Source organism: Centruroides vittatus, unplaced genomic scaffold, assembly GCF_030686945.1.
Source record: "Centruroides vittatus isolate TY-2023 unplaced genomic scaffold, ASM3068694v2 contig_549, whole genome shotgun sequence".
Classification (NCBI taxonomy): Eukaryota; Metazoa; Arthropoda; class Arachnida; order Scorpiones; family Buthidae; genus Centruroides; species Centruroides vittatus.
In genome coordinates, this window is record NW_027122325.1 from 1831599 (window position 1) to 1953494 (window position 121896).

The window sequence follows — 121896 nt, forward strand, 5'->3', positions numbered from 1 at the left end:
TTAGAACTCATTAATTATCTTCAAAATATATTAAATCGGATTTAATTTTTAACAGTCGTTTTGAAAATAAACAGATTACGATTTTATATCCACGGTTCACGGCTTCGCCTACTTGTTCAAAAATTTCGTGACAGTTTGTATATTCCTGGTAGCCTACCACCTTCCTTTGTTCTCGTGACCGAAAAGAGTGTTGTGACTATTTTATATAGAGAGGGTAGATGTTTCACTTTGCAAATATCTGAAAAATTAAACTAAAATAATTCCTGAATCCGAAATACTCAATGGCATTTCCGGTTTCCGAGAACTTTAAGCAATCCTACGAGTTTCATAAGAAAAAATTTTAATTTTTATAAATGTATCGTTTTTGTAAAAGGCTACGAACTTAAGAAAATAATTGTTTTACTATATAAAAGTTGCCTTTTATATTATTGACAAATTAATTTTAATTTTCTTTATTTATCTTCCATAATAAAGTAAGCATATAAATAGCTATGAAATTTATTGTGTTTTCTGATTGAGAAACTGGGTAAATATATAAATGACAGAACATCAATCAGTCAGTAATAACTCTTTTCATGTCTTGCGAGGAAACAGGAAAACTATGATATATAAAACCATCTCGGAAGGTAAAGAAAATCGTTGTTTTGCTTCCAGATGAGTCGATATAAAGTAGTAAATATTTCGTTAATTTCAAAAATATATAAAACATTTTAGATGTATAGAGTAATTTAAGTTTAATATTGTTTTAAGTAAAGTATATAGAGTAAAATACTTAGAATTATTTAAATTTTAGTTTTTAAAATTAATAATAAAATTATCATCAGTTGTTGTTTGAGAACATTAACGTCATAAATTAATTGCTGAGATTGTTTTTATTCCAATAAAATTTCACTTGCAAAATAAGCTTGACAAATATGAAGTTAGGAAAAAAAATATTCAATTTATAACTCTTTCAATAAATTTAAAATTGTACTAATATCTTCATTTACATGACTATATATCACAGTTTTATCAACAGAAATATTTGCGTATTTTACGAAGAGTGGAAGGAATTGCTTATACATTTATATACACAAAACAATTTTTTTTTCTTTGTTAGATACCTTCTTTTTTGAGTTCTTATTATAAAAATATAAAACAATATTATCAGCAAAATTCGAACAGAATGGTAGTTTTGTTACCATCCTGCTCGAATTTTTGTTTTCATCGAGAAATTCAATGATATATGAATATTTTAGCTTCGGTCAATTTGAATCTAATATACAATATTTAAGTCACATAACCAGCTAAAAGATTAGTGCTGTAAAAGGATCGATTTAAGGTTAAGCTTGTTTAAGTTTAAGAGAATTAATCAACTTAATTCAGTTAATTTGTTTAATAAGAAAAGCTTTATCCAGTTTATGACAGCAGCATAAGTTGCGGGGATTTGCAACGTCTACGGTTGTTATACCAAACTAAAACAACATAACAGTATTCGGACAACTCGCTCATACATAACACTTGATAATCCTAAATCGCGTTTTTTATGCCAAATTTTATACTTTCGTAATTTTCGGCCAATGAACAAACATTTAAGAGTTATTGTGTTATAACATTTTGCCTGTTTTGGTTTCGGTAGCATGATAACATTTGTGAATTTCTTTTTGTCATGTTTAGTTTCTGTTTAATCCACGATTTTAATATTTTAAGTGATTTTTTATGCGTTGTAACATAATCACTATTAAAAAGTAAAGCATTTCTACATCAATTGAGATTTTATAATTTTGCTCTCTGGGAACTGAAATCTTTCGACTTTCATAAAAATTTTTAAGAACACTTCATGTCAGAAATTCGAGAATTTCCTATTTTATACTGTATATTTGAATCATTGCTATTTTTTTATTTTTTTTTATACTTGACTGTTTATTACAGAATTAAGCTAAATTTAGCAACTTTTGTAATGAAACAGTTAAGTGATGGCAACTATAGGCAACTGAAGACGGATCTTTTTTCTTCAAAACCCTAATTTTCCAACAATTTGAATGAATAGTTTAAACGCTGAAAACAAAAGTGTAACAAAATGTATCATTATCAAAACAGCATCATTTTCATTATTAAGACAACGCTCGTTAGAAGATTATTTGCATATATAAATAAAAGAGAGAAATTAATATGACAGAAAAGAATTTGGAATAAAGATGCATTTGTGAAACAAGGTATTTAGTCCTGTGTGTTGAAGTTATTTTGGAATATTAAACTTTTGCTATTGTTACTCCTCCTGTCTACCTGTCTCTCTCGGAATACTGGACACCGTATCGACTTACCCATCGCGCTCCCTACTCGACTAGCGGCCCTCCTTTAATTTTTGAACTCCGTGAACAGAATAGATCAGAATCAACGCGAGTTAGAACGCGTTTAACCCTATCCTAACTGGTATCAGGTCCTGACGTCGGAAGGACCTTGCAATCCCGAAGACAATTTATCAACTAGCCATCCAGTGACAAAGTGAGCGGGTTTTACCAACTCGACGACTAGAGACCCGTATTCTCACATTTATATTAACCATAATAAAATTGTATATGGCGTTGTTAGGAGATTTTGTTTTAAAAATTTTTATATTTTTAATTGTTATAAAATGGCCAAATGCTTAATTTTGAGTAGGATTTCTCCAACCGGATCCTGGCTGTTTTTTAACCCGGGAAATCCCGAAAATTTCTTTAAAATTTACTTTTTTTCTTATTTTGTGTTGAAGTTGAGGAAATTTTGCAAGTAGAAAGTATAATTAACTCATAAACCGTAAGAATACATTTGCATTTATTAATTTTAAGTTCGCTTATTGGTTTTTTGAATTTTTGCTTATTATGGGATGTCACAGATTGTCAATAATCAATTTGTAGACTATTTGTGACAGCATCTGAAAATTTTTTACTTGTCATAACCTGTAATATCTTGAATAATTGTGCCGATGCTGTCTAAATTTTAACTATGCCCAGTAGCTTCAATAACTGCATTATGTCAGGTTGTGCAAATTGGGCAAGGATACAAACGAGTACAAAGTATGCAAGTATGAAGTTTTTCTTCATAAACCCGATTATTAAAGCCAAACAAACTGCCAAATTATCGGGCTGTAAGCTCGATGCCACTATTAAAGCAACCGAGGTAGAATTGATTGGCATCAATTCTACCTCGGTTGCTCGGTACCTCAAATCAAGAATACTAGATGGCTAAAGAAGTACTGTAACGCATCTAAAAACGAACTAGAAATCTTCAGGCTGCAGGTGGAAAAACACATAAAATCCGTCTTCTCTTAAATGTTTTAAAGGAGATTCCACCCACATCGATTGAATCGAAGATGGCATTCTCGGTAGCAGGATTTTTTATTAGTAAAATAAGAACCAGATCGAGTGATCGGAGTATTGACCATCTCTGCTTTTTAAAATCTTATAAAAATTTACAATAATATATTGTATTATGTTTTATTTTTAAATAACGAAAATTACCTTCTAACTTAGAAATTTGATCTAAGTTCATTTTTTTCTTTTTTTTTTTAATTTTTAACTCAATTCAACGGCATTTTTGTTGTAAATAATTTCCAACAAACTTCAATAAATTTTTTCCATTTGTGGAAATTTTTAAGTAATTCAAAAGTAATTTTTAATACATATTTTACACAGAATTAATATTATTATTATGAAGGTTGCAGGACGTATTAAATTACATAAAAATGAAAAATAGTTATATCATTCGATTTTAAGATTTATTTTATGTCTTCAGAATAATTATATCCCGGGAAATAGTTCACTTTCTCCCGGAATCCAGGGACAAGGAAAATACCGGGAAATGAGAAACTTAATTTTGAGGGTATGGGTGAGTTTTATAAAATATAAATGCTAATAACGAGCAAAATTTTCATTAATTCGATCTCTCTCGAGGTATGACACATTTGGTAGTTAAAGGTGGAGGTATGACTCCCCACTCTTGACCTTTAACCACCAAAATTTAATAGCATCAATTCTACTTATATAAAATTACTTTGTCAAATTTCTTTTCTTAATCTTTATGCCATCCTGAGATATTAAACGAAATAGACGCCAACACACTCCCTCAGACACACACATCAACGGAATTTTTTCCGTTGTTCTTTTACTTTTGGGTTCAGGATGTCTGAAAACATGGAGATTTGCAAAAAAAAAAAAAAAAAAAAAAACCCGAAGGGTTAAATTTGACACGATTCCAATACTTTCCCATGTTATGTACTGTACATAACAACCGGGAAAGTTAAATGAAGTTAATAAAAGGCGTATAAAAAGGAAAAGAAGCCAACAATAATAATAATATCGATACACTAATGCATTTCATATGATTAATTTAAATGCTTATGAAAAGAAAATATATAAATATTATAGAAATGCGAAAATTCATACAGCAAAAGCGTTGGACAGCTGGATAGCCAATGCGGTCAACTTTCTCAACAATTTTAAAACATCAGAAAATGTTCGATCTTACTTTCATGGGATATTTTTTACTCAAACATGAAGATTTGCTATACATTTTTATTCGTTTGTGTATAATAATAACTAAATAATGTGGGTCGGTTGTTTCTGCACGTGTGAAAACATAACGACCAGGGTCCGATCAAATTACACCTACGTGTGGGCGCGAGATTCGGGGATGTCTTTTGTTTGGGTCAGTTGAACGAGCAGGACGTGACAGGAGTCCAATCCGAGCGGTTATAACCAACTCACTTGTAGTTCTTTGTGAGATTAAACGGGAATTTCACAATTAGAGAACTTTACACCCTAAAATCCTAACAAATAATGATGCGTTTATTTACCATAATGTTTTTATTATTAATAAAAAATAAGATATTTTATTTATATAAGGACAATATTAATATTGCACAATATGTGTCCCTTCCATATGTTGATTAGTTAATAATTCAGTTATTCATATTAATCATGAATAAATTGGGTTTTCTTTAATGTACCGTTCGTAGTGATTTTTTTCACATTTAAAGATAATTACAGAAATAATTATATACATACAAATAGAAAGGCTCACATTATATAAATTAATTAAACATTACATTAATTATTAGTAAATAATGGTTACATTATATTTAACTTTAGAATATTAAGGACTAAAGAACGTATCATTAGTCTAATGATATTTTTCGGATAAAAAATATAAAAATTTATAAATTGATTTTGACGTTGCTTCCATATATAGATGAAATATAAAAGTATATTGCTCATACTCATATAGGAATTATTTTTATTTAATATTTATATGTAATATTTTGCACGAATTGAATGTTTTTATGTCCAAAACATTAAAAATCAATAATTAAACTTTGATATATGGCACAATAAATTAAACTACTTAGTAGTTAGACACGCTTTATCAGGTATATAGAATCTCACGCGGCATTTTCTGTCGACAGTAATGAATTTGCTTGAGGAAAAATTTCTTTGATATTAGCTTTCTGGACTCAAGCTGGGATAATCATAGAATTTTCAACTTTTTAATATTCTGAATTAATCGATATTACAGAGTTAATTTAATGTTCTAATATAATTCATAGTGTCTGGAGTAATATATAATTACGCTTTTTAAAATTTGATAGCAGAAATATTCTGGAAATAGATATTTCTATTAAAATTTTATCAATTTATAGTTATTTCGTTGCTTCAAAAGAATATTATTCGATAAAAGTATTATATTGCAGAATCAGATGATCAATTACGTTTCTGTTTCAAATCTCATCTCAATTTATTATAGTTCATTAGGTTTGCAAGTAATTTATCGATTGGTAGCTATCATTTACATTTTAATGACTGTCGAGTAGTTTACTTTCTAAATGAATTTTAATATTAGAACCGAAAAAGAATTTCTAATATATATTCATTATATAACAGGATAGCTGTATTGAAATAAAACTTTTAACCAAATCAGTTAGTGGAGTTTTAATCTTTACTGAATTAATCTAAGAAATAAATCTAGAAACATGAAAGAAGAAATAAGCAGATTTATGAAAAATGAAAAAGTGAGTGAATATATCAGAATACAATCCTTATCTTGGGGAAAATATTGAATTTTTAACATCAAATGCTAAGTAAATGTTTAAAAAGTGTCTACAGCATTGTTAGTCAATAAAATTAAAATATTCATACCGGATATTAAAAAGTATCCAAAAAATTGAATTTTGATTAATTTTTTGAAAATCAATAAATAAAACGTATTTGATAGAAGCGAAGATTGAAAATATATCAGGAACACTGTTATGACTAGTAACAATTTGAAAACTTTTTATACGAGTTTGAATTTAAGAAACATGACAAATAAAATTCCACTATTTTTTTTTTTTGGTTCTTTTTTTTAGCATGATGTAAAATTTCAATCTTAGATGTAATCTTCAATTTTTGAAAAGTTGGAAAATCGAGTTATACAATCCTTTATGGTTTCGATACAGCCGATAATAAAATAGAAATTTTCTTTGAATAATGCATGAAACTTCTGTATCTATCTAAAGATAAGTCAGTAATGTTAAATTAAATCGATTAATTTCACAATTCCTGTTGAATTCGTTTCTATCATTTAGGAAGTGAAAGCATTGTTTTGATATTTATAATTTGATTTGATATTTATAATTTGATATTTATAATTTGCAATTGTGATGATAATTTTAAAAATTTTCTAGGTCTACTCATTTATCTATTCATTTTTTCCTATCTACCGGAATACCGTTGATTCATGATGAATTTATTAGCATGCAAAATATTTTAAATACGTTAGAACCAGTACTATATATTAAAAAGATAAAATTACATATAATCTTTAATGTCTTAAATGAAACTTAAAGTCACATATGTGAAAGAATTTTTTAAACTAGAAGTACATTTTCGTCAGAAGAATAATTTTCCTTCACTTTCCAAACTATCGGAAATCATAAATGAAAATGATTAATAGGAAATATGATTAATCTTATTATCGAATAATTTCGGCAATAATAAACCACGTTGATAACAAGATTATTTATAAGCTTTTTAAAGAATAATTCCGCTTGTCAACAAGAACTAAGTGCCCACCAGTGGCCAAGTGGTTCTGTCGCTAAACTCTGGGAGTTCAGTCGCGGGTTCGCTCTGACGGGCTAGCCACGTGGAGTTTTCCGGGTTTTCTCCACGTTTTTAACCCCTGAATAGGAGCCAGTTTTCTTTACAAGACCTCCCGGAAGACATTTCCCTTCGCGTAACATCGCGCCCACGGAAATTACATCCAGGATACACCTTGGCGCATTACTAACCATCTATTAACCTATGCCAGATGTTCTCCGACGTCAGGAGTTTTGATATGGCACGTAGAGAGGGAGAACAAGAACTAAGCTTACGGAGAGATCGACTAGATGCATTGCGTCTCCTAGCACATCCCAGAAATTCTTTATGAAGTTCAGATGCAATGGGCTCACCAGTGGTCAAGCTGTTCCGTTTCCTGAACACTGGGAGTTTGGTCGTTGGCCAGGACGGGCTGGCCCCGTGGAGTTTTTTGGGTTATTTTCACGTCTGTAAGGTTTGAATAGGGGCCAGTTACCCTTAAAAAGACCTCCCGGAAAGCATTCCTCCTAGGCAGATCGCCCAAGTGTTGCATTACCGTAACCTAACTAAATAAACAAACAGATCCAGTGATTTAAAAAATTAATCCATCTTTCAAATGCCTTCGTTCATTAAAAAAAATGTTAACATGAACCATATGCAAAAGAGCATTATCTAAAAATTGAAAAAAAATTTGAGAAGACTAGAGCATCTCTTTTCACAGTATATAGGTGCGCTAAACAGTCAAACTATAAAGTAAAAACACAGTATGGCATGCTCTTGGTATGAAATACTTCTAGCTTCATTTAAGTTTTATTTATAATAAATTCATAATATAAAGAGTTTCTCAGTATTATCTTGCGATATTTTAATAAATTAGTTTATATTTTTTCAATTTGTAAATTTTGATTTTTCAGTAAGATGTTTAAAGTATTCGAGTATTCCATTACAATTTACATAAAAATGGTGAAATATATAACAATAAATTAAAATTATATAGAATTCCGTGCCGAAATTATAAAAAAAAATGTTATCAAAATTGAAAAAAAAAATTTATTATTAGAATTTTTAAGAGGTATTTACTTGGGTATATAACAATTATAATAAAAATAAAAATAAAATGTATAGCTCACTAGAAAAAATTCGATTTTCCGAAAATTCTAATTGTATTGATATACAGTATTTCCAAAGATACCTAAATCAAATTGAGAAATTTGGTTTATACGTTATAAATTCAGTTAGAGCTATTTGGAATAAGTTATGTTATATATTATAGCGTTTTTGTATCTTTTAGTAATTGTTTTTACTTATTTATTTTTCATAACTTGTCTTATAGTTATAGCAAAGTGGAAAAAATTGCCAAAATTTTCACTTATTGGAATTTAAAAGTAATTTTAAAATATATAAAATAGTAATACAAAATTAGGAAATTCGATATGGATGCACTAAAAAGTGTACGAAACAATCGAAAAAACGTGAATGAACAATGTATAGTATACTAAAAAATCTGAAAAAAGATAAATAATAAGATGAAAAGATGTTTAATAAAGAAAAATAACAAATGACAGAAAAATATAATATAAATTTTTTTAAAAACTGATAAGTGGAAAAGGAATGTTTCCTCTTAACAGCTTTTAAAGAAATTTTTAGAATTTTGTACGAACAAAATTCTAAAAATTTGCATTTTGTGGATTATAAAATTACATTAACTACATTCTTAGAATATTTTATTTGCCCTGTATAAGTTATTAAAAACAGCTGAAAGTAAATGAAAAAAACATAATAAGTTATATGTATTTTTCAATTGAAATCTAGACACGAACAATTTTTAAATTTTAAACTCATTACTTTAAACATTAAAAGTGGTAATATTGTACTATATTATCCAGTTTTAATTATTTATTTGGCAAAATAAAGTAATTCGACTTAAAATTTTTGTTATTCTTTAGACGGCTTGTTTTGTTGACAATTTTCTTTTTAGCATATGTTGGCCGTAGCATTATTCACAACTGTACGTCAATGTTTCCCAGCCCGTGTGCAGTGACACTCTTGTGTGTCGCGAAAATATTTAATATTTTTTAGAATTTTGAATAAACTCTTTTTTAAAACCTTCATTTATTTATCATCTTTTTACTGCCGGCCGACCGAGACAGAGGTATTCACTAAAATGCCGATTGTTGTAAAATTTGCGGCATCACCTACTCACAAACGTGTGCATCTACGTTTTACAGTATATGCACACGTTTTACAGTATATGCACACGTTTGTGTGCATATACTGTAAAATTGTGAGTTTTTTCTTGGTAGATTTAACTTCCGTATTATCAAAAGTTTTTAAAATCCATCGTAATTTATTTTAAATTTTAAACATTTTTAATTTAAAAGATTATGGTGTGTCGCGGGAATCTTATTAAATTCAGTGTGTCACTAATCCGAGAAGGTTGGAAAACACTGGTATACGTTACACAGAGATTTGGTGAAACCTTGCATTGGTCAATTTTCTAGTACAAGGACAGTCAGAAGATTTCTTAAAGAATCATAATGAACGCATTTTATTGGACACAAGCGAGGGGCAATTACATGTTAAGAAGATATCATAAAATATAATATACAGTACTGTACATGAACAAACAGCGCAGGTGGCATACGTCTTCATTACGAAGGGATAAGACAAGAAATGATTAGCGACCATGTCATATGATCTTACTTATTTGTTTTTATACTTAACGTTTCCTTAGAGAGCGTTTAGAAATTTTGGAGCAGGAATATCTTTTCAGCTAGTCCTACTATATTTCTGGGGAAGAAGTGAAAGTAATATGTCTGATATTTACTGATTATTTGATGGAACAATCAAATTGATGACATGAGAATTGAAAACAATATGTAAGTACATTAAAATTATATGATAATGAATTTTAACGTTTCCGAGTGTGTTATAAGTTACATAAAACTTATACTATTGGGATTTCTCACTTTTAAATTTGTTTCTCTTCAGGTATTTATGAGAATTTTTTAGAGCAAAATAAATAATTGAAAACTACACAAAGAAAATATAATCGCAGGAACATAACTATAATTCCTATTTAGCACTTACAAGCTGGTGGTTTAATTTCTATTTAGGAATTGCGTTGTAGGTATATAGTTTTTAGGTTAATGTTACCTTAGGTAGCCAAGATGGCGGCTCGTCTCTAATTCCAGCAAGGAAACAGTGGGACGCACGTTCTAACCTAACCTAACCTATTCTAATAAATTACCATAATTATTAGCAACCAAATTATTAGAATAGAATAGAATAGGTTAGGTTAGGTTAGGTTAGAACGTGCGTCCCACTGTTTCTTTGCTGGAATTAGAGACGAGCCGCCATTTTGGCTACCTAAGGTAACATTAACCAGTTTTTATTTTGCTGTTATTTGCTATTCATTTCCACGTTTTTCCAACAAGTTTATTATAACTGTAGTAAAAAATAGGCATGCTAACGATAATGTGTAGAGTAGACTTATGTTAATGTTGGTTAATGTGACGGACGGCCAAGCCGGATAACACGGAGATCGAAGACAAGGCATTTTCTGTGCTTGTCAGTGCGATTTATTTTTCCCCCACATGCGATTTATTCTTCAGCTGTAATTTTTACGAAACATATGACAATGTTTTAATACAAAATTTTCAGCAAAAGCAAGCCGGTAAGACGCCTGCAATTACCATGACGCATTATGTAAAAATTTGATTACAAACGTTATTCTTTCATAATAAATACAAAATAATTATATATTTTTATAATTATAACTTACATAGAAGTTATAATTACACTTTTTGTTTATAGAAAACTATGACAGATGATTGGGATGGATAATATGGAGAACCAGACAATTGCGGGCCAGGCTGTTCGAGATGGATGATCGCGCATCTATAGTAATAACACTTAAATAGGGGCCAGTTTTCAATAGAAAGTCCTCCAGGAGACAGCCCATGGCAGATCGCCCAGATGTTACGTTACCTTTTTCCATAAATCAAATCAAGGTTCAAATTGAAGAGAAACAGAAACCTCGCAGGAGAGTTTGTTAAAAATTTTGAACTTTATTATTAAACTAAAAATGCCAGTACTGGACTTTCTGAGTATAAAAAACGAAAGTATTTTCGTTTTATATTGGAACTGATAAAAATTTATTATAAAAACTTAAATGTTGCAATTTCAATTCACTGATTACAAAATTTGTTAATAAAAATACGAATTACAATTATTCAAAATCGAAAAACACAACCTGATTAGGGAGAACCTAGATGTTTCTTTAATTATCATTAATAATTTACAATTCAACTGCTACAGACTATTCTACAGAAGTAAAGACAAGCTTGCTGTATCTCTATCTCTATCTAACTCGTATCGGGATTAATATGGAAGTTATTGCGTGATCGCTTATCCTTTGAAGAGCCGGCTGAAGCTTTTTTGCTTGACCATATGAAATTACTCGCTAAGAGCCGGGGGAAATGCCTCCCAGGAGGTCTTTTATGGGTAACTAGCCCTCATTTAGGCATTAGAGAGGTGGAGAAAATCCGGGAAATTCTACATGGCCAGCCCGTCCTGGAGAGGTGTGAACCCACGACCGAACTACCAGTGTTCAGGGAACGGAACTGATTGACCACTGGTGGGCCAGCTTGTTGTGTCAATTTGATAACGTTCTTTTATACATTACTGATTTGCATGATACACATGGTTACAAGAAATAAAATTTTTGCATAACTTGTGTCTCTATCAACATCTATTTATAAAAATATATCCTGAGTATAATAATTCTATATTTACAAGTATGAATAACACATTTAAATTTGTGGAATGCAATTTGTTTTTTATTCAAATCTCATAATGAGATTACACAAATTAGCACTAGTTGGATGTGTTGAGATAATAGTAGAGATCTAACCCAATTTAATCCCCAAAACTCAGAAGAAAGTGTAAAAATAGGAAATAATGTAAATAATTAAATATAACTGTAACTCTAAAATTTTATCTTGCTACCTCACATGACGAAGATTAACTTTCTATTTGAAGAAAATCATTAAACAAATTTAAAAATTAGGACCTGTAGTGACATAACCGTTACATTTATTTTGTTTATATTATATACAATATGAAGCCTTGTTTCTGAAATTTAATACTCTATACAAGTGAAAGCGATTAGTACATTAGTAATTAGTTGTAAAATATGAAATTAGTTAGTTAATTAACCTTAATTAACTTTGTAAACATTTTTTCATTAATTTTATTTTTTTATTACTCGTATGTACTTAAAATTTTAAATGATAAATAATAAGTTAATTTTCTTAGATTGAAATGAACCAAGTATTTTACGTGATAAAATACTTGGTTAAATTATCTTGAAATATCGTTTATAGCTGAACGGCAGAAAGTTATAGACTAAATAAAAAGTTAAAGAATCGCTTTTGATTAATGCAGTTAAGTGATGCCGAAGTTTACTCGTAAGTTGAACCTCCATATAAGTCGAATGTGCTTAAACGCGAAGTATATTCATTTCAAAAAATAAAGCTAAACAACGAAAAAACATTTGTTTACGAAAAAAACATATAACAAGCAATTATTTATTGGGACATCATCGCAATGCCGAGCTGCAATTTACAATCATATTTTTAATTAATTTAATTTAAAATATATGCTCTCCATCTCAAATTAGTAGTGTCTTGTTCCTGAACATCATACTTTTCCGTTAGCAATGGGGTCATGCCAGTCATTTATCTTACTCCTTTCAGGGGAAAAGTTTTGAATTGGAATAACGTGGCTTTCGGTTTCCATTGGGAGTTGATATGTAGTTAATTGGGACCTCCTGCCCCTAAGCTTTCGGTATCTGGTCTTGGATTTCATCTATCTAATCCCGTTCTCGAGATTAAGGAACGAAAGACGGACGGATAGGAGTGGGAATTTATAGGTTTGCAATTTTTTTCCAAATTGCAGCCCAATAACTGGCGATCACTGGAAAAATAATTTTTCCTCGGTATTCGCCACAATTATATGTTCAAAGTGACGCTAAACAGATGGCGTTATTAGTCAAAAGTCGAAGTATTGCGACTACATATAGGCCAGTATCGAATTCTCTGGGCTTGCTTAGAATGCGCCGCATGCTCAAGAGAAAGTTTTGACTATCAATATACTTCTTATATGAGAAGAAATATGCTAATAATAATTTATTCTAACGTGTAAACTCTTTTATCATTTGTGTTTGCTTTTACTTGACAACTATCCGATAGCCCAGTGTTTCTCAAACTTTTTGGACCGCGACCCCCCTTCTTCACTTAAAAATTTCAAAGGACCCCCGAAGAATAAGTATGTGTCAAAAAACATCCCGGAGGGAGGAGGTTAGGCTCGTATTTAAATATTTATATTATTTTTATTATTTATATGTGCAATTTATTTAAGTAAAAATTATTTTATATATTTTTTATTTCTATTATTTCTAAACATGAATCCATAGTAAATTTATAAAATATTTGAAAAAATTGATCTGGCATCAATTTTTCAGCGACCCCCCAAATATTTTTCCGCCCCTGCGCGACCCCCACTTTGAGAATCACTGCGCTAGCTGATTTAAGTCAGTGCGATGCTTGTGGGAACTCGATCGCTCGCTCGTGTAGAGGTTTGTCGCAGCAAACAAGTGCGCGCGCATGACATCATTCAAAGCATTTAACATGGCCATTGTATCGAAAGCTTGCAGTACCCAGTCAGGATACGTGTATTGTGTACAGAGGCGGATTTACATAGGGACTAATAGGGCTTAAGCTCTGAGTCCCCAGTGTCAAGGGCCAACAAATATTGAATTATTATCATAAATTTTTAATATTTTTTCATTATAATATATTTCATGTGTAGATATAATGGGCTTTATAATAGTTCATACTTTTTTATTCATACCAAATAACGTTTCTGCCTATTGTTTACTGCTAGAGATAGCCCTATTATTCTTATAACTTTCATCATGCCCAAATATTTTGGTCAGGATTCTCCCCTGGTATAGGCTGTACGAACCGCGCAAGTCGAGGACTATAATTCAAAATAATAATAAAGACTTCTTGAAGTTATTCAATGGGTGATAGATTATTTATTAATATAAATTAATATAAATATTAATATAAAGCATCATTTCTCAATGGACAATGACAAATATTTTATCCATGTCAAGATTACATTCAATCTTACTGTAACAAGTATGTATTATATATAAATATATTTATATGTACAATCAGGTCCACTTAACATAGTATCGGATAAGGGTGCAGTTCGCTTAAGAAAACACTCTCCCAGTTTTCGTTTTTCTCTTCCATTTTTTATATTAGCAGACTCCTGTTAATGTCTGGATCTAGTATGTATATACTGAAGTATCATTGTTTGGACAGTTCTTAGACTAAGTCAAAAATAAAAAATCCAAAAATTAATAAATAACTTTTATTAACACTGCACGACTATTACATTGCAAATGGTCAGGTAAATCATATTTTCCACCACAAATGTTTTTAAAAACAACGTTATAAAAACAAATCGAACAAATAATTTTCATTTTTTCATGTCAATAGAGAGAACTTAAGTCCCGCAGACCCTTTTATCTATAACTGCCAGAGATAGAATCCGAGCGGTCAAAAATTCCCAGTAATTGTTTCTGGGAGGGCTTTTCCGGATATATGGGGATTCTCCCTTATCAACTAGTCACTCCGTTGTGGATTTGACAGAAGGTCTTATTATTATTCACAGAGAGGAAAGAATCAAAGGATAAAAGGGAAAGTGTATAAAAGAAAAAAAAAAACAAAAAACTACACACGTTAATCCATGTTGACTTAATCTAGATTATTTTTTACTGTACAATCCGTATAAGTTATTTCTGTGAAAGCACGTGTACACAGCCTAAACACTGTCTAGTGACCCTCGAAACAACCACGTGTACGATACTATTCTAAACTTAAAATGAAGTACGCGTGGACAGAAGAGACATTGCTATAAAACGAATGTCACCGTATACACCGGCCTTAAGAACATAATTATTATTTGAAAATATTTTAGATATGTTATTTAATATATTTCTTTTGTGAGATTTAAAAAAAATATATTACAATCTTTGAACGTTAATAAAAGTAAGAAATTATATGATTGAACTGAGATACGATAAATTACTCTCTATTATCAATTAATTTACGTAAAATGCTAAATTAATATTTTATCAATTTTATTGTTTACATTAAAAACAGTTTTATTAATTGCGGTGTTAATATTTTCGGTATGTTAAGAATTTATTTAGAATATTTTTACTATTATCGATTAATATACTATTATATTACAAAATATTTTTGTGTTTGATGTAACCCATTTTTGTAATGTTGAATAATTTTTTCATATTAGTTGTTTTTCTATAAATAATAAGAGTAATTATTATTTGTCGTTTTAAATACATGTTTATCATTTGCTTTTTTCTTGATGAAACAATCGATTTAATAAAGCACAGTAGGACTATATAAAAACTTTGTTCATAAAATCTATTTATTTCTTAAACATTTAAAAATATTGTTTACTTTTCAGTTTTCTTGAATTTAAAAGACATTAATTCCAGTACTTGTTTTCGTAATACAAATTTTCTATAGTTTTTAATTTTATTACTTTATAATTTAACTCTGGATCAAATTTTAATCAATCAACATTCGACTTGAATTTTTATTTTAACATTCTGTACAATAATATTGTCTTTATTGAGTAGTAACAATTATTTTGAGATAAGAGCAACTCTGTGAACATTCGTCCAAACAACAATCCTCTTAAAGTCCAACAGACATAAACCCACGCCCGAAGCAGAATTTGAACAGAGATCTGACGAACTAAAATCAACACTTTAATACGCTACACCGTTAGATTGGAAAATAATTTTTGAATCGAATTAATGATTCTTACGAAAAGAAAATGTTCCTCCCGTTCCATAGAAATTATTTAGAATATTTCTATATTGAAAAGCATAAAAACAATTTCTATTTACATGTAGTATACCATTGAAATTTTTTTTATATGTTCGATGTTTCCTTATTATTCTATGACATTTTGTTTTATTATAGCAAGTTGGGAAATTGTTTATATTTCCCAAACACGCCATAATAAATAGAAAATAGTACAACTTGTATAAATATTATCTTACTTTATGTTTGTTCTATACTTAAACATAGCTGAATCATTGAAAAAAATTAAGGAAATCAAAATTTTTTTTAAATTTAAATTTCGGATAAATTAATTTTTAAAAGATTCTGGAAAATTAAATCTACTCTCTATTTACATTACACTTTAAAATCTAATAATATGTCAATGCATGTCTGTTATTAGATTATCATCGAAAGGTTTTATTACAAATGTCTTAAATTTAATTTCTTAAATAATAATAGTACTGATGACTTGTTTCGAAATTCAAAGTATAAAATATCGTATTGATTTAATCAACATTTTTTTTTAAGTGAATGTTCAGTAATGATACTTTAGACTCTAATGACTGAAGTTTATTTTATTCGTTAAAATTATTTTTACCAAATTTACTTTATTTTTTCTTAAACTTCTTTCACCATTTTCTATTGAATTATTTTCGAAATTTTTCAAAATTGTCTTATAAATTCAATGTTTGAAATTATGATAATAAGTAAATATGAAAAAGCTTCAAAGAAAATTGTAAATTTAAATAATTTATTTTGATTGTTTTAAAGTCCACTTCTATCATTTTAATTAATTTCATAAATTATGTTTTCGAGAAAGAAATACATAATTTATCAGAAAATATATGATAAACAGAAGAGACGAGAAACGGAAATGAGACTTACAGAGTTCATTCCGAAATGTAATTTTACGTAGGAGAAATAATAACTCGACAGATGTTTATGAATTGTTGGTACCATTTACAGCTTATTCACATGAAACATTAATTCTGAAAATATTCAGTGAAATTGAAATTCGGATTAATTCCATTTGATTAATTGAATGGTATGATATTAAATATTTGTAAATTATAAGATTATATTAAGATATAATTCTGGAAATTTTACATTGAAGAATTCAAATATTAGTCACTAAAATTAAAATAATATCTGTTATAATGGTATAGGATTTGTATAATATTTCTGAAATATTTGTACTAATGTAATGTTTTGAATTTATTACGGCGCATTACAACGAAAGCGTAAGCCTATACCTACACATGTAGTAAAATTTCCTTTAACTCCCGAAAAACGAATATTTCTCAACAAAGGACATTAACTTGTATCAGAGGCAGCCGTAGGATTTGCGCGTTCCTCGACAAAATTTATCTATTTATATCGCTCCATTAAAAGAGCGATATAAATAGATGATAGATTTATTTATGTCTACAATAATACGAACGTTTTAAATATAGAAACACGCAATAATGTAATAAAAATGAATCAATAATTCTACAATAAATTGAAAAATTCAATAGATGTACAAATCTGAATTGCTTTTAGCAGAAAATAAGTCTAATTCTGCAGCAATATCGCTTTCAGTGGACATGATTGAAAGTGAAGAAAGTCTCTGTTGACACATTGTTGGATGAAGGTATTTCTTGATCAATTTTAACCCTGGCAATTTTAATCAATTTGCGAGGGCCTAGACGTCGCCTTTTCGCCTCTATATGTAAGGCCAATTCTGACTTGTATCCCATGTGATTTTTATTAAATGTTTTGTTTTCTAATAGGGGATATTCTGAATAACGGATACAGGCACTTTAAATTTTAATATAGCAGACAACCAATCTGATATTATAAAAACTAGATCTTTGTACGTTTCGTCTAGAAAGTGTATAACTGAAGAGATGAGCAAAGTCAACGTCCAAAATATTTAAAAATAAGAAATAAAAATTTAACTTCTAATTATTTGGCCATCACTCCAATAAATTATGTAAACATAAAAACAATCAAAGTTTTATAAGCAGTAAAACGATTAAAATGAAAAAAATATATCCGAAATTAAACATCCCAATTAATTGAAATGTTAGCTTACATCATGGCGTTATTTTTATGACTTTCAGAATGTCCGTCAGTAAAGTAGTTTCTAGAATTAAGTTACGCTTTGAAAATCTGTTTTAAAAATGTCTCAAGAATGTAAACGTTTAATGTTGAAGGAAAAACGTTTCTCTGCAATAACGTTAGATGATAAAGAATAATTAAGTAGATAATATGTGTGATTTCTCAGCTAAAATGAGTATCGAAAGATCTCGAAAGGTTAAAGTCTAGAGTAGTAATGGATTTGTTATTCAACAAGATATTTTAACTGTTATTTCGAAAAAACAGGTTGTTATTTTAAAATAATAGGTCAAAAATAATAGCCATCACACAGTACGACACATGTCGTGTGTTACTGTATAAGTAATAACTGGAGAACATTAAAACAGCGAATTGTAGGAAAATACTTGATAACATGTTAGGTTTCCACACTGCCGACTTGAAGAGCCCGGATACGTTCTGTGTTTGAAACAGAGTAGTTTTAGTAGGCGGTCTGTCCTGTTAAAAATTTTTCTTAGTGCCCGTTGAACGGAAAGATTAAAAAATAAAACAAGTAGACTAGGGCGGTTCCATAAATTGCATAACGATATTTTTTACGGTTTTTACTACCCTTTCAGTCTTCGTAACACACTGCAATGCTATTCACTTTAAAATTACGTAACACTATAAAAACATCCTCCTGTGGCTAGTTTTGATACGAAAACTTAACCATAAACATAGTACAGTTTCTTATTAATACTATATTTTATACATTCTATACCAATGTCATAAAATTAAGAATTCCGATTTTCTACACATAACAACACAACATTTTAAAAATTGAACTACATGCACATGATTTCATTTAGCATTGAAGGTCAAGCTATAACATTTATCTGTTGAAGAAAAATATTTTAATTAATTTTATTTTTGTCTAATTATAAAACATGTGATATGAATCATCAATTTTAATTGGCTAAGTAATTCACATTGAGCAGATAGGAAGAAAATTCAAATCAATTATCTTGATGCTACAGCTTATAAATAGGCAAGATAATTGATTTGGATTTTCGTAATTACATGAGAAATGGAAAGTTCTTTACTTTAAGAAAGAAAATCTGTAACTTCAGATATTATTCAGTTAAGTAACGTTCTTATATAAAGAATTAGTGATGAGCAATATAACAGTAACTGGTTGTTAGTGTTACTTTACCATCACTAGTCTTCGGAAACAAGAGCATGTGGAAATTATGATATTAAAAGGGCAATGCTATTATTTTCGCTTGTTATTTTTAACAGTATTTTAAAAATAACAATAGCATCATGTTACTGTTATTTACAAATCACTTAACCTGAGAAGCAAGGACGAAATCTTTAAATCTTGGACAAATAACGTAAATGGAGATATTAAAAGGACGTTGAGGATCACGAAACGAATTAACGTAACTTAAATAAAAAGATAATTAAATATAAATGTAAATTTATCTAATAAAGATTGGGAATAAGGAGTAATATCGTATTTAACCTTTTGTTACATAACCCAAACTCGTTATGTTTAAATAAAAACCTTACTTTAAGAAAAAACTACGAATTTATTATTTTTTTAAATTTATCTTTTTTAAAATACTGTTTAATATTTTAATATTTATTCACTTAAAATATTCTAATTATATGTATCATAACAGTTTCAAATTTCAATTTTTCTATGCTATATTTGAAATTCTGAAGTTTATTTGCAAATTATATCTTCTTATAATTCAAAATAGTAAATTTTAACATAAGCATTGTATCTAGTTCTATTTTCGGATTTATGTATTTATTATTATATATTTAAAAAATCTGTTTCATTATTTTTTTCTTATTCCGTGTTTATTATTCTTGTTATTTCCTTTATTAGAGCTTTTTCCGTTCGTTTTGTGATGCTCGTTTTTGATTAGGTATAATAAATGTTTTGTGATTCAAAAAATAAAGTTTTTAAGTTTGGAAAATAATAAAACGAACAAAGACAATATGTAGAGACAGTATTTTATTTTTGTGCCTTTGCCGTTATCATTGAAACAGGCAAGTGAATGCTCACAAAAGAAAATTTCGTCTGTGTAAATTATTTTGTTAGATTACTATTTTTAATACATTTCATCTGAAATTTTATATTTTTAAAATCAAGACTACCACATTCTAGCCACAAGAGACCTATACACGACTTTTATGTATAAGACCAAGTATCGATCGCTTCAAATGAATAGTTCAAGTCATATCCAAACAACTGATATTTTTACATGTTCCTCTGTAAGTCAAGAACGTAAGATGATATACAGGATCTATATATTGTCTTCGTTACCTTATTATCTCTCATTTCTTTTGTTCGATCCTCTTGTTTATATATAAATTTCATAATTGTTATTATCTTCTTAACGTAAATCTCATGCCTATTCTTTCTGACTATTAAACGCTAAACAAATTTTATAATGCGCAATAGTAAATTTATAAAACATCCATCAAATTTTATGTATTAATTATTTAGATGAAATGTATTAATTAAAGAACTTCATATGTGCAGCATGGAGTTACCTAATTAATAAAATCTTTATAATGAATTATATTAAAACGATTTTGAAAAAAAGTGTTTTTCACAATTCTCACGTTAATCTTCTCGCCTACCATGTGAAAAATTATTAATAAAATAATCTGAATTTACAATATACAATATATCAAAATAATAAAAGAATGGATAAAGAAATTACAGCATTAATTGAAATTATAACGTCGAGTATCATATGTTTCGTACATGTATTTTATTAAAGATTCGAAATTTTAAAATAGTTTTTCAGAATGTAGAAGGTACGATAATGATTTTAAATGATTTCCTTTTAATTACGGTATATAAAATATTCCACAAACTAATGTATAAATAAAATTTACAAAATTTATTAAATTGGATAAAGCCTGATTAAAAATATTTGCTCCAATGCTTCTTTTCTTGGTGAATTACAATATCCTGGACAAATAAGCTTTGCTTATTTTAACTTTAAAAAATATCTGTAAAAGCCTTTTAAATATTCAAAGATAATAGTTTTTACGTTTACTGTATCATGTTTTGCATAAGTTTTTGCTTACAGCGTTAATAATCCTTTCTAGACTTCGAAGTCCATATTATTCTTATAATATCCAATTAAGAAAAGTCATTCTATTCTTAAAACAAAATAACATTTCAATAAATCTTATACATTACACCATGAATTATTCTCTCACAGTGTTCTCATGCTATATTTTTATATTTACCGTATGCGGTAGATCAATTTATCTAATAAATTTATCGCCATTCACGCAGAGGTGAAGTCCTTCTTGATCAAACTGCATTAGTTTTAATATCCCTTCTAAGCAAACATTATGACTGTAGTTTGCTTGTTAATTAAATAGGCTGTTGTATTATTCATATTTAATCAATAACATACGCTTATTAAAATAATTATATACCAATATGCAAAATAAATTTAATTAAAATTAATATTTTTCTTATGTCGACACCTATTGTATCTTAGATATTAGTTTTTGGGTGAGAATCTAGTTTCTCTTTACTTAGAAAATTATTTAGGGGAAAAAACTTTACATCATCAAAAGAGATCAAATTTCCCTTGAAATGTCATTTTAATTAAACTTGAACATTTTTATTAAAAAATCATCACTTGAGAAAATAAATTAAAAAATGAATTTTTAAAACTTTATATATATATATACATATATACAGAAAGTTTTTAGTATGAAATTTTAAACCTTCTTAAAATGTTTTTTCGTTAAGAACGATAGAATAAATAAATAAATAATCCATGTTTAATCTACATTAGTTTTCAAGGTGTTTTATACTTTTTTTTATTTAAATTATTATAAAAGCTACGAAATGAATTTGATGAGAGAAATTTAGCGGAGAAAAAATTACAGAGAAATTAAGAAAAATAATATAACATTTTCATCTATCATATAGAATGAAATGTCACGAAACGTTCCTTTTTATGAAAGAAAAGGAAAAGAAGCTGAATTGCAGTATCGATTTGTTCTTTTCATTAGAACAGTTTGATTACAATGTGATCTTTGCTACACAACGAAAATAAAATGTGACTGTTATAAATAAATTTGAAAATAAATAAAAATAAAATATATATTTTACTAAAACCAATAAAGTAATAAAAATAAAAATATTTTATTTGAATAAAAACTTAAAAATTGTTTCCTATATTTCATTATTTTCTATTTTACTAACTTTAAAAAATATTTATAATCTTTTTTCCCACCAGTAAACTTATTTCATAAATTTTGATATTTTGATATCAATTTTTTGGAAAATTTAGAAAAAGAAATGAAAATAATATGGTGGAAAAGTCTGTCTGTAATAAATGAAAAAAATATATATATTTTTATCACTTCTCACATTCTGCTAGTATCTTATTTAAAGTAAACAAAAAGTAAAGTTGTATGCAATTTTTTTCGATTGCTATTTCGTCGTCGTACATAGAAATTATTCGAGAATATAATTAATAAGAATATAAAAGACGTAAATTCATATAAATAAAATAATTGTAAAATAGACAGACAGTTGATTTATATAAAACTATAAAATATAGATACATAAAATGATTAAAGTTATTTCATAAGAGTTTTATAAATTGATTTTTTTGAATGATAAAAGTCAATTTTTCTATTAACATCGATTATTTGAAAGGAAGTATTATTTTTGGAACATCATTAATACTTGAATAGAAAGTTGTATAACTATAATTATTCTATGATCTTGTGAGGACAGGTCTTGTACTTTATTGTCAATTTTATTCTGCAAAAAATTGTCAAAACATTAGATACATGTGAATATTTCATACGATATTTTTAAAATATAATTTACAGTGCAAGAGTTATAATATTTATAATAACTTATAAATAATTGAATATTCACTTATCAAATTTCAAAATTTTTTTTTGCATTTTTAAATTCAGAAATTTTAGTGTTCATTGCTCTTAGGATTATAAAAGTTGTTAAAAAATGTAATATGAGAGTCATTTTTTAATCATAAATTTTACTGAAAATTATTACATATTTTATTTATATGCTTAAAATATAATTGTTTAAGCTAAGAAATTTAATGATTGTTTTAATATTATAAATAATATAGATAAATAAAATTTAAAATTTATTATATTATAAACTTTTGAAATGGTTAGAAAGTTTTACCATCGTTCTATAACTTTGAAGTTATAGAACGATGTTCCTATCTCCTATCGTTCAAATATTATTAGAAGAATAATTACGTACTAATAACAAATTCATGGCATTAACATAAAATTTATATGTTTAATTTTATTTCTCCTTTTTGCAAATTTTGTTCTTAATACTTTATTTTAGGGAGCGTTATCATTATTCTTTATTGTAAGAATATTTTGAATTCCTTTATTAGGTTGGAATTTTTAAATTGCACTGTCGACCGTCTGTGTGGCCGCCTGTCAGTCATTCGTCAATCTCGAGAACGCAATTAGATAGAAGAAATTCGATACCAGATATGGATATCTAAGCGGTCAAATGTCCTGATTAATTATAAACGAAAGTCACGTGATTTCAGTTTAAAATTTTTTGTAGAACGAAGTGAGAGACGACCGGCATGATTCGATTGTTATAAGGAGAAGTATGATGTACAGGTGCAAGACCCTACTAAAATCCAGATTAGGTATGGAAAGCTTATGTATCGAAGACCTCAATTAACTGTATACGGACTTCCGGTCTGGACCGAAAGTCACCTGAATTTAAAAATTAAAAGATAATTAAAAATTGCAGCCTTTAAGATTGCCTTTGCAATGACAGCTATAATGACCTATTACTTATTTTTTTTTTATAACACGTATTTTTTAATATTTCTACTAAGTAGGTGTAAATTTCTATTGCTTTTTTTTAGTTCAATACTGTTTTTGTATCCATTTATTTTTATTATTATGGTACCAGGAATTTACAGTTTAGTCAGTGATTAATGTTTTTTGAAATTATTGAATTTTGTACATTGTTTATTTATTTATTTGAATTTTGTATATATTCTGTTTGTTTAATATATTTCTAATATTTTGTTTCTCTCGCAGAGAATAGAAACCTTGTACTAAATACACAATAAAATAAAATATGAAATTAATAAGAAATAACTAATAATAACAACGAAATTACTTTTATAGAACAGCTAGCTATGGATTTGTCGTTGGACTTATATCAATACAGTATAATGAACAATTGTCTTTAACACTGAACTTGGCCTTACACCAACTAAATTCTACTAAAAGAATTACATATATATTTTATATTTTAAAAATTTATTTAAAAAAAAATATTTCTAACAGTAAAGAACTTCTGTTTACTTTTATAACTTTTATTCAGCTGAATTATTAAAAACCATTTAGGAGAAATATGACAATAATATATTATTTACAATATTAATAGCACATACAAAAATATGCAGCATAGATAATATTCTTTATTCAATTTTTATTTAATATTTTACAAACCTAAATGATTATAATAAAATGCATGAAATTATAAATATTTCTAAACTGTTATAACATTCCATTTGCAATTGCATTTCATTAAACCGTTCTTTCAAAAAAACTTGGATAATTCTGAAACTTTTATGATATAACATGTATAAAACATTTTTAATAAAAATAATTAATTATAACGTGTTTTAAGAATTTTATTATGCATACTTTAAATTTTTACTATAGTTATTTTAAATATGTACTATACTAGCAGGTCGCCCAGGCAAAAATAAGAACAAACATTAAGATTATTAGATTATTTCGTACTTCTAACCCTTCTGTGATATTATACTGTACTATTTGGTTTATATAATCTTACCAAATAGTAAGATTATTTGATGAGATTATATTATCTTAACAAAAATTCTAACTTACTTAAAATTCTATATTCTTCTACTGTACACAATTTAAAGAATTTTTAAAATGTGTTAGATTGGTAACTCGGTGTGATAAACCCCTACGTAAGATAATATTTGTAGTTATATAAATCAAATACTGTAATGTAATAAATATTAAAACGAAAACCATATAAAGAGTTTGGTTATTTTAGTCTACCATTGTCATGTTTATCGCGATACTTGGATGGTACGAAATGGCACAGTTTAATTGGTCAAGTAGATACCAATTAAAAATATATCTTAAAAAATTTTTTAATGTTAGCTCTAACAAACCGTACCATTCACAGCCGAATATTAAACGGTAATCTTCCGACGAATTAAATTTCAGGAAAGATGGACCAAATATTTAAACTTGGCATCCTGGAAAACCACTTAAAACATATCATATTTTGTGCTCGGCAGTAACCTCGTATTATGTAATTTTCCTATTCGATTGCCACCGTACCGGTGGCAATCGAAATCGGTGGTATTTCGATTGCTATCGGAACCACCGGTACGGTGGTTCCGATAGAAAGAAGGGCTGTTGCGGAAGGGGATTGAAATAAATTCGATCAAAAGTAGTAGTTGGCCTTCTGGAAGGGAGGATGGTCGACAACTACTAATTAATACTGGTCTACTATTAATATTTGAAAAGTGATCCAAGTTGTCTAGGTTATGATGGCCCCGCATTTGATCGAAGTTGCTAATCTTAACGTCCGAAAGACTTATAAGACTTGTTTAAACAAATAAATCTCGTAAAAATGCGAGAATAATTGCTTTTATGTGATCCCTAAAAAAAACTGGTGAAACCAGGTTGGAGAAGTGAAGCTCAGAAAAAACATCTAAGTAAAGGAAACTTTTGAAATTTGTGGAATTAGAATAGTGGATGCAGATTTGACATTAAGACTCAACATGTGAATAAAGTGCACATTACACAGACTACAACTACAGGAACATCGGCACAGAAGAAGACTTTTAACTCTACTTTGTGCCTTAAAATCGTTGCACGTACATTAATTTGGCTGAACGTTAGAACATCTTAAGCAGTATCAGTGAAGGAAGTTTGGGGCAATGGGTTTATGAGTTAATAAAGAAAGATGAAATCGGGTGAGGCGTAGTGTCGAGGCTTCGTGGTAGTTAAGTATGTCCTCGTAAATATCGCGTTTATAGAAAAGTTATTAGAATTAGTTTTATTTATTTCGTTACGACAACGCGACATCTAGGCGATCTGCCAAGGAAGATGCGTCCCGGGAAGACTTTTACGTAAAGTTGGCACTTATTTAGGTGTTACTAACCCAGAAAACTTCCGTTCACGATGCGCGAACCCACGTCCGACTGCCCGTGTTTGGTGGTTTTGTAGACCACGTTATTGGAGGGTACTTATTAGGATACAATTTGTTAAGCTGCAATTTGAAAAATTGTAAACCTATAAATTTCCACTGTTGTCTGTCTTCTGTCAATTCTTTTAATCTTGAGAATGGAGTCAGATAGCTGAACGTCAAGACCAGATATGGAATGCTCACGAGCAGGAGGCCCAGATTAACTATAAACGAACGTCCACTTTTCATCGGAAATCACGTTACTTCAATTCAAAAATTTTTCCTGAACGGAGTTAGATACATAACCAGCACGACTCTATTGCTAACAGGAAAAGTACGATGTACAGGGGCAAAACACTACTTCACCACGCAGGCAAGTGCTATGTGCTACCTATCGCAGTAATGGCATAATGGCGCGTCTGTTTCGCGCTTTATCATTGTTACAATAATTCAGAAAATATAATATATATTTTTTAAAAATTATATTTACTTAATTATTTTGTTAATTTTTTTTCCAATAGATGGTGCTACACGTAGAGCTAGCAATGAAATGTAGACAGAAATTAATCAATATGTAGAAATCCAATTTGTAATTTTGGGTGGGATGTACGACATTATCCAAGTTTGAAGTATTTGAACGTAACTGCCGAGTTTCGTAGTAATTGGACGAACGGCATAGGCGTGCATAGCGAACAAACATCCAAACAAGCAAACATCTTCATTTATATACACAGAGTAAATTATTCATGTAGATGATGATTTATTACAGTAATGGGTTTTTCTTAAAAATTCGTAATAAAATAAATTTACATAAAGTAAACAAGATGACAGAATTTATAAATATTTATAATAAATGTGTTTACAACAAAATTTAAGTCGTTCGAAGAACATATTCATAGTATAAGACTAGAAATACGGCTGCACAATTTCTATTTAAATAAATAAGTAAACCCTTCAATATCGTTTCTATCTTGAGAATAGAGAAACGATGTTGAGTAGAGCTTTAGTGATGCCATTAACGATTTAAGTATGCCTGACAAATATCTGTTTCAGATAATTTATAAATATCATACTTCTTTTGAAAGAAACTATTGAACAATACATTGCCATTCTGTTTACCAGCAAATCAATATTGTTAATGTATCAGAGGAAAAGGTTAAGCAGTAATTTAGTGCTGCACATTAATCGATTATAATGAGAAAGTCATTACGATTTGAATAAACGATTGAAATTAATCAATTAATTTAAACAATCTATTAATAATTGAGTTCAGATTAAATTAGTAAATTTGCAAATATTAATATACAATTTAATATTTCTTTTTTAATGCATTTAATCAGTAATAAATAATATACTAAAAATTAGGTTAAGTCAAAATATTATTTAAGTATTAAAACAGGAATAATATACGCTACAGTTTTTTGTTTTTAATTTTGACATTTGAAAAGTTTCGATTAGTTAATTAATATAATATATTTATAATAACAAAGCTGTTTGGAAGGTATATTCTGTAAAGTATATCACTATTGCTGCTTTACATTAAAAAATAATCTAAAGCAGTAATAGTGCAGCAATATATAATCTTAAGAAAAATTTATTTTTTTATTAACCAAGTTTACATAGAAATAAATAGCGAAATATATTTTAAGTATAGAAATATAATAGAAAATAGGATCAAATGGAATATATAGAAATCAATAAGGTTGACTTTATTCATTCGTTAGCATAAATTCTTATCTGATTCGATAATAGAACCCAGAAATGTGCTTTTATTACATATGCTTTAAATCTTATCATACGGTTAAAATTTAGACATAACATTTAAAGTAATTTTTCGAAAATTGAGAACTCAGAATTTAATAGTAAGATCAGATTTATGAAGAACATTTTGTATACTAGTATTTTATTGTAATAATACTTTTCAAGTTTGGTACGGTAGAGTCGAAAATAAATCAAACTTTTAATATAACTTTTTATTACGTTAATATTTACAGAAGACCATCTTCAAAATAAGCACCTTCTGCAGCTACATACTTTTGCTAGCGTTCATATCATTTGTCAACGCAATATTGAAAGCGATTTTTTGTAGGTAGACCATATCATTTACAGTTCAACCGGGGACACATTCTAGAATCAGAGAAAATGAGGTCCAAAACTGAGTGAGCTTCAGTTATTTAAAAATATTTTTCTATTTATTGATCTGTAAATTGGCGATATTGTGCTGACGTTAATAAAATTGGTATTTTCAAAGATTGATTCTATAATCAAATATTAACAAAAGGCAAAAATAGGAACGTCTGGTCTTCCTATTTTTTTGTGATGCTCTAGCAACTGCTACTTCTACTATGACTTTCCATTCGTTCCTGATCAGCCAAACAGTACATCCCCATTTTCTTTATTTCATTGATTTTGTTCCCTTAGACTTTTATCTGTTCTCTAAAACGAGAAAGAAGTTGTAGATTTCAATACGTAGCAGAGTGAAAGCCACGGCAACAAAAGTCATTAAAGACACCACAAAAAGTGTCTTCCCGGTCTCGTTTGGCAAATAGTATAAATGCTGGAAGAAATACATGTAGTTGCAGAACGAACAAACTTTAAAATTAATGAGTGTAATAATAATTTCTGTGCTGTATAAAATGTGCCAAAAAATTCAATTTATTTTTGTTGTTACAATATGTGTAACGTTTAAATAAATTTATTAAAATTATTTATTACTGTTTTGAGTTATTTTCTGTCTTCGCCTCTGTAGAAAGAAGGATTTGAGTTTGATTTCCCGCGATCTATTAACTTAGCATTATCTTCCAATTACGCAAAGCATAATTTCACTGCAATACAGTTTATTAATTTTTTAACATAAATTAAAATGGGTTTGTTAATTTATTTTAAAAAAAGACAGCATTTGATATTAAACCAAAAATTTAAAACATCGTTCTAGAATAATTAACTAAGTTTCTTTCTGTATTATACAGAGAGAATTTTTCAAACCATGAATTTTATGCTTATGACACTAAATATTTCAAAAATAGTCGAATATAATTTGTTAATATAAGGCTGAGATACGTTAAAAACTAATTCTAAAACTTTATTAAGGCGATTAAATCTCTGAAAAACGGTCACTCACAAGACCATAAAAAAAGGCCATTGTTGGGAGGTGATCTGAAAATTTTGTAGGTCGTATATATTGGAGAACACTTAATTTATTTTAAACAGTTTTATCGTGGAAAGTTACAAAATAGTTGTACAAAATATTTCTGTAACGTGCAGAGAACTTGCACAAAAAAGCACACATAGATCGATCGTTTATTGTAGGTTTCGACCTACAATAAAAGGTTATGCATAAAAAAGGAATAGTTCTCTGCCGGCGGTAATAATTAAAAACTTTCTTCAAATTTTTAAAATATAATTAAAACGTATTAGTTTTTGATGTTGAAATGTTTTAATTATCGCCACTGGCAGAGGGCATTGATTTTTCATACATATTTTAGTTATGTAAAAAACTAAAACTTTATAAAATATTTTTACACCGCTGACAGTTGTAGCTTACACTAAAATCTCGATTAATATCTGTTTTTGTAGGACCATACGTTTGAAAAGAACTGTACAATTTTTATTGGTTTTTTGAGATTGTCTACAATGTTAAACTAGTAATTCCTTGATAATCTTTAAGAAAAATTTATTTTTCTGTTAATCAAGTTTGCAGCCAAGTTTATTAACGAAGTAAAAACGCCTGTAGCCAGGTTAGCCATCTTGTCGATAATTACAAATGATTGATTTTGTACAGTGCAATATTATGTTATTCGTGTTATATTGAGGGCAGTGACCATCATTGAGAGATTAGAAATAGGATTTTTTAGCTGTCATAACCGTTGTTGAGAGTGATCATTGTTTAAAGATTATTTTGTATGCATTTCTGTTTACAAAGAAACGTTCATGAAAAAATGGCCGACGTTTAGAAATGAACGTTATTGAAGGTTTGATTCTAATAAGTAATAAATGTTAACAGGAGTATACATAAAATAAATTCAAATATTATGCCTTCATTTTATATTTTTTTATCAACAAGTAGATTAATTAAATGAAATTTATCAAACTTGCAATGACTTTTAATTACTTAATAAATTCTGCAATATTTTTAACTCAAAAGTTTTATATTTACAAAACTTTATATTACTGCTATTTAATATTTTTCATTTATAAAACAAATTTTATAATTATTTAAAAAAATTTTTAAATTATAAAATTTATAATTTAAAAACATTTTTAAAAGTAAATTTTAGACTTAAAGTTTTAGAATATTGTTAACATATTCTAAAAGTTGAACAAAAATAAATAAGAATATAATAAGAAAATATTTTTGATGAGATTTGAAATTTCAAGCATGTTTACTGTATAGAAACATTAAATTTATATGTAAAATATTAAGCATTATAAAAAGAAATAAAAATCAATGGTTATTTCTTGTATTTTAAAAAATTGTTTTACATGCTAATACAGTGCAAACTTGATAATCCGGTCTTTCAATTTTCCAGCACACCTTTATTTTAATTTTTTAAATCTTATAACGATAAATCTTATTATCGTTTGTTTTATTAAAAAACATGAATATGAGATTGTAGAATGAAACAAACGATAATAAGATTTATCGTTATAAGATTTAAAAAATTAAAATAAAGGTGTGCTGGAAAATTGAAAGACCGGATTATCAAGTTTGCACTGTATTAACATGTAAAACAATTTTTTAAAATTAAATTTAAAAAATTAAAGTTAAATATGAGTATTAAAACTCACAGTAAACTTGTAAGGTTAAGTTTAATAAAGAATTAAACTTACAATTACTCTATATTACTATACATAATTTCATTATAACAAAACAGTACAGCTCGAAAAAGTCAGTACCAAAGGGCGACATGTCACGTATTCATTGCCTTTAGGCAGGCATTAGGCCTTTATATTCTCTCTAATTTGGCACTCTCGTTAATCTGACACTTCTGTATAAGGAATGGCCAGATTATCAAGAGTATAGTGTATTCTATTTTTTTTATTTTTTATTCAAACATTAAAACTTTAGAAACTAATTTACTTTAAAGTATTTTTTAATACCAGTTTATTGTTTTTAACATTAAAGGATAAAGAGTCGGGATAGCAAAAGAGATTGATAAGATTTTATAGAAGTTTTATCAAATTTTATGTATTTTTAATATAGTTTTAGTTAGAAACTAATGTTTGTTTTATATTAATTTAAAAATTAATAATTTGTTTAATGTGAAAACTATTAAAAGAGACTACAAGTATTTAATAGTGTATCACAAATAAAACGAATTCTGCGATAAGGATTCTTTATATATTTGCTACATACATACTTTCATATATTTCATTTAGTAAATATGATTTTATTATGAAATATTATGAACGTATAAAATTGTTACTAATTTATTAATTTTAAATTCCTAATATGTTAATGGTGTATCTATTGAAAGCCAATATGATTATTCATTATCATATGCAATTTTATTACGAAAAAGTATTTAAAAATATAATATTAATTCTCTACCTCGGAATTATAGAAGCAAGATAAAAGCTAGTATTTATTAATTGCATAATGTAATTAAATATAATATAAACATACAGTGTATGTGTATTTATGAACACAAAGACTATTACGAAGTTAATTGTAAAATTAACTTTAATAAACTGTGAAATTATTTTATATTAAGTAGATTTTATTTCAATTTAACTTAATATTTAAAATTTACTACAAAACACGAAGCTTAAACTAAACCATTTGTTGTTTACAAGAACTCGGGCATTTTATTTAAAGAGTAATCAACTAGCAATTTCAACTAATAAATAAACTTACTTGAATTATCTACTTTTATTTTCATTTGAATTTCATTATTTAATAATGTTATTATTTACTTTTATTGTGAATTACTTCAATGTTTCGACGAAGTTCAATTAGTGCTAAAATAATGTTCATATCTTCAAATAATAATGATTATTATGGTAAAAAAATATAAATAAAGTTTAGTTAATTTTATTTTCTGTTAAAAACCGAGACAGAAATATATTAATGGAAAGTTTTTCCAGTTTTGACTTTGGTCTTTGTACACTAAGAGAGCTTTTTATTCCAGGTTCATCATGGTCTCGGCCAGGCCCACAATAAGGAGGATGGTTAGTGAAAGATGGGTCCGTATAATTGGGACAAAGAGCCCATGAAAAATTCTTAGGATTCTCCATTCGAATCGATTCCTGGTCCTCCGAGAAACGGATTGATGCTTTTGCCACCTGCGCCATTCAACCACAATGAAAAAGTTTGGCGAACTAAATTAAAAAATGAACATAGAAAAAAACTTTAAATGACGAAGAAATCATTTCATTTTCAAAAAAAACTTAAAACAATGAATTATTATTAAGTATTACTTTTATATACTTTTGATTGGGCCATACCGAACAACTAGGACCTATTAAGGAAAAATGCCAATAACTTCTGAACGAGTGATGACACATGTGAAAACTTTATTGCAGTGAATAGTGTTAAGATACTTCATTACACATAAATACCATTAACTCCAAATAACATATTCGGATAAAAAAAATAATAATAATAAAGTTTAAGGCACTTTCGCTCATCTTGTCCAAATGTGTGCACAAGATGGTACAGTACATCAGAATGCCCATCTTATCGACATAATGATAGCAGGAAAAAAAATATGTGTGTGGCTTAACGATAACTCCAACAAATTGTTTCTTTTGCTGTAATTCGTATTTTTTGTGTTTTTCCCTCTGTTAATGTGCTTTAGGACCAGGTATGGGCTAGAAAGTAATATAAACTATAATAAGCATTAACGCATGATAAAAGTTGTATAAAGTATATGCTACAGTAAAAATATATCTGTACGTTATATGTGGATAAGGAGACCATAATCCATCTTGTATGCCCATCTTTGACAAACCAGTGTTGCCCGTCTTGTTTGAAACAGTGCATAAGATGAAACGGCTAAATAAAATATCGTGCCGGATACTCGGCTACCATACTTAGTATGATATGTGGAAAGACCAAGATATTCGTAGGCCTCATAATAAAGTTATAACTGCGTATTATCATTAATAAGGCACTCAGTGTAGTCTGTAATTTTTATAATTCAGGAGTAAATTAGATTTACTCTTTTGTTGTTCATTTCCAGTTAAATAGAGCAAAACGCTCTAAGTACGCTAAACACTTAAATTTGCTAATGTTGAAGATACTAATATTAATGCACTTATTTCCACCCGGTATATTGTTTTCCATATAATATGTTGTCCGTATGTCCATATTATACAAAATGACTCTTCAAGAAGCTAGATCAATTTGAAAAATGAATATAACATGCATGACTTATTTGAATACAGTATATGTTTGCGTAATAATGGTTGTCTGTATATTCAGTTTTAATAGCAAACTTAAAAAACCCTATCAGTTTTCTGAAAAATAAATTATTTTGTAAAAGCTCGGCAAAGTGACAGTTATTATTGGACGATCTATCAAAATAAAATAAATTTATTAATCAAACGAGCAATTATTTATTGTGACATCGTCATAATGCCATTTTTAATCATATTTTTTAATTTATTTCATTTAAAATATTTTAAATTAGTAGTGGCTTGCCCCTATATATCATACTTTACCTTTACCAAGAGTAGTACCGGTCATCTCCCTAACACCTTTCAGGGAAAAATTTTTGAATTGAAATAATGTGACTTTCGTTTAGCATAAGAAGTTAACATATAGTTATTCGGGGCCTCCTGCTCCTAACGTTTCCGTATTTGGTTTGGTCTTTCATCTATCTAACTCTATTCTCGAGATTAAAGAGAGTCAGGTGAATGAACAGACAAACGGACGACAGTGTGAATTTATAAGTCTACAATTTTTTCAAATTGCAGCCCAATTAAAAATAATTGTATATAGTAAGAAAATAAATATTCGTTGCTAGTTTTAGTAGAAATGTTTTGCTATTTACAAGTTATAAAAAATGTAATTAATATAGAATTGAATTTTTTAAAAATAATTTCAGGAAATAAATTTTATTGAATTTGATCAAATTGAAAAATAAAATACACAATTGTAAAAATTGAGAGTAAGCAATTTTTACATGAGTTAATTTTTATCTCTCGTTCTTTATCATAATAGCGAAAAATCCATTCGTAGTAGTATTTTTTCTCTAGTAAATCCAGAATGCAGAAATTTTGCATGAATGCAGTAGAATGTAAGACAATTTCATAATATCTATATTTTATATTGCTATTTCTAATATTGAATATGTTATTTAAATATTAAATATATTCATATTTTATAACATTACTTTTATTTATTTCGAATTTATTTCAAATGTTTCTGACTCTTATTATGACTAGAATCTTCAGCATATCATACTATGCCATCACTATTCCTTAGATTTTTTTCTGAAACTTATTTAACCATTACTTTATGAATATTAAAATAATATGCCGGTAAAATTTTTGTTTTGATTAGTAATAGTTAATTTTGGTAGTTTAAATATTTTTTTATTTGTTATCAAAGTAAACTTTAAAAGAAGTTTTTTGTGTAGAAAGAATATGGTTTAGGTATAGAAAAAATAAATTGATATTCAATAAAAAAAAATTTTTAAATAAATAAATTTATAATGTATTTTATAAAGCTTTTAAATAATTCATTCCTCTTCTTGAAGTACTTCGCATTATTTTCATATTATTTACATGTCTGTTAACATTTTCATAACACATTGCTCATGTGCAAGTAATCCTTTATTGTATTAAATAAAATTTTTATTTTCGTTCATTGGGAAATTTATTTTTTTTTAAATTAGCACTTGTAATTATATAGAAGAATTGCGGCATAAGTAATTTGTGACCACTTATTAAAAATACTCCACAATTGCACTTTACACGGATGACTTTCCATACTTAAGTGATTTTAATAAATTTTACGTTTATCTTAGCAAAGAAAATTTCTAAAATTGTATTCTTTAAAACTTTTTTACTCATTCATTTCCTGTTTATAAGTAATAAACCTCTACAAAACTACATTGAAAATTGCCATGTTTTTTTTACAAATTCTTTTAACCATGATGAATATTTTTTACATAGAAATAAAATAAATTACTTATTAGCGTATAATTTATTATAATAATTAGTATCAAAGAAAGAATTTTGACTAGAAAGTCTGTTATTACGTTTACTTAAATGATACACTTAAAACGCTGTTAACCGTAAATTTGAAAATGACTTGTTTCTTTTGACTAACAAAAATTCTGAGATAAAAATACAAGACAGGAACTGTTTTGTTCAATTGATGCTATGCAATTTTTCCATATTGCACTTCTGTTTTTAGTACTTTGTTCATCATTTTTATCCGGGTTGTTGACTTTCTTGTTCTGGGGATAGTCCTTACGTCTATAATGAGATTTGCTGTTGCAAGAGAAAAAATAAAATAAATAAATTTATTGAATTTCTTTTTGTTTTAGACAAATTTAAAAGAAATTTCTAGGTCACGTGTATCACGGTAAACCATTTCAGTTTTGAATAATTTAATTAGCTCGACAATTGAAATAATTAATACAGCAGTAAGATTAATTTAATAAACATGTTGAATCAAATACAAACAGAATTAAAGAGGGCAATTTTCTTTAAACTCTTAATTTTTTATTATAAACAGAAAATAATTATTAAACAAATTTAAATAATTCTTGTTTCTTAGAAATATTTAAAACTAGTAATTTCGTAGAACGATTTAAAAAATGTTTTGTATCAAACAATCATATAATTTCAAAATATTATTAAAACTTTGAAACTTTTTAATGATTTAATAAATTTAAAGTTAACCAATTTAAATGATTTAGAATCTTAATTAAATTAAGTACAATACTGTTCGCTCCCATCTATTATATCGTAAAATGAATATTTTAATCGCTCTCATTTCACAAATTTAAAATAAAACAACAGTTTTATTTTAGTAAAATCTATAAACGAATTCTTATAAAATAAATAAATAATTACAAAATATATGTATACATAATTATCATTTTATAAAAGTTCAACGTATAAATATTAATAAGATTATAATAAATATAAGATAAAACAACAACCAATAATATATATGTGTGTGTGTGTTTTTCTTATTTTGATATTTTATTCAAAAAATAAATAAAAAATAATGCAAATAATGCATATAATATATATATACTGTACTTCTTACTCATTTATTTTTCACATTAGAGATCAATCTTTTATTCTATAAACTTAAATATATAAACATAATATTAATTTATGTAATATATAAAATAATATTTTAATATATTAACAGTAATTTGTTTCGTTCGATATCAATTTATTTCATGTTTATAAAGATTTTATATCTAATTCTTACTTTTACTTGGATTAAACATTTAGAAATTTTAAAACTATGAAATGATATTATTTTAAAATTATAACGGCATGAAAAATGTTCAATTTTATATGAAATTTTGTATTTTCTTGATTGAAATTTTTTTCATTAACAAATAATTATATAACAAAAGATAACACGTCGACCAGATAACTCATTATAATTAGTAAAAGATGGACCTTTAAGTTATTTAAAAAAGATGTAATTAGATAATACTATATGATATAGCAAAATAATATGATCCGCTAGAACAGTTTTAAAGAGCTTCAGGCATAAGAAAAAACCCGATATTTTTATATATTAAAAATTAATAAACTGTTTAGCCATCGTTCTATACTTAGAAAACAAATCTAACAAATCTGTTGGCAGGTATAAGATATATAAAGCATTTCTACTATAAAAAAACTAACAGAAATATGTTTTCATTTGATATGATAATAATATCACAGATATTATTATTGGTAGCTTTCATATGATATCAATAAACTTTTCTTACATTTTCTTTCGATGTGAATTCCATTGGGAGAAAAAAAATTTGGAAAACAAAGAAAAATAAACCTATTGTTTTTAATTCATAAATAATATTAAAGTATTCTAACAACAAATAGTTATTAAATTTTTCACTGACTTGATGTTAATTTTCAAACGAAAAGTATTAAAAATGAACAATATAAGAGCATATAATTTTATCGTGTTATACAATCATTTCTAACATAATATATAATTTCCTGTAAAAAGGAAAACAAAAAGTTTCTTACGAGTGGGCTGTTTCTCCTTTTTATCGCTAGGATCGCAACATTCGCTATGGATAACATCCGCCGAATAAGAGTAAAAAGAGCGATCACCTGGCAACGGCTAAGTGATAAACTGAGAAACATCTCAGGTAAGCAATCTTCACTACTTGCACAATTTTAATCTTTATACAATTCATGTAAAATTTTTTATCTTTTTATCTTTAAACCTAATAGTTATAATATTATAATTAATTATTTAGAAAATAATTAATTTTAAAGAATTTTAAATAGTTTATTCGAAAGTAAGTATTCTATTTATTTTTATTTTACAGAAATAAATAAAATTTTTCCTGATTAGTTATATATATATATATATACACGTGTAAAACTTTTTACTACAAATGAATAAAAAATTGTTTAAAATCACACTAATTGTGTTTATAAATTATTAATGAATAATTACTATTCATAATTGATTTATTTTGTTATAATTTAATATAAAGGTTAAAAAAATTTTATAAATGTTTTCCTTTATCAGGAAGTAATTTCTTAATCAAAGTTATAGCGTATGACTATTACCGTTTTGCACGACGTTATTTATTATCGGTAATCGAAATACCACGAATTGTCTTGTCATAAAAGATAATATATATAAAATTCCTGATTCAAACAGACACATAAATAATTTTAAAGCATAAATACTTAATGAATTTATTCAACGTAGTTCAAAATTATTTTTTAATTATAGAGCATACTTTATTTAGAAACATGATATAAGTCAGCACTTAGTTTTTGTGTGATGAAAAGATCAATGCATCAAACTTGCAACATTTCGAAGACAGCTGTTGCAAAATCAGATGACAATGCCTTTGTTCGAGTCATTCATAAAGGAAAATAATAATATATGAAAAGAACAACGTGCAAAGAATACGCAAATTGATCTATTTAATCGTATCCATTATTTGAATAGACATGTTTTTGAAACGTTTTCACATAATTTTAATATCAAATAACTTTGATTGCTGAAATTATACAGTTATAAATTATTTTCATTTCTCTTTATTAAATCTTATGACGATTATCTTTTTTTTTTTTTTTTTTTCTTCTTCTTTTCTATTCATAATTTTGGACTACTTTACAATAGTAATTAAAAGAAATTAGTATAAATAGAAAAGAATTTATACTAATTTCTTTTAATCACTACTGTAATATATATTATAACACTTTGAACTATTTTAAATAAGTAATTTTATTAATAATATTGCGCATTCGGTTCACTTCTATCAGAGAAATTTATATTTTGTTTACTTTGGTTTCGTTTTTCCGATAAACCACGTTAGGATTTGCATATGTCTTTTATCGCATGATTTTAATGCAAATTTTTGTATGTACAGTACTTTCAAATGAAATGCGATATTCTGAAAATTTTAAGTCTTCTTTATTCATAGATTTCATAAAGCGATACCTTTCTAAATATTTAATGCTGATATGTTCTACGAAGCTTGTTTAAAACTTATTTAATATGATTATAAAAAAAATGTTAACGTTCGTTTTTCTTTATTGCACAGATCACGTAAATGAATTTCATTTCATCATGGATCAGTTAGAAGAGCTACAAAACAAGAAAAATACTTGTTTAACAAACATAGAAAATTCAAACCAGCCTGAAGATGGTAGGAAATTTGTTAATATATTGTTACTTTTAATCATAATTTCATTCTTTTCTTTATAATTTTACTAAATTTAACTTGACATTATCAGCAGAAACTACAATGCAATAATACATATTTTATCTAAATTTGTCCGATTTTACTATTGTATATGTAGTGTACAGTACATATATATTAATCATAAACGAATTTATACAACTTTAAGTTTATATATTAATTTTTAAAAATTTTATAGTTTTTGTAAATTATTTAATTGTGCGCTGTACAAAGTAATTTTAATTCTATAGCTTAAAAATTAAAATTTCGTGTGTATTTAAATTATTCAAAACAGATGCTCATAAAATGTCTTATTTATTTGATATAAAAAGAATAGGATAATTTTGATTATTCGAGAAACTGAATATGATTAGTGATAACATTTTAGCTAATTACGAGCATTTCTGTTTTTCGTATTTGAATCCTTTAATGGATTATACTTTTATAAAGTATTTCGGAATGATTAATAATATTGTAATTCCAATTATTTGTGACAAGAAAAAGGAATGAATAACAAATATTAATTAACATTTGTGAGAGTCCTTGAAGATGAAAACGTCCGAAAATAAGTTTTTTGTCGTTTGTAGATATAAAATGTCAATAATAAACCATTACATATTTTTAGATACATAATAAACACATACAGTTTCATAAATACAATTTTCCTAAATGTTTTATCTTATAATAAAGACAAGCTGCAATATTATATTTGTATCAAATTAAGAATTTTCAGTAAAATTCAATAGAGAAGCAACTTCAACTATAAGCACATTTTAATTTATAAATATAAAATTTATTAATTATATAATATTAATATAAATAATGCAAGATCGTATGAATATTCTTTCTCGTATAATAAAACAAATCATTTTGTGAAAGTGAAATGTACTATAATACAAGATTTCACACTTGAAAAATACTTTGTTTCTTTTATATTCTCGAGTATTAAAAATAGTAATTTCTTTCCGAATAAGTAGAAATATAACTGGAAGTTTTGCTACAATAATGTATTACTTAATCGAATTTCAAACTTGTGCCTTAAATGTTTAATTTAGCCTGTGAGATTATATTTGATTCGTAAAATTGAACTTTTCCCACATATTGCTTTTTGATCTTGATGTTTCTTTATTCGATTTCAAATATTTTAACGTATAACGTTATTTTCTACCTAAAATTAAATTCGATGTATGTGAATCTGCTACTTAATCCCTGTACTGCTTTGTCAAGACGATATAATCGATACTGAAATGTTAAATCTTCAGTTAGGAAATTTCTTAACAGGAAATTAGTATAAATTCGAATTGTAAAATTATCTTTATTAAACTTGTTTTTTTCTTATTTTCAATTAAACGCAAATTATATTTTAAAAATAATATTATAAACATATTAGATTAATTAATGAATTACATCTATAAATATTTTGAGGATGAAATGCTTTTGTTGAACATTTACAAATAGTCAAATAACTAAACAAAAAATTTATAAGCGAATTTTTTAACATTAATCTCTGTTTAATATTTAATTTTATTCTAAAAAGTAAGACAAATAAATAAAAAAGTTCATCTTCTATGTAAAATTTCCTAAGATATAAGAAAACAAACATACGATTAAATACCGGTTTAATATATTCTTGAGAAACAATTAATTGAAAAGATCATTTTATTTAACATTGTCTTTCAATTAACTTTTTAAGTATTAACAAAACACAAAAAGTTTTATGCGCTCCTGCTTATGGGAGATTGAAATCATAGTATTATTTATTTACGTCTCTTTGAACCTTAACAAACTATTCTATACACTTTGCACGAGATTTGGTGTTTATATTCTGGAACACAAAATGGAATTATGGTTTGATTTGTTGTTTGTTTTCTTTTTATTTCAGTTTAATGGAAACATAAGTAATTTGGTTTTAAAGACAAAATACATGAGAAAAAATTAAGCAGGAAAACAAAGTAATGATCAGAAGTATAGGGAAAATCTATTTTCACAAATTCATTTTTAATTCAATTATGATAAGATAATTATTTATGAAATTTAAATATCGATGTGTCAACTTTTTCTGTTTACTTAATATTTTAATTTATAAATTTAAATGAGAAATGCAGATTAAAAAACAAAGAAAAAATACGAAATAAATTTTAAACTATTATTTTAGTTAAACAGACAAATTTTTGAATGTTTTTTAAATACAATAAATCACATTTTAATTAGAAATATGTCTTATTTTTATAAATTAATTTTTTTAAAAAATGGCACAATTTTATATTATTATTAGTGTAAACAATTTTTCCAGCTTTGAAGTAATATTATTATCGATTCTTTCTTTAAATAGTATATTTATAAAACCTCCAGGTTCGTGTTATACCTGTACAGTATTGTAACTAATTATTTGTTTGTCTCCACTTCAAATTAATGAAGTGTCAAATCAAAAGTCATTATAAACGATTTAGATATTGGATGTAAGATTGACTTCTATACTATATAATTTTTAAACTCAATAATCAATAAGTATAAATTCATACTTTCAAAAAATATTAAATTGGGACTATTGTATTCATATTTTTATTATTGTCTTTCGCATTATTAAAAATACATTGTAAAATTTTGCTAATAAAATTTTTATCTTTATTGGGTATTTCCAATTATAAAATACAAGACACTTATAAATTTTAATTTGTTTAATTAATTTTATATTTTAGTAGGTACAAATAGTTCATATTTCTTTTCCCTTGCTTATCTATATTCAATAGAATACAGATAAAGATTTTTCAGTCTAGGTTTAAATTTTTTCCACTTTTACACTTTTTCTATCTTCTTGTAACAATATTGAATGATTCCTGGTAATTATATTTATTAGAGATCATTCAATATTCTTTATTTTATCTAAAATAAAAATTTAAATATATACTTTGTAATTATTTTTCTAATTAAAATAAAATGCATCTTTACTTACGCGTTATAAGACTTAGATTTATTATAAAGAAAATTCTGTTCAGATAAATCATCAAAGTGTTAATAACTAAAGCTATAATGCGTTAATTAGCTAAGTTTATTTTTTTTTAATTTTTTCTACTTTAATAAACGATGAATTAGTAATAAGCTACGAATAAATTAATGAAATTAAATAGAATTTATATCCCACAAAACTAAAATGTGATTTTGGTGTTTATAGTAAAAGAAAATAATCGTGTGTGGAACATATTAAATGACAGAATATTATTTTGGATGATCATCAGTGAATAAGACATTAGTTACCCAGAAGCAAAACCCAGTATCTTTCTATTCTGGGTTTTGCTACTGAAGCAAGCCCTAGAACCGACAGAATCTTTCCATTTTTATCTTGAATAAGCTTTACCTTTGAACGAGGAATAATTGGAACCGTCTTTTAAATCATCGATCAAGCCACTGAATATTTTATATCGAACACTTATAATCTTTATAATTTTGTAAATATGTAGTATTTTACTTTCTATAAATATTTAAAGTGTTATTTTGCATTATATGAAACATTAAGAAAATTAAATACGTCCGTAAATAATTATAAATATGCTTCTATATATGGAAAGAGTGATTAAACGAGTTAATCCTTTTTCCTTTTAATTTTGAATTATTGCAATTGAATATTCATCATTTGAACATTTGCATGATCAAATCAAATCAAATTAAATTTTATTGACTTAAAGGAAACACGTTCTGTCGGAGGATTCGAATAGCACAATTTAAATTTATTCATTTTACTGATTTAACAAGTTAAAAATATTCTAAACTCGATTTACATATCTATAAATTAAATGTTTAGACAGAGGCAAATAACAACAATTATCTTAAACAGTGTGCAGATATTTACGCCTTATATTATCGAATATCGTATAATATAAAATAGGGTAAACAATGGTATTTTGTTTTTCAGCACAGAGTAAACGAGTTCTCCTATATAAAGGTAATTATACGATCTTTAAATAAATTTAAATTGCGATTTCGTCGTATTTACAACGTTATACAGATATCTTTGTGGAACAAAGTGTAACGAAACAAATAACTTGTAGGTTATAAACTCTCAATATACCAAAAAATGAAATTGTGATCAGTGGCGTAGCGTGGGTGTCAGCCGCCCGGGGCGGAGGAAAATTTCGCCGACCCCTTATTTAGGTATTATTATTATTTATTGTGAAATTTTGCCGCCCTCTTAAAGTGCCGCCCGGAGCGGGCCGCCCCTGCCGCCCCCACTACGCTACGCCACGCCACTAATTGTGATACTTTTATTCTGTCCTGTTGGGCAGAGTAGTCTTTCCACCAGTTAATAATTGTGATGGCTGATAAAAAAAACGATAGATCATCCTCCTGATAGGATGATTTTAATCGCTTTGTTTTACAGTAATAAAGCCTACCAGCAGGATGAAGTATATCGCATCTTGTAGCTCGAGCTTCGAAGAAAGAGCTGAATACATAACTTCGCGATTTGGCAGCTAGGAATCGCGGAATTAAATATGGCGGCTCTCGTAAGGCAAAGAGATCGTGTGTGTCTTTTCGGTGACCTATTTTGATTCACATTTTTCCAATAGTGACCTTGACTTACCGTTTATTTTGCTCTCTCTCTCTCTCTCTGGTTATCCTACCACCCATCCTACCAGCAGGAAGAGCTTATGAAATATTGGTATACTGGTGGTAACATCATCATACTTGCACATCTATCCTGCCGTTAGCGCCTACCATCTAAATGGAATGTGTTCATTCTATCATTAAACCATATCGTTTGCCTGTTTTTAAGGTTAGCTTCAACATATATCTCCATATACTAAAGATTGTGGGTTACAGAATGTGCGCATAACTTATGAATAACATTGAAATCACTTAAGCCTCAAAAGAAATCTTCCGTACGCGAGGCAAATGGCTTAAGCTGAATAGATTTGTCTAATTTAAACATGCTTCTCAAAAAATAAACTTGGAACTTCTCTATCATATCTAAAAAAAAAATTACAGACCAAATTAAGTTAAACATACTGAAGAGCGATATTCACATCATTAACTTTCATTTTAACACACGATGATATTATATTGTTATTAATTTCTACAACTTGAGGAATAATTCTATCAAAATGGTTTTTAAATGTATCAAATGTATTGAAAATTACTTTTAAATATTTACATTTGTACTAGAGATCCCTCCAAAACCATTTGCTTGTCTTGCAGAGAAGATCACGACGGAAAGCCATTATTTTTGACTTAATCTAAGATCTTTGTTTCTACAATACTCAGAAACTATAGTAACTTAATCTTCTATAAATTTATTTCAGTCTTAGATAATAATATTAAATCTGCGTAAATAAAAAAAAAACTCACAGCGATGGACAAATATTAATAATATCCGATTCCATATAAGAAAAGCATTTATGCAGATTAGAAATGTATAATATAAACAGCTATGAAATAAGTGGACCACCGCGAGGCAAGCTACCAAAAAAGAAAAAACTAAATGAGACAGTACTTCCGCAATGTTATGTAACTGCCCGAAACCTGTGTATAATTTCTGAATTATTCTGTCACTTTGCTGGTAAAGTTGTCTATCTCAATAAGATAATTAATTTCTAACAAAGTCAAACACTTCAGATTAGTTTGCAAAAAAGTCTTAAGAGATTTTGCATATCATGTCAATAGAGATTTTAGAGAAATATACTTTTAAAGATTAATCTCATTTAAAATATTCAAATAATCTCATTCGTTTAAAAGATAAATACTTTCGAGTGTTAAATTTGTCAATTATTTCAATTTAAATTAAGGATCTATTAAAGAAATAAATCTTATTTATTAAGTTTTACCAAGTTAAAAGTTTATATGTATTGTTTTATATTGACTTAGCCATAATAGAAATATAATTTTAATTTTTATATTATATAAAATTTAAAAATCTGTCATTTATTTTTATTTTATCGTCAGATAATATATTTCCTTAGTTATCATAATTAGATAGCTCTATAAATGTAATTTGTATAATGTATTTTGTAGAAATAGAGACGGTTTTAATATGTTAATCTCATTTATATCAATGGTTTGGGATTATAATCGAGTTTTCAAATAAAATTAGTAATTATCGAGTACTAATAAAATACGATATTGTTTCGATTTGGTTTTACGCTGCAAGTACAGTTTTTATTTCTATTCAAATTTTACTTTTTATTCAATTTTTATTCATTATTTATTCAAATTTCGCTTTAGTAAAGCATTTGAATGACAACATTCTGGCAGTGGCTATGGTAGCGGAAAATTAAAATTCTATTCATTATTTACGCCTACGCGTATAAATCATATAAAATAAATTGAATTTGTAAAGTCATCTTCACCTAGTCCGAAACCAACTTCGGACTGAGCGCAAATTAAATTGGTGATGGTAAATTAAATGGGAAAATAGCAAAACTCTGATTATTTCCTGTTTCTTGAAAATTCTGAAATAAACAAGATCATTTTTATAAAACAATTTGCCAAGTGAATGTCACTCTAGATAATTTACTCACCTTTTATTTGTTACGTCTTGTTTGTCTAATTCGTGTCGCGCTACGCATTATTAATAAGGATCAGCTCCAACGATGCTTAAAAATCAATTTAGATTCACTTTACGCCACGTTATATTTAACTTTTCAACCAACTTGATGATCTAAAATATTAAAATTTTAATTTTAAATAGGTTCTATGTCATAACTTTATTGAAATAATTTTCCTTGTTATTTTTATAACAGAATCTTAAAAATACGAAAGTTATTTTATTGGATTTGAAACAAATATTATTTTATAAATAACATTAATTTATATATATTTTTATGATTTAGAGTTCTAAAATAAAATAAAGCGTATTACTTTTTGTTTTTGTAGTAACATGGTGTCATTTTGTTATTTGGCTTCTTGCTGTCATTATTATCTGTTTGATAGAAATGACTGTAATCTATATTTGTTCCGGAATACGACAACAGTTAGCACGTATATTGACATCTACATTATATCTCTATCTATACAATAAGAAAAATCAACACCAATTTATTCTACAAACTACCGAAATCGCAAATCAACTTACAAATATTGATCATACACTTACTGTATATTGGTAAGGTGCAACATATTCATTAACTATTTTATAGAAGAATCATAAATAAATAAAAAGTAAGAAATTATAGAAATCGCATAGTATAGTAATTAATTAATTAATTACTATTAAAAACAATAATTAAACTATCTTGTTGAAGTGTAAGTGATTTTCTTATAAATTGAAAGTGGAAATTCTAATTAATAATTCGAAACTCTTTTAATAATTAACCTATATATCATTAGTTAAACTTCTGGATCGTATTGAAGTGGTTACTTTAGATTATTAAAAACATGAAATTTAAAAACGGATATTTATGGATATACAGAAAAAATATCGAAGCTGTAAAACATATTTAGTAAGTTTTAGAAGCTAAATATTGCAAATCGTGTATTGGCAAATGAAATCAAATACATAAATATATTCTAAAACATAAAAAATTTTTCCTGAAAATAGTAATGTTCAATTTTATTGTAAGTAGCTCCAAACGGAAAGATATAATTTCCCTAGAGATTATACCTGGAAGCAAATGTTGGTGCAAGAGATATTTTATTGATAATAAAAGAATTGCTTAAATCCAATTCTTTTTCGAAAATTGAGATTATGGTGTTGGAACGAAATACTATATAAATAAGAAAAAATTTAAATTTCACTCTTTAGACTTATTTACATTTTAAGTGACCATTTAAACCAATAATATTCACTTTCATTTTATTCTTTAGTTATCGACTATGTAATTTTTAAAGCGCGATAAAATTTCAAAATGTTTTAAATATCAGTTTATTAATATAACCGCAAAATATCAAGGTAAAATATATTATTTAAATTCACGTCAGCATATAAGTGTCTTCTTTTTCATAAAAATTTGTAATATATTAATAATTTAATTTTAATATAACGTAATAATAAGAAAAGCATAATTGACTTAATTTCTTCCATAAAATATTTATGCAAGGAAGACACTTTAAAATTTCTTATAAATGTTGAATATTTCTCGTAATAATTTTAAAAAAAGGATGAAAACGTAAAAAAATTATTCATATATTATTAAAATACTTTAAAATAAATTTTAAGATAGGAAGAAAATTTAAAAAATGTCTTTGAAATGAAAAGAAAAATGCGCTTATTACCAATTTATTATTAAAGTTGCATTTTAACAAAATCTAAAAGGAATTTCTTTAAAAGATTGCTATTAAAATGGATAAACTTTCTTTATTCCGTCAAATAACTTTATCTGATGAAAAATGTTTTAATTCTCGACAATAATTTTGAAAAGTTTAAATCGATTCCTATTCGCTTCAGGCAATCTTTGCTTCTTACCATAAATATTGAAGTCATTTTAATGTCAAAAATAAGAATAGATTGTATCCATAAAATCTGGATTGCGGGTTTATTAATTGCAAATCACATCTAATGTACATGTATTATGCATATATTTATAGAGCAGTCCACGAGTGATTTATTATATTCATCTCGAATTAAATTTTGTATGTCTGCATTTTATTTGTTTTACGATTAAAGTGAGAACGTAAGTTATATTTAAAATTATTTATAATGTATAAACCGTCTCCTTACAACGTTAGCCTACATCATTAATAGAATTTTGTGGTTTGAGATTTTATATTTTATATTAGCTATTCGTCAAATCCTCGATAATTATGAAGAAATTATTAATTTTTGTTCGATATACAATATAAATTATTTCGTTAATTTTTAATTAAAAACGATTATAATAATTACAATAACTGATACACACAAAATGCTTAAATTAACATTGATCGCTCTATATTTGTGAACTGTAAAGACAATGAAAGCTTTTTACTTAAAGGCCAAAAACACTTTGTGAGTATTTATTTTATTTTAAATTTTGAAAGTGTTTTTCATATTTTTTGTGATAAATAAATTCGAAATTCGAAATATAATAAACATGCAGGTGTTTTTATATTATTTTTACAAAAGCTGATTATTGAAAAGAATTGGATTGATGGGATAAGGCAATGCAAAATAGGGACGATCTGCCAAGGGGAAGTGGACATTTATGGGAAACTAGCCCCTATTCAGGTGTTAATATTTTTAACAATTTCTGATGTGATGGCCAAATTTAGAAATTAGTTTAATAAAGTATAACAAAAAAGTTATATTGACCCATGTAATTAGTGAAGATATAGTTTTGTTTAATCTTTTATTTTTAAAAATGAACTAAAATATATTATATAATTTAATACTATAATATACTAAATAAATTATTATACTACATTAAATAATAAAATGTACTGCTAAATTATATTTTGAATTAGTAATAATTTATATCAAAGTTATCATTTCATAAAATATTTTAAAATCGATCTGTCAGAACATATTTTTACAGAATTTTCAAATGATCGAATGCATTTATTTATTCGTGTGAAAATAGCATAATTTCCTAATACGAGATATTTTTAAATTACTGCTTTGAAAGTAGATTTGGTTCTTTAACAACGTAAACAAATCCAGAAAGAAAATATCTTCGATGCTGTTTATTATTACAAGCACTTTCTGTCAGTATAATGGAAAACTGTCTGTACACAAGCTCGTTATTAATGCATCGCGTATACTATGAAATATTTTATATTAAATAGAGTAATTCTTCATGAAGTAATACTTTAATGTAATTTAATTTAGCTTTAATGAAATGCTCGTAATATTTAATTTAGAATTTATTTTCAATAAACCATTTAAGTTATTTTCGTTTATTATATTTGAAAAATCGATTGTAATTAATTAAAAGGTATAAGAAGCTTACTCACTGGACACGTAAAGTATGAAATATATTTTGCTTATATTTTTTATAGAATAAATTAAGGATGAGTAGAATTATCAATATGTTGATTAATTAAAGTAGTATAGCTTAATATAACATCTATGGATGTAAAACCAAGCACAGTCGCGGGAAAAATAAATAAAATTTATTCTAAATAATATCACAGAACTATATCGAAAAAAGAATAACACAGGTGGAATATGAATGCTGATAACTGATCTCATGACACCTTTTTTATTTAAATTTAGAAATTGTTTTAAATAAATTATTTTACATAGTCTATATTTGTTTTGTTCTGAATTTGTTAGGCTTTATTCGATGAAAAATATTCTAAACTTTAAAGTAGGATTTATTAGGGATATTGTAGTGTTATAGATATAAAGTACAGAATATACTGGATAAAATAAGAAAAGAAAACATTCAAATTTTATGTCAGTACACAATATTTGCAATTAAAAATGCCATTTTGGTGGAATTATGTTGATAAAATATAACATTTATTGAAATTAATTAAGCTTTATGTTTTATCTTAAGATTTTTTTTATTTATTTTTCTTATACTTTCGGATTAAAGATAATTAATAAAATTAAATATTAAATGGAAATTAATGTTGTAATAAGAAAATATTAGTTAAATACAACATTTCAATAAACGTTAAAATCAATTATTTGTAAATGTTTTACTAAAGAATTTAATTCTCAAAATATTTATAGATGTAATTCATTAATAAACCAAACACATTATCCGTAATATTACTTTTAAAAATAATTTGCGTTAAATTGAAAATAAGAAAAACAAATTTAATAAAGATAATTTTACAGTTCAATTTAAACAAATTTTCTATTAAGAAATTTCCCGAATAAATATTAAACATTTCATTATCGATGATTACTTGAAATAGAATTAAATTAGATAAAGATCATTTCTATTTTATTTTATTTTGCAGGTTGGTTAGAAACCAAATGAAAATAACGTAAGAATTATTTTTAAAACAATTTTTCTATTACGTCTAAATTTTATTTATATAAACATTTCAACTACGTAAGATCAATCTACATTGAGGTGTTTACACTTTCCTCCGAGAATTTTTATAATAATAATAATTGAAGTGAGAAAATATTTTTAATACAGATAAGCAGAAGGATAGAGGCGTTGCTTATTTCCACGTTTATGAAAACAATTGAAAATTTTGCTGGAAATCTGAAAATATTCTTAGTCACATTTTAATCATTATACTATATATTTATTCAAATACGCTGTTTCGATAATAGTAATGATGAAAATAGCTGACACAAATATACATGGAAGATAATTGGTCTTTTTGGAAATTTAATCGATAATATTTAGACGAAAGATTAAATTTTCTCAAAAGAAAATACAGTAGTTACAATCCTAAAATTTTTTGTCTTAATTTGAAAAACTCTTACTTATGCTATTTAATACAATTTTCTGCATATTTCATTGGCTCATTAAATTGTTACATTTATATTCTAATATTATAGGTGACGTAAAATGGTTTACAGTTTTACTGATAAATTAAGTAAAAATTTTAAATATATTAATTAAGGCTCTTAATTTTTATACGGACAGTAATAATAATCGTGTAGTTTTGTTTTTTGACATCATATAATTTATCTCTGATAACAAAATAATAATTACCTTGTAATGTTACTAAAACATAATCAACTTATCGGAAAGAAATAGAACCAAATTAAATTATTTTCGTGTGTTTTGGTATTGAATTGTACTTTATCACTGTACTTTATCACTTATTGTTTTTCATACTAACGTATGAAAAACAAGCCTGCAAAAGTGCTTCAGATTTAGCCGATTCATTATTTTGATTGTCAGCGGCGAAATGAGAAACACTTTTAAAAATGCAGTTAGGAAGAGAAACAAAGCCAAGACTTCGACTAAAAAAGTAAAAAATTATAATCTTAATCCTGATTTCGAGTAATAAAAAGCTGACTTAACGAAAGTAAAAGATTATAAGAGCAGTATATATGTACCGTATTGGAAATTACTCGATATTTTGCACTATAATCCATGAAATAATTTATGGTACTAGAATAGTTTTTTAAAAGAATATGTCAGTCATCAATTAGTTTACATAAAATTTGAGTAGTTTTTATACAAAGGCTTAAAAAGAACAAAGAAAAAATGCTAGTTTTAATTTGTTATTCCTTTCTTTATTATCAAAATTAGTATCAGGATTATATAAAGGGAAAGAAGCGAAACTGAGAATACACTTTCTGCTGACTTATCTAGACAATAATAATAATTAATAAAATAAAAAAAATTATCCAAGAATGTATGGGTAATAAATTCAATCAAATAAGGTTTTTGTTATTGTTATATAGAATAGGATTGGTGGAATAACGTAATGCAACACTTGGGCGATCGGCTAAGGGATTGCTCCCGGGAGAACTTTCTATGGGAATTGGCCAACTGTTAAGTTTAGACACATGAAGAAAACTCCGAAAATTCCATGTGGTTAGCTCGTTAGTCAGGTGCGAATCTGTGTTCAGTTAATAAGATATAAAGAATATTCAAGTCGAAGATTTCCTATATTTTCATTTCTGAAAAAACCTCATGATAACGTTAAAAACATTTATTCAAAATTACTATAGAAAGGACACAAAAGCATAATAATTAATTTATTCAAAATTCATTATATGTTTCAGCTTGTATGTCCTCATTACAGTATTTAACAAATGAAAATGTTCAATAAGTGATATAACAGGAAAGATCCAAAAATTTACACTTAGTGAATGGAGACAAGATAAATATTTTGACGATGTCCGTTACCTATAAAATGTAACATTTCAGGATATATTTTTCTCCTACAAATCAGACATTTCCCACAAAAAGTCTCCACAACACATACGTCAGGCCTCCTTTACACAAGTGTTTCGAGCGCAATTTTAATAATAAAATAGTTTTCACAATCAAATTTTATGGAGTTTTTTTAAAGATTATTAAAACTTATATTTTAAAAATTTTGTAATTTATATTATTTTAAGTTGTATAACTATTTAAAAACACTGAAAAAAATATTCCAATAAAGTAACAACTTCAATATCTACATTTTTAACAGGCATACGAACAACTGTAATGATTTTCATTAATAATATATCAGGCATTGTTGGTGCATTTACATATTTTGCATTTGTTTCCAGCAATTATGAATTTCTACGTATTGATTTATTTATTCTTCTAGTTCCTTTATTTATACAAATGAGGACGTTCAAACCGAAACATGTAATGAATTTTGAATAAATGTTTTTAATGTTATTGTGAATCTTTTGGAGAGATGATAATATAGAAAACCATTGATTTGGATATTTCTCATATCATGTTAACAGTTTATATTCTAATTAGATCTTACCGACGTTTAGCAGTTTTATTCACTAGGCCACTGGTGGTTTCCATTTTTTTAATATTATTTTTATTGTTTTGGTCTTGCCAATTTATTTTAACAACAAATAATTATTTCTCGTAAATTTTCATTTCATTTTCTAAATGCAATTTAAGTAGCATAGGAACTTAGCAAAACGTGATTTCCGATGTTTCTTCATTTTAAGAACATTTTAAAAGATATATTGCCGGCCACATTACGATTTTATCAGATTGTAAAGGTGAAATTAAGACATTTAAAAAAAAACATGTTAATTGACATCTAACTCAACAACGATTGCAGTTCAGTCTTGTTGGTAATCATCATCAATATCAATCACATTTCGCCACCTTTGCTGCAAACTTTGAATCCCGTGAGAATAGAATAAAGAAAGTCTCGAGCACAATTCTTTCATGGGTATTATAATTGAATTGTATATTGGGAATATGGACGCTTAATAGATGTTAGTCAGTTGGAGCTAAATCTGAACTATAAGATGTATGAGACAGAACTTCCCAGCCCAGGCTGGCCAGCTTCTCTAATGTCATCTTTGCTCCATATGCTGGCGCATTGTCGTGGTTACTTTAAATGGAGCAGTTCATCCTTCCTGACAGTTCGTCAGGAGGTTGGTACTCCAACTTTATTCACGACCTTGCTTCGCATCTTGCTTTGCAAGGGTTTAAATACATTCATGCGGACGTAGCCGCTATATTATTATCCCGACATTGTTATCTAATTTATAATTTATTTGTATCCGGATAATGTTGATGAGTTCGAAAGTTCACTCATGTTAGAATGTTTGTTAAGTTTTTGAGTAGTGACAGTTAGACAAGGAAAAGACAAAGCTCCTATGAACTCCCCTAACACTTTGTGCACAATACTCACTTCGGTATTAAGAGGATTCTTATGTCTTATTGTGTTGTTCTATGGTATTAGTGTGTATTTCTTCTTCCTCCCCGTTGTGTTTTATCGCTGTTTTCCTGTCCTCCGTTTCGTTGTATTCTATCCTTTCTCATCGTGCTATTCTGTCGTTCCCATTGACATATTCTGTCGCATGTTCCCGATACTTATTTTGGTGAGGATAGGGGTTTCCCGTCTTTATCGTTGTGTGCTATCATGGTATTCTGTGATTATTCCTCCTAGTTGTTGTGTTATATCTTTCTGCTGACGTTGTATTCTATCATGGAGTTTTATTGGTATTTTCCCTTCGTTGTTAATCTTGTAAATGTGTTTGCAGTTAGTGTTTCATATGAAACCATTTCTTGTTTCAGCGCGTTTTCTCAGAACGCACTGGTTGAGTTCTTACATGTATTCCATTATATATTAGTTATCGGTTATTATGGTTATAGAAACAATAATAATATTAATTGCTTTATAACACAGTGGAGGGTGTATCACTATAATCTATGGTCGGCTACGAAAGTTTATTTCACAAACTATTCCAATAGTTGATAGGAATATGTTAGATAAGGCACCTATGTGGTGCAGGTGGTTTTGATGATTTAATTTACTTAAGTGAGCAGTGCAGAGTATATCACTATAGTCTAAAGTCTGCTATGAAATATATTAGCACCGTCTCATACTATTGATGTTGAAGAGGTGAACAATTTGGCATTTATGTCGTTCAAATGATTTAGTTATGTACATTTGCGGAAAGTATCCTAGGCAATTTGAATTAGTGTAGAATTCACCTATGTGTTACGGTAGAGAGGTGAAAGTCCCATTGCAGATTTTATGTATTTCACCGAACTTTTGGACCTATTTTATATATAGAGTTCAGCAATCCCAAGGAAAGCACTGAGAATTAACTTATAAAGAGGATGGAAGTGAAATGGAATGTCCTAAACTCAGCATTGAATGTGAACACTAAAGACCTGTTACCAATTTGTACTACCCTAACTGCTACAACAGAAACATTCACAGACTGTATTCATCCCTTAGGAAGAGCTAGTTTTTATCGAGATAATTTCGATTATAGAGGTTTCCCAGCATAAATTAGCTAACTGTTATTTACTTATGTGAATATATTTTTTTTCTATATTTTTTTCTATATTCTATTTTTATAGCTTATTTTAATAAATTCATTAAAATGATGGTAGATATGCTCATTATTGATCAAGATTCGTTTTCGTACTGGCCATTGATATCCTTCTTTATTGCATATCAGCATTAGATTATGTCTTGGTAATTCATATCTGATACAGTCCATTAGTATGTGTGTTGGGGTTTCCTCAGTTCCGCAGTTTTCGCAAAGACCGTCACTCCCATGGTTAAATCTTCTGTGGTAGTCTGCAAAATCTCCGTGTCCTGTCAGAAATCTTGTATTTTTATGGTGTATAATAAAGTAACTATTCGTAACTCTTTGGTTTATATCCGGTAGGTATTCAAATAGTTCTCTGCCTGTTCTTGACTCTTCCCATCTTCTTTGCCAAATGATTAAATATTTATTTTTTATTTCTCTTTTTATATATTGCTCTGACAGCTTACTGTATATTTCCTTTAGTGTTAAATCACTGGCCTCCTTTGCCAAGTTATCCGCCTTCTCATTGCCAATGTTTCCCATATGGGCTTTAACCCAACTAAGTTGTATCTTATTTATTCCAATTATGATGTTTTGTCTAATACTGTTTATAAGTTCATGCGTATTGTTTGGGTCATTAAGTGCCTTTAGTATTGATTCACTATCCGTGCATACTAGTATTTGTAGATTCTTCTTGTTTGTATTGATCCACTTTATTGCCTGGTGGATTGCAACCAACTCTGCTTGGTAATTATTACATCTGTTATCTAGTTTAAATTTTTTGTGATATTGCTCACGTGTTCTTGTAAAATAGATGAAGGCGGCACCCACTCCCGTTGAACTTCTTGAACCGTCCGTATATACTCTGTGAGGGTGTGATTCATTGTATTGTGTGATTTTGACATGTTTCCATTCGAATCTTTTCAGATGTTGATGCACTTTTAGTTTCTGTTCTATTACGTCTCCGTTTCTGAGGATATCATGGGAATTTATATTCTGTTTAATTATATTTCTGTTGTCTCTTCTTTTATTCACTTCCAGATCCAACGGTAGCAGTCCGGCCATTACACATAAAGCGTCGTTAGATGTAGTGCTATATGCACCTGTAATTCTTAGTAAAATTTTTCTTTGGAGACTAATTATTTTTCTTTTTGTGTGTATTAGATTTACTCTTTTCCCCCATACTTGTGCACCATACGTGACAATTGGTATGATGACACCTTTATAAATTTGTATTAATGCTTTCCCACTCCTGCCCCATTCTCTTTTCGCTACCTTGGCAATCTCTTGGAATAAGTTACCTACTTTATTCTTTATTTGTTCTATCTGTGGTGTCCAGAGGAGTTTATTATCTATTGTTATTCCAAGATATTTTATTTGAGTTGTGCATCTGATTACCTTTCCATTCATTTTTATGGTTGGTTGTCTACGTTCAATTTGACATTTTGTAAAGGCAATGGCGTTTGTTTTGTCCGGGTTGAATTTTAATTTGTTCCTTTTCCCCCAATTAACTATTTTTTCTAAGGTCCTATTGCATTCCTCCTCTACTCTTAATCTGCTACCTGCCGAACAAACTACCATTATATCGTCTGCGAAGGCTGTAATTTTGTTATCTTTTAGAGAATTATCATTTAAGAGATCGTTTAATATTATAGACCAGAATAGCGGGCCTGAACACGAACCCTGCGGGCATCCCATAGTCATGTCTTTTTCTATTATAATATTTGAGTATTCTATGAAGGTCTTCCTGTTTGTTAAGTAGTCACATATGAGTGCGTAGAGATTACGTGGGCAATTTAGTTCTTCTAGTTTTGTATGGAGGAGAGGCCACCATGCATTATCAAATGCGCCCTCTATATCTAAGCTTAAAGCTATGACCCATTTGTATTTTTGTTTCTCTGTTTCAATTTCGTCTATAACTTTTGATATGGCGTCTTCGGCTGAACAGCCTTCTCGAAACCCGTATTGATTTTTATTTATCCATTTCATTGAACCTAGCCATGCTGTAAGACGATAGACTATCATTTTGTCTAGAATTTTCCCCATTACCGGTAGAAGGGAAATTGGTCGATAACTTCTCGGATCCCGTTTGTCTTTGTTTTTCTGTTTATATATTGGTATGATTTTTGCTTGTTTCCATTCTGATGGAAATATTGCGTATTGTAGGCATTTATTATATAGTGTGTGTAATAGCGATGGAATCTTTTTATTTATGATATTCACCATTTCTATTGTTATTAAATCGTGACCGGAAGCCTTTCCTTTCTTAAAATTAGATATGGTCCATGAGATTTCTTCTTTTGTAAATTCTGGTATGTCTGGTCCATTTGTTTTATAGTTAAGTTGTTCTCTTATTCTCTTTTGTTCTATGGTGTCCAATATGGGATTGTCTTCTTTGACAAATTCATTGTCGTGGTATCGGACTTTGTCAAAATGTCAACTTGAGGGTATGGAAACATTCAATTTGTTGCACTTACGCCAGGGGTTCTCAACTTGTGTTCCGCGGATTTCTAAGGTCCGCCAAAAAAGTTTGGGGTTCCACAATAAAACCCGTCGAGTCTAGTAATATATGAATGTGCCAATGCAGATTTGGGATGTGTGGTGTAATTGTTCTAGTCTCGGATCGAGTCCTTGTTTGAAGAAATGAGGACTCCATCCGAGACCATATACTTGCTAAAGTTATTTGTAGTTTTATAAACAGTGGGTAACAGAACGAACCGAAATCATGATATAATGTTTAACAAGGTAATGGAAACCATAAAAACAGTAAAACATAAACTAAAGCTAGAAAATCATTAACAAACCATAACTTTAAAGAGGATCAAACATATAAATAAAAATACAGTCGTTAAATCTATATATTAAAAGCAAAATGTTCTGTCAGCACTGCACACAAATAACGTAAATTTGAAAATTTCTTTTAAATAGTTTTTAAAAACATTGTTTAAATTTTCAATTGATTTGATTTTAATTTTAATTAATTAATTTTTATTATATTTAACTGTACTTTTACTTTCTGTTTTGGTTTTAGTTAAAGTGGCTACCTAGTATTAATATCTGCAGGGTTTCAACATTTGTTACTAAGGTGAAAAAGGTTCCGTGATAAAAAAAATAAGTTGGAAACCTCTGTATTAGGTAATAGACGCTATTCCACGGTTGGCTACTAGAGTTATTTTCTGGTTGCCAACCGCGGATTATCGTCTATTAGTTGTAGAACACCATTATCAATAGTGGAATAGGTTTCATCTTGACATCTCCATCGAGAATTCTGAATCACTCGAAAATCTTGAATGGGATTCATCTTGAAATCGAGAAATCCCCATCCTTAAAGTTTTGAACCAATTGCCTGATGAGCCTTCGTTGCGTTGTGGCCACTTTTGAAATGATAGATTAACAGCGCACAAATGTGTTCTTTCGAAAGTTTAATATTGTCAAACACTGCTGATATATCTATTTTCAATGAAGTATATGATGAAATGTCCCCTGGTTTTATATCCACATCGAACGTTCTAGAATATTTTTTTCAGTTGTTTCTAGAAAAAAGCGGAATGTCTAATTTTCACTTTTACAACCTGAGACATCTGAAAAATTTATTTTAGATATTTTATCGCAAAATTCAAATTTAAATCAAATAAATAAAATTTGAAATACATTTTTCTGGTCGAAAATATGACAGCACTGTCACTATTTTTTCTGTAAATATGTTTCCAAGAGTGAAAAGAATATTTTCCCCCAGAACTTTCAAAGATATAGACAGTAGTTAAAAAATTAAAACCGATTTTCTATAATTAAAATTTTATTTTGCTCAAAATTGTATTAAAAATTACTACGAAAATTTTTGTATCTATTTCAGTCAAAAACTTGCTCGTATAGAAATTTTCTTTTAGTTTGAAACGGAATTTAAATTGAAAAAATCAAAAAATAATAATTTTCATTCTTGCTTTAATTGTAATTTTCTCCAAAATTCTATTTTTATATCATTAATATGCTTTAATATTACTACATTGTATTTTACAATGGAAGAAATCTTTATTTTAGCTAATCTTTATTATATGGAAATATGAATCAACCATTAGTTATCGCACTTGTAATTTTTTCACTCATCAAAAAGTGAAATGTGAAAGAATTCTGTATGGTCTGATTATAACTTTTTGGGCTACAATTTGAAAAAATTGTAGCCCAAAAAGTCTATCTGTCCGTCCGGTGTTTGCCTGTCTGGTCTTTCCTTAATCTTGAGAACTGAGTTAGATAGAAGAATTAGACCAGATATAGAAAGCTTACGAGCAGGAGACCCCAATTAACTATATATGAACTTCCGATACAAATCGGAGGTCACGTTATTTCAATTCAAAACTTTTCCCCTGTAAGAAGTTAGATAGATGACGGCATGACTGTTGCTAACAGGAAAAGTATCATGTACAGGGGCAAGACACTACTAATTTGAGGTGGAAAGCGTATATTTTAAATTAAATAAATTTTAAAAATATGGTTAAAAATTGCTGCCCCGCATTGTGACGACGTCACAATAAATAATTCCTCGTGTTATTTATATAGCCTATTTATTTATTATGATTTATTTTCTTATTGAACTAGGACAAATAACTTACGTGAGATCTGAAATCAACAAATTTGCTTTCATTTTAGTTGTCTTAAACTAATGTAAAATATTATTAGCACTAAATGTAATATTGTAACTTGGAGAAAAGAAATGAACACACTGAGAGATAGAAGCGGAAATATTATCCAAACTTTTGAAGAAAGTAGTAGCTGTGCAGGATATTTTATGCAATAAAGGTCGCAAGGTTGCATATCTGAAAACAGATGAAAGAAATTGAATGAAGCAATAAGTACTGAGTATAATAGATTGAGGATACATTACTTCTATTTCTTGCATTTAGGAATTGCAAGTATTTCCATTAGGAACATCTGCTTCTCAAAGTTTAGATTTTTCAAATATAGACAATTCGTTTTTTGTTTTTAAACAGAAAGATTTTTAAAATCCACAAATTAAAAGAGTGGAAATGCCATTTTTAAGAATTGTTTCATTCGTAATTTATCAATTAAATGCACCTTTTGATGCCCTCAACAATCGTTTATAAAGAGAATATTTATATCTCCAAAAATAACTGTTACTCCAGTCATTGGATAAAGAAAAAATTATCGGAAGAAGAGTTTGCAATTTGCCAATATTTATACATTTAATTAACAGTGAACTAGACGAAAAGCCTGATGGCCGATATGGTTAAGGTGTCAGCCTATCGCTCTAATGAATTCGGGATCGAATCTGGAAAGTCGAGAAATTCCGGAGAATTTTTGTGGGCTTGTCCGTTCCGATATGTTGATTTCCGTCCCTCACTATCCGGCTGCTCCAATGTGGGCCTGGCCGAACTCTAAATGATCCCTTCTTAGTGCTCACAGGGTGGAAAGAGTTTTAAAAAAGTACGAAAAGGGTTGAAAATTACTACGCTGTGCTTTTACGTCAAGAAGAATGATACACCGTATAAAAAGTTCGATTTAGTTTGGGGTGCTTAATCGTCTAGGCCCTGTATAAATTTAGGTAATTATTTTACTTACTGAAAAAAGCGAGAAAAATATCATATATTAAATCTTTTAAAAATACCTTTATTATTAGTCTATGTATACGAGACGTTAATTTCTTCAAAATAAAAGTGAATACAAAAAATTAAAATGTGAGAATATGATCGAATGAAAGAAATTAAATAAGAGATTGAAGAAAAAATATTCTAAGCTGAAACGTCAGCTTATAACACTTTGGGAAACTGGGATCGAATTCGGACGAGTAATTCATGAGCGGTTTGTCCCTCACCATCTGATCTTTTCTGTTGTGGGCCTGTCTGAACTCACAATGTGCACGTAAAAAGGCCATCTTAGTGCTCACTGGGCATAGAATCAAAAATAACTGCTGCTTACATTTTGCTTTTCTGTAATAAAATTTATCTTTATTTAGTTTTTTAATTTAGTGATTACAATTGATTTTGGCACAAAGAACAAAACGATTCAAATTCTCGATTAATAGTTGAGTAAATTATGATTTTGTTCTTCAGCCATGAATATGCCATCTTTTTCAAAATGAGATAAATTTAGGAAAATTCCTCAATTTTACTTTTTTTCAGATTGTTAATTAATGTTTCATTTATTGCTAAGTAAACAAAACATTATTTAACACAGAATCGACGTAGTATTTCAATGTACAAATTGCTTTTTGTAATTCTACTTTTTGAAGATTTTTCAGCTGATGATAAAAACGTATTTTAAAACGTACTTGCGGACTTCAGTTTAATGTGATTTTATTTTTCATGTAATCGTTTCACTGCAAAATTTAAACTTTTTAAAATTATATTTGGCTCATTTTATTTGTATATTTTTGTTTTACTATGAATAGTGTATGGTACACCTTTTTCTCTTTTCGTTCTCCGTAATAATTGTTAGAAACATTATTATTAATTATAAATTAATCTAAAACTGCGCAATTAATCTTAAATTTTATATTAAGTGTTTAAAGACTTGATTATTAAAATCAAATCTTTAAACTCTTAATATGTAATTTAATAACTTTTATTAAATATGAAAATTTATATACAACCAAGACAATTCTATATACAAATTTAATTGTTGAAGTAATTATAATTCTGGTTTGAACATATACTGATTGTAATGTTTTTTTTTTTTTTTTTATTTAAATTCAACGTTGAAATGGTTTTCCTCTGGTGGTCCATTCTAGTGGCTAATATCCGTTATTTTGTGGTGAATACAGTGTAAATGTCTGCATAACATAAGTTGCATTGGCCAGTTATAGTCGTTTAAAGAACAACATAACACTGCCAAAAGTTTTCGTTGTCGATCACGTGCAGATCTAGAAATTTCATTTAGGGTTTCCTTTATGTCAATATCGATATCCTTTATACTATAGTTTTACTATGGAAAGCTCTATTGTATTTAGACTTAGGATTTTAGGAAGTGCGTACGCATGACTGATAAACTGTTGTTGAAAATCATTACTCGAATTGTGATATTTTGCTTAAAAATCATTTCAATCTAGAAAGATTGTACTTTAAACTTACCTATACAATCGCTGCAAATGAAGCAAAACTCAAAAAATTATTTGAAATAAATAAATTTCAATCTCACGAGTCGAAAAGAACAAGAAGACAAATTGTCAGAATTTTACTTAGTATTATTGCATCGCGACTCAATTTAAAGTTAAAATTTTGGATTTCTGGCTGAATTTAGTTATTTTCGCACCTATCTCTCTCTCTAAAGAGTCGGATCATTCCAGATTTTGTGTCGAGCCTTTTAGTCATCCTCGTAGATACGAGCTATAATCAATTTACACAGAGTTAAGATATGTTCGAACACTATAGTAAAATAAGGAGATAATATCAGAAAAAATAGAAATGTTTGGATGTTTTATTTTGACAAAAATCTTTTTCCTGATGAAGACTGAAATGTAATGTACAGTAATTGAAAGTACTTGCTTCTACAGTATAAACTTACTACTTGGAATAATTTATGGTGGTTACATCGTTGATTCACACCGAATAAATAATTAACTTATCTGAAATTATAATATTTATTTATTTCTAGTTAAAGGAATAAAATGATTAATTTTTGCTCAAAATTTATTGTTACTTTTCAGGTTTATATTGTCCCATGATCTGGGATGGTGCTTATTGTTGGCCACATGTTCCTGCTGGAACTCTGCATTCTGTAGCTTGTCCCGACTACATTCATGGTTTCAATACGCGAGGTAGGAAATTACTTTCTTTTCAGTGAAAATATGAATTCTCATTAAAATAAAATTGAACGAAGTTTTAATATCGTATGTAAAACTTTAAAAAATTGCAATTGATTAAAATATTCATTTCAGCCCAGGCGACAAAGTTCTGCATGTTCAATGGAGAATGGTGGATAAATGAGAAAACCAATCAGAGTTGGACAAATTATTCTCTTTGCACAAAATACGAATTAGATACTTTTGATAATCTGAACAGTTATCATGCATACTTACTAAAGGTAAAAAATTTATATTAATAAATAATTTATTTATGAAAAATAATTGTTAAATGTATTAAAAGATCTAGAACAATTCTACATGTTACCAAGATCTAGAAAATATCTAGAACAATTTTACATATTACCAAAAACAACATAAATTTCATTTATTGTTTTTTGATGCGAGATGTAGCTTATGTTCATTAATTAAAAATTTTTTATACAGATGTATAAATACATTTTTCTTTTATTTCATAATAAAAAACGTCAAGACAATTTAATATGTATTGAATATCTTATGAAGTTTGTGAATAAAATAATACGCTGTTATTAAATTACAATAAGCGAAACATAAAGAATATTATAAAACATTTAATGATATTTATTTTTTATCTATTGTATTAATGTTTTATTATAAATATGAAAGTTTACTTATACATATTATATATTATTTAAAAATTTAAAATTTATATAAGATCTTTATTTGTTAATATTTTTTTACCTTTCTTTTTATATGTGTCAACAGAGTTTAAAATGTTTTTAATGAAACAGTAGGTTTTAAGTTAGAGAAAAGCCATTCTAGAAACTATTTAGTACAAATTTAAAGTCTTGGAAAGATATTGGAGGAACCATAAATTCTATGAATCCAATATATCCAACCAATTTATATTAATTGAATTCACTTGTCGAATGTTTCATAAACGATTCTGTTTTAAAGGGAAGGCAATGACTACAGAAACTTTCTCGAGATAGAAATCTAAGTAATAAGATAACTTTTTTTCGCCATTATGTTGCAAAGTATCATCTCATTCTCTCGTTTATAAGTTTCCTTTCGAAATGTTTGGATCATTAAGGGAAAGCATTCAGATACTTTATATTATAACAGTAGCCCATTATTTATCAATAGGCTGTTATTTTATTCGATTTAAAAGATATTTAATGAAAATAGAATCTATATCACTGATATAAATCAAAAACCGCAATCTGCTGAATAATAATAGAATTATGGCAGCATTTTAAAGAGAAAAACATATTTTTTAAAATCAGGTGAAAGTATCGTAAAAATAACTTTATTATTATCTCATAATTTTTATGTTTAATTTGTACAAATTACTGATATTAAAGAAAATTAACGACTGACTGCAATTACCATAACTAAGAATATTTAGTGTAATTCTAGCAAAAAGAAATTTTTTCTCACTAAGTACAATTAAATGTTCTCATATTATACTTGATTATGTGGATGAAATGAAAGTTTATTCAAATGACTATTTGATATTAAAATTTTCTATTAAAAAATTCGATTATAAATACAATAAATGTTTAAAATAATTTTATATGTAAACTTTAATAAAAATATCTGAAAATTATATATACCAAATAAATTTAAATAACTTTTTTCTTTTGTTTCAGATTATGTTAAAATTTTGGTATATAAATTTAATTATAAGTTTGCATTAATACTATATAAATTACATACTTTTCTAACCTATATAATAAAATTTTTTAAAGTATACGATATGACCTTTTTGGTTTATAATAAAATAAATAATTTGTACTGACAAATTTCACAGAAGAAAATTGTTATTTATCAGTATCAGCAGAAGCTCGTAAAAAATAACAATAAATAATGGTCGAAATAAGTTACAAATATCATGTAATGAAGAATTATTTTCATTGATTTTTTATTTACTCACATTTCCTATCGTGAATCCTCAGACAAAATATACCGATTTAGTATTAATTTATTCATATAATTGTTTTATAACAGGGGTGGCCAACAAGTCGATCGCGATCGACCGGTCGATCGCCAAGCCAATTTTGGTCGATCGCTAGCGATGTCTTGACTTAATGTATTATATTTGTAACCGAACGCAACTGTGTGCATGCAGTTATGACTCGACTCACAAGCAGTGAGTGCACTTCGTACTGAAACAGTGTATAAACATACTATGTTTAACATAGTATGTGTTTCACACTTCCCCCTCCCCACTTAGACTATGCCTATGACGACAAGTCGATCGCGACACATTTTTACGATAAAAAGTAGATCTTATATGCACAAAAGTTGGCCACCCCTGTTTTATAATATACCATTGATATTCTATACAAAACGTCACTAGTTTATATTAATTTATTCACACTTAAATGTTATGGAGTGTATTCAATTTCAGTTACATCGCGATACAAAACAAGCACTGATGAGTGAATATCGAAAATTAAAATAGATAAAAACATTACGTTGTTAATAACATCGTCAGACGAAATGTTGTGACTCTTCTAATGTCGCTAGACGTGGTGTAATCAATGTTAGACAAAGTTTTACAAAATAAAAACAGAATAAAAATATGCGAGACAAAGCGTCACACCAAATTATTGTCTAACTCAAAGCAAAATACGTTGAAATGAAGTATATGAATAATAGCGTTATACTAGCAGATTTTAATGAAATTGTCCATAAACCTCAATTTTATCTAAATTTATACGTGAAATTTAATTAATAACTTTTAATAAAAGTAGATTAATTTTGTGTACTTTTATGTATATTAATTTAACGTATTTTTTTCTATTTTTAATATTTTCTTAATGTTTTTCAATAATTTCCGAAAACTATAAAGAAATCTATAGAAAACAAATCTATCTAATGCTAAGTTTTTTTCAAGTTTGTTAATATTATTATTATTACTACAATGTAATTTAATAAATATTTTAAAAGACAGGAAAAGTTTTATTCCGGCTCTTCTTATGACTATTAGATTATATTAATTAATTTTTAATAGAAGATATTTTTTTAATCAATAATATCAAATAGATTTATGAGTAGGCAGGTTATTCATAAACATAGCACAAGTTTAAGTAGTTACAGAGGATATCCTATAAATTCTTGTTCACTGTAGGTATCCGTCTTTATCCATTAGTTTCTGCCATACTGTAAACCACTGGAATGGTATTTCGTTAGAAAGCTTTTTTTTTCAGAGATTATTTAATTCAATTCAATTTATTAACATGTAAAGTTTTTACAATTACAATTAAAGAACTTTTGAATATTATTAGTTGCTTAGATTCCTTCTTGTTTGTGTCATTTTCAATTGTTGTAGGTCTTTTAAAAGATGGATAAAAAGTATTCTAATCATATATGTGTCTCCATTTTTATTGGAAAAAACTTAGTATCAAGAAAATCAAGAAAACTTCCAAAGAAAATCTGCATTGTAGAATGACAGGAGGAGTTAGCCAAAGAATCCAAAAATATTCTAATGTCCTAAAGTAAATTATCAGTCACAGAATGCCAGTTTGATAACGGAAAAATTAGAATTTGTTTTGCGAGGGTGCAATACTCTGTAAAATCAGAATATAAAACTAAATTTCGTTAGGTGCTGATTTTATTGATGAAACTTAGTAATTGTTTCACAAAATAGGTTATTCCGTCCGATTCCTTGTATTTAGTGTAATTCAGAACAGCAAAGACATCAAACTCATTTGATTTGACGGTTTACAATATATTAGATGGTTGTCATCGCGAATCAGCCAATATCTTCTTAATGGATTTTAAAAGTTTTATAGTAAAAAGGTCTTGACACACTAAGCTAATATATCGATTAAGGGCTGTGATATCATATTTTCTATAGAAAGAGAGAGAGAGAGAATTTAGAAATTATGCAGAAAATTTAGAGAATACAGAATAAGTTTATTTTTTTAAATTAGACAGTTTTTTCCTTCTGCGAGCACTAAGGACTTTTATCCATACCCACAGTGGGCAAAGCCTATAATGGGGACGATGTGATAAAGACGTGGGAAGAGAGTGATAAAAGAGAACCTCATTAAATCCGAACAGACCACCCATGTAAAATTACAGGGGATTTTGCACGGATTCGATGTAGAATTTCCTAGGTTGGCAGATTGACGCCTTAACCGTCTCGATCATCCGGCTATCTAAAATTTTGACATTGTAAAATTGTAGTTTATTTATAATAACAGTGTTTATAGACTCAAAAGATAAAAGTGAAGCAGTTGTGTAAAAGTATACTACTTTTGAGTTAGATGAAATCGATGAAAATATTAAAAGTATAAAGAATGTTTGAAGTCTTTCTGCCGAACATAAAACATAATGTGATCAATGAATTTAAAATATATTTTTTTATCAGTATTTAAAAAAGTTTTGTATACTTTTATTATGAATTTTTTTAAAGTCGAGTCAATAGCTTGAACGATTGTCCGGATAATTTCTTTTATGAAATATAAAATATTGAAAAATATCCGGATTCAGGTATCCGGATGTGGGTACTCGGGGGCCATCAAAAATCCGGATGTGGTTACTCGGGAGCCATCAAAAATTAAATTATGCAAGTTTAGGGTAGGGCCCTGCTACCAGGTGTGTTTTGTCGGACACATCTCCGAGGGGGGAAACAGATAGTTAAGGCACGAGGGTAAGAGTCAATCCGAAGTCCAGGAATGAGCCTCTCAGGAAGATGAATGCAAAGTCAAGTACAAATAGAAAAGAAAGTTTATTATCAAAAACGAGTTATAAAATCCGTTTTAGGAAGTTGGCCTATTTCTATCTATAAAACGATGGGGGTACTTAGAAGGTGTATCCGAACTGCGCGATTCACAACATACCAGTAAAAGAGTTGTCTTCTCTTCTTCTTCACTCTTTCTCCCTGTTCTTTTCACCTTTTCGTCTTCTTTCTCCTTTACTCAAGCCCTCATTCGATCTTTCACTAGGTCCGTCGCTCAGTTGCTTTCTCGGTTTCTCACTGGGTTGCTCCGTCCTCTAAGTCCGACTCCCCATCCGTCGCTAAATCGCTAAGTCGGTCGTCTTCTGTCCTGACTGGACTGTCAGTCAGCCTGTCAGTCCAGTCTCCTAATTTCGTCACTTCTTTCTATTTTATTCTTCGTTTTTGACCAATCATGATTTTGTTCCGGGGGAAATTGAAGTAATTTGTGAAAAGCATGATTCGTCATCCAGTGGTCCTCCTTCTCTCTTGTCAATGAAGAATGATATGCGTTCATGTGACATGGATAGCATATCATCGGTCATCCAACACCATCGAAAAAGGGGGAAACGACGGTCATCCCTTTCGTCTTTTCCTTTGCATGTTGTGAGATTTATAACAATTAATTGATAATTTTTTTGTTCCGATTTGTTTCTTCAAATTATTTTAAATCGATATTACTGAAAATTTGGAAACGAGGGTCCCTAAAATCGGAAATATAGGCGAAATTCCTTTACAACGTTGGTTAATAGATAAAGTCTCGGTGTTGCGTTTACATACATCTCCGAAATGTGGATGCAAAGGGCATCCGATCTGGTAGTTAACAATTGCTTCAGACAGAACAAAGTAAGGAATATAAAATACATATAGAGTTAAAATACAATAAAATTTTCAACTTATTAATGGGAATACATTATTAACTAAAGGATTAAAAATAAAGTGATTAAAATTAAAGTTATACAGATAATGTAAATAACAATTCACGAATATATATACAGTATATAGATACAATGACAGCAAAATTTGGAGGGGGGAGAATGATGGACCTCACAATGATATGCTGATAAGAAGCATTGAAAGACCTTATATTTTTTCAATTATTTAATTGATGCTTCAGTATGATTATATGTTGAAGTAGCGAATTTCCGTTCGATGCTTTGTAGGAACAAAGCATTGAATACTATACTATAATGTACAGTACTATAATATATCAGTGGAATTAATTTCTTACATAGACTGCTAAAAGTTCCATACAGTCTACCTGTATTTCCAATTTACGAGTATTTGAATTATGGGAATTTGATACAAAGAACTGTTTTATTTTAATTTTCTTTCATAGTTGCACGAAGAAATATTGTTACAAGTGCCAAATGATATTTATTCTAATTATGAGTGCGATGAAATTGAAATTTCCACTGGCTGATTAGTTCCAGTTTTATTTTCTTTGTTTTTGTGTTACGTTTCTGTTCGCCACGAATAATGCTATTTACTCTAATGTGGTTTTACAGTTTAGTGAACTTTACATTTCATATCTTTACATCGGCAATTAAAATTTCATTATTTAAAAAGTAATTTTATTTTATTCTGGTTAATTTTCTCTGTTGATTTTTTGCATCAACTGACTTAACTGTAATGGGTAAGAACTAATATATATCTTCGTTTTTGCTAATTTTTAGATTTTAATATTAATATTGTTTCATTTCCCTATCTCCATTTTCACTCTAGTCCATTTTGATTCATTTCTACTCTTGACTCTGATGAAGTAAGAAACAATTTGTTCTATGTTTATTCTCCTAATAGTTCTCTTAAACTTTCAAACTCAATTTCTAATACTTCAATAGCGGAGATAAAACAAAGTGGTTCTAGGCAGCTAAATATCCAACTCACACGTTTGTTTCTCTCATGTTGAATTCATTTTTCTTATTTCGTATTAGATTCTTAATTGATAAATACTGATGAGTAGCCTAATCAACATTTCATTTATTTTATTTTATTTAGAATCCTTAATTGATAAGTAAATAAATAAGTATTTTGTAGTACTTTAATGTTATTTTGAAAACATAAGATAGGAATTTAGACAGTAAGAAACAATGAAAAAGATAGTCCGTATTAATGAAATTTCTATTTACGAGAGGTTTTTAGGAACGAGGTATATTCTTAAATCGGAATCACACTGTATTTTCTAATCTTATTTACATAGAATAATCATAACTTTGTATAATTGTCTAAATTATATTTTTTTTTCTGGAGACAACAAAATTTAAACATATGTAGGGGCCAAACGAACAAGAAAAAGAAACATATAGAGTAAATGACGGATAGATGGTGAATCGGATTAGATGTTATCATGTCTAATTACTGTATAAACTAAAAAGTAATGCCCAACGCATTAATATATTGTGTTAGTCGAAAGCCAAGCTCTCTGTGTGTGTTGTTACGCCCAAATTCTTTAAAAATAAGTGAAAAATCGAATGTTTCTGTTTCTGACTTGCAGAATGTTTTACACATGTTTATGTTTACTGTAGCCTGAAAATCTTAAGTTAAATTTAGCCGAAGACTTTTGTCTCTTGTATATACAGTAATACCATAGAAGCTTGAATAATTAGTCTAATTTGTAATTGGTCAAAAATAACAGAGTAGACTCTGGTACAGGGATCATCCGTATACTATTCACCAACTGATCCACACCTCTAAGGATGAGATGGTAAATTAACAGAATATTATATTTTGTTTTTTATAATCTATTTTTTTGGGGAGGGGGAAATTATTATTTTGCTCGCTTTTGTGTTGTTTTGTATGTCAAGAAAACATCAGTTCGGGTCAGTATTTTTTAAATAAGATTTATATTCGCAATCTTAATATCGCAATCAACAGACTGTTTAACTAAAATTCATAATAATTACATTGTAATATGATTTTATGTAACAATGTATGTGGATGTATTAAATAAATATATATAAGCGTGTGTGCGCGTGTGTAGATGGTGAATCGGATTAGATGTTATCCGATATTCATAAAACACGTGATATTCATAAAACACACAATAATAAAAATGATAATAAAATTAAAATTATATAAATAATAGAACGTACTTCATACATAGATTTTTTAAAATTTATATGGATAATTTCTATGCCCTCCCGCTTAAGATTACATGCAAGCAGTTATGCTGAAACATCAGAGCATACAGGTAACTCCGGTATCCAATGTTTAGTCAATTCTATCTAAAAACAGTCATTTTATTACTCGATCATTCTAGTTTTAACACTACATACGATACGAATTTAATTTAATTTCGAATAAAATGTTTGAAACCTGTCTAATGCACTTAAGGTGTGCAGTATCAAATTTACTTTTAAATCAATGTTAATATAATGCACGTGAATAGAAATTTTACAACTTAAATTTTACATATTTACTTTCTTGATGATGATTACAAATGATATTAGAATATTATATTACACTACTGATCTTAATTAAGGCAGCACTTGTACGGAAAGCTAATTAAATATTTTATAAATAATAAAATAAAAATGAAAAACTCTTACTGTAGTCCTAGTTATGCATGTTGACAAAATAATTTTTTGCTGAATAAATATTAAAGAAAGAATACTCGAACAATAAACTCAGATAAAGAAATTCAGATGGTAAGAAATGATATTTACGTAAAGAAACATTTTATTCTAAAAAATAATTAGAAATAATCATTTAATTCAGACGAAACATCTGGCTTTTTTATTAAAATTTTTGTTTCTACTTTTTCTTTTAAATTTAAACTATTAAAAAAATAAAAATTTAGCCGCATATTTCAGGACTACAAATTATTGTTGAATTGAAAAATCCACATATACTATAGAATATAATTAATTAACGTTTATACGTTTCTTACTATATGAAAAAGCGTGTCGTATTGATTGATCGATCTCCTTTAGACCAACAGACTTTTTAAAAAATCTTGCAACGAGTTGCGTAACTTTCCTGGCAAGGATACCGGAACCAGATTTAACAGTAAGATTAACACGTGAATAAAGTGTACATGGGCAGCGTTTATGGTCGGCGCTTTTGGGCGGTTATTAATTAACACTTTACTATTTTTCAGAAGTTTGTCCAACAGGTGGTGTAGTTACAGTATTTAAGAGGACATCTGAATGTTGGCTAGTTGGCAGCGTTTATGGTCGGCGCTTTTGGGCGGTTATTAATTAACACTTTACTATTTTTCAGGTATTTGTTTAATTTACTTTGTTTTATTATTACTTTTACTTTTATATGCGTCGACCAATCGCTGCCACTTTCTTGTTTTGTGTGTTTATTTGTTATTTGTCATTTTGCTTTTTGGGGGAACATTTATTGTCTTTAGTAGGGATGTGACGCGAATAATTGTATACCTCTTTGTTTATAGATTGATTGTCACGTGTCTCGGGTAGAAGATATTGTAATTGTATTCTTATACTATTATGTATGATTGTAATATTTTCTTGTTTGTTCACTTATTGCCCGTACATACAGAGCTTTCCTTGTACTATCAAATAAATAAATTTTTTTTGAGAATAAAGTGTACATTACACAGCTTCCTTTAATTAGAAGTTTACGCAGAGCTTTACTTTTCAATCTGGTTCGATCAGTTTTTTGGGGAGATTAATTAATATGTAGGCATATATGTATGTTTATTCAACTTGATTATTAAGCTTTAGAGCAATATACGATAGCGTTTAAATAAAACAACATAATACACGAAGAATAATAATAGGTTTTAGGTTTTACAACAAAAAAGTTTTGATATTTAAATATATCTATATATTTTTAGTTTTTGAAGAATTTTGTGTGTATGATTTCTCATTAAATAATAAATTTTATGTTAGAATCAGATTTTAGAAGTTCCTGTAAGGATTTTTATTTATGTTGAGTCAAAAAGAGGAGAAGAATGTTTTTTTCGAATCAGAATTTAGAAACATTGAAAAGAAGAATGCGGCAGATACATTCGAAAGGAGAAAAGAACGAAGGAAGCAAAAAGAACTCTGAGTTTATAGCTTTAAAAATTAGCCAACAGTATCATACTTGGCAGACAAATGAAAAATAAAAGTTTATTGTAATATTTAATATAAAATAGCATTTAGCAGTAATTCACATCATGAAATCAGTACTATAACCTTTAGTCAGCTTTGAGATGCTAAGCAATTTCCTTCGTATGTCGAAGTGTAGTTAAGTGCGATGTATGTTCACTTCAAAGTAACTTACGACAGCATGACGTTTATGGCTGCTACTACAAATTTTATTATTTCGCACTCTTATTATTAATAATAAGGGTGCGAAATAATAAAATTTGTAATAGCAGAAATTGCTTAGCATCTCAAAGCTGACTAAAGATTAAAGTACTGATGTGAATTACTTATTTTACGCTATATTTTATTATAATGTTATACACTTTATTCAGTTATGAAATTTTTGATATTTTCATTAAAAGTTATGCAAGTTATGTAGTGTTTTCTAAATATGTAAAAGAAAGTAAATAAGAAAAATTTCATACAAAATACAGTAATGTTAATATATATATATATATATATATATATACACATTTTTTACAGTAATGTTATTAAATATTTATAAATATAATATTTTTGAAGTAATTAGGAAGATTCAAATCGATTTTTTCTGTTTTAGTAATTATGAATATGCTAGCTGATGTACCCGGCTTCGTTTGGGAAAACGATGTTACTATTTATGTACAAAGTTTCATAGAAATCGGTCAGCCATTCTCGAACAGACACGAATTCAATTTTATATACGGGGGTATTGAAAAAGTTCCTGTAAATAAAAAGATAGAAAATTGAATTTGGCGCTTTATTCTTTGACATGTGTTCCATTTAAGTTAAAACATTTTTCCATGCGGTGTCGCCACTCTTCTAAGCTCTTCCGGTAGAAATCAGCGCTTTTTGGTTCTAGCTACTGCACTACAAAACGCTTCACTCGATCTATCGACTGCCAGTGAACGCCTTTAATGTATTTTCTTAAATTCGGAAATAAAAAAAAAGTCTGGTGGGACTGCTAAGCGCAACGTTTAATCAAAATATTCCAAATAGAAATACAGTTATCCCTCGTACAACACGGTTCTTCTACAACACTGTTTCGCTCTAACACGGTTGGAAAATTAAAATGGCACAGTCGCGTTTATTTCAAATTTTTTGACGATATATTTTAATTTTTTTGTGTTTCAAAGTTGTATAATATAAATGTTACTTAAGGATTAGAAAATAAATCTTAATGTTTCACTAGGAATAGCCAATTTTGATTCGATTTGAAAGTAAAAATTGTCGACAAAAGAGAGCATACAGTAATAAACATGTAATAAAAATACGTACATTTATTAATAAATAAACATAGAAATTATTATTATAAAATGAAATAAATTATCAATAAAATAAGTTTTAAAAATACGTATGATGTCGTTATCAGTAAACGATCGTCAAAGTTTTAAATTGATGATCAGTTTTTTCATTTATTTTTCTTTTCGATAAAAATTTTACATTGTAGAAATGTTTCTCAGATCCGTTTAACAATAACTTGCTTTTTAAACAATCTGTCAATAATCATTGACACTTTTTAGGATATTTACTGAATAAAATCACTTCTTATTATTAAATGCAATTTTTTAAATACAGTAGCCCCTCGTTATATCGCGGTTCGGATATATCTCACTTTTTCTTTATCTCCCCGCAATATAACGAAGGACTACTGTAATTTAAGATACAACCATTCAATTTGGATGAATGAGATTGCTTTTATAACGATAGATCTTGAAATGAGCTATTAGCACTTCATATTTTAAAGCAATAGTTGATTGCAATGTATTTGCGGTGAGTTACCAAGTGATCATTACTTTTCTTAATTGTTAAAATGAAAAAGGAGATCGCTTACACTTAATGAATGTTCTGAAAACACTGTTTATCAATGGAAATGAATTGTGACAAATAAAAAAAAGACTGTCTTGCAATAATAGTAAATTATTTTATGATTTTGAATCTTTTTCCGTTTCTTACTTCATTTTTGTAAAATGTATAATTAATTTCTTTAAACTTTTTTTAGAGATAAATAAAATACAAGCAAATAATTAGATTCAATCTTTTTAATTGAAATAATGTAAATTTTAAACTATTTTTATTTCATCTACTTTTAAAATTATTAATTCAAATGAATTAATTGCATTATGCTGAAATATAATATAGCATATATATCCATACATATATTTACTTATTTATTCAAAAGTATTACCAAGTTACGAAAGGATTCTGTTCTGCCCTGCTATAAGTGAATGTAAAAAGTAATGATGGTAATGGGGTGATAAGTAATTGTTCGCACTGCTACATTGGATTAAGTTTTAATAAACTTTAGTTAAATAAATTAATGTTATATTTATTTTTAGAGCTTATTTATTGCTACCTTCTTATAGAATTTTTTAATATAATACAATGGTGAAAATGTAAGAAAATTGATCTAGTAGTAGAATCTCTTACTGTAAAGCTTTCTCACAATTTATTGTTTTTTATAATCAATTAAATAATTTAGATGTTGTTTGTAAAATTTTGATATATATATATATATATATATATATATATTAATATATAAGTGATGAATATTTATATTTCATTTATTTTTATTTATTGGAAGGATTACGTTATAAATAATGCAGTCTTGTCAATTGCTATTTTTCGTTTTCAAACGAATTTGGAAGTGAAATTTCGAAGTGAATACGAATTTCTTCGTATTCACTTCCTTTTACTTGTATATTCAATAAAACTTACGTAGTTTTTTTCGAAAGTTTTCGGAATTATTGTTTTAATATCATATTTAATAACGTAATGTTAAAAAGGAAATTCTTAAGAAATTGGACTGAGGAGGAGGCAAAAATGCCCGAAATGCATATTTTTAAATGAAAGAGTACCTCCCTTTTACTCAGCGTAGCTTCTTAAATACTACTATGCATGCTTCATTGAATGTAATTGTCAGTTACTGCATTAATATTTGTAACGCTAACTAAAATATTAATAAAGCATAAGAGTTTTAATTAATAATATTTTTAAATCAGTTAAATTACTCATCATTCTATCTCATAACTAAGTGAATTAATTAGTAGTTGTTGCCACTTTATACTTTGTAATAATAACATTCCGTTCTAATGAACGAATATATTTCTATGTATTGTAAGAAAGCCTACTTTTCTACTAATATAAAACTAAAACTAAATTGTACGTGCAATTTAGCTTTAGTTTTATATTAGTACATTTTCAAAACTAAATTGTACGTGCAATTTATTTAATAAATATTGTGGAAATTATCACTTGTTTTCTCTAGTAATAAAAATGAATATAGAGTATTTTTTATATACTTTTGATACACTTATGTCTAAATTATTCTGGCACGAAATAAATGCCAAAATCAAGATTAATATATCAGTCTATAATATATATCCTGTAAACATCAACTCACTATATAAAAACTAATATAACTTCGATGTTTTCAACGCTAAATGACCCTATTTATCAGAAGAGAACTAAAAGTCGTAAACGAAATCGTGCGGAAATAGAATGGGATTTAGAGCTTATAAATTGCTGTATCAACAACTCGAGGGATCTATAAATATCACATCAAACAAACAATATAGATTCATAGAAATAAACACATAATAATAATAACTAAAAATAAAATAAAGGCGATTAATTCGAAATAAATAGAATATTTGTACTGCGTATATAGTGCAAACGTCAAAATAGCTACAACAAGTTTCATAATGTTTCAATAACTCTTATATATACAACTTTCAAGTATAAAGCTAATGTACGGTACTTAGTATATAACATACTTGGAATGGCAAAGTATCAAGTATCGAGAATCACATTATAGAGATAGTTTAGCTACGAGTACATTCACTAATTTCTGTTTAATATCCTTTAACTTCGTCTAATTTCTCGTCTACTTTCATTATTATCTTTCCTTGCCTTCACATTTATCAGAGGATAAATATTATATAAGATTCTGTCACGGTGTAAAATATAAAAATTTCGTTTTTTCTTTTATAAATCAGATTTAAAATAAAATCTGTTTGAGTTAATTGAGTATTTTTCTTCCTCTTCTCTCTATTGGTTGTATGTTCCTTGGAACCTATCATAAAATTGCTATTGAGAACATATATAGGAACACTCCGCTTGATGGAAAAAGTGGATTATTATTTTCTGTAATTTACAATGGATATGCATTTCGAGCTTTAAGCCCCTCTTCAGTCCTTTTTTGTTAGGTGTAACGGTAAAATTAAAAATACAATTGTAGCGACTACTGGGAATAATTAGATACTTATTAAAACCGTGAGGTAGTACAAGTAAAACTGTAAAAATAAGAGTATTTTGGTTAAAACGTAGAAGAAATTAACTAATAAAGGTAGCGAAAACACAAAAGCTTTAAATATTTTCTCAATAAGAATTTTCTGCTAGATTCCAAGAAACATACGAGTTCTTTGTTTACTTTTCTATCAGAAGAGAAAAATGAGGACGCAAGGTTTACATTTACTCTTCTGAGATTGCAAAGTTTAATTTTAATTTTAAATGAATAATTTATTTTGTATCTCGGTCACTAGACAACTTTATTTAGTTGTATTCATTTCAACTATATTAATTTAGCTATCAAGTAATTAAAAAATTTTTGAGATATTTTAAACAAGATGAACTAAAATCAAAGCAAAAATTAATGGTAGGCCTACATCGATTTAAAGAAATGATTTGAAAAGTTTGTTTAATTATAAAAGTTGTCAATTATGTGACGTCTAGTCTCTGTTTTTCTAATTAACATACCACAAAACTATATTTAATTTATATATTGAAATCGAACTAAACTCTGTAAATAAATTCAAAGTTATATATTGAATAAATAGGATAAAAAAAAACTAATATACTGTAGTATGCCTCGTGGATAAATAAATATCTAAGCAACAAAATATATGTGCAAAAACTGAAAGAAGAGCTTATAATATCCATGAAATTGAAATAGAACATATCAAATATTAGAATAAAAGTACATTTGTTGTTTTATAGCAACATTAGAACTTTTATTAATGGCCAGCAATGGGTTACTTCTATGCCATGGGAGTAATGTATATCGTAATTTTGTTATAAAAGTTATTAGAATTTAATGTTAAATTTGTATTAATATGTATAAACTTTTTATTTTAACCCTTAATTGCTACTAACGATCTTAAGGCTAATTAATCTGCGATGCAATTACAAATAGAAATATTGATATACAGTATAAAAGTATAATGTAAAAGTTATTTAGTACTAAATTTGCATTACCAAAAATCAGAATTTGCATTTTAAATTTGTAATATATATACCTTGTATAATGACAAAAAATCATCAACTCCTTACTGAGATAATGTAGACCAAATGTAAGAAGTTGATGAGTAACCAATTAAAGAGTTAAAAAGAAAAAAAAATGTAAAATTTTTACTTTTTTTTTCTTTTCAACTCTTTAATTGGCTTCATAAAAACTTTTGAAGAGTGTTTTTTAGAGTAAAAACATTTTAATGATATATTAAAAATCTTCAATTTTTTAAAATTTTATTAATATCTTTCATTAATGAAGTACGACATTAGCTTTGTACGTTGAAAAAATTGTAGAATTATTAATGTTTAGTTAAAGATTAACCAGTGTACTGTACTGTACATGTTGATTCTATGAATAAGTTATTATTCATTAATATTTGATTTAAAAAAATTATAATTAAAATTTGGTTTTCATATTTTTGTAACATTTAAATATTTACTGTATAAACAAATAACATATTTTCATTTTAGAAATAAAAAATTATTTGTTTAGAACAAAAATTAATTCTACAATTACATTATATTCGTTTTCAGCACATTATCAGTGTACGAGAAATAAATTATTTATAACATTTAATAAAATAACTGATGAAATTTTCTCTGAAATTACTTTAAAATCAGGTTAAAAGTAATAATGTAATGGCATAAACTAATTAAAATGCCAAGGATTTAGGATGTAATTTATCCCATCTCAGACATCTATAATTAAACTTCGATGTGTGACCTGAAACTTGTAAACCTCTGGGAAATTAGAATTTTATACTTTGAAAAAGAGAGAGTTTTTTTTTCATCTATATAAATTTCAAATTCAATTAAACCCATTGAATAATAATAACTTCATGTGTCTAGTCTTAAAATTTTGCAATAACTTATTTTGGTAACCTTTAAAAAGAGGTTTATAGACGAATAAACAAATTTGTTATGTCTTTCTAATCCGACATTCGCCAGAAATAAAGAATCATTCTGAAGAGAATTCTAATTCACAGATTTTTTATTTATATAAATACAAATAATTTATTTGTATGCATTTATTTATAATAATTATTTTAGTGGTTACTAAAATAAGATATTGTATCCGGCAAATATTGCTAATTTTAGTTTTATATTTTAAAATAACTATTTACATTTAATAAATAATAAAACGAAAATATAATGAAAACTAATATCTGTTTAAATCAATTGTTTTAATAATTATTGGAGCAATAAATTACATTATAAATTTGAATGTATAGGTAGATTTATTGAGTATTGCAATTTTGATTGATGCACGACTTATTTCTTATGTATGCATATGCACTTTAAACATAATACTTCTCATGCCTGATTTTAAAAGTAATAAATATATATTTTTAATGTATATGAAATAATACAATTGTGCTAATGAATCTAAAATTAGCCTACAAAGAAGTTTTTCAAATACTATTTGTGTTTTTACGTTTTCCTTTTCATACGTGTTGAATATTTATAATCTTTTTTTGCTGAATTTCTAAAATATTAAGAACTTTCAAGATTCTGCTACCTAAAGAATTTTCATTACTTTGTATATTATTTAAACTATGTCGTAGTTTGCAATAGAACGTAATTGTAATCTGTTTTAATTTTATTTCTGTATGAGAAAAGAAGAAAGAAGGTTTAACATGTTTTGTGTTATCTGTAATTTTAAATTTGCTAGAATATTTGTATCCTGGAAATTTTATGTATATATTTTAGAAAAATCTTGAAATACAATTGTCAATTTTACGATTTCATTTAATTGATTTGTCTGAGGAGTAGAACAAACCATTATAAGATAGTATGATGCTCAAAGAAACTATTATGATAAACAATAAGAATTTTTATCATATTCTGACGGTATTAAGGTTAATTCACACTAATTGAGAATCGCTAGCAAAACACGAAAAACGAGTTTCACATCATCGTTGACGTTGTTTGCGGTAAATATTTTTGTTTAGCGAATCGCGATGACAGTCCAACATGTTGAACTTTCTCGTTAGCGAGAAATATTCCTACGTATCATATCAGCGAATTTGTTCACGATAAAAAATTCAAGATGGCAGAAAACACAGTTAGCTACGATATGACTGAAATAAGCGATGCTCCATTTTTGTCTCACCTTTTCTTTTTAATAAATAGATGCTTGATAAGAAGTCAGTCATTCTCTGTAAACTTCTATTGTTGTCGGATTTTTTTTTTTTTTTTGTATGAAAGTTGTTCAAGGGGTGGTTTCTTTGAATTGTAAGAAAACAGTTGTCTGAAGAGTGATATGATTTCCCGTCCGAAATGCATTGCAATAAAAGATGTTTTTAGGCGTTGATTAAGTGGTCTTGTTTTTTTTAAAAAAAAAAGACAGATATAACAAAAGAAACATGACAAAATTGCTAATAATCTTTAGTTGGTTTTATAAGCCCAAAATAAATTTTTACAGTTTATTATATGATCTGGTAGATTTTATACGTGTCCATTCTAAATAAATAGACTCTATTTAATAGAGCTATTTATTTCGCGAATGAGTATTTAGTCAATTACATTGCTTTGGGCTGATAATAGCCACATTAACATAAGAAAATTAATACAACCTGATAAACGGTAAGTGCTTTCTAAATGTTGGAAACTGTTTTTGAGAGTTATGATGATGCATTAAAAGACTTCTGGAAAATTTTTTTTCAATCAAAACCGTGTCAATGGAAATCATTAGACAGATTTTCTGCTACTGTAATAAACTGCACAGTTTTAATAGCTTCTTTTTCCTTTGCTTAAGCTGGAAATTGGTCCTCACCTCTTTCGATAACCAATTAAATATTAATATATAGGTCTCTCTGACATCGGAATAATAGAATTTTCCTCACGCTTGAAAGTGTGACAGTCCATCTAGTTATTTTCTAATTGATTCCTTTGCATAACCACAGATGCAAAAGAACTAATTAAATAGCAAATATTCCACTATTCTATTCCACACATTTTGAGTTGAATAGAATAGTGGAATATTTACTTTGGATGTTTGCCGCTGTCAGTGAAAACTTGCAAGTGAAATCAGGCCGCTCATATTTCCTTTGAAAACACACGTCTCTTTAGATAGAGATATTTTCTTATGTTAATCAATTATCAATTTTAATCGTACAATTTTATAAAATGTTATAAGCTTGTAGCAAGTCTCACCAATAACAATTATTTCAGGAACCAACAGGCAATCACTAGATCTTCTGCTGATGTAAACTATGTGGGACATGCGCTAAACGATGGTGAGAATTTCCATTATCTTCAGTCTTTCTCAAGGAAAGGGTTGTTATAATCTCAGTTTCCAATGAAAATAGGACAACGTTATCAGTTACAAAGTTGTAACTCATGAAAAAATGCAAACTATACCGTTTAGTGCATTTAGTCCTACCCAATAATTTAAATCACCCTCAGCAGAACAACTCAAAATATATCATTAAACACCTTTTTTGGCTGCCGAGATTCGTTTTATTATGCAAGCGTTCTCAATCTATTTATATAGACCATCCTCAGGTTACATTTTTCTTAGAACGTCTTTTACCGTTAAATAACGTTTAAAATAGAATACATAAATAGAATGAAGGAAAACAGAACAACAGCGTTTAAATGTTCGAATATAAAACAAAAATAACTAAAAAATTAACATAAATAATAAATTACAGTAAAATACAAAATAAATAAATCAAAAAAATGTACAAAAATATATAGTGGAAAATGAGGTAATTGGAAGCTTCCAACAAACTTATTTTATACAACGCTGTTGCTAAGCTGTCCGCATCCCTTGCTTTATTCTAATTAAAAAACTAGAAGAAAGCAAGCTAGCCAAGGTATTAACTTTCCTTAAAAAATGTCGGAATACGAGACCAGGGATGCCAAGTTTATTTGCGTTTGCTAAAACACATAAGCTCAGTAAAGAAATAAGACCAGTAATGGAAAAGTGCAGAGGACCGACATATATTCTTGAGAAGAGATTACACAAATATACCACCACCAATCTTGAGAACAGTATATTGGTTGCACAAGACCCAGAAAAAGTAGTGAAAAAATAACAAGATCTTATGTTGATGGATGAAGAAATGATTGAAGGGACTTGTGTCCTTCAATAAAAGTAGAATCATCTTTTGCAGCATTAGTGGAGTTTATGCTTCTACGGATCTCGGAATTAGTTAATTTCTCCAATGACATGACGGAATTAGCCATATTGATATACTACGAAACAATTTTTAGCTTTAATAATCAAATATACAGACAAAAGAGAGGAGTCCTCGTGGGGAGTCCAGTATCAAGATTGTTATTAGTGTTACGAAAACTGGAAAAAAGAACCCTGGATGACTTCAAAGAAGATATTATATATTTTAAAAGATATGTGGATGATGTATGTATAATTTGGGAGAATAAAAAAGGCATCACTGATTTATTGATAAAGTTAACAGTAACAAAGACGATCTGAAATTGAAGATAGAACAAAAACGCTCACTACAATTACATTTTTGGACATAAATATAGAATTTAAAAACGGAAGGATACTCACAAGTGTATATATCAAGTCAACACACAGCCCACTGTACTGTACATCTCTTCCAATTCAAATGATCCTTACCAATACAAACTAGCGACATTCCGGGCACTCATCAGAAGAGCTTTTTTATATTGTGACAATGTAATAGACAGAATGAAGGAACAAGACAGTATTAAAAACAAATGGCCACAACATCAGAATATGGAACTAGCACAATAGAAGGTTTGATTAGAAAACAAACCTAAGGCACAAAACAAAAAAATCTAGTGGAATCACGAAATTCACATTTAACAGGAGCATAACTAACATCATGAAAGAAATCGCAGAACGTAAAAGGTCTAGTATGGTTATAAAAAGAACCCCCCAACTATGTATCGAATTTTAAGAAAAGGTAAGGGTAGATTAGAAAAAGAAGAAAAGGTAGGTGTATACAGGATACCATATGAAAACATGGAGATAGACAAAGATAACGGATGTCGATGTCACCACACGGAACTTGAGAATTAGACTTGAAGAACATCAATATAATGTAAGAAAGGGATTTAATAGCACGGTACTATCCAAGATGGCGTAACTGAAGGCTCTTTGATAAAATGGGAAAAAGCAAACGTCATAAAGTCTATACAATCCCCAACATTAGCACAGAACTCTGGAAAACTTGAAATATATAGGTTAAAAGATAAATGCATTAATGCGAGAGATGTAGACGGCTTAAAATACATTGTATAAAATAAGTTTGTTGGAAGCTCTTAATTACCTCATTTCCACTATATATTTTTGTACATGTTTTGAGTTATTTAGCAAAATTTCAAAAAAATAAATCTTAAAATATAGAAAAAAAATAATTAAAAAAATTAGTTTATTAAAAAAACAAATGTTTTTGACTCTTGCTAAATGTATTATGTTTAATTTTTATTTTTCATTCTTGTAGTGAGTAGTACTTGGGTTCTTGTGCTTTATTCTTGTATTCTATTCGAAGTTATTAAAAAAGGTTGTTGTATTTTACTGATATTCGTTTTACTGATTTTTATATTCAAACATTTAAATGTTGTTGTTCTTTTTTCCTTCATTCTATTTATGTATTCTATTTTAAACGTTATTTAACGATAAAAAATGTTACAAGAAAAATGAAGCCTGAGGATGGTCAATCTAAATATATTGCAAATGTTTGCAAAATAAAACGAATCTCGGCAGCAAAAAGGTGTTTAATGATATATACCTTTTAGAAAATCCGAAAAATCTAGTATCCCCGCATGGGATGTCAAGTTTGAGAGTGAATCTTTATTGCACAACACACAAGAGTTACAGTGCATAACACGAATGCATTAGAGGAGTATTGAATATGCTGTTATGTTTAGGTTAGTAGCGGTATAGATATGTAAATGATCCGATTGACGGGCGGATGGCCGAGCGGTTAGGGATTACTAATATCCAAAATTAATATTTTTATTAAACTATTTTCTGCTATATTGATGTTCTTATTTTATTGTCTCTGTTTTTTTTTTTTTCTTCTTCTTCTTCTTCTTCTCAACCCAGCCTACAGCTCTGGGGACCTGAGATCGACTCTGGACGGGTCGAAAAACTCCAGGAAATTTTCGGATAGCAGTCCATTCGGATATGTCGGGCTCCATCCTTCACCACTAAGAAAGCCTTTTTTTTTAGCAAAACATATTTTAGACAAAGTCCACAATGTGTTTGCTAAAAAGAGGGCTTAATTAGTGCCATTTTTTCAGGAAATACATAAAAATGTATTCAATTTAATAGAAATATGAAATAGATTCATAAAACAGAAACAGCCTAATCACCATATTACATTTCTAATCTAAACCTAATTGCACATTCAACCACTCCCGCAATGCATTCGTGATATATCTTAATGCATTACTATCTATATGCTTAATGCTTGCATGTTTGCAGTGAAGTATTTACCTGTTTGTTAGTCTGTGCAGTATTTATCCGTATATTTCACAGTCTGTGCAGAAATCGAGTTGATATTCAGGAATGTTGTTGTTTGTTTGTTATGGCAAGGCAACACTTGGGCGATCTGCCTAGGGAGGATGCCTTCCGGGGGGGTCTTTTTAAGGGAAACTGGCCCCTATTTAGGCATTACAGACGTGGAGAAAACCCGAAACTTCACGTGGCCAGCCTGTCAGAGCGAAGCGCGAACCCAAGACCGAACTCCCAGTGTTTAGGGTACGAAGACCATTTGACCACTGGTGGGCACTTATATATTCAGGAATGAACTAAAAGGAAATAATAAGGGAACGCACTAAAATCAGTACACAAAGTTCGAAATGTTGTAGCGTCGGAATATTTAGACCTAACCATTAAAACATTGGTAAACGAAAACGACATGAATTTGCTCATTTTCATAAGAAATTTCATGTTTATAGGTTGTGAAGTGTTCGCGGCGTGCAAATTCAACGATGAACAACGTCGAAAATTGATATCTCAGATTTGTAACATTAATACGCGTTATTTAGTAGTTTTTAAGTGTTTTAAAACATTTCGGAATTTCTCGTCAAACTGTTATGGTTTAGTGAAGACTGAAGAGTGACCAAATAGTAAGTATAACTCTAAGATCTCCCATGAATAGCCAAAAAAAATGCCCAAATGAAGTGACTCTTTTTTTTTTTTTTGCAAACATCCGCCATATGGACGAAACTGAGAATAAAACTTGCTCTGAAGTGCGAAATTTCTTCTTATGCGAGAAAAATTATAAAATTAGCCAATACAAAGTATTATCGTCAAGTTGACGCTCCAAACTCATTGGATAAACAACTTCACTGAAAAACTGAAAATCCTGGCCGCAAAGCTGCAAGAAAATGTAATACGTTACATTATTTATGACAATGAATCTTATTTTCCGCTTAAAAATTCAGCTGAAACTGGATTCTACACATGAAATAAATAAAATGTCTTGTGAAATAAAATACATGTGCCTAAAAAAGTTTCCGAAATGGTTGTTATTCTGCTTATCGATCAGCAGGAAAAGTCAGTCAGAAGTTTATTTTGTGTTTGTAAATTTTGTTCTTTTGCTCTTGCTGTCAAAACATACTTGACTGAATGTATTCAATCTAAATTGAAATCATTTATTGACAAAAACTACACAAACGGTCGTCGCGCATCATGTCACTGCACAGCCATTATCGTCACGAAAGTCGAAAATTTTGGTATTAATTATGTAAGGAAAGAAAATAATTCACCCAATGTGTGTTTATTATGGCCAACAGAAACATTTTGAGCTCACGTAAAACAAAAACATTACCAAAATGTGCTGAAAAGCAAAGTCAACCTCTGTGCTCCAAACTCGAATTCGAAGAAATCTCGGTGAGTTCGACGGAAATTATTTTTGTAAACTTTTAAACTTAAGAACAAACGTAAAAGTCCTGTTACTGCTACTTAAGGACCTTTTGCTGTAATTAAATAAATTTGAATTAAGTTTGTATCACATTCGTGTTTGGAGTTATGCTTATTTATCTGTCACATGCGGATTTTTAGTGAGACCTACTTACGTATTTCTTTACGTGTTTCAACTTTTAACTGGCAATATTGCATTATTTTCATTGGGAACTGAGATTACAACATTCCTGTTTGATAGAAAGGCTGAAGATAATGGAAATTCTCAATAACGCATGGCATAGTATATATCAGCAAAAGTTCAATAGTGATTAGTTTTTGAAATAATTGAGTGGGAAGCAACTTGTTACTACCCTAAACATAGATAAAAATTCTTAAACTAAATTATCAGGAAAAAGTAGACTAATTATAATATAACAAATTGTACTAAACCTGTTGTAAATCATAATGACGATGTTAAATTTATAATTGATATCTAATTGTGAAAACAAATTTTCATATTTGAAAGTTAAATATGACCTATTAAGGAAAATCATCAAACTGGAAAATTTGATTAAAAGCAAATAGGTCTTGTTAGTATTTGACGAAAAAATTCTCTTTCAATTTGCTTAAATGCAGAAGAATATAAATAAATTTTACAGATAAAACTATTATATTTTTCATTTATTATCATTAAAAATAGAGAAAAATTACTAATTTTTTAAAAGTTTTATTAAAGTATAGGTAGGTTACTTTTTACTGTGCATTTGCGCGCTAATTATCGTTCATTTCCGCATACTTTTTTTAAAAATTAAACAGAGTCTCTGATCAGTTGTATTTCGAAAATATAAATTTGATCTCGAAGCTGACGTTTCAATTTTTGAAGTTCTCACAATAAAGGAAATAAACAACTTTTGCGTGACCTTTGCTTCACTATATCAATACTTTACAAATTTTCAATATTTCATGACATATAGATCTGTCGGAATACGAGATTCCGAACCCAAAAATTGTTTATAACTGCAACATGATGTCAAAAAATGTATTTTCCCGCAGCATTTTATTCGAATTTCATCCTCTATCTACAAAAGATATTCCTTTTGACATATTTCAAGTAATCTATTCTGTGTCAAACACTATGTTATACGTCAGCTTTTAGTTTTTTACTTAGAAGAATAATCTTATTTGTATATTCAAGAAAATATTAGATTTTTCAATTTAACCGGTTCACGTTTAAAGAAATGAAATAAAATTTAGATATTCACATTTTTTTAAATGTACATATTTAAATTTAACATCAAGTTTTTCAATTACAAAGTCAATTCAAGTACAAATTCTTTAATGTCGTTCTGTGAGATAATATGAAATTGAGGTACACTCCAAAAATACCTAAAAATACGTTGTCAGTCAACTGCTCTTGATGTACTTAAGGTATATTTAGGCATTCTGATATACGGCCTTCGAACTTTGGCAACGTATATTTTTTCTTCTTGTTTCCCGTCTGGTGCCAATACGCAACTCTAATCGAGCTGATATTGGTGACGAAGAATATCAAATATAAATCTGACCAATGAAAAGATAAACTACAGAATTTCCTTAATTAAACCCTGGAGGTTTATTTTTAAAACGTACAGTTCGTATTTCCAGGGGTTTATTTGACAATCCGGGTGTTTTTCGAACCGAGTTTATTACCTTGCAACAGGAAACGAGTGGGTAAATATTGAAGTACCATAATTACTCGTACATTTTCTGAGCTATCAAAACCATTTATTGATCGTACTTACGAACAGTATTTATCGTACAGCTACATTTGAAATAATTACTGCTTTCGTAGTTAATCCGATTCGGCGTCCTCCAATTTGGTTGTTGCGTTGTCATTCATGTCTGCTACAATGTCGTTGTAAAATTCGGGATCTTGACTACCATCTTCTGCTTCAAATTCACCATCTTCCAATTTGAGTTTTCATAATTACCCTTCGGCTGATAAGCTCTCGACTTATAAACGCGATAAGCTATCACACGCTCAATATATATAATTTTATTATTCTAAAAAATGTTTCCGTAAATCTTGGAATTGAAAGTATTGTCCGCTCTAGACAATTTAAAGAGGTATAAATTTAGTAAAACTCCTTACACGTCACTCGAAAACAAAATTACTTTATATACTACAGTACTTCAACACGTTTTTTATGCTTTTCAACCTGAAGTTTATTTGAGAACGCCAGTTTATTTTTAACAGCATCTTTATTCCCCGGAATTTAACGAAGAAATACAGTATATATTACTTTAGTACTTAGTGTATTGGCTGCTACGGATTTTTTTCGATATTCAACAAGTTTAGATCATTAAATCATTCAACTTCAGAAGAAAAACTGTATGCAGCCCCAGGAATTCTAGAAAGTTTGTAGGCTTGTGGGCCTCATCTAAAAAAGGCTTATCGTTGCGTTAAGTAATATGTTAATAAAACATATGATTAATAAATAGGTATTGAAAATACCTGTTTATTAATCATATGGGATATTAATCATATTAATCATGGGATAAATGAGGGTTAGATGGTGGGGGAAAAAAGAGAATGCTGGAAGCTGTAATTATAAAAATAAATTTTATTTTAAAAATTGAACGAATTGATGTTTTCTCATCATATCAAAGCACAAGAAAAAATAGTAATATTTTCCGAAAAATAGATTCAAAAAACAAAGTATAATTTTCTTCTAATTCACCATCTCACCCTTAGAGATGTAGGTTAATTAGTGAACAGTACATTGATAAGCCCTCTACCACAGTCTATTCTGTTATTTTTTACCGATTACAAGTTACAAGTTAGACTCATTATTCAAGCTTCCATAGTATAATATACAAGAAACAAAAGTCGTCAGCTAATCTTAACTACTTCACTACTTTATACACTTTATACATTTATATAAACTATTTTAACTTAGTTTTCTGATTAAATAATAAATTAACATAGTTGTTATCATAGAGTGAAACTACTGTATATTCTTCTCTATTAAAGTTGCAAGTCAGAAGACTCGCAGCTTTAATTATTCATATTATTATTCTCTGTTTATTTGTTTGTAAAAATTTAGTGTTTGCTTATTATTCATTGTATAATAATAAGTTAAAATAACAAAATAATCATCCATGTTTTACGAATAATACAAAATTTATATAGAGTATTTGTTGACGAAGTTGAGAAATTTACTTTCTGAAATAAAAATTTTGTGTATTCTAAGAAAATATGAGAATGTTCTAAATTTGGAAACATTGCCTGCATAGGCGTAAAAATCAATATCAAAATGGTATTTTTTATAAACTGAAAAAAAGTCATTTATTTTCTGCTAGTCGTCTATACTTAAACGGGTAAAATCTGAAATATGATTGCAAAAAAAATAATAAAAATAAATTTTTAAATTATTAATTTCTAACTTTAAAATAATTCGAATTTATTATACTCAACTGCACGAAAATGTTTCTGGCTCTTTGCAGTTGTTATAAACTATTTTTTCAAAATTCTCGAATTTCAAAAGAACCTTATACATTTCAGGGCAATAAACTTCGTTTTCGATCCACCGCATCTGGATGTTTACTACATAAATAACTCGATGCTAGAGATGATTTAGTGCAATAATTTGTCTTAAAAGTAAATAAATGAAAATAAAATTTTTTATAATACCCAGAATTTAGTCATTTACGTGAATTCATTATTAAAGTTAAAACAAAAATTATCTTAAATACTTTTAACATTTTCTTTTTTAATTAGAAATTTTAAGGTTTAATAAACTCGTCTTAAAGAAGAAAACTCTAGACTGAAAGTGCAGATTAAAATTCAAATTAAATGTCATTGATAAAAAACTAATTAGTCATGTAATCCGAAACCGCGATGGTAGCAGGAAAAAACAAATGAGTATTAGATATCGTATCCCGAAAAAAAATCATTTCATTAAATTACTTTCAGTTAAACCGTTCATATCATATGCTTGAAAATCGCAACGAATTCGTATAGTTTCAAATAAAAATTAAAAAATTAAATATTATGTTTAATAAAATTAAAAATATAGCCATAAACATGAAACTGATTTCTTTAGTAATTTTACAAAATACAATTACTTTTATATAAAAGCAAATAAAAATATAAAATTAATTAATTATGGCAACATGACAAAATACTTTTTAATAGTGCTCAAAGATTAGGTTAGTTTGGTGAGTTGGTTTGATGAAATAGGACAATGCGACGCGTGAGCGATATGCCAAGGGAATAAATCTGGGAGAACATTGTATTGAAAATTGGTCCCTATTTAGGTGTTAGAGTCATTAAGAAAATTCGGGAAACCTACTTGGCCAGCATGTTGGACAGGGGCGATCCCTCCAGCAACTATCACTACCAGTGTTCAGTGGTTTCATCTACTTGGCCGCTGGATATTTATTGAATGTAGGAAGATCGTGCTTGGAAAGTCTGATAAAGTGAAAAGTTTCCTCTGATAAAATCTTAAAGTCTCAAACAATTTTATTTTTGATTTTGGTCGTTATTTTATTTTATCTGAATTTCTGATGATGATTCAAAAGTTTTATGAAATTGAAAATGTTAGTTTATATAATTTAGTATTTGAAAATTGTTATGAAATTAGAAAATAGAAAATTCCTTTTTATCAATTACAATTACTTCAAAAATATTATTTTGAATATCTTTTTTCCCGATGTATCAGCAAAATCTTTTTGAACTAAACAGTCCAGAAAGTTTGTCAGCTTTTGTTTGTCATTTTCTGAAGTTCAGCTTTAGAAAGTGTCAGCTTTTCTTACATTTCCTTTTCCTTGCGTTTTCCTTTCGTAATAAAATTGTGATCGTATATGTTTGTTACTTCATAGAATGTTCCGGGATAGTTTCAAAATGGTTATCAAAAATTATTTAAAATATTGAGAAAATTTCTTCAATAAATTGTTTCTTGATGAGAATAGATCCGAAAACATTATGCTTTTTCTTTTAAAAAGAAATTGCGATGAAAATATAAACTATGTAATATATTTTGAAAATGGAGTGATTTAATTAAAATGATAAAATACTCAACTAGAAAGCGACCGGTCACCGTCCAAAACAATAACAACAAAAATCTCTGCATGGCTATGAGCACTCGTTTGAGATGTATTTTTTGAGAATATCCAGCCGCTTCCTCTTTAAATAATTTAACCGAACAAACAAGTAATACGTTTTTTATTAATCTAAGACGGTCTACACTTTGTAATTTAAACTATGCCATTTAGGGAGAGTTGGATGCACGATAACCAAACCAACGATTATTTTACTACCGATTATCTACATTTCACTGCAATTAAATTTAGTTATTACATAGCAGAAGCCTTACATTTACATTATTACATTATTACATTTACTGCCTCTATTTATATTGTAATTTAACTTATGTGATATTTAAATGCACTACCAAATGAATAGCTATTTAAAAGAGATTCTTAACAGAATTCATGAATTTGCTACGTTGTTAATACAATACTTTTATTTGCATTGCCACAGATGTTTAATTAATATTGCTAGTAACGCTATAAGCTTTAAGCTACGTTAAATGAAATTTTATTATATTTTAAATTAATTACTTTATAATATTTATTTTGTTTTTAAAAACTGAAGCAACAGCTGTTTACAGACCATTTTAAAACTAATTAAATCTTTATTAATTGGATTTTAATTAATTAATTATTGATAATTTCAAACTGCATTTCGTTATTACTTATGTTTATTAATTGTAATTCATCCTGTTATATATAACTTAGTTTATTCTTTATTTATATCACAAGTTATCAAAAAATTATATAAATTAGACTAAGTAATCGAAATGTATACGCTAATTATATATTGAATATTTCATTTATAATGAATGCATCATTGGATTATACTAATAAACATAAAATGAAATAATTATATTTAATGATATTAATTTTAATTTAATTTCTTTTTCAGTCGCATTTATCAAATATAAAATTAATATCCAAAACAGGTTACAGCGTTTCTTTCTCTACATTAATTGTAGCCTTTTTAATATTGGCTTCTATCAGGTAAAAGATTTTACATTGAAGATTTTTACATTGTATGTATGATCTATAATCTTTTAAAATACACTTTAAAAACAATCATTTGAAATAGATGATAAACTTTAATGAGTATTTAATTATTTTAAATTTGATGATTAATTATGAAAGAAACCTTTAAAATTATAATTTTTATTCAACATGAGAATTAATATATTGGATCCTTTAATTGAAATTATGGTGTTATATCCAAAAATCATCATTTCTACATTCGTGTTAGACATGCAAATTTATATTTCTACAAAATAAAGACGTAAAAAAGTAATTGTAATTAGTGTAGGAATGAATTTATGTTGCTAATTTCATTTCTTTTTATTCACGAGTACCATTAGCAATACATTTGTAATGTTGTTTTTCCTGATAAAATATAAGGAAATCAAGTGCTACCAATATACCTTTGAGATAGTTTGCTCCATCTGATCTGTTACAATAAACCATGATTGTCTAGCTAAGTGAAAGTAAATTAGAATAGATAAAGCAATTCACATAATGTGTTTTCTACATAGTCATTGAAAGAATTATTTTTCATTATATTATTTAGGATTATTGACTTGCGAGATGTAATTTTTGGCTGTTTCAACGAAAATTTTAAAATTTTGGTCGCGGTTTAAGAGAAAAATAATTATAAATTAGCAATGTTTAAAACTTTCACAAATTAATAAAGTTTAATATTGACTATTTCTGATATTTGTGAAATTGAAATACATTTTAAATGCTTGCAAACGCAGTATAATTATAATTCTAGTAGACCAATAGAATTATATTATTTAATCGTACTGTATTAGAAAAGCGTCAAAATTGACAAGTTAAAATATAAATATTTGAGTGTGTGTGTTTAAGCATTATTGCATTGTTTTAAACAAAATTTTAAGAAAACTTAGATACATTTAGCTTTCATTTAGACTCATTCAGAAAACTTTTATTACTACTTTTTCAAATCTTATTAAATCTAAAAAATTGTGATAATTATGACGTTTATATTAAGCATTAATTTAACATATTTTATAATCCGAATTAGCGTAACTTTATAAAATTGATTTTATGAAGTTATATGCAAGTTAGTTTTTATATAATTTTCGTTTTAATATTTTCTGTATGATAGTATTTGATTTATATAACTACAAAGGTATACAAGAATTTATCACATCGATTTGACACATTTTAAAAGTTTTCTTCCTCTACCGTACAAAATTTAAAGAATTTTTAAAATGTATCAGATTGATCACTTGGTGTGATAAACCCTTACGTAAGACAATCTTTGTAGTTATATAAATCAAATACTATCATATAATATAATAGAACGGTTAGAATTACGAAATAATCTAATAATCTTAATGTTTGTACTTATTTTTTCCCGGGCAATGCCAGGCTTAAATATTTATTATATTTGCCTGCTAGTTTATATTTATTGATTATCAATTTTCCCCTGAATTAGTCACTTCTTTAAAGACAAAACACGATGCTTTCTTTCCCCAATGTAGACTTATATACGAGTATAATTATTTTCATAAAAAATTAAAATTTTCAAAATTACATTAATTTTTTTTTAAATGTATAATTAAAATATAAGTAAAATTTTGCGATATTTAATTATCTTATTAGAAAATTTAATAATCTCTAATATAGGAAATAATCACTTACAAAAATGGGATTTTGTTAATTGCTAATATTTCGATGATTGAATTAAATTGGAAAACATGAAAAAAGCTTATAAAGAGGGCACAAGATAATAAACAAACAAAATATATTCTATAGACTGCAGAAATTTAGTCATATTCTAGATAAGTTTTTTATTATACATATCTATTCTATTTTTTATCTTTAAAGAAAAATTGTTTTATCCATTATAAAGTAGCACACTACTTTCCAGCCTCTGTGCTTCCTATTACAGTTGCGCCCTACAGTTTTACGACCATTGTAATAATTTATAAAAAATAATTTATTTTAACATTTTTAAAACTTTATATATATATATAATAAAGTTTTAAAACAAAGAACAGAACTTTTTGTCAGATTCTAGTGGGCTATTTGCACATTTGTCATATTACTTCATGAAATTAACGTGACTTCATGCAATAATTGATTACCTATTATGTTCAGTAATTACGTACCCAATTTCGAATTATATTCTTTTTCAGGAAATTGAGATGCCCAAGAAACAGTTTGCATATGCATCTTTTTCTTTCCTTTATCATGAGAGCGTTGATGTTTTTTCTGAAAGATAGTCTTTTTATCGAAGGTGTTGGATTTTCTTCAAATATTGGATATTCTGAGGATAATTTTTCTCTTTTTCGTCACGAGAAAAATGTAAGATTTATTATTAATTTATTTAATAACGCTAACGATAAATTTATTTTTAATAATATACAATAATGAAAACATATACAGGGTGAATCAAAAGTCCCTTGCACCCTTTTCATTCCAAAATTATTGAAGATATATTAATTTTGTTATTGTAAAAAGTCATTTATGGAGAATCTGGTGGATTTTTTCTTGTTGCCCTTGAAAATTATTTTCAAGATTACTTAAAACAGTAACTTTTACTTCTCATGAATTTGGCTACTAATAATGTACAGTCCTAAATGTATTTATTTGAATCCAGAAAATAGTTTTAGACCACTAAATGGTGCTCCTTAACCTTCTCATTGAAACTTTTACATTATCTCTACTCATTAAAAAATTACAACATAAGATTTCATTCGATTTTCCATGTATGACTTTCAGTATCAACATATTAAACTAAAAGTATAGATAAACCACCTTTTACATTGACGTTATTTATTAGGAATATATTAAAAAATAATAAACTGTTATAATATTGCCTGCTGAGAACAGTGACAAAACTCCGAAATTGTCGAGTGTACCATGAGACTCTCAATCATTTATAGTAAAATGCATGTTTCATGTTATTATTATATTATTCCACCACAAAATCTTCAAAACTTATTAAAATTTTTACACGTTAGTGACGTAACTAAAATTTGAAAAAATACGCAATAATTAAAAATGTAAGAAAAACTAATCTTCTATAACTACAAAGGAAAAACATCAATTAGATTTTTTAAATATAGGGATACCTGGCACTTCGAACGTTTCAGAGTTCGATATCCAAATTTGACTTAGAGTTCGAACAATGCTTCTACGATCGAACTACGCTTGTTGAGTAAACGTCATCCCTTACGCGCCCAAGTCGTCTCTCGTTCTCGCTGTGAAAGCATATCTTGTATTACATGCAGGGCCGGATTTGAGGCGATTGGAGCGATTGGTGCCAATTGGGCCCCGCGCTTGAAGGGGCCCCGCATCACGTCAAAATTTATATATTTAAAAATAATACATGTTACAAAAATAAATATCTAGGTATATTATTATTAAAAATAAAACAACATATTTCAATATGTAAATTAACAGTTAATTAATTTTGTTATTTAAAGTTTGAGGGGCCCCGCAAAAAAAAAAAAAAAAAAAAAAAAAAAAAAAATTCAATCGGGCCTCGCATCTATTGGATCCGGCGCTGATTACATGGTGTGTTTTTAGTGCTTTTTTCGCTTTATTTTTGGTGTGTTTGCTTATGTAACTCCTACCCATTAACCACGGCATCCAAGAAGTGTGTGAAAACAATAAAGCCTAAGTGGAAGGTTGTAGTATCGACGATCGAAGTGAAAAAAGTCCTAATCGCGAAGCAAGAAAGTAGCGCACGTGGCAAATCAGGCGGTCATTTTTAAGATGCAGAAACCGATGGTATGAACCATTTTTAAGAACAAGGAAACAATAAAAGCAGCAAATGTGGCTAAAGAATGACAACCTTGACCTCCAGGAAATTGTATTTTATTGAAGAGATGGAAAAACTCCTTTTAGTGTGAATAAATGTGAATTGGCTCCGAGAAAATTATTTGTGAGAAAAACAAGCAGCGAAATGGGGTTTGCTTAGAGTCTAGGAACGGATTAATTCACTTTCTGTTATTTCTAATAGGAAAAATTGATTCGAACTTCGAACAATTTGGAGTTCGAGCGACCCATGGAACGAATTAAATTCGAAATACGAGACACTACTGAAGTTGAATACAAATGAAATTTTCAAGTTTCGGCAAAAACTGAAAGCAATTAACTGCAAACAGCATTTCTGGAGTTATGTCACTAATATTCTTAGCAGGCAATATAATACTCTATTTGTATTATAATATATATAATTATTTTGAAATTAATATAATTAAAAATTTATTAGAAATTTTATTATATATGAATATTATATAATTCTTTTCTTCATATGTTTCCATACAGAATATCGATTGCAAAGTATTTACTAGCTTCTGGCAATACTTCTTGATGGCAAATTACTGTTGGATCTTAATCGAAGGTCTTTACCTTCATAATCTTATTTTCCTGTCGATGTTTACTGATACCAGTGGTATCAGGTATTATGTTATACTAGGATGGGGTATGTACAGTACATTTTGCTTTTGTTATGAACTAATTATTATATGTATCTTAATAAGAGATATTTTTAGGTCTTCCGGTAATTGTGATCATACCTTGGATAATAGTAAGAGCTACACTTGAGAATACTCTGTGAGTTATTTTAAAGGTTTAAATTTACGTTATTAATTAATCTATTATTTGAATTAAATAATATAATAATATAGTTATAAAAATAAATTAATTATCCTGCAAGAATGCAAATTAATTAAGTGGGATCAAAATTTATTATTATAAACAAATTATTCCATTTTTAAAATTGTTTAAATATCAAATATTTCCTCCTTCAAATAAATAAGGATGAAAAATCATAATATATTTGAACGCTAGTGGTTATCATTAGAAAATTAAATTAATTTTATTTAAAAAAATAAATAGATCGATTCTAATGTAACGTTCTAACCATCATTTTTCAGTCTTTAATAAATTTTTAATTGTAAATTAAATTCTAAAATTTCTTTTATAAATTTTCTTTATATATACGAGGGCGGTTTTTTTTCAAGTTCCGGTGGTCCATAAAACAAAGACAAGTGTAAACAACAAAATCAATTTATTACCAAAAGTTAGGTACAAACATGGTTACTTTTCGACATAATCACCGTGAAGATTGAGGAATTTGTCATATCTGTGGACGAGCTTTTCCATCACCTTGTCATAGAATGTTACCGCCAGTGAATTGAGATGGCCTTAATTAATTAACAACGTTGTTTTGAAGATCGTTATTAGTCTCAAACTTATACCGTGCTAGCCATGTTTTCAGTTCAGGAAAGAGGTGGAAGTCTTCACACATTAAAAAGTTCCAGCTGGGTGGAAGTCTGACAGGTGGAAGTCTTCACCACCTTTAAATAGCCCCGATTTTGCGCCGAGCGACTTCCACCTCTTTCCTGAACAAAAAAAAAAAGTGGCTAGGAGGGCAGAGGTTTGAGACTAATGACGGTCTTCAAAACAACGTTAGGGTCCATCTCAAGTTATTGGCAGCAACGTTCTATGACAAGGGGATGGAAAAGCTCGTCCACAGATATGACAAATAATTCGATCTTCACGGTGATTATGTCGAAAAGTAATCATGTTTGTACCTAACTTTTGGTAATAAATTCATTTTGTTATTTGCACTTGTTTTTTAATGGACCATCGGAGGTTGAAAAAACAGCCTACGTAATTAAAAATTACAATATGTTAGCTATTAAATTTATGGATTATTCTACAATAAAACTAATTTTTTGAAGATACAATGAAAATTTGCCTTTTAAATAAATAATAGGCCTACAAATATTTTTAATGCCCCATAACGTTTTTTAATAATAATTTTTAAAATAATTACAAATATAAGTGTGACCGGAGGGTCGACACCTCCTTAGTGCCTCGTCAGGACTGACACTACCGTGTCCCGATTGACACGGAAACCGAGACGGCGTGTTGATTCGGTCGCGCGTGCACAGGCGATCGGATCCGGGATGGAGATGGGCAGAGAGACAGCGCACCGAAAGTGAATCACTCGGATACCAAGTTAATAACTAATAACGATTTAATTTCAAAGACAAAATGATACAATTTACAATTTTGTTACAGTTTCGTTAGGCCTTAACTTCAAGGGATTTTTTAACGAAAGCGGTCGCGAGAAAGTAATAATGTTTTGTAATAGATATTATAATCAATGGTTTAAAAATAAACCATTAAAATTTCGACGGTTTTAATATAGTAAAAAAAATTAATGTGGATTAATAACGATGGAGAAGATTCTGAAGTAATTTCTAAAACTTAGAAATGTCAAATTTAATTACATCGTAATTGATTTCAATGCTACATAAAAGAAAAGAGAAGTTTTCTTTGATTTTCCAACTTTTGAATTTAGGAAAAGTATTTTCTTCTATTCAAAATAATTTTGTTGTTTTTCAGATTATAGCTGTTCATATATAAATTTTGCTTAAAACAAGAATATATAGTTATTTCATCATATTAATATTTCTAATAAAACAGAATAAATAAAATTGTCTATGAATAGAAAGTAGTCCTTAATGTATATAAATTTGCTTTTATTTTAAAAAATTTCTTTTTTAATTCTCAGAATATTGAATTATATAAATTATAAGGTCTATACAATATTTTCATTCATTACATTCATTTATTTAAACTACTATTATTTATAAATTTAATCAAATATTTTAATATAAAAATAAAGTTTAGAATATATTCGAAATTATGCCATATGGTGAAAGTCTACTTTTTAATTTTTAATGTTAAACCCTACGAATGATGCCGCAATGATTTAGTATTCCATTAAATCTAAATAATAATAATAAATTTGGTTCTAATACATTGATTGCGAGCGAATTCGCTAGTATAAGCTAAGTCTGAATTAAAATCAAACAACATAAAATTTCTACGTTGAAGTGAAATTGAATTTGCAAAAATCAAATGTGAATTATTGTGACATCGTACAATGCCGGGCTGCAATTTTAATCATATTTTGATTTTAAAAAATCACGTGACTCCCTGTCCAGACCGAAAGTTCTTATATAGTTAATCGGGCCTTCGTTTCTAAGCTTTCCATATCCTCTTCATCTAACTCCATTTCCGAGATTAACGAATGACAGACGGATGGACGATAATGGGAAGTGTACAAGTCTTCAATCTGAAAATTGCAGCCCAATAAGTAGGAAATAAAACACATTTTGCATTTAAATAAAAAGTTTTCTTTTGTCAAGAATGGACAAGAATTGCAATTGAAAAATTAAAATAATAAAATTAATATAACAGGAAAATTATTAACATTAAACACGAGTAAATAAAGTTATTGAAATTATTGACTTCATTACTATTATTATAATTATTATTATTTAATAATCACCAATTAAATATCAAATTATATGCGAATTTTGGTTTATTATGTATTACTTAAAGAATAAAAATATACGAATACGCTATTGAAATATTAATAGGAATCAAGAATTAATAAGGCAAATTAAGTAACATTTATATAAGTCATTTTCACGCTGAATTAATTGATCAACGAGTGAAACCTTATCTTCTATCAAATTATATAAGATTTTACTTTGAAAATCATTTAGCAAAAATATATACTCATTTTATCGGAATTGATTTCGTAGACTTATATGTTATATGTATTGCGAGTTTGCGACATAAAATAATTTAATACATGTTATCGCATTTTTACAGACTTTTTGTAGCGAAAATGATAGAATATCAATCAAAACCTGAAATTTTATATCAGATTTAACAGTTTAGTATGGTAATTAACTAGTTTTCCCATTGACTTTAGTATATTTATCAGATTGATTTACAATTGTACTTTAACAGTTAATTTCTATGAATAATTTATATAAAATAAAAAGAACTGAATTACAGGAATGATTAAACTTTACTTGAGATTTTGCAGATTAATTATTGACACTAGTAGCATCATTAAATTTGTAAAAATTTTGTATGCAGATAAACAGTCATTTAGACAATTGCATTCCAGATCTAAATATTTTATACGTGTCTGTCTGTTTCCTAACCAAATCGCTCTAAAATTTTTCTTTTCTAAAAACCTTCATATAGCGATCTAGACATTAAATAACAATTTTAACAAACTCTTAATTGGTGTTATTTATCACTGTTTAACAAAATTACACAATCAACAGTTCGAGTAGTATTGCCATCGTCAATGATAGTGATCCTTTTTGAAACTACTATAAACCTATTTAACTTTAATATTTTAATAAAATTTTAACTATTGTCTTTTTAAATGAAGTATGATAAACTAATTTGAATATATAACTAATATTACAAACTGAAATTAAATCACGTAATTTTAATGTCATTGATATGACATTTACTTTGTCGAAATGACTTGAATTGGTATTGTATTATTTCGTATTGAAGATTAATAATATTAAGAAAATAATGCAATTAGTGTAATATTCTATTATTTATGATGACTAGGCCTAGTTATTATTTTAAATATTATATAATGAAAAATAAAAATCGTAATAATTCTTTCGGCGTGGGTAGCACTTTGGGCACGTTTGCATAGGTTCGCCATCCTTGGCTTACGTTATGAAATTCAGGTTAGAATGAAACAGGTTATTTTGATTAATTGCTATTTATTGAATATAATTTAACATGCTATTTGTACGAAAGTAATTTACAGTTTGAGGAATTAGTATATCAAAATTCATCTAACAAAATATAATTTAATCTACTATGAGAAATATTATTTTGTTTGCATGCCTAAATGTTTAATATACATTACAACCTAATGAAGAGAAGTTGAGACTAGTTTACTTTCCCTGTTATATATAACAGAGAGAAAGTATGGCGATCGGTCAAAAAATTATCCCCAAGATTTTTAAATTTTTGGACTCGGGGACATAAAAAGTCGAAAAATGCAAAACAAATATTCGGGAAGTAATTTCTGTATATATGGATGTGTATCGGGGAGCATGATTTTGTTCACCTCTTTGAAGCTTAATAACTCTTGAGTTTTTTTGCCGAAAATTTTTGAAATTCTGCATGAGGTTTGTGTACTAGGGGATCGATGCTATTAAATTTTGGTTGTTAAAGGTGGAAGGGCGGGGAAATAAAGGGGGCTCGTGTCATATCTCGACTAGGGTTGGATTTAATGATGCTTTTACTCCTTATTAGCATTTTAAATGTTTTTATAAAACTCACTTTTAATCTCAAAATTAAGTATTTTGCCATTTTATAATAATTAAACAGTTTTTAAAATAAATATTATAACAGTTGGCGCCACACACGCAGTTTTAAATGTTGCCAGGAAAGTTAAGAGATCGTTTTAACTTAACATCATATATAATATAATTATGATTTAATAAGAGTTTGAGATGAAGCTTTTATGTTAAATTAGTTATATGATTGTTTGCTATGAAAATTAGATTATAAAATTCATTTTTAAATTATCAAATTTAAGAAACTATAGTAGTTGTTTGAAAAAACGCCAATCAAATTCAATAAATGTTACTTAAAATTATATTAATTCAATAAATGCTGCTTGAATAAATGAATTATTGTTATCGTACTACATAAATTTAAGAAAATAATGAATGTGGTCCTCGAAAGTATTTGATTTTATTTTCTATATTTGGCATTCTAATATATTTTAAAGAATAGAACTAGCATACGACAGTATTCAATTTTATAAATTAAATTTATTTCAAATATAAAAGTTTAATATCCTGCTTGATAAATTTGTTTAAAACATACAAAAAACTATACAAGAAAATACAGATATAAATAAAACAGAGTGATTTGATATTTATTCAAAGCAGGCTTTCTTTTACTTGATATTTAAAAATTGTGATAAACATTTAGACTTTTTATTTTGCATTTGAAATATATTTCATAATTTCGTTTTAAAACAAAACATTTTTCGTATAGGAGTGCTTAAATTAAGAAATATATCTTTTTAAAATAATAGATTTAAGCCTCTATTCATTATTGATTAAAAAGACTTAATAAGATCTAAGACCGATGGCGTTAAAATAATAATCCTTTTTCTCTATGGAAAATCTTTTTCCAAAAATTCTCGAAAACGGAAGCAGATCGAACCAAACAGATATTTGCGCTAGAATCTTGTTTAATTCTTTTATTAATTGCAATTTAAAATTGTAAAACTCGAATTTAATTTTCTATACATTTTTTAAATCGTAGAAAGTTAGCATATTTGAGTTCAAACTGCTGAACCGTGCGTTAACAGAAGAATGAAATTGGGTTCTAACTAAAAAATCTGTTTGGATCGATCTGTTTCCGTTTTCGAGAATTTCTGAAAAAGGATTTTCCATAGAAAAAGCATTATTTTTTGTATCGCCATCTGCTTGAGATTGTGTGCATAACCAAAGCGGTTACAATCAGTATTAAGGGTTTATTTGAAGAATAATCTGATTTGAAAATATTGAAGGAACGAATTGAGTAATTTAATGTGCACTTTTGAAGTTTTACGATCAGTTTTCAAAATGTATGGCTTTAAATCTGTTTTTGAATCAAGCAAAAGAAAAAAATGTAGACAGAATTAACAATCTGAATATCGTAAATTTAGATTATGCTTATAAAATTCACGTAATTTTTTAGATTAGATTACGAGTTACTATTAGACCACATGGCTATTCGCTTACAGATTCTCCTATTCCATTGAGGATTTAGATACGAATCTGATTCGCTTCGTGAATTTTAATGAATAGTTTAAATCGGTTTTCTTTCTCAATGTTTTATTTATTCTAATCGATTTCCTTTATAAATTATTCCCGTTCATAGTGTACGAATTTGAAGCAAGACATCTTTTGTGAACTAGTTCTTCGTTCACAAATCCAATCGAGTATATAAATATATTTATTTAATGGCAGAAAGTTAAGAAATTAGATCAGAATATTGGAATTTTGGTCTACAAAAGTTTTAATAGACCTAATTATGAATAAGAAAATACATCACTGTATAATTAATTTCACACAAACACCAATTAACAATTTGAAACATACTTTTATTTTCATTTAGAGTAAATTTTATTATTGTTTATTGAGCTTTCCTGCTATTGCAATGATTTTTAGAATTCATTTACAATTAAATAATAATAAGTCAATAATACCAATAATGTGATTATACTATGGAATAATTGTGTTCATTATCGAATGAGTCATATAAATCAGCATAAATGAGGGAAAAGGAACGACGTACTAGTCCAAACTAAAACAAGACTTCCAGTGTCTTCATCTTTATTTACACATCTTAAATAATAATAATAATAATAATAATAAACTTGTTTAACTATTGAAGCGACAAAACAAATCTGCCTGACGCTTTGAAAAACTTAAATTTGCGTTTGACTGTCAGTAGAATCCTCAGAATTTTTCACAGATTGTCTACTCGGATCTGTCGGATTGCCCATTCTTCATCATACAGTCGATCCTAAATGTCAGCTTAGCTGAACCATAATGAATAAGAAATAAAAGTTTACTTTGTACTTTCTAAATGGAAAGAACTGCAGTATAAAAACAATAGATCCATCACGTTAATGAAAAAGTGTACGACCATCCGGATGATTCACATTTATATAATGATTTATATATTTGTTTATTTTTATAAATATCAGTAAGTGTATTTATTACAATACATTAATAAATAAAATGAACGTCAGAAAGTATCCGTAATAAATTACTTATATCTTATATAACCTATCTCTTCTTTCAATTTAATCCTCCTCCCTTTCAAGACATTGAGTCCAATCCATCAATAAGCGTTTCTTCATTATTACAAAAACTATTTGATTGATAAGCTATGCTTGCATAGTTTCCTGGGGGGTAAGCAGTCAATCTTAACAATTAGTTTTAATTTATATAAGATTTGTAAATTAATGAATATCACTGACTAATCTTCCAAAGTCAAAGCATTTAACTTTTCTTGTTGTATGGGATAACGCAACGCAACAGGAAACAGTGTAAGAGGGACTCGCAAGACTCTTCTATTGAAAACTGGCTCCCAATTTATGTATAAAATATTTGGAGAAAACAGGTAAACTCTACGCGGCCAGCTCGTTGTTCAGATACGAACCCGGAACCATCTACCATTGTTAATTGGTTTTACTCATTTGGCCTTAACTTGTTAAATTACTTACTGCGCTCACTCCTTACTTGTTAAATTCTATCAATTAAAGCAGCAATAAAAGGATTTCGGCGTTTAAAACGTTTACGAAAAGGTTATCTGATTATTGAGAATCTTAGAAAAATGATTTTGGATTTTGAGGTAACTGTGACTTTCGCTTTGAAATCAGGCGAGTGTCACAACCCGATTAGATATTTGAAAACGGAAGACGTTGCTAATGCAGTAGGGCAGCACGGAGTGGAAATGACAACAGTAATGTGCATGCAATATCACGGCAGTTAGATATGCTCTGAATTTAGGGCTTTCAGAGTTGTAGCTATAGTGTCAAACTTGGTTTGAAATCAGAAATTAAGGTACTTTGATATAATTAACGACATAATTTAGCATTATTCTGCATAATTTAGCATTATTTAAGAATTTTCTGTTTCGTTTCTTAATTAATCGTTATAGTTTACTATCTTAGAATTTTTATCGAATTTGTTGAAACAGAAACTCTCAGCCGATCCTAGACAGAAATGGACAATACTACAGTAGCTTAGCCTATCATGTTCTGTCTGTTTTGTCAGATCCCACGATAAATTGTGAGATTTCACTATTTTTAACGAGATCTTATGATCTGACGTAAGAAACAAAATCTCACGAATTTTTAGTACAGAGAAGCCGAAATTTGAAATCCTTTAAAGTATCTATTTTTTATTTTCTTAAATCATTTAACTCTTTTTCGAGCCGAAAAAATAAAGGCTTCAAAACAGTACAGTCCCAGCTTTGGGGACCTACAATCAAATCCGGACAGATCGTTAAATCCCAGAGATTTTTCGGATCGGTCTGACTGGACATTTTGGGCTCCATCCCTCACCATCCGCGCCCATACTGGGCCTGGTCGAACTCATAATAAGCTTGCTAAAAAGGACCTCTTAGTACCCCAGGGAGAAAAGAGTTTTAAAAATTCAAGATAGATACTTTATCCGTGAAATGAATTTAATGGAGCTATATTTATTGTAATTGAAAAATTGAAGATAATAAATGATCACGAATTTGATTAACAGTTCAAGCGAAAATTCATTATATGTAAACTTTTTAAAATAGTTTTGTTGAATTAAACATTATTGAGATTTCTAACTTTTAAAATAGCACAAAATTGAAACAGGAAGTAAACATAGTATTCAATTTACAATATAAACTCAAGTTTACATTATACAGTATATTGAAATGCTAACTTATTTAACTACATTGTAATATATTTTTATTATAAATTTTATCGTTTATAATTGTGTTATAATTTAAATGATGCTTATATTACAAAATTAATTAATAGACAATTTTTTTCTAATACAGAATGATAAATAAATACAGTATGGATATTTTTTATTTGAAACAGATGTTGGACGACAAATAAAAACGTAATATATTTTTGGATTATTCGAGGTCCTATTACCTTGTCAATATTGGTATGTTTTTCTTTTAATAAATTATATTTAGTTTTGTATACATCAAATTACACTATATACTACTACGTAAAACTACTGTATGTGTTTTATGTAATAATTAATTAATATTTTCAATCATAATAGAAATCTAAGCTCATAAAATATATAAGCTTATTACTTTTAATTTGAATGCTTAAATTATTGTTTAAATTTTTATATAATTATTTGATTTAGACAGTAATGTAAATTCTAAATTTTTCGTTTTTGGTTTATTGAAATGATTTAACTTAAGAACTGTTTGATTTAGATTTGTATTATAAGGATATAAAATCGAGATGTAAATAGTAATAGAAAGAGAATTGTTTTTCGAAAACAAAGCTGGATGCTTTAGAAAAAATTGATAAGAATGAGTCGGTAAGACAAATTTCTATAGAATTAAGTGATCACGAGACAATTGTAAAATACAAGAACAAGAAAAATTGCAAGGACCTGAAGGGATATTGGATTTAGATTGCATCTCTCACAAGTGTCTTTTTATTTATCTTTTCAACATTAAACAAGCAGAAATTGGAAATTTATGACGCATTCTTAGTATTGTGGTTTATGATAGAAAAAATATACAAAATTCCATTAAAATTTTAACATAAAATTCATTTAGAATCATGTCCAAATCTAGATAATTTTTTTACATATGTAAAAAGATATAAATTTATTGTTCAGCTAATATACGAGTATTTAATCCTACAATGAAAGAAGTCGCTTTTATTTCAGAATTAAGTAGATTATGCTATGTATTGAATAATAATATTAATGATAATTTTTATTTTTTAAGTAATTAAAATTCAATTTGTTCTTTAATTTATGAAATATTGATATATATATATATATATCAATATTTCATAAATTCATTCATAGGCTTATATATGTAGACTATATAATATTGATATATATATATATATATCAATATTTCATCAATACATTCATAGGCTTATATATGTAGACTATATAATTTTTCTGAGAATTTCTCGTGGTTTTCCTACATTTCTATTAAATCAAACATAAAATCAGATGTTTGATTGATTTAATAATATATAACTAATTTGAAATATTTAGATTAGTTATATAATATTACTTTTAATGTAAATTTTAAACTTATTTATGTATTGTTGTTTATGAATTAGTAATTTATAGTAGATATACACATCACTAGATTAGGACATACTCGTAACAATAAGAAAATAATATTCGTAATAAATTACCTTTTCACATTCTTAAATTCATAGATCAATATTACAATTTTTCTTGAATTTAATAATAATAATAATTCCTTTAATCCTATAAATTGAATCACCTGGATTAGAGGCATTTGTATTGATCTCTTCCACTTAGTATACAATCTGTTGGTTAATGAATTAAAAGTTAAGAAATTATATTCGTTTAAAATTGTAAAAATATATAATAACATTAATAAATATTTTAATTACAGATCAATTTCGTGTTTTTTATTAACATAACACGAGTTCTCTTTTTGAAAATGTTCTCCCAAGGTTATCAAATACGCTGTTATAGATACAGGTATTCGGCTGTATTTTCTTTTATTAAATTAATTAAAGTATTAATTTTATCTTAATAATCATAATGCACAAATTATAAATAATTCACAATATATTTCACGATTAATTTCAGAATTTTACGATAATTTTTATTAATAGTATAAAATTTTTCAACAAAATATATAAGTTATACTTTAATGTACAGTATATATTAGGCTCAAAGACCGAAAAGAACACGTTGTGGTTGATTTTTTCGCTCAATAAGCGTTTATGGTCTTTGAACCTAACATTATATATAAATAAATTATGGAATGTATTAAATGATATTACAATTTAAAATATTATATTTATAGAAAATGGTTTAAGTCGACTTTGATTCTTGTTCCGCTGTTTGGTGTGCATTATGCTTTGTTATTAGCGGTATCTTTAGCTGCTTCTGTCAATGAAATCGTGGAATTAGTTTGGTTATACATTGATCAATTCTTTTCAGCTTTTCAAGTAAGTAAATTTATTAATTTTAAAATTATACTCAGATTTCTTTATTACATATTATTGCTTTACAGCATCTAATAATACAATATAAAATTTAATTCAAATCTTATTCATTCTCTACCCTGTCTCATAGAACAAGTTAGCAATTTAACATTGTCATATTCTTAAATAATACAAATGTAATTTCTATTTTTTAATCAAATCGGAAATGTCTTTAATCCATTCTTTCAATATTTTAATGCAAAAATCTTGACTTTTCAGTAGAAAATATGGTCAATATTAACATGTCCCTAAGTGTTATTTACTTGACTGCTGAAATTAGTAGCCTATCTATGAATTTTCAATTATGTTTCTTTATACGAATTTTTTTTACTTTTACAAGCTTACTTAAATTCGTTAAACATAATAATAAAATAGTAAAATCATTTTATTTTTAATTTTGTACATTAATGCTAATAATATTATTAATTGAACTTTATTTATTTTAATAAAATTAAAGATGCGAAACTATTAAAAGTTCTAATGGAGATTTATTTCGCGATTAAAAAATTAATCGTAAGTTAATCTCATTTTTAGTCTTAAATCCTGATATAACAAAAAGTAACTATTAAAATTTAATAAGAAATTGTAATACACTGCATCATTTATTACATAAAATGCAGTAGTAAAGGAAAGTATAAATTAAATACTTTGGTCTACTTGGAATTTACTCCTTGGACAATTAAAAATTCCTTTTTTTCTATTTAATCAGTTACTTAAAACAAATTGATTTAAGTATTAAGTGAAGCGAGCGTTTTATCAAGTGGAATAAATGAAAAGTCTTTCACTATGGCTCCCATTAGACATTTCAGTGTAAGTGCTGAACATACCGCATGCCGTATAACGCTGTAATAAAGTCCTCTTCTTACGTTAGGCTCAAATAATGTTTAATTAATTAATTTGGATGTGCACATCAGATCATGACTCACTTTTCTTTTGGAATTTCATCATATACAGCATAATTTCATTTTCCAGAATTTAAAAAGCTTCGAGTACTTAAGTGAAAATTCAGTAATTAAGCATGTGCTGTTTCTACAAGTATTTTTATTGTTTTCTAAAAATATTTCATGATGATTCGAAATAAAAAAAAATCTTCAATAAGAATTATTTCTCTACAATCATACTACAGTAAAACCTCAAAAGCCGAAACCGGAGTAAGATGGAAATATTTCAGAGATGGAAAATTCAAATATTTTTAGTAAAACGATTACATTGAGCTTTATTTTCTGAAAGCCGCAACCTGTAAGACGTGGACGGAATGAAAGAAATGGTGCTCTCGCAACTCAAATGCGGAGGAGTATAGACGCAAAAGTCAAACTCGGCTGTTCGGTATTTTTTCATTAAAATAAAATTAATAACAAAACAAACATATTTCGGCAATTTAATAAAATCGAAAATAAACATAAACATCGTTGCAAATTATAACAAGTGAGTGTAAAAAAGAAAAGAAAGAGGAAAGCTATAGGCCTAATAATAATAAATAAAACAGAATTAACTGAATTTAGTTTTTATGAGATAATAACTACATCCACGAACTGTGTACCGTTTTCATTAATAAAAGCTTATATATATAATATATATAAAGATTATTCCCAATATACGATAATTGCTCTAGAAGCCTGTGGAATTTCTATTCACCTTCCAAAATTAAGTCTGAAGTCCAATGCATTGAGGGTTATTCTGATTGAGGCCCGTTTACGTTATACTGTCTTATTAAAAAATGAACTTTTCCCACTTATTTGTATGTAAAATCTTTACAATATATGCAACTTTATTTTGTATTGAAAAGCGGTCGAGTGCGTGTGGTTAATTTAGTTAATTACATCTGCATTATTATCTTGTATTAAATATTTGTATTTATTAAAAATTCTAGATTACAAATTAAGAAAAAAAGATTTATCGTCTTATCAATCTTCCTTATAGTATATTAAGTTGAACCAACCCAACTCTGCTTGCGCCGACCATAATTTTGACATTACATAAAAATACCTTCATACCAGACCTACTGGAATTTTCACATAGGCTTTTGCAAAAGATGAAAGCTTAAATGTTAACATTAAACTTTCCTTCAGATTCGAATCCATTGGTTTGTCGCACTTCTGATTTAATTTTTTTTTCTTTAAAAAGTGTCATTTGAAACAATACGATTCAAATTCTTGTGTTTTGTATACAATGGATTTTACATAGTTTTAAATAAACTATAATGATTAAATTATCAATATTTTGTAGTTTGAGCCTAATTTGAGAGGCTTTAACAAATGGGTAAAAACAATAATTAGAAGAACTAATTACAGAGCATTTTGTGCTGTAGTTGCCACAATATTGCATTTAATATTATATGATATGACTAGGCTATCAAATTTTGTGATGTCATTATTTGACAGTAGGTGTATAAATAAGTTTACCATTATTTCTGCATCTACTTAAAAGTGGCAACTTTTCAAAAAGAATATATATATATACCGCCTTATAGTCAAAGAACTGTAAGAAATAAATAAAAGTGAGAATGCAAAGATGAATTCGTTAAAGCTCTTCGCCTGAAAATGGTGAGATATAAAACATTTATGTTTATCGCATCTTACTAATCAGTAATTTAAAATCAAAACAGATGCCCTTTCATAGGAAAAAGAAATTAAGATTTTAACTTTCTCGTTATGCTTCACATTTTGAATGATATTATCACTAAGGTAAATCTTGTGAACGAAAGTTCTTCAAAGTGAAAACTTATAATTAGAAAAAGTGTTGATATTTATGGAAAATACTAAAAAATACTTACTACTAAAAGACAGAATTTTACTATAGAATTTATCTAAAGAATTAGAAATTCATGCCAAAGGCAACATTTTCCGTTCTAGAGGATTTATTAGATGTAGACACAGTATAAACATTTTTCATGTAACTCCAGTGTACGATCCTGTAGAATTTAAAATTTCAGATAGTTATTTAGTATAATATTCAATTATATAATAAAGGCTATTTTGAACAATTTTAAGGGTTTAAAAATTTAAAGAAGTATTTGAATTTTTTGCCTATACTTATTAAACTATGAATACAAAAGAATTGTTAAATTCATATAATTATTTCAGTTGTCTCTATCTGAAACAGAGAACAGAGTTGCATGTGATGAAAAAGTTCAAAATCTTAGCCTAATAATGAGTTCAGAATTATGTCGAATGTTTTATCTTTGTATTTAATATATTTAATTTTATTGAAATATATGTAGCACATAATAATAGATTTGATGAAATTAATCCATATACTACTATAATTCTTTTGGCTATTCTCATGCATTTGGCTTCTGCTGAATATAGTTTTTTCCATAATAAAACTAATAGAAACTGTCTTGAAAACCAAATCGAGAAATTAATTAATAGATTCAATGTAACAATATACACTATTTACTAAAATGTAATTGTATTCTCATTAGACAGAAAACAGCACCGTTCACATATGGAAAATAAATGGCATATCCTGAGTAGACATCACATTAGTGTGCTGCAAAATACTGTTAGGCGTAGAACTGTCAGAGTTTGAGAAAGGCATCATTGTCAGGGGTTCCACTTAGATTCCTGTCAATTCGTGCAATAACAATGAAATTACACCAACATAAACTCTCCGTAAAGTTTATTCTGCATCAATAGCAGTATGCGGGACATTGTAAAAATAAACCACGAACTAAGACGGTTCAAAATCTTAACAAATAGCGATTGCAAGGTTCTGCTATCTTTATAGAATAATTAGGGCATATCCAATGGACATACTTTTCAAAAGAATATGGATCAGAGTTTAGATGGATCAGACAGGAATTTTAAGTTGTAAGCGGAGCCATCATTTTTCATCAGTATGTCATTCATTAAAGCTCATATGGGATATTTTGATACAGCTACAAAATAATAATAATGAACAAGGAATAACTAAACAATTTTTTTACTTCTTCCTAAGGGTCCCCTGTAGTGAGTCACTATCATTATTCGTTTGTGTTGAACACGCATTTTTTTTATTTATCAAAGCGACAAGATGATTTTCATTAATCTGATACCTACCCAAATTAAAAACATGCAGGGAGCACCAAAATATCGCTTAGAGGCGAATTGATTCTAAAACAGATGCTGTAAACAAGGATTCGGAAAGTGATGTAAAGTTGACTTTTCATCATTTCTTGGATTTTTAAACATATTCCAGGAACATAAAAAGAGTATATTGTTATCCGTACTGAATGAAAACTAATGAAAGTGTATCCAGAAAGGTTCTCAGCCATGGTAGCAGCAACAGCAAGTTAACTTAAGTTGACAGGAACCATCTCTCTAGTATACACATAGTAGAGATGTCAACTTACTTTTCGGTTGATAGCATATTTCACAATCCCAAAATCATATTTTCATGTAGTAATTATAATAATCGTTATTGTCGAAGTATATAAATTAACTTCACTATTAAACCCGATTCACTTAAACCATGAAAAATTAGGATATAAAACTTTCTCATTTTTAAGTTTAACAAATATATTGTTACAATGTAAAGAACAATAAAATAAATTTTATTTCTTAAAAATAATAATTCTTATTTCTTATATTCTTAAATTATTAATCGTTCATTTAATAAATTGTTTCAAAGGGATCATTTGTGGCTCTCCTTTATTGTTTTCTTAATGGAGAAGTAAGTACAATTATTATTAGAAATATAAAATTTTACTGTAATTATAAATTATAAAGTTTACTTAGTAAATCCATTTTAATATAAGGTTCAGGCAGAGATTAAAAAGTTGTTACAAACTGAATCCACTCATTCAAAGTGCTTTAGTCATGCTTCTATTCTTACTCAATCTCTAACATATTTGAGTCGTGGAAGGAATTCTATTCAATCCTTGCATTCGGCAACAGGTTAGTGTTTAAAATTATTATTATTATTTTTTTTTAAAAAAAGACTTATTGATTAATAAAAGTTTATTTATAATAATGTTTAATTTACAAATCAGTACTAAGATATTATATGTTTGTATATATTGTACTGTATATTTGTAATATACAAAATATATTATTTAACGTACGTCTTCTTCGTTGCTCAAAATATTCATTATGCAAAGAGTGTAATGAAGGGTGCAAGCAAATACAGGTGCATACAAATTTTATGGCTGACGAAATAAAAATATGTTATTAATCAAAAATATGTTCTAGCGGTTCGAGTTTGTTCGGTCGAGTACCGAACACCTTTATTCCAGAATTTATGTTCGAATACCGAATTGTTCGAGTACCGAGAAACTGCTGTATTTCGTTCGTCATTACGAATGATTGCTTACCTACAGTTTAAAAAACTTAATAACACTCACCTAAAAATGTTTAAATAAACTTTACTAAATAAGATCTATAAAACCAAGACTTGGTTTTATAAATCTTATTTAGTAAAGTTCCGGCTAAAGTCCGAAAGCAACCACGACACCTGGTTGATAGGAAAGTTAGCGCAATTTTTTCTTCCTTATCAGTTTTCATTTAAGTAACCTGACGAAACACAAAATAATTTGAAAATTTCACTATTATAAAATCCGTGAGCAAATTTAAAACGACGCGCGTTCTTACTTGAATTAAAAAAAAAAAAAAAAAAATATCGAATAACAAAGTTTACACTTAAAAATTTTGAAATTTTGTACGGAGGATTTCCAAAACCGTATTAAAGCGAAACCGGAAGTCGTGTTGTTCAGGAGATATCCCAAATTTTCAAACCGTATTGTAGTAGTATCATGTCGTACGAGAGATACCTGTATAAGTTTATATATTTAAAATTAAAAATATGCCTATTATTCGAATACCTTTAAGATATGTTGAGAAATTCAGGAATTTTTGAGATATTCAAAACCTTCAAAAATAATTTATATCCTATAAAGTTCTAAATCTATGTTTTAAATGATTTTATAAAAGCATCACACTTTATAATTCAGAATATATTTACTATAAAAACAAACATTTTCAATTGATAAAGTGAATATCACAAAGTTTTTAATACTAAGAATAAAAATACATTCAGTAGCATAAGTAAGAAGTCCAAGACCACTGACAAAATTTTACTAAGGCCCTTTCCAAGAATCTCGCAAGAAGTCTACAGGTTCATTGGCGTAAATAACAGACGCCGCAGGAATTACTGGCCTATTATTTACACTACTGAACACATCTAGTTAGAATGTCAAATTTTTCTCACAAATCAATACATTTATTTATCACTAAATTATTACTACGTTAAATTACAAAACAGAATCTGCAACACAAAAATTCAATCCCAATAATGTCTTATTGGCATTTTGAAATAAATTTAAGTCTAAATCTAAGTTAAGAAATAAATGAAAGTCGTTTAAAAGTAATGTATCGGAAGATGCATTACTTTTGAACGACCACACGTATCACGTATATGCTGTATGTGTGTATTGTACCATAAAGGCATTGTAAGGGAAACATGTAATTTATGTGTAAATCGTGGTAACATGTAATTGTGAGAACCAAAAATCTCCCCTGTTCTCCCCCCTTTTATTTCTTTAAGGTTAATGTTAAATTTTACTTTATAAAATAATTTAAATTAATATTATAATAATTTTTCTTGACAAAACGCGTTAAAATCTAGAAGGAAGTTGGCTTCCTTTAAAGAGATCGCTTATCACCAACTTGTTATGATGATGTCAAGCGAGTCTACCCCTTTTCAACCCCGACATGATGTCATTTTGCCCCCCTTTACATAGCAACTGTTAATATTGAGCATAAAAGGTCCTAATTTTTATACTATTCGTTATTAGGCAATAATTCTAACCGAATTATTAAATCAATGTAACTTAAAAAGGACCAAATATATTTAATTTTGTATAATTTTGGGAAGAAGAGGATTCTCACCCCCTTCCGTTAAAGAGGAAGTTAAGTTCCGTTTTTAAGATCGTTATCATAGACTTAACTTGTTGACGTCAAGTGTTTAACCCCTTTGTTTTACCCCTGCTATGATGTAAGATTGTAATGTTTTGATTGAGTAAAGCAGAAGAATATTATCGGAATTCGAACCCAAATCGAGGAGTCCGCCATAAGTTTTCGTTGCAAAGACACAGCGAAAGGGGCCTTCAAATATACGAGATAGAGGGGATCCGCTTAGAAGCTTCATCCCATGAAGAAGTGAACTAGGGTTCTCCAATATGGACCAGGAGCTCAACGTTAGTTCCACATAGAGTCCCAATCTAAAATAATTGCCTGTCGTCAAGTGGAATATAAAGATTTAATATTGTGCCATAGAAAACGTCTAGATTCATCAAATAATGAGGTATCATGATCATAGAATATTATTGTAACCTCTCTCGGGATAGGAATAGATAGATATAAGTAGTTTAAGTTCGTACTAAGATTATGTTGCATTTGTCCTTGTATTGTGTTCCATTTTTATTTCGTTAAATTAAATGTAGATTTGTTATTGTAAAGAAGTAATTCTTCTCTGACTCAAATTCACCCAGAACCCTTTCAAACTTACTTACGTCCGCCCCACTCGTTTTTCCGCGTGATAGGTTCAAATACGCGTGGTTATCCGCGTATAATAAAACTGTTAACCTGGTGTCAGGAAAAAAACAACTCACAGGGTATCTTTGCCGACCCCTGCTTGATTATAAAAATATCTTTAAGGAAGCCATCCTGAACTTCCGAGAGGCCGATCTAGGTCGGAGCTCTGTAAGCGGTATAGAAGATAATTTCGTATTTTCTCTACTCCGGCGGATCTCACATAATCATCAAGGTATTCCGCACTAATTACTTTATTGTGTAGTATCATAAAAAAAATGATTAAATACAGTAGAGCATCGATTATCCGACCCCCGATCAACTGTCACATCGGTTAACCGACCGCGTTCTAGTCGGCAAATTCAAATGTCCGCTAGTGATGTGGCGCTACAATATTTGGCTATGTCTTGGCTACTTTAATATTATTTTTGTTAAATTTTTGCATGTTTTAGCTGGAAACACTGGCTCGACTATGAAAGGGACGCCAGTATTTAAACTAGGCTTAATTTTATTTAACGACGCTATCGAATTGCTGTTTTTAAAACGTGTGCGAGATTTAGCGGCAAAAAACGAGTGTCAGTTGTGAAGCAAAAGAAAATTTTGGACTTCTTTTTCTAATGTTTAGGCCTACTTTATGTAAAATATGTAACTAGAATATATACGCTATATTTTTTTGTTTTATATTTTTCAATATACAGTACAGTACTGTATTTATTTTGTGCAAAATAAAGAAATAATTTTTAACAATACAATAGCGACATTATTTTTTAAAAATTTTTGTTAGGCGATCAATGAAAATTCAACGCGAAGTAGGTTAATAGCGATATACTAATATATTATACTAATAATGTATTTTTTCATACTTTTCGGTTATCCGTTTTTTCAGTTATCCGACCAACCCCAGTCCTCAATTCAGTCGGATAATCGATGCTCTACTGTACTATCGTTTTCTAAGTTACACATTCATTAAATAATTAATAATAATGAGCTCGTAGTATATTTTGATAATTACACGTTACGACGGTTTATATCATAAATTACATGTTTCCCCCATATGGTACTGTACACACAAATATGCTATGTATCGAAGTATCCGATGTTCTCGAACTACCTAGTGAAAGGTATTGGTATGATGTTCCAAACCTTGCAGCTTTCCCTCGTCTGGTTTGTGATAAATCTATAGCTTTAAATTTCACCTCATCTATCAATTTTTATAAATAAAAAAATTAGATATATTTTTAATAAACTCGTTTGTGTTATGTTGTAAGTCTAAGGCTGACCTCACATATATCACTTTAAAACCATACGCAAACGGTGGTTGCTTGTGGATGATAATGAATTAATATGGAATCGCACGATAGTAACTCAGATGGATCTCTCGCTTAAGTCGTGTTCGACGATGACAGTCGCAATGCGTGGTCGGTATTACCTACAAAATTCGGATAGTCGTTAAATTAAACTAAGCGCTTATCAGCGCTTAGTTTAATTTAACGACTATCCGAAACGAGTTTACCAACGCTCTCAGCCGGTGCGGCTGAGAGCGTTGGTAAACTCATTTTCTTGAAGCGCTGCACGCAGTAATCCTCGCAGTAGTCTCGTTGGTTCGAGGTTTTAAATATGCAGCCCTCGTTTCATTTACTTTTCTCGCTGCAACACAGATGGCTGTCTACACGGTGAAAAAGTCGAATTCTTATATGATGTGACAGAAAGTTATAAGATCGCCTACAACTAACTGGAGTTCCGCTAACTATCAGGCATAAAGGCCTGATGGTTGGCTGAACTCATAGTACAGTAGGTGACCTACCTACTGTACTATGAGTTCAGCGCTCTTGCCACTATGTCATGGATCCTTGCAGTAGAATACCTTTTATGCAACTGATTAGAGGTTCAACCTTCTTTGTTACAAATGGGCCTATAGCCATCTCCTTGGTCACGTGATTGGCACGCTCGTTGACTAGGTTCCTGATGTGTCCTCGGACCCACTTCAATTCAACACGTCGTGCTTGCCTCTCTCCTAGAACCCTACCTGTGATCTTAAGTACCAATCGAACCCTACCTTTATGTTCATCATAAGGGCCACCAGTTTAGCCTGGAATACGGAGTTTCCTCGTTCAATCTGACTGACGAACTGTAGAGTAGATCAATGCTTATCTGTTATAATATTCATATCTGTTACAAAATAACTTTTTTATTTTAAAAACTTCTTACCAATTATGATGCATAAAGGCATGTAGAAGTTTGGATATTTGTTTTATTTTATGTAGTTGTTGATTCAGTTTATTTTATCATTGTAGCATGTACTGAAGAGGGGCTAAAGCACGAAATGCATATACATTAAGAGTGGTATTAAAGTGTATTGGATGATAGTCTCTCCTAATTAGTCTTTGTCATTCGAAATAATTGTGGCTGTTACGTCAGGAATTGAAAAATACGTTATTTAGTTTTCTAAATTTACGAAATATATCTGGATTAATTAATATTATAACCCGATCCATAATTGTGAGATTTACAGCTAAATTTTTTAAATCATGGCTTATGTAGCTGTGTTAATTAAAGTCGCTTTTACCTGGCAACGCATTCAAAGAATTAACATGATAAATTTTAATGGCAGTGGTAAATTACGAAAATTTCAATAATAATCAGGGGCGGATCTAGTTTTTTCGGGGCCTGGGGCTTATTGAAATCCAATGAAGGCCCATTTTTGTCAGATTAAGAATCTTTAAATTGAGGTTTAAAATTCATTTTTAATAACATCAAAGTTAGAGTTGAAATATGTTTATTTATGAAATGATGTTGAACGACAAACTTTATATCTTATATATTAAAAAAAACATAAGAAATAAAGAAATATTTACACGGATTAATTACTGACCAATTACGTTACATTGATTACGATAAAACAAATAATACTATAAATTATCATTATTTTTATATTATTAATATTAACTATTTTTTACTCTACGGTAAGTACTATTACTACTAGAATAATTGCTAGAAAAATAAAAGTATAGATGGGTTAGGAAATATAATAATAGAATATAAACCCATTCTAATTTATTTATTTTAATTTTTTTATAACTAGGAGTACTGCTGTCGTGTCGTGATCAATAAATAATCTATTTAATAGATATTTAAGTATTTAAAATAAATTACTATGCAATTTTAATTTTATTTTTTAATGACGATTATTTTTCAAAACTTTAAAGAAATTTAAAATTAATTCATATGTTTTTATATCATTATAGAAAAAAAAGATGGTTACCAAAGTACAAGTCCATTGCCCTATATTCCAAGACAAGATGATCAAGATATTACATCTACGAGCATTACTCCAAACATAACATCTCCTTTATCTCATTCAACAACACACGTAGTAATTACCTTTAAAGAAAATAGCATTTTTAATCATGGTAACATAAAAATTTCAAGTTCAGATCATCAGTTATCAGAAACCAAAGAATCATTATTATGAAAATACTCTGTATTGGAAAACAGTTGCCTCATTTATAAATATTGGTAATTAAGTATAACTCTTGAATTATGTAAAAATATTTCATTTTTTATTGAAATAAACTAATTATTAATTGACTTATTAACTAATAAATATTTTTAATAAATTATAACATTAATAGCGATTTCAAATTGAAAATATGATATTAATAAACTTTATTCAGAACAATATTCTTTCTCTATTTTAAAGTTTACGATATTATCTTCGCTAAATCATCTTTTGTTGGGCTACAATTTTCAAATTGCAGATCTATACATTCCCACTGTCGTCCGCTGTCTATCCTTCGTCAATCTGGAGAACAGTCACATAGATGAAAATCGAGACCAGATATGGAAAGCTTAGGGCTCGGAATGCCCATTAAACTATGTACAAACTTCCAGTCTGAACCAGAAGTCACGTGAATTTTTAAATTAAAAGGAGATTAAAAATTGCAGCCCGGAATTGTGATAATGTCACAATAAATAATTGCTCGTTGATATTTACATTTCAAAAAATTAATTTTAAATGGCTTTTATCAGAACCATAGTTTTAGATATGAAATAATATAAAACTTGCTAAATATTGTATATGAAATACAACTTATTAAAGGTTGTTGATCTAAAGCAAACTTCCAAAGTGCCTAAAGACAATATTATGGTACCGAAATGAAGACGTTTCTGTTTAAGTATGGTTTATTTGTCGTCAATTTAAACTATCATCAAATTTCTGATTGAAATATTCTAGTTTTTTTAAATTTTAATTACATTATCAGTTTATAATTAACTGATAAAACTAAACGGTTTTATTCGATTACAGCAACGCGACCCATGGGCGATCTGTCAAGGGGGAATGCCTCGTATGTGATCTTTTATAGGAAACTATGATCTTATTTTGATGTTACTAACGTAAAGAAAACTCGGAAAACTCCACATGTTCAGCCCGTTGGCCATACGCGAACCCACTATCAATTGCCACTGTTCAGTGGTTTTATCCACTCGGCCATTGGGGGGCACTGATAAAAGCAAATAAAAAAGGTACTACGACATTGTACTTGTCATTGCATCAAGATTATATGAAATGAAAAAATGAAAATTCTTGTATTAGAATAATAAAGCTCTCGTGAAATAATTATTATTTATAATTTATTTTATTATTAATTACGTATAAAATTGTTCAAAAAATGGAGTACTAAAAGTGAAAAGTGCATAAAATAAATCACTATTATTATTCAATGTAATTATTTTTTTTCAATCGTTTTCTTTCAAACATTTCCAAGAAATGAAATATTTTGTTTACGTGCTTTTTATTGTTTTTTCTTTCAGACATAAATTCAGATTTACGAATGTATTTATTCCAACCACATTTACATAAAAAAAATTATAGTATCATCATTACAAAATCGGTCTTAAAAATATTTACAAAAAGTTCTACTCATCTGCAAAATTTTAAATAAGAAACTTCATACATAATTTTCAATTTTGTGAATATTTTTAATATTTGGATGTGTTTACTATACAAAAATGTATCAACAATATTACAGTGTAAAAATAAATACTAATTTACACTCGTCCTTCGATTTAAGCGGGTTATTCGTTCTAGGAGGGTTTTAAGCAGTTAAAAATATCGTAAATTGAATCTATTAGTACAAAAAAAGACTAAGAGAAAAGTTTGTGTATGTTATAAAAATATTTTTTATATTAATTTCATTGATATTTACACGGAAAAAATTATAAAGCTCACTATAAAAAATTTTATAGCGAGCTAAGTTACCTTTAGAACTATACAAGACTAAAATGTGTTAGTTATCAAAGTGTGGCTTTTGTTTTGTGCAATCGAGTTTTTATTCAGACATCATTAAACGTAATGATTGTAAATCCTAGGTATTTGACAATTTTCATTTGTATAAAAACGTTTTCCTATGAAGTTAATGAATAAATAACTGTAGTGTATCGAATAAAAGTATATGTCGCGGCCAGGGGGCGTTAGTAAGGAAAACGTGATCAAGGTCTGTATAAGAAGGTCGGACACGCTCCCGTGATTCTATGCGGTTGCGGCCATTTTGGGACTTATCGATAGAGGTCAGCACACGTGGTTCCTGCGTGAGTCGACTATTATTACGTAGTAACGTATATACGTACTCAAAACGTTAAACAATGGGTTTACAGAGTTTACAGCTTTGTGTTTTTAGAGAGAAAGAAGTTATGTCTCAGATAAGCTCTGTTAAAAATATTGTGTTTAATGTTATCCTTTTTTGATAAAGTTTATGTAATTAGGAAAATATGACCTTTAAGCCTTTGTAAAGCCAAAAATGTTCATTAAACGTTAGTCCAGTATTTATTTTTTTAATGCGTTAATATTGTGTTGGTAATTGCTTTAAAATAAAATTTTGGATAACTTCGTTGTATATTCTTTATTATACTTTACATATGTGCTAAAACTGATGCAATTACGTATATAAGCACTTCGTAAAGTGATGCAATAACGTCAAAGAAAATTTAATTAGTTTCAATCGCGACAGCAAATGATATGGATGATTGTTTCTTTTAAACTATTTGATCGAAAAGTTACATAAAATTGGGGTTGCATAATCATCCAAAATTATTATATTTTTGACTGGAAATCACTGGATTTATGCAATTTTAGTTTAATTAATGTCGTATAAAGCTGACTGTACAAGTTTGCTTAAAACATGAGCCGCCATTTTGAGGTTTTTTGAGTCGCAAGAAGTAGGTCACGCGTGTCCTGACCTTCTTATATAGACTGCGTGATTGGGTGATATTTTGGCCTACCAGTGGCCAAGCGGTTTTGTTCCCTGAACACTAGGGTTCGCGCCTCGCCCGGACGGGCTGGCCACGGCGTTTTCAGGGTATTCTCTACGTCTATAACGCTTGAATAGGGGTAGTTTCCCTTAAAAGACCTCCCGGAAAGCATTATTTTCCGCGTACCGACAATCATAAACGCATAGTACTACTATTGCATGACAATTACGTCACACTTTACCACGGGAGATATATGAGTAGCCTAGATGCTCACGCCCAACTAGCTGATACAAGACAAATGGGTAATATTTTGACGTCTCTTTCGTTAGTCTGACAGTTGTATGCTCGCGCTATCGACGAAATAAAAAAATGTAATTGGATTCGTTCCTGTGTGTTTTATTGTCTTCTTACCCAACAATATTTATCAATATATATTTGAATTGGTAAATTTCTATAATTTATATACTTGGAATTAGATATATTTAAGTACAAATTATTAAATTTTAATTATTCGCTTTAGTTACTGTGTATAAGCAAATAGCAGAAAACATTGCTAAAATATCTGGTAACATTATTTGAGATCGAAGATAAAACATTACTTCAATGGAAATTAATGCAAATAAAATAAATCAATTTTATAAGCACCCAAATGTTTGTGGATGTGAACAGAATATTTTCAAACATTTCAAATACAATATAAAAGTTACAAAGAATATACAAAACTTTTAGATTAAAATTTACTTTCGTTTTCAATGAAAACAGAAAAAAAATATTTTATACTTATATGATAAAATCAATCTTTCTTTTCCATTTTCGTTTTGCATATTTTGATTCATAAAAAATATTGATTATTTAAAATTGTATCATTATGGCGTTTGTTAATATGTTTAATTAAAGCTGATCTAGGAAAGAATTTTTGTATGCAATAATTACACGAGAATAGCCCCTCTCCAGCGTGAAGACGAACGTGATCTATTAGATGCTGTTTATTGCAAAAGAAATTTATCACTAACAAGTAAGTCACAAGTGAAAGGCTTCTCTCCTGCGTGAGTTCGAAGATGTCTTAAGACTGCAATAGAATTTTTTCTCGTAAATCTTCCCTGCAATGATCACAGGTGAAAGGGTTTCTCTCCGGTGTGAATCTTGACGTGGTCCCGTAGACTGCAGGATTGGGTGAACTTAACAATGGAGAAGGACTCTTATCTTGCCAATTGGCAAAACAAGAATTGGCA

The 121896-nt window shown here is 28.0% G+C and overlaps 1 protein-coding gene across 1 annotated transcript; it reads left to right on the top strand.

Moving 5' to 3' along the window:
• Positions 1-37581: 37581 nt before the first annotated feature.
• LOC136978698 (secretin receptor-like) lies at positions 37582-118003 on the top strand. The gene is made up of 14 exons (XM_067274465.1): positions 37582-37639; positions 39059-39163; positions 62143-62253; positions 62374-62519; positions 91179-91273; positions 93445-93613; positions 95585-95741; positions 95812-95872; positions 104772-104841; positions 106307-106395; positions 106727-106871; positions 111519-111560; positions 111646-111784; positions 117661-118003. Exons 2-14 carry the CDS (start codon positions 39085-39087, stop codon positions 117885-117887), a joined length of 1530 nt encoding a protein of 509 aa, XP_067130566.1. The 5' UTR covers positions 37582-37639; positions 39059-39084; the 3' UTR covers positions 117888-118003.
• The last annotated feature ends 3893 nt before the right edge of the window (positions 118004-121896 follow it).

What these genes read in the sequence shown, in the direction of transcription:
- LOC136978698 (XM_067274465.1), top strand. Translation starts at nt 39,085, where the DNA reads ATGGATCAGTTAGAAGAGCTACAAAACAAGAAAAATACTTGTTTAACA. An exon ending in GCTACACTTGAGAATACTCT is followed by an intron (nt 95,873 to 104,771) that starts GTGAGTTATTTT and finishes TATTTGAAACAG; the next exon opens with ATGTTGGACGACAAATAAAA. An exon ending in AATTCTTTTCAGCTTTTCAA is followed by an intron (nt 106,872 to 111,518) that starts GTAAGTAAATTT and finishes ATTGTTTCAAAG; the next exon opens with GGATCATTTGTGGCTCTCCT.